At 38.5% G+C, this 106,955-nt stretch overlaps 5 protein-coding genes and 2 long non-coding RNA genes across 11 annotated transcripts; 5 read left to right on the plus strand and 2 right to left on the minus strand.

The window, feature by feature from the left end:
• The first annotated feature begins 28,646 nt into the window (after positions 1-28,646).
• Positions 28,647-30,599, plus strand: LOC131697962 (avidin-like). The gene is made up of 4 exons (XM_058990125.1): positions 28,647-28,776; positions 29,151-29,355; positions 29,658-29,775; positions 30,292-30,599. Exons 1-4 carry the CDS (start codon positions 28,702-28,704, stop codon positions 30,323-30,325), a joined length of 432 nt encoding a protein of 143 aa, XP_058846108.1. The 5' UTR covers positions 28,647-28,701; the 3' UTR covers positions 30,326-30,599.
• Positions 30,600-33,768: 3,169 nt separating this feature from the next.
• Positions 33,769-36,479, plus strand: LOC131697961 (avidin-like). 2 transcript variants are annotated; one of them, XM_058990124.1, is made up of 4 exons: positions 33,769-34,057; positions 34,421-34,636; positions 34,844-34,961; positions 36,172-36,479. In XM_058990124.1, exons 2-4 carry the CDS (start codon positions 34,474-34,476, stop codon positions 36,203-36,205), a joined length of 315 nt encoding a protein of 104 aa, XP_058846107.1. In that variant the 5' UTR covers positions 33,769-34,057; positions 34,421-34,473; the 3' UTR covers positions 36,206-36,479. The 2 variants fall into 2 exon arrangements, with proteins under 2 accessions (XP_058846107.1, XP_058846106.1); XM_058990123.1 differs by having other exon boundaries at positions 33,781-34,057; positions 34,432-34,636.
• A 3,197-nt stretch (positions 36,480-39,676) lies between these two features.
• LOC117423785 (avidin) lies at positions 39,677-42,402 on the plus strand. Of its 2 annotated transcripts, none has more exons than XM_058990126.1 (4): positions 39,677-40,042; positions 40,406-40,621; positions 40,829-40,946; positions 42,157-42,402. In XM_058990126.1, exons 2-4 carry the CDS (start codon positions 40,459-40,461, stop codon positions 42,188-42,190), a joined length of 315 nt encoding a protein of 104 aa, XP_058846109.1. In that variant the 5' UTR covers positions 39,677-40,042; positions 40,406-40,458; the 3' UTR covers positions 42,191-42,402. The 2 variants fall into 2 exon arrangements, with proteins under 2 accessions (XP_058846109.1, XP_033895869.3); XM_034039978.3 differs by having other exon boundaries at positions 39,690-40,042; positions 40,417-40,621.
• Positions 42,403-62,232: 19,830 nt separating this feature from the next.
• On the minus strand, positions 62,233-66,750 carry LOC117422892 (uncharacterized). The gene is made up of 3 exons (XR_004547707.3): positions 66,547-66,750; positions 64,261-64,381; positions 62,233-63,143 (listed from the first exon to the last, which is right to left on the minus strand). It is a non-coding gene; the product is annotated as an uncharacterized LOC117422892 (long non-coding RNA).
• Positions 65,193-101,897, plus strand: LOC131697963 (C-C motif chemokine 4-like). Of its 2 annotated transcripts, none has more exons than XM_058990128.1 (4): positions 65,193-65,224; positions 100,345-100,456; positions 100,989-101,063; positions 101,220-101,897. In XM_058990128.1, the coding sequence occupies exons 1-4, from the start codon at positions 65,197-65,199 to the stop codon at positions 101,239-101,241; spliced, it is 237 nt and encodes a 78-aa protein (XP_058846111.1). In that variant the 5' UTR covers positions 65,193-65,196; the 3' UTR covers positions 101,242-101,897. The 2 variants fall into 2 exon arrangements, with proteins under 2 accessions (XP_058846111.1, XP_058846110.1); XM_058990127.1 differs by lacking the exon at positions 65,193-65,224 and adding an exon at positions 99,813-99,924.
• Positions 73,139-74,938, minus strand: LOC117422939 (uncharacterized). The gene is made up of 3 exons (XR_004547712.2): positions 74,820-74,938; positions 74,401-74,518; positions 73,139-74,018 (listed from the first exon to the last, which is right to left on the minus strand). It is a non-coding gene; the product is annotated as an uncharacterized LOC117422939 (long non-coding RNA).
• A 1,392-nt stretch (positions 101,898-103,289) lies between the features above and the next one.
• Positions 103,290-106,721, plus strand: LOC117422943 (C-C motif chemokine 4-like). 2 transcript variants are annotated; one of them, XM_034038193.3, is made up of 4 exons: positions 103,290-103,396; positions 104,873-104,984; positions 105,323-105,397; positions 105,511-106,721. In XM_034038193.3, exons 1-4 carry the CDS (start codon positions 103,324-103,326, stop codon positions 105,521-105,523), a joined length of 273 nt encoding a protein of 90 aa, XP_033894084.3. In that variant the 5' UTR covers positions 103,290-103,323; the 3' UTR covers positions 105,524-106,721. The 2 variants fall into 2 exon arrangements, 1 of the variants encoding a protein (XP_033894084.3); XR_004547713.3 differs by lacking the exon at positions 103,290-103,396 and adding an exon at positions 104,222-104,345.
• Positions 106,722-106,955: the final 234 nt, after the last annotated feature.

Here is a 106,955-nt window from a genome sequence, read left to right on the forward strand (position 1 = left end):
ACAAAAAAAGGAAAATCTGTCTGTTCTGATGGGAAATCATAACTAAATGTTATAGTTCTGTTGTCCTGTAATGATTTAGGATTTAACGACAGGACAGAGAGATCCAAAGGTCTATGGCCAAGGGTTAAAAAAGATGTCTGAATACAAACCCCTAAGCAGACAAGGCCCAACACAGACATGGAGATGGTTTGGGCACTAAAAAAAAAAAACAGTGTAGCGAGTGTCCACCCAAGCACACTGAGTTCTGTCACTATAAGTGTAATTCTTAACAGTGTGCTGCGTTGCTACAGCACTGAATAATGTCATGTAATAAGGCCAAACACAGTATGAGTCGTGTTGTCTTTATGGGAGAAGTGGTTAAAAAAAAAAAAAAAAGTGACAGATGGTTCTGTGCAGATACTCTCGAACGGGAAACACCAAGAGTTCAAGCTCAAGCTCAACACTGGGACAGCAGTTAAGGCAATTATATGTAACAACAACCATAATTCATGGTCAGTTTATGTACACACCAGCAGTGAAGGACAATACTACAATCCCGGGTGTATATGTGGTTTTCGGGCTGTCACAAGCATATTCTTGGGGCTACTACACCTGAAACTACTAGACATGAAACAGGATTTCCTTGCCAGTTCCTCATTGCTGTTCAAAGGACAGCAGGGGAACTAGAAGAGTCACATAAGATTGCGCTCGAACCAGGGTTTTTTTTTTTTTTAATCTTTTTTAATTTCGGTTTTGTAAGATTTTGTATTAGACTGTTTTTAATTGAATGGTTTAATTGTTCATTTTTTCTTCTTGTCTGTGTGTGTGTGAAGCACTTTGGAATCTTAAAGAAATGTATTGTAGCCAAGCTTTGTAAGCACTCTGCTGCCTTTGCCGATCATCTCTATCGTTCATTATTATGCAAACATAATGTAAAGCTTATTAGAATCGAACAGTAAAAAAAAAATCTGGGAAGGTTACAATTCCAGTGTAGGCCTTAAAATGGTAAGGGTAGTTCTGTCTAAAACCGTATTCATACCACATAATAATACATGATTAACAAGCACTGAAAGCACAAGATTGCCATTCACTTCATTCACAGTTTCAAATCGTAATGATCATGTTTTATTTAGCTAGCTTGAATACAAAATCAGTTTCAATGTAGGCTTAACAATTCTGGTCTGGCAAATTTAATTTAATGACAGATCATTTTATTACTAATTAACTAATTGTGTTTCCTGTCAATTATTTACTGCTTTATACAGTATAAACACAGTTTTCAGAAATTGGTTACCTAACTTTATTATAAACTAGCATCAGCAATTTGCTTGCATTCGTACACCTTATTCTTTACATATTCTTCCTGACACATTTTGATTACTGTATTTGCATACATTATTAATGTATGGAAACACAGAATTTCCATACATTACAGTAAAAATGCGGTAGTAGTACAGAAGCAAGGTTTGATTGCTGATGTGGGAGTTCACTGGGATTTTACTAAGCCTTTGACTGACAACTTCTCCCAATTCTACCATAAGAGGCTATTTCCAACATGTCCTTTTAGACAAGCCTAAGAGCCTTCTTAATACAGCACATGTCAAAAAGTGCACATGCTAGCTGTTTTGCACGGGAGACTTTCTCTAGTCAGCAGATTTCATCAAATGATTTGTATTGACGAGGGCTGCAGGAGTCCCTAAAGTTTAAACGTTTCTTTTGTAGAATCAAGTATTATGGCACACGCTATGTTTCCCAGAACCTGTGCCAGCTTTCAAAATAGGCATATATGTGCAATTCTTTGATCAGATTAAAGGCATCAATACAGTGCTTTCATGTGATTTATAGTTGACCCATCTTGTTTAATCATCACATTTCCTGCCGTGGAAGGCTGAGGGTAATTGAATTTGCCTAATCCTGTCTTGGCTGTGAATTGTTATGCAGGGTGGCAATTTAACCACATATAACACTGAAGCTATGGAAAAAAAATCAAGCTAAAAGATATTCTCTCTTTCGGTACATGTGAATTTAGTGTTCAGGGTATAGTTGCAGCACCACAAGGGCTCCCAATTCTGCTGCGCACACCTTCCTGATCTGTCATTCAGTCCTGAGTCTCTCTCAAGCAGCCACATGTGCTGAATTGTGTGGTGTTTGTTATAAAGAGTTGAAACGTTTGTTGTATTTGACGTCTTGTTACATTTCAGTAAAACGGTATAGATGGAAATGGTAAGAAAAGTAACTTTTGCAGAGATGTTTTTTTTCCCTTTTTAAATGTACTTCAATTTGTGTTCAATATATTTTATTGTAATCGTATACACTTCCATCCTGTTTTACATTATGACAAATATATGTTATTCAGACAAAAGCAATTAATATATTTCTTATAGCTTGAAACCAGCACCCTATAATATTCTTTTTATAATGTATTGTGCTACTGCTAAAAGAATGGGGCCTATATTTTCTATTGCAGGCAAATTTCTCACTCTGTGTGGTTATGAACGTATGACATGGGCAATATGTTCACTGTGGAAAAACTGTTTTTAGACTGCTAAATCAAGGGTCCAGTTTTTCTTTTTTTGACCATACAATGCCTTATTTCAAATGGTAAATTTCTATTAAACTAAAAAAGAAAGTCACATCTTTGCATATTTATTTCAAAACATAGTTTGTAGTTTAGTGGTTAGTTTTCAGTTTTACTGTTCAGTATACAAATATATTTTCTCTTTGTCTTCTTTTGTTTTGTTGTGTCCTCCTTCGTGTAAAACAGGCCACCAGATACAAATTATGTGGTACAAGGACATTGTTATTAGGGACTTTATAATACTAGTTTAATATTAATTATATTTTATAACACAAAAACACTTCCAGGCATCAACTATCTTGTCCCCTAGTGCAGTCTTTACATATGCTGCTGAGAAAAGCATGGTGAACAGGGGCAAAACAGACAACCCCTTACAGAAGCTCAGGGGTCACCACAGGTAATAAACGGATGTCCCTTATAAAAGACTCAAATTGGGGCCAGCTGGCACCAGACGGCAGGGTGACTAGGTTGATGAGTACAACCCTGTCCACCTAGTCTTTGACAAGGGCTGGCTGAGCAATATTCCCTCATTCAATAAGCCAGTTCTGGCCATATGTGATTCACACAAGGGAAGAGGTGTGTGGCAGGGCTGAGTCATAAATATTGTGTGCTTTTGGGGGGGTTTAATGAAGTTGTATGTTTTTGAATTTAAGTTTGGCAGGGATGGGGTTACAATCCCAGCCCTGCAAAATCCCATGTGCAGCATGTGGCTGGGTCCTAATTGATTAATTATAGGAGGCTGTGTGGTCCAGTGGTTAAAGAAAAGGGCTTGTAACCAGGAGGTCTCCGGTTCAAATCCCACCTCAGCTACTGACTCATTGTGTGACCCTGGGCAAGTCACTTAACCTCCTTGTGCTCCGTCTTTCGGGTGAGACGTAGTTGTAAGTGACTCTACAGCTGATGCATAGTTCACACACCCTAGTCTCTGTAAGTCGCCTTGGATAAAGGCGTCTGCTAAATAAACAAATAATAACAATAATAATTGATGATCAGTTAGACCCAGCTACATGGTATAAAAGAGAAGCCAGCCTGTTCTGGGGCTCAGTTAGCTTAAGAAAAGGACTGGGTACTGTCTCTGCAGATAGTGTAGCTTGGGTGCTGCATTACTTAGCTTGGGTGCTCACACTATAGGAACAAATTCAAAATGTATATCTGCTGTGCAATGCTGTTTAAAAGGGAACATTGTTGTTGTTAGTAAAAATATTTGCCCTAAAAAATAATGAACAAAACTAGCAGCACTGGAGACTGAAGTAATCCCCTGACCTCTCTAACATTGTCACTGCTTGCTGTTGCTGATTCTGTGTAGCACATATTGTTGCGAAGGATTGTAAACCAGACCCAAAGCTGGCTTGAAAATAGAAATCTTTAGGTAAATCAAAATGTTTGTGTCAATTGATAGATGGCAATTTGCACTTCATAGAAAATAATCCTTTGATGCTTGTATAGCATGGCACTTGAAGCTTGGCAAGGCAACTTGGTCTTAACATTGGTGCAATGGGGAAAATGCATGCGTTTGAGCTGGGTTTAAAGCTCCTTGAATCACACAGATGTTTTTTGAGTATAAATGGACTAGCTGAAAAGCACATCTGTGTTATAATTTATTGATGGAGGACATCTTCAAATCGAAGCAGAAATTTTCACCATAGAATTAATGTTAAAGCCAGGTTGCCTAGTCAAGTTTAAACTGCCAGAGAAGCACAGAAACACAAGCGTCACATGATTATTTTCCATGAAAGGGCATTATCACTCAACCATCAACATAAATAGTTAAGGCATGATTTGTCAAGGTTATTTACACCAGAATACAATTTGCACCTTTTTTTACAAGCTGTTCTTATTAATTAACTAGTAATAAAATGAACAGTTTTATTTGACTTTCACAAAAATTAGAGCAGATTGTATTTTGATGAACTGATAGATCGGGTCCTTTTTTATTGGTCTTTTTTGTTTTAGTTTTTTTTTTGTTTGTTTTTTTTATGCAAGCCACCAGCCAAAAAAAGGCTTTATTGACAAATATTCCTTCTTTTAAATAAGACTGCAATTCTTTTAATATATTTATCCACTTTTCCAGGAATTGACTGTTTGATTGCAATTTACCCGTACTGTTTTCGGAAAACATCTTTATATCTGTCTAGACATGTATATTGCGGCTCAATTGTGTTGTAAAGACACATTGGCACACACAGTCATAACAGCCCGCTTTCTCCAGAACTATCAGTAACACATATTACATTTTAAACATTTTAACACATTAAAATCTAGCAATGGAAGGTTACTTCAGTCCACTAAAACCTTTTAATCTAGCGGCGTGAGGAAAGCACCTCGGCTTGAAAGTCTAAATTGGATACTAATCTGTAAATGATCTACTTACTGCGTTGTAATTTCTTTAGAGAGAGCTGTTATTTTTGGGAAAATGCTGGTCTTTCTCGGAAATCTAACTTTTAATGGGTTTTAGGCAGTAGTGCAGTACAAACATATTGATTAATAAAAGCTGAACAAAAATCCATTCCTGAGTCTTAATTTAGGCTTACTGGAATTTTTGCTGCTGCTGTGCATTACTTACAGATCTAGGACTCACAGACTATAAGAGCACTATAAGTGGAAGTGTGCCTGTCGGGCTAAATTTATAAAACATAATATCTAAAAGCAGTAACCATTTACGACAGTAACACTGTTGAGACACAAGTGTCAATTTAGTTCAATTACCAATGGATAGGATACCAACACATTTTGGAGAGCTCCATAAAAAGTTTTTATTATTATTATTATTATTATTATTATTATTATTATTATTATTTTAAACCAAAGTGAATGGGAAAAAAAAGTATTTAGAAAAAAAAAACTCAATACATGTGGATTTTTTTTTTCCAGTTAAGGGACACTGCATTTAGTATATTATATGACAAACGTATTTAATGTAAGTATTAGGAAAATATGACAAAATAATGACATGCTACATCATGTGTTTAAATGTTAGCGGCAGGGCAGAATTAACCCATCACTGGGCCCTAGGCAAACATACACTTGCGGGCCCCCTACCACTCAACAAACAGCCACACACACACACACCTCTATATACATTATAGCATTTATAACTAGCTACACCCTTTTACAACAGTTATAATTCTCGGGTTTAAGTTATTATGAACGACTAGATGAATCTGACAGAAAAAAATAAACTGTAGGGGATGTGCTAAATACATTTCAGAATAAAACTGTAAAAAACTGAAGCCTGCATTAAATCCTGTAGCACAGCTCGACAAACTTTTCCTGAGTTACTGAATAAAAAGCCAACAGTTCAAACAAACAAGGAACACCATATGAAGTTGAAAAAGGTAATATATAGAAGGGTATTCAAAGTTGTTTTTTTTTTCACTAATGGTAGCTCCACAATAGTCCAAGAAAATAAATAGTAAAAAACAAACGTGCCTATACATTGTTGTGTAGTCAAATACGTTACAATTTACTGCTCGCAAAATCATCAATGTTTCCTTTTTGTATTGATCGGGTGGGGTTTGACTTGTTTCATTTAAGAAAATGCCCTTTTCTCGAGAGCAGAGACATAGTCAATGTTTTGGCATACAAGTAAGTTTAGGTGTTACGTATGGTAGATGTCTGTACCCTATAGAATTCTGTACCCTTGATGATTCCACGCCGACACAGCAGCATTTTTCCAAAAAACGCTGGACAGGAACGCTCCAAACCGGAGCTCCTGTATCAGCCGATTATATTCGCTGTACCTTTTTCTTTTCTTGAGGATGTCATGGACCCACAGCGATCTTACATTTTTTTTCTTTCTCCGGTAGAGCAGGGCGATTGCAATTATCTTTTTTTGTTTGCTGTTCATTGTACCAGGTATTGTATTGTCGCTTTTACAGTCCCCCCCACCCCCCAAAAAAGTTTGATATGATGGGATGGCAGTTCTTGCATTTTTTAATCATGTGTATACGATAATGCGCAATTATATCAATGTATAATGATGTCTTTAACTCACACTCTCTTTGCCTATACCCAGCAAACCAGACAAAACTCACAAAGAAAGAATGAAAATATCTCCATTTTTAAAAGCAACATGTTTTTTATTTTATTTTAAACACCACAATTGCCTGATATTTTGGGTAATTGTGGGGGGATTATGATGGTGTGTGTGTGGGGGGTTAAAATTTAACAAAATTATAATGTTTCGCTCCTCATTACTTGAAATATATTTTTTTACTAAGCTTTTTGTCTTCTGTATAAAAAGAGTTTTCCTTTCCCACTGACATTTACTGTTTGTTGCTTGTACATGCAGTCATGCCCTAACAACAGACCGCCCGCTGACTTTCCCCTGCCGCTCCCCTGCCGTGTTCGGTGTGAACAGTGGTCTGTGGCGACTGCAGAGCGACGCGCAAGGAGGCGACATGTGCGCTGTGTCCGCTGTGAACGCCCCTTCAGTGTGCTTACAAGATCCAGTAGTGCAGATTATCTTTCTCCCTTTTTATAATATCTGAAGACAGCAAGCTTTAATACAGCTCTCAACGATGCCCTTAGGTGCACAATGGCCTGGAATCACTCATTATCAGCATTACCAATTCTGTTTACTTTCTCGTCAATACAGCCTCGTCTCTCCACGCCCATATCGGCAGTAGATCAATCATGACGTTGCACTATTTCCATACAATCTCCCAGCTGCAGCGATTCATTGCTACTTTCTTTCAGTAACTGAGACACAAAATCATAATGGGTAGGACATTAATTTGATTCAATTCTCATTCAACTCGGGATCCCCAGCTTGTTTTGGGGAAGAAAAAAAAATTACTCGTGGCGAAATTGTCTTGGTTTCATGTTTTACAACGCATTCTTGTAGTTTACCCTTTTGCTTTCATGAAGTGGACTCATGCACGTTTAATCAAAACCACTAGAGGGTAGTACCACAAATTGTGTGTTTAAGCTACAGTATGTATATCCTTGTGTAAGAAAGCCCTGTATTTTCTAATCAAATAACTATTACCTGGAGCTTGGTTTGAAATGTTTACTTTAAAGGCTAATAATTAATGTGTGGAGCTGCCAGCAGACATTGAAGAACTATTAATATAATTGAAAGCACCCTCTTACCTCTTGATGGATAATGCATTCATAGACTTTTCCCGATCTTAACCACTACACTCCATTCCAGCTGTTCGTCTTTGCCTGTGTGAGATCTTTAAGAGCAGTCATCTACCTCTCCTTGTTTGCCATTTTTATTGTTCTCAAATACTTTAATCTCTCAAGATCTAGTGATGGAAACAATCTGTTTAGCCTCTGCAATTTCTATGAATCATACTGGCACTGGATGTTTTAAGCAAGCCCTCTATATCTAAACTTGACTATATTCGTTCCCCTATTCAGACCTTTCAGATCAAGAAACACGCACCACTCTCTTTGCAGGACCATTCTAATTTGTAATTCGCATTTTCCCCAAGGTCGGACATTTCATATTTTGATTTACTTGCGCTTTCAACAGCAAAAAACTTGGGTTCCTACATTAATATTTCATCAGAAGCTAGAAAAAACAATTAAATGTGGTTGGCTCTCATTCAACATTGGAACTGCCTGTCTATATTCTATGCTGATTTCATTTCAGCACCTCCCCACCTAGCTTCATTTAAGAGATTTGGAGGTTTTTTAACAATTAATGGTTTTCTATTTTTTATTTCTTATTTTTTATTTTTTTTGTCACTAGAAATTGAAAACCTATTACTGCATCTAAAATCCACAGCTCTTCAAATATACCCAACTGTCACAGCAGCACATATATGGGGTCATCTTTGATCAAAGAAATGAATACTTTTCATGTGCAAAAACAAATCTACAGTTCATATTATCATTCCAGTTCACCTGTTATTATGCAATTACTACAGCGATTTCCAGATTTTAGTCTGGTCCCTACAGCTCTACCAACTCCAGCAGTGACATTCCAGTTCAGCCAGCTAATTTTCAACTGAACCCATCTATCAGCAGACTACTTAATACAGCGCAAGCATACATAGCTGTAGTACTTGCTACTTCCATCACCCTTCTTATTTCACAGGCTGGACCACCTATTGACTTTCTGTTCCCAAAGCAGGATTAATCCTACTCAATTTAACCATAATTGGATCATAGCTTTCATAGTTAATGTAAACGAATCTTTACATCTGGCACCAGCTACTATCAAATCCTATTTGTCAGGAATTCAACACCAATTTCGCTTGATGTCTATTGCTTCTCCAACTATACTATCAATCCCAGTTGTTCGTCTCCTTTTGCAAGGAATTTCCAAGTGCTCTCAGGCTCTGCCTGCTCGCCTGGCTATCTCTATAGTCATTCTAGGCAACTTGATTTCTATCTCTGCCAAGGCTGCTTTTCTCCATTTGACAATTTAAATATGGAAATCATATGCCTAACAGTATGTGGGGTTTTGAGATGCTCCGAATATACAGTTCCTTCTATTTCCAGCTTTCCTACTCTAGGTATCCGCTGCAGTGACCTGAACCTCATTCAAGATTCCTATTTCATCCTATTCCTTCGAATTTCAAAAACGGATCAGCTGCGGCAAGGACAATGTATTCAGCTTTCAAAAATCAACTCTCCTCTGTGCCCCTACACTTCCATACTGAAGTACATCACAGAACGCAAGGCGATTTAATCCTCTGACCATTTGTTCTTCAATTGAAGCCGGTCCATTGTTAAAAAAAAAAAAAAAAACTCTATGCCCATATGCTTCCATGCTGAAATACATTACAGAACGTAAACCCAAATCTCATTCCTACCCCATATTCATCAATGCAAGTGGGTCTGTTGTCTCAAGACATGTTTTGTTCTCGGCTATCCACTTTGGTTTCCAGAGCAGGTCTTCCCCCACAATTCCACACTCTGCATTCATTCAGAATCGGGGTAACCACTTCAGCAGCAAGAGCAAAGATTAATCAGCATCTAATAAAAAATATGGGATGCTGGACCTCATCAGCAGTCGAAGCATTCGTTCTTCACCAGTCTAAATAGCATCTGCCCATCAGTCTATTGCTAGTATGTCCACAGTGGGGATGACCTATCCGCCTGGGCCACAAAAGGTTTCCTCCTAAAAAAGAAAAGAAATAAAAATGAAAGGGGGTTTTTCCTTTCCACTGAGTGGAGGGTCTTCACATAGTCAGTAGGATACAGTTACTAACCTGTGTCATGTTAAGCATTTTCTTTCTTTTTGTGTTACATGTTTTCTCTTTTCTTTTCTATATGCATTGGCGGTTCTCCTTGTTTCTTCTCATAAACATCTTCAGCAGGGAGCCGGTGGTCTATCCTTTGGGGGGTTAGTGATTCCACTTTCTCCAACCCTTTTGTTAAGCATCGCTTCATTTACCTCATAGAGGAGGGTTCTCCGTGAGTCAGAGGGGACCCCTGGCCAAACCCCTCCTTTAGCATGCATGATTCCTTGTCTTCTACTCTTTCAGGTGTTGATGCCTCTATTTATGTGAGGGCCCCAAGCGGTCGAACCCCTCTTGTTTGTCAGGTCTCCTCAAAGATGGTGACCCATCTCCTGTTTGTCGGGTCATCTCAGCGATGGAACCCCCCTTCTATAATGTGGCGGAACACCCCGTTCTATATGTTCTAACATCTACCAACTTTGTTTTCTTTCCGGTTCGTGAGCCTCTTCGTATGTCAGGTAACCTCAGTGACGGTGCCCCTCTTTGTATGTCGGGTCACCTCAGCGACGGAACCCCCTACTGCATATGTTGGGCCATTGAAGAGCCGGAACCATTTTTTGTTAATAATACTAATGTGTTTTCTTTCTGGTTCGCGAGCTTCTTCGAATGTCGGGTCATCTTACAGACGGAACCCCCCCTTTGTATGCATATGGCCTTCGAAGGATGGAGCCTCTCTCTTTATATGTTCTATTTGTCACTAACATTATGTCCTAAACATTACAGCAGGTGGCCTAGCTCTGCCCCGTGAATTGTTGAAAGCTGTAGCAGAACTCAATGGCTGTGCTTGAGAACACAACGGGGTTCGGGCACAGAAATATTGCGCTTGCACGTCCAGCGATCTTTTAAAAACTGCATCTGCACAAGCATATTATAATGTGGGGATACAGAATTCTATGGGGTAATGTTACAGAAATCTGCGCAACACCTGTTGAACAATTTCATTTTGAGATACATGCCTCGATTCGAATGTCAGTGAGTGAAGTTTTTCCAGTCCAATCTGTATATGTAAAAAAAAATAAAATAATGCATAACTGTTTGTGGCAATGTGCCCCGCCCCTGTGTGTATGTGTGTGTTAAGTGTTGTATGTTGCGTGTGTTAATGTTGGTGTATAGAGATTGGTACACGGGATATAAACGGGTCTGTGTTTCACGTGTGATTTAAATTGTATATTTGTATTTAGGCACGGGATTGCACATCACTGCACGTGCATTTAAAGTATAGTATGTGAGCACGGGGTTGCACAGAATTAATTCAAGTGCTGGGATTCAAGTGAATAATTAATTAGTAATTGAATCCCAGCACAACAGTATATATAGATGCACATTTCTTTCACTCGGGGTTGGGTGTTCGAGAGAGAGAGAGAGAGAGAGAGAGAGAGAGAGAAACGTAAAGTGTTTGTTCGTCTCCGTGCACCGTTTGTTCATCTATTTAATTTGGCCTCAAGTGCCGTGTCCTGTTTTGTGTTTAAAACCTTTTATTTTCTGTTCTGTTTAATTATTAAATGCTGAGCGCGATCACGCGCTCAGCCTCATCAAAACCCCAAGTCTCTGTTGTTTATTTCCTGGCTCTGGTCTGACGCCACCCACACCGGCCGTCTTTGTGACACTGTTTTAGATGTATTAGAAAATACTCAGCACAACTCTGTTTGTTTTTTACCTGTAATATCCAAACCTGCAGAGATATGGGAGAAGAGCATTAATTAGGAGTTGTAACCAATAGATTTATTAACATTAACATTATTATTAAGCAAAAAAAAAAAAAGAATATAGCCCAGTAAATTCCCATTCCTCAAGCTTTAGTCAGATGTTAACTCAGTTTCCACCTTAACACATCTTGCTAGTCCAACCAAATTCCCACTATAAGGTTCACTTAGCAAACTAATCATATGTTCATTGAATGCAAATCGTGATTTTTTTAAAATAACTATCATAACTAATTTTCAATGGAAAACTGTTCCTGCATTTTTTGTATTAATATTTTTCACTGCTGATTATTACCAGGACCTTTTCCAAATTGCCTCACACTTCAGTGAGTTCAAATTAAAAGCAGCATGTGCTGAGACCATGCCTTGTGTGACCCTTGCCAGCTTTGAGTAATTATTGCCATTCACAATCCCAATGAATAGCCCTGCTGGCTCCCCGTGGCTGATCAACCAGCAACTAACTGGAGCACCTTCAAGACATCTTCAGCTATGTAGCCACACATGTAAATGGTAATACAAGTGTGCTGACCTATGCATGTATAGTGTAATTAACATATACTGTATGCTGTACATATACAGGGGGTGGATAATACAAGGAGGCAACGCCTGCATATACCATACTTTGAGCCTGATTTTTCAAACTTGGTAGATTACTCAGAGTAGGGGGTTAGGAAGCAAATTCAAAATTTGTGTATGGTCTTTTACCTTGTAAGTTTCCATTGGAAGTAGTGTAATTTTACAATTGAGTAGTGGAATCTACAGCTGAGGATAGACCTACTACTTTAGCATCCTCATTGATATTAATTTGCAGGCAGACAAAGTACTTTCATGTTGGGTAAATGCAGTAACTGAAGATTTTAGAGAGCCTGCTCTAACCAAATTAATTCCTAAATATAATTCCTGGTTGGGTTTTTGTTTTGTCATTTCATTGCTTGTTGTAACTGCTACAAAATTAAAAAGCTGAATTTGATTTTGGAAGCACAACAAGCTTTAAATGTACTGTATACTGGAATATACATTTTCCTTCATTATTCATTTCATATTTAAATAAAATGTCACATCTAATATTCTGTTATTTCATTGCATTATGTGTGTGCATGAATAAAAGACAGAGTTTGCAATCTGATACCTGTGCCCTGTACCATTCCGAATTCAGGCTATTACTTTCTATACATGCATCTGCAATACATACTATACAACAAATAAAAAAGGTAACTAACATTACACAATTCTTCCTTAAAAGGCAAATGAATTGGACCCAAACCAGACAAAATCCCAATACTGGTTTACTTATGTATACCCTGAACCCAGGACAAGCCCAGTTCCACATGCACAGATATAAAATACAGATTGTTAGCTTGTAAAAAATATGGGGTTACATTTCTATTACATATTGTATATTGATTATGGAACCACGTAGGAACTCTGCTAATTATTTAATATACACTCTCTGCTGCCTTTGACACTGTCAATCACTGTATTCTCCTATCCTCTCTCGCTGACCTGGGAATCTCTGGCACTGCTCTGGCCTGGTTCTCCTCCTACCTCTCCGACCGCACCTACCAGGTAACCTGGCGCTGCTCAACCTCCACACCTCACCCTCTCTCAACAGGAGTCCCCCAAGGATCAGTCTTGGGTCCTCTCCTCTTCTCTCTCTACACCCGCTCCCTGGGCCCCCCATCGCATCCTATGGTTTCTCACACCATTTCTATGTTGATGTTGAGATCTTCCTCTCCTTCCCCCACCATCCCCTCCCGTATCTCTACCTGTCTCTGCTATCTCCTCCTGGATGCACTCGCACAACCTCAAACTCAACCTCTCTAAATCTGACCTCCTTTTCTTCCCCTCCTCATCTTCCTCCTCCTCTGATCTCTCTATCTCCATTCCTCTGGAATCTACCACGCTCTCTCCCTCCTCCTCAGCCAAGAACCTCGGAGTAACCCTGGACCCCTGCCTCTCCTGCTCCCAGCACATCTCCACTCTAGCACACACCTGCCGATTCTTCCTGAGCAACATACGAAAAATCCGACCAACTCCACGCAACTCCTCGTCCAGGCCCTGGTACTCTCCCGCCTAGACTACTGCAACTCCTTCCTGGCCTGCCTCCCTACGTCCGCCACCTGTCCACTCCAGCTCATCCAGAACTCGGCTGCCACCTGACCACCTTCCGGTGCCTCCTCAAGACACACCTCTTCAGACAACACCTGTAAAACTCAACTCAACTCTTCCCTTCTGGACAGTATAGCACTCTGTCTTTAATGCACTTTAACTTGCACTTATCTGCTCCCTATTTTAATGTATTTAATCCTACACTTAACCCAATCTGTAGTAGTTTGTATTTCATTTTGTATTTCACCTGCACTCATATATAACCCTGATATTAACATTGTTATCTGCTCTTGAACTGCCCCAATATCAAATCGTACTGTTTTGTATTTGCTTTTATTTGGACTGAAGTCATTGTATTTTGTATCTTGCTCTTAATTGTACTGTAATTCTTGATATTGTATTTTTTTGTATACAACTGTAAGTCACCCTGGTAAGGGTGTCTGCTAAGAAATAAATAATAATAATAATAATAATAATAATAATAATAATAATAATAATAATAATAATAATAATCATAACAATTAATTGTGCAATGTATTCTTACGTCAGTAGATAGAGCTGATGGTGACCTATTTCTAAAGCAAATCCATTTGAATAAACTGTGGCTTTAATGTCGTCGTCTTCGATTCGATACAGAGCAATTTTCTTTGGATTAGTTTGTTTTGATGAGAAATCAGTGTGGGTGCTGGTATCTTTGTTTTGCTGCTTGTTCACCCCGGGTGAGGTCTCTGATAGCCCCTGCAGACCTGAGGTGGAAATCTTTGTGAAAACAGCACATTAAATTACATACAGCCTGGCCACACAGAGGAATCAATCTGGGACTAAAGCTACACAGTACTGTCCCTTCACCCTGTTGACGATGAAAAATCAATAATAGGTCATGCGGAGTCCTCTGTCTTGTCAAGAACAGGCCTCCAAACTATGTATACACCCTAACCAAAGGGGAAGATAAACACATATTCTAGTAGTCTTTTATGTTTCTTTGAAGACTACTAGAAAGCGTAAAGAGTGTACACCCCCAAATGTCATTTTAATTCCTTTGTTTTAAATTTATTTCCCTTACCATTTTATGGTCTTTGTAATCATTCAGAGTGGGTCTGTTGGTACAATTCTGAATTATTATTTTCTTTGTATCTGCCTTTAGATAGTTTTGAACATTCGTTGAGCTTGTCTGAAGAATCCTAAATGCTGGGGTTTAACATATTTCATTCAAATCATGTGACAATATGACCTTTCAATTCTGCCAGCCCCACCCTCTCTTCATATAATGTACTGTACATAGACAGAGAGAGGTTGGGTTGGCAGAGAAGAAAGGTCACATTGTGACAGGTTTGAATGGAACAAGGAAGGCTGTTCAGTCCTGGCACTTAGTATTCTCCAGACAACCTTAAAATAGCTCAAAGTCAGGTAAAGGCAGATTCAGAGAATAATTATAATGGCTTGATCCAAGCCACTGAGAAAAAAAAAACTAAAATTACATTTAAAGGTACTTGCGCTTTAAGTGCGGGCAACATTTATGGTTGGTTCATGGAAAATTACCTTCATGCTGTTTTCAGTATTTGTTCAGATTTTAACTTTTTCAAATCCTTATTACCATACTACTCTATAACACAATACAAAACATACAAATACTGTTTTTTTTTATTATTATTGCATTGTTTATATTATACTGTGGTAATTTTTTATTTTGAAATCAGTAAGAATTTGGAAGACAAGCATTTCAATTAAAATACGTTGACGTCTGTGGACACTATGGCCTGGCCTCACACCTCCTAACTGGCCTCTAATAGAGGATTAATAAAATTGTTCATCTAACTTTCTTTATAGCTTTGCCAGTGTATGTTGGTTTAGTATAGGGGATGTAATATTACCTGTGCTGAATGGTGTTTCATTGCCTGTTAGCAGCTTTGAATGGTGATAATTTAGGCCATGTGCACCTGTGTCTGTTGGTGTCTCTTTGTTCTCTTGAGTGAGGAGAATTTGTATCAAAGAAAGTGGAGGCCACCTGGGCTAAATGAAAGAACCACACAAACAGACACTGTCAAAATACCACCTCTGATTATAAATTAATAATTGCTGGATTTAGACTTTACTGTTAGTGTTTTAGTAAAATACTAAAATGTCATTGGGATTCATGGTTTATGCAGCTGCTGAAAATTCCAGCAACTTCTAGTGAGCAGCTAAGAGTTGGGAACAGATATCTACTAGTCCAGCAGGTTTATAAAGTCAAAAGCAAGGCTTACAGCAAATGTATTACCTTAGAAGTGTAGACAACAAACATTTGTCTTTAGAACTTTACAGTAATGGAATTTTAATGCACCTATTTTTTTCTTGGACCATCTTAACCACCTCATCAACCAGCACCAAATCTCCTGACCCAGGATTACCAGCAAACCACCAGCATACACCTAATAAGAGGGGAGTGTAACTTCTTTATGGAATCCTACAGTACTTCATGGAACTGTATCCACACAACAACAGCTAAGTAGGTAAGAGCTGGCTATGGTTTTATTTATTTTTCTCAGAGCTTATAAGTCTTATATGTCAGAGCTTGATTCAATACTGTATGTAATTGTCATACCCACTGGAGATGCCAACTTCTATGACTATGATTTCAAAACCCTATGACACCATTCACCTTTACCTGTGCCATCAGATGGCTGCCATATTGTGGTCATAATAGACTTAATGCTTTGACATACTTATTCGGTACACAACTGTATTCTATGATTCTCTTGGTATTTGCCGGGCTACAGTATATAAATGCTGTATGTTAAATGTTAGGTGACCATAACATCGACATCTGACCTAATATGGCTGCCATTTTGAGGTGTTGTAACTATTACATTGCTTGTAAATTGACATAACACTTTGAATTCATGTCTCCATATTTAGTACACAGTGTATTCTCAGATTCTATTCAATTAAGTTCCACTACCAGTGTTGTCCAGTAAAAATGACCATTTAATGGCCAATTGTTTTAACCTCTCTCCATATCAAGGATACAGACTGAACACTTTGAGGTGTTGTCATTAAAGTTTGTACATACCTGTTTCATATGGTTCTTCAATCAAGTTCCTTTACTGGTGTTACCAGTAAAAATAACCCATTGTTTTAACCATTGACTATAGCCATCTTTTTCACATCAATTTCCAGTTTACTTTCATATCCATTTAAATTTATTATTACAAACTATTCCTTCAAAGATACCATTCCGCTTACACTATGCCCCCAGGGATGCTTTTTTTGTTTTCGTTCTACTATCTGTTTTCGTCCTGACTGTATGCCTATTAGCTCTTGGTATAAATGCCGATAGTAAGTGCCTCTGGTCTCACTGTAATTGCATGTTATTTCCTAAGCAGGTTGGTTTAAAAACATATCTTTGTTTGATAAGTTCTCACCCGGAATAACTAAAACATGTGGCACTGCAGTGTAGAGGTTAATGCATTAATGGATTGCCCTTTATGATATCTAGACTCTGTGTGGTGTTTAAAGTTCTGTCTGGAGGCGGCACAGAACAATGGGTATTCTTTTATTATATTTCACAACAGACTAAACCGGACAAGGTTATTAACACCAGGATGGCTATGTTTACATGGTAGATGGGGGCAAAGTTTATCAGAGTATTTCCATGGTACTGAGATTAATGTTTTTGCTACTCAACAGAATAATAGACATGCATTAACCCCTAACACTAACCTTTAATATAAAGTTCATGAGGTTTTCAGGCAGGAAATCTATGGTACAAGTGCCTAGTACATTCATTTGTTAAGCTACAAGCCTATCACTGGCAAGTTCCCATTAATCTATAAGATATATAAACCTAATTCGCAAACTCAGTCTTGCCGTGCTTTGAATTATTGCTTGTCGTTTGTATGGTTGCATACCCCCAATATGACCCCAGTCGTATCGATGTTGTCGCATTATGGATTCGACTCTCCAAGCGTAGACCAGTCTAGGATTCGTGAGGAAATGTCCTGACAGGAATCACCTAAAAACTACATCTATCTTACAAACGCTGCAATGTTTCATTTTGCAGCAATCTCTTCGTTCCAGTCCCTCTGTCGACAAATATTTTGTGTTCCAGTAAACCTCATGCTCAAAATCCACATGGTAGGAACGTAAATGATAGTCATATTGTTACTTCTCCTTGAAATGCATAACATCAAATTCAGGACTGCGACACCTTGCTTGTGCACATGCAGATAATGCGTAAACATCTCTCCAATCCCAACACCAACAGCACTAATACCTATGCTGAGGATGGGGTGCTTACTGTAGGGGATGTCATTTAACATCTCTCTTTTGTTTACCTGTACCAGTTGTGGGTTACTCTCTTAAATCTGATCAAACAGACACTCACTGACCAAAGTGTTCTCATACTGTGGAGTTACAACAGCATCAGCCACTTCAGTGGTTTCTACTTTCACACATGCACACATCCTGTCGGCCCTGAGGTGCATTTACACTGAGCCTCCTTTGGCCCCACGACTGCCTTCAGTCTTGTTAGCTATGGATACTGGAAACATTAATTGCCCCTGGTCGATTACCTTTGATTATGATATCTCCCAACTTTATTCCTGGTATTGTAACATCACCCAGGTCTCACAGTATGCATTTACATGCTTCCCACCTCACTTTCTGTTAAAGTGGCTCCTCTCTGCCTGACTGGATTAATCTGGGGAAGCTGTATTTGTTCCCTGTCTGGTCATGTGGAGGTAGCTGTTGGTGCTGTAGCCTGTGTGTTCTGCCTTTGGGTAGTGCTGACAGAGAAACGACAAGATCCCCTGGATCGGGAGCCCCTGGTTTATCCTTTTTAATCACCTCTACCAAATAGTCATATAGCCCCTGCTCGGAAGCAACTTCCAATCTAGGCATCTCCACCATGGCATCAGTGTCTGAATCTGAATCTACAGACATGGCTATACTTTCTAACTTGGTTTAAGTCAAAATTAAACAGTCCGCGGTTATACACCGTTAAAAATACACAAGAAATCAAACAACACTGCAGCAATCAATATCTGATAAATGTTGTTTGCAGAAAGATTACTTTACTGCTCTGTGATTTTCTGTTCTAACAATGCTGTTATACGCTACTAGAAAGGAAAAGCAACTACTTTACAGCACTCTGGTTTTCGATTCCAACCCCGTTTGTTATACGCAATTGGAAGGGAAAAACAACTACTACAAATTAAATTCCAAGTTTAATTCTTTGTGTCTGTATGTTCATAAACCCAGCACTTACTGTGTAAAATCAATCTTATCACGTCGGTGTCACCAGTTAATCTAGGAACAATTCAATAATTGATCATTTAATGTTTATCTGGGTTGATTCGTTCTCTTACTAACAATATTTAATTGACGTGTTACAAAGATCGAGGGTTTACTATGAACACACATACACGTGCAGACACAAGGAATGTTTAATCAATAGTAGTATTTTATTAAGTTCACAAATAATAAACAGAAATCAGAAAAGTCAGAAAGTAAATTTCTTAGTCTCTAAGCACAAACACAATTCAAAACTCTCACTGCACTCATGCTGGCTAGCAGGCAATTGAAACCGCCTGTCTCCTCACACACAAGCTGCAGCTCGAACAAGTTGTGACGTAGCTAGAAGTTTGCTCACACACGTGCCCACATACAAACACAACGTCAACTGATATGATGCAGACAATCTTAGAATATATCACATTAAGCTTATTAATGGTAAATAGATTAAATATATGGCAAGTTTACTTTTAAAGAAATTCTTCTTCAAATTCTTCAAGTTATTTCACACGCAAAGTGTACAAACTAAATAATTAACAGTTCAATTATATATGAATGTGTTACAATTAATTAATTTAGTTCCATGAAAGGAAAATGCAACTGGAATTACACTCAAAAGTTCCTTGAAGCTTAGACTTTTGGTCCGCGGTTTTGGAAACTCAATCTGTTGAAGTGTCCAGTACAAAAAGCTGTCCTATCACAATGAAATCTTCAATCCCACGTTGGATCAAACTTGGCGACAAAGCTTTAAATTCTAGATAGAATCAACAAACAGCTGCAACAAAGTCTTCAGTCCTTGGTATAGGATCCACAACAGTGCCCATCCGCTCTGTCCTCTTCGCTGAATCTTTTAGCTACGCAGGTAGCCGGGCACAGTTTCTTTTGGTTTTGGGTGTACAGCAGACCTAGACTGGTTTGTCTGATAAGTCTCTGTAAGTTTTATGGCAGTCCTCCAGCCGGGCCTCAGTCTCGTTGCTTGTCATTGTTGACTCGCTTGCAGCTTGCTTTCTTGTCTTGGGTCCGTTTTCGGGCAGAGTCCCGGAATTGCAGCTTTGCTTAGCAGAGTGACAGCACCTTGTTTAGCATTCGATGTGGAGCGCAAAATGTTTAATTTTGCTTGGGTATTTATAGTCTTTTTCACTCTGCTAAATAGCCACATTCATGAGACCATTTGTGTATCGTGCCTTTTTTTAAACTCCCAGTCCTTTGATGTTTTATTGTCCTTTTCCACTGGGACATCACTAGTTTATGTCTTCCTTGCATCAAAACGATTGTTGTTGCACGTGTGAATTATCTGTACATAATTCAACTATGCGCTTGGCCTAATCCAGTTCAGGCACTGGTCCTCTAATCAGTAGGTCACATAGTTCAGTATGTCTGCAAGCCAGAGGCCCCCTTCTCAAGACACAGCAGTTTGCCCTGTTTCTCAAGACACACAGTTTCATTAATGAATCCAGTTACATTTCTAATACACATTCATGTATTATCATATTCAGGGAATATGTCCCACAGAACATAACATGTAGTCATATTGTTACTTCTCCTTGAAATGCATAACATCAAGTTTAGGACTGCGACACCTTGTTTGTGCAAAAAACCTGTGACGCATATCCAATGCGCCATCAAGATGCATCAATGCCATATGCGAGAGCAGTCACACACACCAGGATTTCAGTCTTTCCAAACACTGCTTGTACTTCTATGTCTCGATATTTTAGTCAAATGTTCTGCATACCAGTCTGCCACAGGTATATGTACTGCATGAAACAAATGTGTAAGAATATCTAGATGGATTTATCGTTTAAATGGTCAACAATTTGACTAATACCATCGGCAGCGAATTCGCGACTTGATCATTAACTTGCAAGTATGTCTGGGAAATTTCGATAGTATTTCATGCCAATTCATGTGATAATCCGGGAAAGTATGGAAACGCCTTCTTTTTTACCTAGTCGAGTTGTCCATCAACTCGAGTTATGGAAGAATTCAAACCTGGAGAGCACTCGAGTCGTCTTGAGTTGGCTGTTCATGGATCCAAGGTATACTGCAAAAATGGATAGGCGTTATTTTTAAATGCATGGGTTGTGGTTTATAATATGCAGAAATGTGGCATTTTGTGTGTGTGTGACAAGAACTGGACCATGGGGCCAGGTCAAAATAGGGAGACCAAAATTTTAGCAGAATAACTGATGTCCGACTCATAGTCAATCTACATTTTTCGACTGATAAATTTATATAACACAGATGTTCTCATATTTAACCAAAATGTTCAGCTATAAACACATAAAGAGCGCTGTTTCATCATACGGTGATGTTCATTCCATTCCATATGCCAGATTTCTCTAAATGTCACACAGCCAATTCTTCAAGATCAAGGAACAATTCAAACAGTAACTTTTGCTGGGGACATTCAATTTCACCACACGCATTATTTCTCTAGCCACAGCCACGACAGGCCGCACGGTTCCCATGATATACAGGTAGTGGACAAAAAAATGGAAACACCAATGTAAAGTCACTTATTAGGGCGTTGGGCCACTATGGTATCCCGCTCCGTGGAGTTCTCGGCGGACCGTTTTTGATTAAACTGGCTGCTCGCGCCCCAGGTTGAAATTTGCAGTCAATTGATCTGCAGTTGCTCACCTGTTTTGCCTTGCCCCGCCCACTGTTGCCCTTTGTTGATGATGTCTTTCCCTCGGAGTTCCATGCCGACATCACCTTAGACACCGTTGCTTGTGAAACATCAGCAAGTTGAGCTGTCTTGGTAACTGAAGCTCCTGCCAAACGCGCCCCAACAATCACCCCTCTTTCAAAGTCACTGAGGTCTCCTCTTGCAACCATGCTAGCCATAATTACAGGCTACCAGGCCTGTCCAGCATTTTTATAGCAGGAGCTATCAAACTGTTTCAATGCACCCCAGTAGACTTACCTTTGGTACAGCTTGACCACGATAGCAGGAGCTATCAAACTGTTTAAACGCACCCCAGTAGACTTACCTTTGCTACAGCTTGACCACGATAGCAGGAGCTATCAAACTGTTTCAACGCAACCCATTATACTTACTTGTGTTCTCACCATGCTCCAGCTGAGGGAGCCAACTCGAGTGTACTTACCTGTGTGCTCGTCGTGCTCCAGCAGAGGAAGCCACCTCCACCGTACTTACCTGTGTGCTCGCCGTGCTCCAGCAGAGGGAGACACCTCCAGCATACTTACCTGGGTGCTTGCCGTGCTCCAGCAGAGGGAGCCACCACCAGCGTACTCAACTTCCTGTTCCTGGTACTCCAGTTGAAGGAGCGCAACTTCACTAGCGGGTCTGCAGTCAAGAGAACTAACAAAGACTGAATCCGTACGAATAAGTTACCTCATTGGGTAGGCCTAGACAGGGACTCAAAGTGAGGCAGTTAGTGGCCCGTACAGGGCATGAACTTTGGTGGTGGGAAACAAAGTTTGCTATTGTACATAAAATAAAGATACTCACCCGTGAAATCATACGAGTCCGTCCAGTTCCTGCCGGAAAAACTACGCCCTCTAGTGGGCCTCTTTTACAGGGGCTATGACAAGCCTTTGAATAAGCATATAGTTGTTAGTTCAGTTATTTCCATATAAATTTAAGCTATATAAAAACCTGTTAAATATAATAGCCTTGTATTAACTTGTACCATGCTTGTACAAGCCTGTACACTCTCTCTCTCTCTCTCTCTCTCTCTCTCTCTCTCTCTCTCTCTCTCTCTCTCTCTCTCTCTCTCTCTGTTTCTAAGAGTTGGCTTCTAAGAGTTGGTTTCCACACACCTTGTTTACTTGCCAAGCCTAGTGTTTTTGATTAATATGAAACTCCACTGAAAGCACTTTTCCAAATTCCCCGCATGAAGTCAATTTTTGGCTCGCAAACATAAAATCAATACCTATCTGATAAGGACTCATACTGTAGATGACTTTTCTATACTAATCAAATGCTCATTCGGCTGCCAAGTGTTCATTAATTTCTATGATATCATGAAGAGAGTTAATTTTGGAAAGACCTTGGATTCAAAACTGACCAGTAAATCTCGCTTTTTAACGAGCAAACACAGAATCCTGCTTTGTGGTGCCAAAGACCAAGCCTTATCATTTGAAGGTCTAATGCCCTTCCAGAATTATAATGTGAGACAAACATTTACGGGAAAAAACGCGGACCATAAAATTATTGATTTCACTTTCAAACTCTACAGTTCTTTCTGCAAATAAGTACCTCTGTTTATTACTGCAGTAAAATCTTTATATAAACTAAAAAGGTGTATTCTTTGGTTTAATTGATATTGTAATATCTAAAAGACCTTTTGTTTAGTTGGAAAAACTGAACTAATTCTTAAATTGATTAAATTAAATTAACATTATTTCAAATATTGGGGCTTGTAACCAGGAGGTCCCCGGTTCAAATTCCACCTCAGCCACTGACTCATTGTGTGACCCTGAGCAAGTCACTTAACCTCCTTGTGCTCTGTCTTTCGGGTGAGACGTAGTTGTAAGAGACTCTGCAGCTGATGCATAGTTCACACACTAGTCTCTGTAAGTCGCCTTGGATAAAGGCGTCTGCTAAATAAACAACAACAACAACAACAACTACAATTGATATTGTATTATCTAAAGACTTTTTGTTTAATTGGAGAAACTGAACTAATTGATTAAATTAATGAACATTATTTCAAATGTGTCAACAGTATATTTACGATACTGTCAACGCCATGCTTCTGTTATAATAACTTTTACTATGTTCATTCAACAGTTTAACTTTAAATGGCATTATAAGATGTATTTCTAATTAAGTTACTTCGGTATAACAGTTACCCCTAGAAATTGTAATATTATCTTACTCCATTGATAAATCCCTTACGTCTTCAGTAATAATCATATACTTTAATTAAAAGCTTAAAAGATTAATCAATGAAACAAACCAAATTTTATTATATGATTATTGCCATAGTGCTACAGTGACTGAACTAAGTCCGACCTTCTTCACTGTTCATACAAAATCCAGTCAAGGCAGGTTTTAAGACAACTTAACTTTTTGCCAATTTTAGGGTTGATTAATATGAAACGCTATTGTAAGCATTTTTCAATACTCATTATTTCAGACCAATATCTAACTTAACATATTAACACGTCCCACGCTTTCTGTTCCTATCTCTTCCTGTCAGGTTCTAATTAATGTCTGTTATATATAGAAAATGATTATTGTAAGATAAACTCCTATCTTCTATTATCCAAAAGGAATTTTCCGTTCGTTAATATTAACGAAATCACTCATTATAGAGAGGATCTTTTAGCAGTTAAATCGCTGACCATCAGAAAAAATCTCTGCTTCATCGGCCAACACCAATGAATCATCTTCAACACTGCCTGTATTACAAGCAGGTAAGAACGAGGTTACAACATTATTGCTTTAGTAAGTTTACTGTTAGAGTTACAGTTTCTACTATTTTTTATTTTATTTTCTTGCTTCTTTTAAATACAACATTCTAATAGCTGTATTATTGTAATCTAAATAGAAAAATTCCTTCTAACTCAGGGGTTCCTTTTAGATCAAGTCTTAATACTTTTTCAAATACGATACATGACTGCCCATCCATTTAAACTATCATTTGTTTAGCTCCCAGAAATATAGCAGCAGTTTTAATACTTTAAATTGTTGATTCACATATTCTGTTTTCATTACTTTAGAATACTTGCTTTTAAATCAGAGTCTTTAAATCAGACTCACTCCTTTCTTTAAATAAAAGACTTGACTGTGAGTCTGCTCTTCAGCTGGTTACCCTGTACACTAGTTTTCTAAGTCTTTTTAGTTTTTCCATTACAAGATGTTTGTTATTTTTCTACTTTAAAAATCTACACTAAAAGAACGTATATATTTATTTCAGTGTATACTTATCCTTTTTTACTCAGCTCAGTAGCTTTCTCCAGAAAGTTGGCTACCGAGGTCTGGCATCTAAATCAAAGAGTTTCCTACCTATGATAAAGGCCTGACAAAAGTTGGTCAGCCCGACCTTTCTCTGCATGTTTTTTTCACAGACTGTACATAACAGCTACTTAATATTTTCGACTGAGTATACAGGTCTATTTGAAACAGAGTACATACATTACTATGATTATTGACTAAGAGTATATCATATTATTTAAATCAATACATGTTTGTTTAGACCATCCAATTCATGTCTAACAAATCAGCCCGTTCCCAGCAGGATTCGAACTCTGCGCCAGGCTCAACTCGGACTGGTTCTGCAAATACCACAACAGGCCTTTTCATCCAATTCTTCACATCGCAGGTGAGGGCCACCAGGGTCTTCACTTGATACCTGCAAGACACTTGTACACGTTTGGCAGGAACACCCTCTTCACATTCTAGCTTACCCAAATGAGCACATGTCACTGGATGACCACTTTCACAACCCACACATTTAATTCTCTTTACATCCCGTGGGTCTACATTCAAGTGTGAAAATTCAAACAGAATTTGACAGTGTCTGACTAAGTGACTACAGGCTGCGCAGGATTTGGACCTGGTCAGGGGTTGTTCACCTCGACCCTTATCACATCTGTACTTGTCACATCCACACTTTAAAAAAGGATTGCGTTCAGCTGCTCTACTCTGAGTCAGCTCTGTACCATGAACAATGGTCCTGGCTCTATAACTGTTCTCTTGATACATTTTATGTTGCTCACAGAAGGTAATTTTAGGAGGCACTCCCTCCATCCAAAATACAGGAGTGGGCCAGAATTCACTATTTTTCATATCATTTGGTTTCCAAACTAGTTTCTCTTGCACATCATCAGTGGGCAGACTCCTTGTAAATGAATCTGGGTCCATTAAAGAACCGTTTACCTTGATAACTGAGACCTGCCATGCAAAGGGTCCCAGTGATTTATAGCACAAAAGAGCTATGCCAAAGCTAGGTGTGACACCTGCCTATTGTTAGGTATTTTCTGAGCTCTCTATACCAGAGCTGCCGATAGTCCCTTTCCTGGAATGATGCAATCGGACCTGCCTACCGAGGGATTAAAAACGTCATACTGAGGCACCATTTCTCTTTTTGCATCGAACCCGTGAGGGCGACCGATGCGACCTCGCGGTTGGTGGACGTCTTCTCTTTCAGGGAACCAGGGTTACGGTAAGTAACCTAACGTTCCCTTTCAATTCTAAGACGACCACCAACAACATTATGTATGGGAAATGTATACCAGAGCCATCACGAGGGAGAAGGAACAGCAGCATATGAGGGACGCCTCATAAACATATAACCGAAGGTTAGCGGTGTGAGCATGCAACCTCAAGGACCCTCAAGGAAGGCAAGGAAGGATCTACCACATTCAAGTGATAGAACCTGGAGAATGTATGCAGAGTAGCCCAGCTAGCCGCTGTACATATATCGGACAGTGAGGCCCCTCTGAAGAGGGCCCAAGATGTAGACAACCCTCTAATAGAGTGCGCAGCTAGTCTCCCAGGTGGGGGTAAGCCAGCACTGTCATATGCCGCAGAGACTTTGTCCACAATCCAATGCAACAGTCGCTGCTTTGAGAGGGGCTGTCCTAGGCTCGGTATACTGTGACAGACAAAGAGGTGGTCAGTATGATGCAGAGCTCTTGTCTTATCCACATAACACCTCAATGCCCGCACCAGGCAGAGGAAATTCAATCTCCTATCCTCCTCCGAGGCAAATGGAGGTAGATGGAAAGACTCCATTTCCACAGACTGATTCATGTGGAAGGCTATAATCACCTTGGGGAGGAAAGCAAGGTTTGTATGCAGTGACACCCTGCTGCCATCATCCCAAATACGCTACAGGTGATAGCCAAGAGGAAGGCTGTCTTCATAGACAGATGCTTCAACTCTATGGAGTGTATAGGCTCAAGCGGGGCCTTCATGACAGCCTCCAGTACAACATCAAGGCTCCATTCGGGGAGAACAGTCCTCCTGAGAGGGGGTAACCCCCGAGCACCTTTGAGAAACCGTGTAGCCAAGAAATGTGCACCCGGAGATACCGAGTCAACGGGGACGTGGCACACAGAGATAGCCGATAAAAACACCTTCAATGTAGAAGGTGACCTACCAGCATCAAGCAGTTCTTGCAGAAACTGCAAGATAACCGGCATGGGGCAAGAAACTGGGTCATGACTTCTAGTCAGACACCAATTCTGGAAATACTTCTACTTGTAAGCGTACAGCGACCTAGTGGAGTCTGCCCTAGCTCTCTGCAGAGTACCCACAACCACGTCTGATAGACTTAGGGCTGTCCAGCAGTCCCGTTCAGGGGCCAGACCCATAATTGGAACCTGCCCGGTTCCGGATGCCAGAGAGTGCCTCTCGCCTGACTGAGGAGGTCCAGGCGAAGTGGGATCTCCCAGGGCTGGCCTTGTATGAGCTGGCATAGGGTCGAGAACCAGATTCTCCTGGGCCACCAAGGGGCCACTAGGAGAATTGTCGCTTTCTCTAACCGGACCTTCTCCAAGAAGGCCGGGAACAACGGTACTGGTGAGAACACGAAAAGGAGTGTCCTGGGCCACTCGTAGGCTAGGGCGTTGATGCAGAGTGGACAGCTGAAGCAGTGGAGGGAATACCACAGCAAGATAGCCACTTCCTCTTTGAGTACCGAGACCTAAAGAGGGTCTGACATGGATGTGTGCGTGACTCCTCGGAAGGGGGGAGGTCCCAAACAGAACTGTAGCACATAACCGATTTGCACGGTAGTGAGCACCCAGGTGTCCGAGTTGCAAGCGTGCCTATATTGCAGCTGTTGTGTGGTGAAGGGATGGGTCTGAGGCTGCAAGCCTTCAGGGCCCATGCTGGGGATGTTGAGGCTGGGGCTGCCTAGGGCAACGGCTCTGGAATTGCCTCCTGGAACGCTGTTGCACGGACGCACCACGGCCTGCATTCCTTAAGCTCTGTGGCCTGTAGGCAATGCCTCAGATCACCCTGCGGGACCGTGGGCACTGGGACCGAGTTCCGTGCAAACTAAGCACCGTGCGCACCGAGTGGAGCTAGCGCTGCATGCACCGAGTACCACGTGCACCGAGCACTGTGTGCACCAAATGCGATCAGTCCGATCAGTCTTAGCCCTAGTATCAGCAATCTTACCAGTCCCAGCAGTAGCAGCACTAGTCCCAGCAGTAGCAGCACCAGTTCCAGCGGTAGCCATACCAATGTTACAAAAATTAGATTTCTATTTGACTAGTATTAAAGTGTGTGGAGGGCTGTACAGCAAGACTTGGCTAGCAAATGGTAATCTCTGATCAATACATTTTTGTGTTTGGCTATCCTAAGGAGTGTACTGTGAAGAGGTGTAGAGCCTGGCATTACCTAAGTTATTTTTACCTCGACAGATTTCAAGGTCATCACAACTCTGTTAACTGTAATAACTAAATAATAACTAAAATTATATTTAGTAATAATAACTATTGTAATAATAACTATAACTAAAATTAAACTAATAACTATAACTAACTATAACTATAACTATAACTAACTATAACTAAAATAAAAACTTACTATAACTAAAATAAAAAAAATCATAACTATAACTATAACTATAAAAAAAAACGTAACAAAAAAACACCACTGTGAACGTCTTTATCTGGTACATATAACTCAGAAAACTTGTGTCATATATCTTCCACAGTTTCGGGTACGTGTGTGTATCGCTGTTATATGCATTATTATCTGTAATCTCAAAGATTAGCTCTAAACTTACAGGACAACCCATCCACGTGACTTGGCTGTAATGAACAAACAAATTGCCAACGAGAAGGATATAAACAGTGGTTCTAGTAGACTGAAGGACTTGCGAATGAAAAAGCATTTGGTATCCAATTCCAAAAAGGTTCCTTTTCAGTCATGAAAAACATGATTATTTTCTCGACTCTTATTTTGCTTTTTCAAGTTGCATTATATAACTGCAATGCAGAAAAGGTAAGTAATTTTATAATCCTTTAAAACTATAAGTCTTAAATTGGTAATAGCAATTATACAGTGTAATGTTCTTCAAACATTGTGAGAGAACACATTTTGACTCAAGCAAGTAAATACATCTTTATTGTCAACGTTTTATTGATATGTTTTCTAAAAACATCTTCCTTTGTTCTATTTATATGTACATTACCTTATACTAACCTGTACATACTTTTTGTAACAATATAAACAGTACTTATGTATTCACAATATATACCATATATCCTAAAGTAAGGGGCAGATTGCCGTCCAGACTGTCCTGAATCCATCATGAAAATCCATGCATTTTGAAATTGTTATCAATCTAAGTCTGTAAGTAATCAGTGTCATTTCAGTGTGATTTGAAAGGAAAATGGAAAAACGAACTTGGATCCAACATGACTATTTCCGACACAGATAAAAATGGATACTTCATTGGCTCATACTTAACTGCAGTGACAACACACACGGATGTGGAAATTAAGAAATCACCCATCTCTGGAGTTATACTTCCTTCTTCTCAGCCGATATTTGCTTTCCATGTTAAGTGGACTTTCTCAGGTAAAGCAATACTTTTGTCCATTGCACAGTATATCAGAAACTCCTAGCACAATGAGCACTTGTATAACTCTGCCAAACTTCAACTTGGAACATCTCAGAATCATTTTTATTTTTGTTTACGACTGTAAGTCGCCCAGGATAAGGGCGTCTGCTAAGAAATAAATAATAATAATAATAATAATAATAATAATAATAAAAATAAAGCTGAAATTCAAATATAAAAACATTAGGGCTAGTCAGAAAATATACTTTAATGAACATGGTATTTTGTATTTTTGTCACTTATTGTTTTTTTTTTGCAGACTCTATAACAACCTTTACTGGCCAGTGCTTTGTTGACAGCAGTGGTGAACGTCTTGAAACCATGTGGCTGCTCAAAGCAACAGCAAGATCCAGTGATGATAACTGGGCGTCAACCAGGTAATACAAAGACAGTCAAGCTCTATTTGTAAGCAAGTAAAACGAGTATACAGCTATAACAGTACATAATTATAAATGACAGTTCTGAGTTGTTTTTTGCTAGTTTTACATAAAATTATTTATTCCACCACTTGCCTTTGCTTCATTGTAATGCAATAACTGCATTTTGTATACTCAGATACTTCTCTCTAGAATGGCCTGGGGTGGAGTTCTGTAAAGACATAAATATTTTTGGTTGCAAATATTTATGGATTTACAGTATTTGCAATTTTATGGCTAAAGAGGATCTGAGCAAAAAATATGTTATTTGATAGATTACAGTATATCTTTGTGTATGGTAAACACGGCCAAAAATATTATACATTAATAGAATCAGGGTGATCAAATTGTTATAACATAACATAACATTAGTTTTACATTTAGATGCATCTAGATTCCTGTCTAAATGTTCAGTTGTAAAACTGCCCAAAATGACTTTTGTTAACGCTGTTTATTTTCTCTCAATCTGTAAAACAGGGTTGGCAGTAATGTGTTCCGTCGGTTGATCTAAAGAAAACGAAATTCATCATGAACTTTGAAATGAAGATCGCAAATGAAGCGATGTTATCAAAAAAGGCTGAAATAATTTGCTCTCCTTACTTTGTAATCTTTCTTCTCATCATGAAATTTAAAGATACTTAAATGCAGTATATCTGTTGACATTCTCTCTCTGATCTCATTTGATTTGTTTTTCCATTGTTCATTAAATTTAAAGCATTAAAATACATGTATCTGTATCTATTTATTTAGTGTTATGAAATAAACAACAATGGTAATATTCTCTATTCCTAGGGCAAACAAAAGTAGTTTTTATATTATTTTGAGCACAGTCTGTACAGAAAATGTAATCATAATAATAATAACTAGAAGTTGCTAGCAACTTTACGGCTTCCAAGGTGTCCATGTGACCAATGAGCTTCATTCAGTTGTGTACATTACTTCCCATAGACCTCTACACCTCTATGAAGTTTATAGGTTTCTATATGTGTTCCATAATAACCATGACCCTATCTGCACTCTCTAAAGAGTTATAAGCAAGTTTTGCATTTGACCTTTTGGAGCGGTCAGAGGTCATGGGCAATAGCATTTTTTGATAGAGCATTTGTGGGTTCCTATATGTGTTGCATAGACCATGATCCTAGTAGATCCCTCTGTGCCTTCATTAGGCACAAGGGTCCTTGAGATTGTACGCTCACACCACAAACATTATTTTGGCAATAGTGAGACGTCCCTCATCTGCTGTCCACTCACGCTCCCTCGCGACGGCTTTGAAATACTTTCCCAAAAGTATGGTTGTTGGTCGTCTTCAAATTGAAAGGGAACGATAGGTTACAGATGTAACCCCGGTTCCCTGAAAGAGAACACGACCAACAAACCTTGCGAGGTCGCATCACTTGCTCATGAGTGTTAGATGTAGCTCTGACATAAAATGCTCAGTGAATACCTGACTGCGAGCTACCACCAGGCTTGCCAAGCGCTGGCCTAGGGCTTGCCCTTGAAGACCGGAGATCTGGAGCTCTGTACTGGAGAGGAGGTGGAGCTCCGTGGCCACAGGCTCTGGAAGCAGGGTCCCCGTGAGCATGCCATCTAAATACGCGGTGAGAATACCCACCGTGTTAGCCAGGCGGGTCACCTGCGCTTCCGCTGCATAAGCCCTCCACAAATGTGTCTCTGTAACCCTACATTGAGGGCCGCGATGGTGGAGTCAACCGGGGGGAATCCTGCCAAGCCCAGCTTCTCTGCGCCTTCCAATGAAGCAAGTCGGGCAGCTTGCTCCAAAATACTTGTCGCTGATGCCGGTTGATCCCAAGAGGAGCATACCTCCTCCATAAAATCAGGGAACGGTGGGAATAGCTGTGTTGTGGGTGCTACTGCCTGTGTCCGAAACACAGACCGGCGGAGCTCTGCCGGTGTTTTCCAGGGAATCTGTAAAAAATTTGCAGCACGTCCCATTAATGCCAGCATGGAGCTGGGCAATGGTGGTAAACTAGTCTCCGAGGCAATCTCGGAGCCAAGTTCCGTCACAGTCGATGGTGCCTGCTCCTTTTCTTCCTCCATCTCTGTGGAGAAGGAGTCCTCATCCCAGGAGGCAGCTGAATTTGGTTCGGGTGGTAGCGTGGCCGGGACCTAGTCAGCAGCTCAAGGACCTGAGCCATCTGCTCCTTGAGGTAGATGATGTCTCTCGCTTGCTTTGAGCACTTCAGCCTTCTCACCTGGGGGTAGGGGGGGGCGACTGCGAGGTCTTGTCACAGGATCCTGAGCGCAGGAGATCTCCTACAATGGGCTCTGTGGGAGCTGGAGGAGTGAGGATGGGGCTGCGAGGGCTGCTGACGGCTCTGCCGTGGGAGACTGAGCGTCTAGCCCCATGGCTCTTCTGAGGGTGTTTGTTGCTGGGCAATATATTCGCCTTGCAAGATGTGCAGGCGTGAAATGGAACGCTCATCATGGTTGTGTGTAGTGGAGTGCTGTACTCACCGAGTGCACCGAGCAGTGTACACCCTAAGCGCACTAAGCACCAGGGTGCTACGCGCACCAGGTGCACTGAGTTCCGTGCACACTAAGCACCGTGCACACCGTGCGGAGCTAGCGCTGCGTGCACCGAGTACCACATGCACCGAGCACCGTGTGCACCAAATGCGATCAGTCCTATCAGTCTTAGCACTAGTATCAGCAATCTTACCTGTCCCAGCAGTAGCAGCACCAGTTCCAGCAGTGGCAGCACCAGTCTTATCAGTCCCAGCAGTAGCAGCACTAGTCCCAGCAGTAGCAGCACCAGTCTTACCAGCTCCAGTTGTAGCATCAGTATCACCAGTCTCAGCATTAACTTCAGTAGCAGTGAACCAAACACATGTCTCAATGAAGGTATAAACCCATCTACTTATTCATATTTATAAGTTCTATTCTTCTTGTCCTTTTAATATCACATATTTCTAATAGTGTGAAAAGAGTAATTTTAGGTTGGTGTTGTTTTTGCTGGGAGATTTGTTTAAAAAAATGTGTCATGAAATTTCAAACATCATCCAAGGTAGGTCACTGGACTAGTTTTAAAGTGTGTGGAGGGCTGTACAGCAAGACTTGGCTAGCAAATGGTAATCTCTGATCAATACATTTTTGTGGTTGGCTATCCTAAGGAGTTTACTGTGAAGAGGTGTAGAGCCTGGCATTACCCAAGTTATTTTTACCTCGACAGATTTCAAGGTCATCACAACTCTGTTAACTGTAATAACAAAATAATAACTAAAATTATATTTAGTAAACTGTAATAATAACTATAAATAAAATTAAACTAATAACTATAACTAACTATAACTAAAATAAAAAAAAAAAATCATAACTATAACTATAACTATAACTATAAAAAAAAACGTAACAAAAAAACACCACTGCGAACGTCTTTATCTGGTACATATAAATCAGAAAACTTGTGTCACAAATTTTCAACCATGTCATATATCTTCCACAGTTTCGGGTACGTGTGTGTATCGCTGTTATATGCATTATTATCTGTGAAGTAGGGGGAAAGAAAGCACACCAGTCCGTTGTCTTTGTAGTAAGGAAAAGCTTTAATCACGAGCCCGGGAGGTTACACCTGTGGTACAACACAAGGCCCGATTTGCAACTTGCAGTCTTTTTTATACAGTACAAGAATAGGCATTTCATATGTTACATCCGCAGAGGCGATAACCTCCCTTACAGCAGTTGGTCTTTCACTGCCATATATGGCATTCCATCTAGAACATTATATCTTTGTCTTCCATATATGGGGTTTAGCTCTGTTCCTGTTCTAGCTTAAGGTACAGTCAGCAATCCCAGTTCTTCGTTCAGATTGTCACGTACACTCTGCCTGTGGTTTGGCTAGGGCTTACTGTTAATGTCGAAACTAGGTTTGTGCAAGCAACAGAGGCACTTCCATAATAGCACAATTTAACGGTTATAACTGGCGGCACACACAACTTAGCCTACTTAAACTATTTTCCTACTTCAATCTGTAATTCGCCAATCTCAAAGGTTAGCTCTAATCTTACAGGACAACCCATCCACGTGGTTTGGCTGTAATGAACAAATAAATTGCCAACGAGAAGGATATAAACAGTGGTTCTAGGAGACTGAAGAACTTGCGAATGAAAAAGCATTTGGTATCGAATTCCAAAAAGGTTCCTTTTCAGTCATGAAAAACATGATTATTTTCTCGACTCTTATTTTGCTTTTTCAAGTTGCATTATATAACTGCAATGCAGAAAAGGTAAGTAATTTTATAATCCTTTAAAACTATAAGTCTTAAATTGGTAATAGCAATTATACAGTGTAATGTTCTTCAAACATTGTGAGAGAACACATTTTGACTCAAGCAAGTAAATACATCTTTATTGTCAACGTTTTATTGATATGTTTTATAAAAACATCTTCCTTTGTTCTATTTATATGTACATTACCTTATACTAACCTGTACATACTTTTTGTAAGAATATAAACAGTACTTATGTATTCACAATATATACCATATATCCTAAAGTAAGGGGCAGATTGCCGTCCAGACTGTCCTGAATCCATCATGAAAATCCATGCATTTTGAAATTGTTATCAATCTAAGTCTGTAAGTAATCAGTGTCATTTCAGTGTGATTTGAAAGGAAAATGGAAAAACGAACTTGGATCCAACATGACTATTTCCGTGATAGATAAAAATGGATACTTCTCTGGCTCATACTTAACTGCAGTGACAACACAAAAGAAAGTGGAAATTAAGAAATCACCCATCTCTGGAGTTATGGTTCCTTCTTCTCAGCCGATATTTGCTTTCCATGTTAATTGGACTTTCTCAGGTAAAGCAATACTTTTGTCCATTGCACAGTATATCAGAAACTCCTAGCACAATGAGCACTTGTATAACTCTGCCAAACTTCAACTTGGAACATCTCAGAATCATAAAGCTGAAATTTAAATCTAAAAACATTAGGGCTAGTCGGAAAATATACTTTAATGAACATGGTATTTTGTATTTTTGTCACTTATTGTTTTTTTTTTTGCAGACTCTATAACAGCCTTTACTGGCCAGTGCTTTGTTGACAGCAGTGGTGAACGTCTTGAAACCATGTGGCTGCTCAAAGCGATAGCAGGATCCAGTGATGATAACTGGGCGTCAACCAGGTAATACGAAGACAGTCAAGCTCTATTTGTAAGCAAGTAAAACGAGTATACAGCTATAACAGTACATAATTATAAATGACGGTTCTGAGTTGTTTTTTGCTAGTTTTACATAAAATTATTTATTCCACCACTTGCCTTTGCTTCATTGTAATGCAATAACTGCATTTTGTATATTCAAATACTTCTCTCTAGAATGGCCTGGGGTGGAGTTCTGTAAAGACATAAATATTTGCGACCCTTTTATTATTTTATTATGCGTTTTCCGCTTGTGAAAAAAAAGCAAACGTTTTTGGCACGAATATCAAATTCCACTAACAATACATACTTTGTATATAGCAACAGGTCGCCAACATAGGTTTTCAGCAAAATAGGTTTTATGGGTACAGCTACGATTTTGGCACAGTGATTTTTAGTACATTTCACGGGGCAGAAAAAAAAAAGAATTCATGGAAAGGTCACAAAATAATGTAGCTTTATAATGTGTATATATACAAAATCAGCATGTTAAATAATGTTTTTTATTACCGATACATGTGTCAGCAAACCAATACACGTGCAAACAAAATTCAATATATGTGCCAGCATTTCAATATAGTTGTGGATACAATGAATGATTTTTTTTTCATGAACTCCGCCTCATAGTTTACAGTAACGATCAGTGTTCATTTACGTGCTTGCTCAGCAACAAAATACAAATCTCATTCCCTCACCTGCATAGCTACACATAAATGCTGTGTGCACACACAACCAAACAATTTACAGATACTCACATATTTGTATTTTCAGTGGCTGACATACTGCATTATTACAGGAAATAAAGGCAGTGCCTAACAAAATGTGTTTTTACATCCATTTCCAAGATTTCACTGACTTTTGTTCAAATTCACGATTTTCACGATTTCCGTGACCTCCATGACAAAATTATTTATGGGTGTGATTGGCCAAATATTTTGGTTGCAAATATTTATGGATTTACAGGATCTGAGCAAAAAATATGTTATTTGATAGATTACAGTATATCTTTGTGTATGGTAAACACGGCCAAAAATATTATACATTAATAGAATCAGGGTGATCAAATTGTTATAACATAACATAACATTAGTTTTACATTTAGATGCATCTAGATTCCTGTCTAAATGTTCAGTTGTAAAACTGCCCAAAATGACTCTTGTTAACGCTGTTTATTTTCTCTCAATCTGTAAAACAGGGTTGGCAGTAATGTGTTCCGTCGGTTGATCTAAAGAAAACGAAATTCATCATGAACTTTGAAATGAAGATCGCAAATGAAGCGATGTTATCAAAAAAGGCTGAAATAATTTGCTCTCCTTACTTTGTACTCTTTCTTCTCATCATGAAATTTAAAGATACTTAAATGCAATATATCTGTTAACATTCTCTCTCTGATCTCATTTGATTTGTTTTTCCATTGTTCATTAAATTTAAAGCATTAAAATACATGTATCTGTATCTATTTATTTAGTGTTATGAAATAAACAACAATGGTAATATTCTCTATTCCTAGGGCAAACAAAAGTAGTTTTTATATTATTTTGAGCACAGTCTGTACAGAAAATGTAATCATAATAATAATAACTAGAAGTTGCTAGCAACTTTATGGCTTCCAAGGTGTCCATGTGACCAATGAGCTTCATTCAGTTGTGTACATTACTTCCCATAGACCTCTACACCTCTATGAAGTTTATAGGTTTCTATATGTGTTCCATAATAACCATGACCCTATCTGCACTCTCTAAAGAGTTATAAGCAAGTTTTGCATTTGACCTTTTGGAGCGGTCAGAGGTCATGGGCAATAGCATTTTTTGATAGAGCATTTGTGGGTTCCTATATGTGTTGCATAGACCATGATCCTAGTAGATCCCTCTGTGCCTTCATTAGGCACAAGGGTCCTTGAGATTGTACGCTCACACCACAAACATTATTTTGGCAATAGTGAGGCATCCCTCATCTGCTGTCCACTCACGCTCCCTCGCGACGGCTTTTAAATACTTTCCCAAAAGTATGGTTGTTGGTCGTATTCGAATTGAAAGGGAACGATAGGTTACAGATGTAACCCCGGTTCCCTGAAAGAGAACACGACCAACAAACCTTGCGAGGTCGCATCACTTGCTCATGAGTGTTAGATGTAGCTCTGACATAAAATGCTCAGTGAATACCTGACTGCGAGCTACCACCAGGCTTGCCAAGCGCTGGCCTAGGGCTTGCCCTTGAAGACCGGAGATCTGGAGCTCTGTACTGGAGAGGAGGTGGAGCTCCGTGGCCACAGGCTATGGAAGCAGGGTCCCCGTGAGCATGCCATCTAAATACGCGGTGAGAATACCCACCGTGTTAGCCAGGCGGGTCACCTGCGCTTCCGCTGCATAAGCCCTCCACAAATGTGTCTCTGTAACCCTACATTGAGGGCCGCGATGGTGGAGTCAACCGGGGGGAATCCTGCCAAGCCCAGCTTCTCTGCGCCTTACAATGAAGCAAGTCGGGCGGCTTGCTCCAAAATACTTGTCGCTGATGCCGGTTGATCCCAAGAGGAGCATACCTCCTCCATAAAATCAGGGAACGGTGGGAATAGCTGTGTTGTGGGTGCTACTGCCTGCGTCTGAAACACAGACCGGCAGAGCTCTGCCGGTGTTTTCCAGGGAATCTGTAAAAAATTTGCAGCACGTCCCATTAATGCCAGCATGGAGCTGGGCAATGGTGGTAAACTAGTCTCCGAGGCAATCTCGGAGCCAAGTTCCGTCACAGTCGATGGTGCCTGCTCCTTTTCTTCCTCCATCTCTGTGGAGAAGGAGTCCTCATCCCAGGAGGCAGCTGAATTTGGTGCGGGTGGTAGCGTGGCCGGGACCTAGTCAGCAGCTCAAGGACCTGAGCCATCTGCTCCTTGAGGTAGATGATGTCTCTCGCTTGCTTTGAGCACTTCAGCCTTCTCACCTGGGGGTAGGGGGGGGCGACTGCGAGGTCTTGTCACAGGATCCTGAGCGCAGGAGATCTCCTACAATGGGCTCTGTGGGAGCTGGAGGAGTGAGGATGGGGCTGCGAGGGCTGCTGACGGCTCTGCCGTGGGAGACTGAGCGTCTAGCCCCATGGCTCTTCTGAGCCTATTGTGACGCACCCTGGGCTGAAAGGCCACGCACAAGTCGCAGAAGTCCTCTCTGCCCATGGCCTCCATGGTGTGTTGGACCCCCAGGTACCGCACGCAAAGAGGGTGTTTGTTGCTGGGCAATATATTCGCCTTGCAAGATGTGCAGGCGTGAAATGGAACGCTCATCATGGTTGTGTGTAGTGGAGTGCTGTACTCACCGAGTGCACCGAGCAGTGTACACCCTAAGCGCACTAAGCACCAGGGTGCTACGCGCACCAGGTGCACTGAGTTCCGTGCACACTGAGCACCGTGCACACCGTGCGGAGCTAGTGCTGCGTGCACCGAGTACCACATGCACCGAGCACCGTGTGCACCAAATGCGATCAGTCCTATCAGTCTTAGCACTAGTATCAGCAATCTTACCTGTCCCAGCAGTAGCAGCACCAGTTCCAGCAGTGGCAGCACCAGTCTTATCAGTCCCAGCAGTAGCAGCACTAGTCCCAGCAGTAGCAGCACCAGTCTTACCAGCTCCAGTTGTAGCATCAGTATCAGCAGTCTCAGCATTAACTTCAGTAGCAGTGAACCAAACACATGTCTCAATGAAGGTATAAACCCATCTACTTATTCATATTTATAAGTTCTATTCTTCTTGTCCTTTTAATATCACATATTTCTAATAGTGTGAAAAGAGTAATTTTAGGTTGGTGTTGTTTTTGCTGGGAGATTTGTTTAAAAAAATGTGTCATGAAATTTCAAACATCATCCAAGGTAGGTCACTGGACTAGTTTTAAAGTGTGTGGAGGGCTGTACAGCAAGACTTGGCTAGCAAATGGTAATCTCTGATCAATACATTTTTGTGGTTGGCTATCCTAAGGAGTTTACTGTGAAGAGGTGTAGAGCCTGGCATTACCCAAGTTATTTTTACCTCGACAGATTTCAAGGTCATCACAACTCTGTTAACTGTAATAACAAAATAATAACTAAAATTATATTTAGTAAACTGTAATAATAACTATAAATAAAATTAAACTAATAACTATAACTAACTATAACTAAAATAAAAAAAAAATCATAACTATAACTATAACTATAACTATAAAAAAAAACGTAACAAAAAAACACCACTGCGAACGTCTTTATCTGGTACATATAAATCAGAAAACTTGTGTCACAAATTTTCAACCATGTCATATATCTTCCACAGTTTCGGGTACGTGTGTGTATCGCTGTTATATGCATTATTATCTGTGAAGTAGGGGGAAAGAAAGCACACCAGTCCGTTGTCTTTGTAGTAAGGAAAAGCTTTAATCACGAGCCCGGGAGGTTACACCTGTGGTACAACACAAGGCCCGATTTGCAACTTGCAGTCTTTTTTATACAGTACAAGAATAGGCATTTCATATGTTACATCCGCAGAGGCGATAACCTCCCTTACAGCAGTTGGTCTTTTACTGCCATATATGGCATTCCATTTAGAACATTATATCTTTGTCTTCCATATATGGGGTTTAGCTCTGTTCCTGTTCTAGCTTAAGGTACAGTCAGCAGTCCCATTTCTTCGTTCAGATTGTCACGTACACTCTGCCTGTGGTTTGGCTAGGGCTTACTGTTAATGTCGAAACTAGGTTTGTGCAAGCAACAGAGGCACTTCCATATTAGCACAATTTAACGGTTATAACTGGCGGCACACACAACTTAGCCTACTTAAACTATTTTCCTACTTCAATCTGTAATTCGCCAATCTCAAAGGTTAGCTCTAATCTTACAGGACAACCCATCCACGTGGTTTGGCTGTAATGAACAAATAAATTGCCAACGAGAAGGATATAAACAGTGGTTCTAGGAGACTGAAGAACTTGCGAATGAAAAAGCATTTGGTATCGAATTCCAAAAAGGTTCCTTTTCAGTCATGAAAAACATGATTATTTTCTCGACTCTTATTTTGCTTTTTCAAGTTGCATTATATAACTGCAATGCAGAAAAGGTAAGTAATTTTATAATCCTTTAAAACTATAAGTCTTAAATTGGTAATAGCAATTATACAGTGTAATGTTCTTCAAACATTGTGAGAGAACACATTTTGACTCAAGCAAGTAAATACATCTTTATTGTCAACGTTTTATTGATATGTTTTATAAAAACATCTTCCTTTGTTCTATTTATATGTACATTACCTTATACTAACCTGTACATACTTTTTGTAAGAATATAAACAGTACTTATGTATTCACAATATATACCATATATCCTAAAGTAAGGGGCAGATTGCCGTCCAGACTGTCCTGAATCCATCATGAAAATCCATGCATTTTGAAATTGTTATCAATCTAAGTCTGTAAGTAATCAGTGTCATTTCAGTGTGATTTGAAAGGAAAATGGAAAAACGAACTTGGATCCAACATGACTATTTCCGTGATAGATAAAAATGGATACTTCTCTGGCTCATACTTAACTGCAGTGACAACACAAAAGAAAGTGGAAATTAAGAAATCACCCATCTCTGGAGTTATGGTTCCTTCTTCTCAGCCGATATTTGCTTTCCATGTTAATTGGACTTTCTCAGGTAAAGCAATACTTTTGTCCATTGCACAGTATATCAGAAACTCCTAGCACAATGAGCACTTGTATAACTCTGCCAAACTTCAACTTGGAACATCTCAGAATCATAAAGCTGAAATTTAAATCTAAAAACATTAGGGCTAGTCGGAAAATATACTTTAATGAACATGGTATTTTGTATTTTTGTCACTTATTGTTTTTTTTTTTGCAGACTCTATAACAGCCTTTACTGGCCAGTGCTTTGTTGACAGCAGTGGTGAACGTCTTGAAACCATGTGGCTGCTCAAAGCGACAGCAGGATCCAGTGATGATAACTGGGCGTCAACCAGGTAATACGAAGACAGTCAAGCTCTATTTGTAAGCAAGTAAAACGAGTATACAGCTATAACAGTACATAATTATAAATGACAGTTCTGAGTTGTTTTTTGCTAGTTTTACATAAAATTATTTATTCCACCACTTGCCTTTGCTTCATTGTAATGCAATAACTGCATTTTGTATATTCAAATACTTCTCTCTAGAATGGCCTGGGGTGGAGTTCTGTAAAGACATAAATATTTGCGACCCTTTTATTATTTTATTATGCGTTTTCCGCTTGTGAAAAAAAAGCAAACGTTTTTGGCACGAATATCAAATTCCACTAACAATACATACTTTGTATATAGCAACAGGTCGCCAACATAGGTTTTCAGCAAAATAGGTTTTATGGGTACAGCTACGATTTTGGCACAGTGATTTTTAGTACATTTCACGGGGCAGAAAAAAAAAAGAATTCATGGAAAGGTCACAAAATAATGTAGCTTTATAATGTGTATATATACAAAATCAGCATGTTAAATAATGTTTTTTATTACCGATACATGTGTCAGCAAACCAATACACGTGCAAACAAAATTCAATATATGTGCCAGCATTTCAATATAGTTGTGGATACAATGAATGATTTTTTTTTCATGAACTCCGCCTCATAGTTTACAGTAACGATCAGTGTTCATTTACGTGCTTGCTCAGCAACAAAATACAAATCTCATTCCCTCACCTGCATAGCTACACATAAATGCTGTGTGCACACACAACCAAACAATTTACAGATACTCACATATTTGTATTTTCAGTGGCTGACATACTGCATTTTTACAGGAAATAAAGGCAGTGCCTAACAAAATGTGTTTTTACATCCATTTCCAAGATTTCACTGACTTTTGTTCAAATTCACGATTTTCACGATTTCCGTGACCTCCATGACAAAATTATTTATGGGTGTGATTGGCCAAATATTTTGGTTGCAAATATTTATGGATTTACAGGATCTGAGCAAAAAATATGTTATTTGATAGATTACAGTATATCTTTGTGTATGGTAAACACGGCCAAAAATATTATACATTAATAGAATCAGGGTTATCAAATTGTTATAACATAACATAACATTAGTTTTACATTTAGATGCATCTAGATTCCTGTCTAAATGTTCAGTTGTAAAACTGCCCAAAATGACTCTTGTTAACGCTGTTTATTTTCTCTCAATCTGTAAAACAGGGTTGGCAGTAATGTGTTCCGTCGGTTGATCTAAAGAAAACGAAATTCATCATGAACTTTGAAATGAAGATCGCAAATGAAGCGATGTTATCAAAAAAGGCTGAAATAATTTGCTCTCCTTTGTACTCTTTCTTCTCATCATGAAATTTAAAGATACTTAAATGCAATATATCTGTTGACATTCTCTCTCTGATCTCATTTGATTTGTTTTTCCATTGTTCATTAAATTTAAAGCATTAAAATACATGTATCTGTATCTATTTATTTAGTGTTATGAAATAAACAACAATGGTAATATTCTCTATTCCTAGGGCAAACAAAAGTAGTTTTTATATTATTTTGAGCACAGTCTGTACAGAAAATGTAATCATAATAATAATAACTAGAAGTTGCTAGCAACTTTATGGCTTCCAAGGTGTCCATGTGACCAATGAGCTTCATTCAGTTGTGTACATTACTTCCCATAGACCTCTACACCGCTATGAAGTTTATAGGTTTCTATATGTGTTCCATAATAACCATGACCCTATCTGCACTCTCTAAAGAGTTATAAGCAAGTTTTGCATTTGACCTTTTGGAGCGGTCAGAGGTCATGGGCAATAGCATTTTTTGATAGAGCATTTGTGGGTTCCTATATGTGTTGCATAGACCATGATCCTAGTAGATCCCTCTGTGCCTTCATTAGGCACAAGGGTCCTTGAGATTGTACGCTCACACCACAAACATTATTTTGGCAATAGTGAGACGTCCCTCATCTGCTGTCCACTCACGCTCCCTCGCGACGGCTTTGAAATACTTTCCCAAAAGTATGGTTGTTGGTCGTCTTCGAATTGAAAGGGAACCCCCCAGTTCCCTGAAAGAGAACACGACCAACAAACCTTGCGAGGTCGCATCGCTCGCTCATGAGTGTTAGATGCAGCTCTGACATAAAATGCTCAGTGAATACCTGACTGCGAGCTACCACCAGGCTTGCCAAGCGCTGGCCTAGGGCTTGCCCTTGAAGACCGGTGATCTGGAGCAGCATACTGGAGAGGAGGCGGAGCTCGGTGGCCACAGGCTCTGGGAGCGGGGTCCCCGTGAGCATGCCATCTAAATATGCAGTGAGAATACCCGCCGTGTTAGCCAGGCGGGTCACCTGCGCTTCCGCTGCAAAAGCCCTCCTCAAATGTGTCTCTGTGACCGCACATTGAGGGCCGCAATGGTGGAGTCAACCGGGTGGAATCCTGCCAAGCCCAGCTTCTCTGCGCCTTCCAATGAAGCAAGTCGGGCAGCTTGCTTCAAAATACTTGGCGCTGATGCCGGTTGATCCCAAGAGGAGCATACCTCCTCCATAAAATCAGGGAACGGTGGGAATAGCTGTGTTGTGGATGCTACTGCCTGCGTCCGAAACACAGACCGGTGGAGCTCTGCCGGTGTTTTCCAGATGTAACCACGGTTCCCTGAAAGAGAACACGACCAACAAACCTTGAGAGGTCGCATCACTCGCTCATGAGTGTCAGATGCAGCTCTGACATAAAATCCTCAGTGAATACCTGACCTGTGGCAGGCATATCCCCAAAGTATGGTTGTTGGTCAGCTTCTCTTTCAGGGAACAGGGGTTACATCCGTAGCGTTTTTGTTTGCCAGTCAGCCTATTTCAGTCTTGTCTCATTGGCATAAGCCACTAAGTTATCTATTTATACTTACTGGTATAGTGTTTTAGGTATACAATTTATTTAAAATTAAATAAGTCTATAGTCGCCCATTCAGGGTGTAACAGTGCGAGCAGCCCTGTACATTGTTTTGTTTATTTTTGGAACGGAGTCCCCTCCGCCCCTGTGCAGATTATTGTTTTTGTTTATTATGATTTAGTTGTATTTATATGACGGCGAGCGCCGCAAGGGTTTTTTTATTATTTTGCATTTTGACGGCGTAGCCGATTTGTTTTGTAGCGTGGATGGGTAGTCCCATCCACAGTAGTAATTAAACTCATGCAGAAGGTGGCCATCTCCCGAATTAATTAAGTGATTAATTTTGTTGCTAATCGGGAGATGGTCACCTGAATATAAAAAGCCTGCAGCTCTCCATGTTCCGGGTGGGTGTTTTAGAGGAGTGTATGAGAGAGAGCGAGGAGAGCAAGAGCGAAAACAAAAACGAAACTAAAACGAAAGTAAAAGGATCAGTGACAGCTATTTGCCCAGCCTGACCTTTGTTTATATATTTTGTGTTCGTGATTTGTTTTTGTTTGAACCTTTTATTTTGCTCTGTGAGCAAGTGTTTTTGTGTTTAAATATTTTATTTATTTTTTAATTAAAACGGCGCAAGCCTTTTTGAACTGCAGTACCTGGTGTCAGTTGTCCTTCCTGCTTCTGCCGTGACGTCACCACTCGTCATTCCTGTCACACAGGGACATCAAAATGAAAGAAATGAAACCTTATTTGAGTTCGGTATCATGTAGAACTTGAATTCCTCTGACAATAATCGACATTCACACAATGTGTCTGAAATATAAAGCAATATTTTATTTAAGAATAAAAAGGGTGCACAACTAATCTAATATTACAGAAAGAAAAGGCTATTGGTTAGAAGTCTTTGTGAATGGTATGCAGTTCATTGACTTAATATGATATTTCATATCAAAATGCAAGATAATTAATGCAACTTCCCATTCAGAACGGAATCCAACATTGCAATAACTCAGTTATGAAATTAGTTTTACCGCGTTAATTTAGTTTAGACGTCATCTACCAAACTAACAATATGTTATCAACCTCAATTGATTCTATATTCAAATTAACTCAGAAATGGGGCAATGATCAAATTATCTGCATGTATTAGGCAACTCTATTGAATTACACATTTCAACAAAAAAATACATTTCTTGCACACTCCAAAACAGTAAGTTATATTCTATTACTACAACAGTTTATCCACTCACTTCATAGAATTAGCTATGGTTAATTTCTCGAGTCATACAATGTTTTATATTTGATATGTTGAATACTTATCGTTTTCAACAAAGACGTCGATCTTGTAGTGGTGATAGTAACACTGTAGTTTCTCCTCTCTCGCTGGATCTGATGTTCACCCAAAGTAAAGGAGATGGTTGTTCTTGAAATATTACATCAGCTCTCAGCAAAACAATAGTTATTTTCAAAAGATAGGCAGCTTGTTGATTTCCAACAGTCTTGCAACATTATCTTGACTTGTCGGACGATTTCCAACTGGATGTAACTCGGTTCAAAGAATGCATTGCAATTGAAAACCTTGGTAGTTTGTGACAGTGTTCTTGTTGCAAACACTCTGGATTTTCCAGAGGCATAACTGCTGGCTTTGCTTCAGTTCGTTTCATGCTGCGACATAAAAACTAAGACCCGGTGTAACAGGGGGAGATCTGGGGGAGATGCTGCAGGAAGAGGACGGCAGTCCCGTGGGATCTGCCTGCCAGTCTTGGCAGTGACACAGAGAGGTGGGGAAGAGGGTGTGTGAGCTTTCCCCCTCTCTGAGTGGCTGGGAGGCGGGTCTTGGGGGGATTGCTGGTCCTAAAAATGAATACTTTGTTCTTTCCTCAGCTCTGCCCCTTTAGACCTATACAAAAAGCAAGCAGTCGCGCTGCTTGGCAAGACCATGGACGGATGGGAGAAAACTTCCACAAGAACGTAAAGAAAATAACTTAAGGAAATAGAAAGTGGGGAATCCTTGAGCAGACCCTGATATTGTTTTAAGTCAGCTGAGGAAACAGCCTAGTGTAGGACGGAGGCCCGGGTCGTACGGGTAGTGGCGACTGTGGATAATCACGCTGCAAAGTGCAGCAAATTTATTTTGTAGTTTTGATTATTGTGTTTTATTTTTGCTGTTTCTTTTTGCCTTTTCATTTTTTCATTATTTCTGAGCACCTGCGAGTGCACCTGAACTGTACTGAGTACCCTGCCGTGGTTTTCCCATTGGTTCTGGATACCATAGTTGGTAGCCAGACCACGGACAACAGCGCCCTCTGCGGGCTAAAAGAAATCAGTAAAATCATAAGATTAAACTAAACCTGAGCACCTGTGCGGTGTTTCACCTACAACTTCTGTCTCCTGTGTCAGTGAATATCCACACCCTTCCACACGTGGTGTGAGAAGTGGGATTCACTGACATTGCCCATACAAAGCAGTGCACCCACAAACGGAGCAGAAATGGATGCCGTCCAGTTTGCTGCCATGATGGACCTGCTGTGCCAGACCCTAACTACTGCGGTGTAGGGGGCTGCTAGACCAGCAGGTCCTGATCCCTGATTGCAGAGACCGAAAAAGATGATGGCCGCTGATTGACCCGAAGCCTACCTAGAGGTGTTCGAGGCCATGACGACCTCTGTCGGGTGGGCTCAGGCACAGTGGGCTAGCTACCTCCTGCCCCAGCTGACAGGGGAGGCACAGGCAGCAGCGAGAACGCTATCTCCTGAGAGGATGATGGATTACCCCACGCTGAAAGCGGCCATCCTTAATCACGTGGGGGCCACACCAGAGGGATATCAGCGAAAGTTCCGGGAGGAACGTTTCTCGGCAGAGGAGCATCCCAAAACCATCGCCCACCGTCTAAACCTGGACGCGGGCACCAAAGCCAGGTTGGTGGAGGTGATCGTGGTGGAGCGCTTTTTGGAGTGCTTGGCCCTGGCACCTGCCACTTTGGATCAGGCGGTCGAGTTGGCGGAGCAGTATCAGGCAGCGGAGCCAACACCAGCAAGACTGCCTGGAAGGAGCACAATTACTGTATCACTCCCTCCACTGGCCCCGGAGAGGGCAAAGGGACTGGGGGGAAGGGGTAGACAAGTATTTGGATGGGGGGTGTCGGCGGGACCAGGCGACCAGGTAAGCATGTTCAATTACTTCAGTCACTTCAGCAGACAGGTTTTGTTATTCCTGTGACAGTGGATGGTACAAAAACCCAGGCTCTCTTGGACTTAGGGTGTGGTCAGTCCCTAGTACAGGAGAGCCTAATCTCACTGGGGCATAAGCAAATATTGGGACAGGTGCATATTAAATGTATTCATGGGGATGTCCGTTCTTATCCCAAGGTTAGCATAACGGTGAAAATTAGCCAGCAGGTGACGCAGGTGCAGGTGGGGTTGTGTCCTCGATTGCCAGTATCGGTAGTTCTGGGACAGGACTATGGGCAGTTCAAGAGTTGGTTTGCTGCCCTAATGGCCCCGTCCTCCTTATTGGCTAAGAAAGAGGAAGTGATTGGAGAGATCTTTCTTTCGTAGCCCGGAGTGGTTTTGCTATTAATTTAAACCCTGTAAAACTAAATGGGAGTGCCGGGCTGCTAAGAATGAGGGCTGGCAGTGGAGGGGGTCTGAGAAGTTTCAGGTGGGGGTGATTGGTGAAGAGTCTGGGGGGGAGGCCGCGGAGCTAGCGCAGGGGTCTGGCTCAGCTGCCTCCGCTCAGGATCGACCTGATCCCGAGCTGGAAGCCATGGGAGCTGATTTTTTAGCTCGCTCTCATGACTTCCGACTCAAGCAAGGGCGTGACAACGTGCTGGGCAGGCTCTTTGACCAAGCAGCGGTGGTTAATGGTCGAGTGATCTAGCCCAGATGCGCCGCCATGTACCCTCACTTTGAAATTGCTCGAGACCTGTACCGTGTTGACAAATTGCCCCAGACCGGGGAAGTGCGTCACCAGTTGCTCATTCCTCAGCCCTTTAAGGAGGATTTGCTGCAGCTGGCTCATGCTATTCCCCTGTCTGGTCATTTGGGAAGGGATAAGACTAAAGCAAGGCTTGTGTCAAGGTTCTACTGGATGGGGCTGGACGCTGACATCAGACGTTTTTGCGAACATTGTGGGGAGTGTCAGAAGGCCAGTCCTAGAGCCGTCCCACGGGCCCCACTGGTGCCGTTGCCCCTAGTGGAGCGTATTGGAATGGATTTGGTTGGGCCGCTGGAGAGGAGTGCGGCGGGATACACACACCTGTTGGTCATTTTGGATTACGTTATCCTGAGGCCATTCCTCTCCTCCCCGCCTCGGCCAAATCTGTTGCCAACGAGCTTGTGAAGTTCTTTTCCCGAGTCGGGATCCCCAAAGAAATACTAACCGACCAAGGCACCAACTTTATGTCCCGACTAATCCACTGAACATGTAAGCTTTTGGGAATTAAGACCATTCGGACATCGGTGTTTCATCCTCAAACCGATGGTCTGGTGGAGCGTTTTAACAAGACCCTTAAGAACATGTTGCATAGATTTATTGATAGTGATGTGCGTTACTGGGACCAACTGATTCCTCCCCTTCTCTTTGCTATCAGAGTGGTACCCTAGGCTTCCATGGGCTTTTCGCCATTCGAGCTGCTGTATGGGCAGAGACCCCGGGGTGTACTTGATCTGGTCAGAGAGATGTGGGAGGAACAGCAGGATAATTCGACCAAAACAGTCCGGTATGTGTTGGACCTGCGCAAACGTCTTGAGTCTGTTGGAAAATGGGCACACGACAATTTGCTGCAGGCTCAGCGCAGACAGGAGACACAGTACAACCGAGGAGCTTGGTTATGCACATTCCAGCCGGGGGATAAGGTACTTATTACCCAGTTCTCAGTCGTAACTTCTGGCTAAGGACCTTTAGAGGTTACACGCCGGATTGGTGCGGTGGATTATGAGATCTGCCAGACGGAGCGACGGAGAGAAAAACACATTTATCATGTTAACCTCTTGAAGCCCTGGATGCAACAGGAGGCGTTAGTAGTAGCATAGGCAGATGACGTCACAGACCTGGGACCTGATCTTTCTGTGTTGGCGAAAACAGGGTCGGTACAGATTGCAGACAATCTGACACCAACACAGAAATGTCAGGCTCGGGCACTGGTGACGGAATTTCCTGATGTGTTTTCTCCTGTCCCAGGGCAGACTCGAGTAGCCCATCATCACATTGAAGTTGAGCCGGGGGTGCCAGTTCGCCAGAGGCCATACCGTATACCTGAGCATAAAATACAGGTAATAAAAACGGAGATTGATGAGATGCTGAGACTGGGGGTAATAGAAGAGTCCCAAAGTGACTGGAACAGTCATATTGTTTTAGTGCATAAGCCAGACGGGTCAACTCGGTTTTGCATTGACTTCAGGTGAGTTAATGAGAAATTGAAGTTCGATGCTTATCCCATGCCCCGGGTAGATGAGTTGCTGGAGCGTCTAGGCACGGCTCATTTTATGACGACACTGGATTTAACAAAGGGGCACTGGTAGATACCCCTGACCCCTGTCATCTGTGTAAGATAGCGGCGGTGTTGCGATCTTTGCGGGAGGCTGGGCTCACTGCTAACCCAAAGAAATGTGCCATTGGGAAGAGTGAGTCGGAGTATTTGGGATATTGAGTAGGAAGCGGCCAGATCAGACTGCTGATTGCTAAGGTGAAAGCCTTGGCTGACTGGCCGGTCCCTACGACCAAAACCTAGGTGCGCTCTTTCTTGGGTCTAGCTGGCTATTATAGGAAGTTCATTCTGAACTTCGCCATGCTTGCTACGCCTTTGACAGACCTCACCCGGAAGGCTGCCCCAAATACGGTTCAGTGGACGGAGCTGTGCCAGAGGGCCTTTCTCGCTCTGAAGCGAAGATTGTGTAGCAAAACAGTGCTGTGCAGTCCTGATTTCAGCAAGAGGTTCACCCTGCAGACGGATGTGTCAGACACAGGTCTCGGGGCAGTATTGTCTCAGGAGGAGTGGGGAAGCGAGCACCCGGTGCTGTATATCAGCAGGAAGCTCCTTCTCCACGAGAAGAACTACAGTACCATCGAGAAGAAGTGTCTCGCGGTAAAATGTGCAGTCGAGGCGCGCTGCTCGGCAAGACCGTGGAAGGACGGGAGAAAACTTCCACAAGAACGTAAAAAAAATCATTTAAGGAAATAGAGAGAAAGTGGGGAATCCTTGGGCAGACCCCGATATTGTTTTAAGTCAGCTGAGGAAACAGCCTAGATTAGGACAGAGGCCTGGGTCGTATGGGTAACGGCGACTGGGGATAATCATGCTGCAAAGTGCAGCACATTTATTTTGTAGTTTTCCTTACTGTGTTTTATTTTTGCTGTTTCTTTTTGCCTTTTTGTTTTTTCATTATTTTTGAGCACCTGCGAGTGCAATTGAACTGTACCGAGTACCCTGCCGTGATATTCCTGTAGGGTCTGGATACCATAGTTGGTAGCCAGATCACGGACAACAGCGTCCTCTGCGGGCTAAAAGAAATCAGTACAAATCATAAGATTAAACAAAATAAACCTGAGCACCTGTGCTGTGTTTCGACTACAACTTCTGTCCCCTGTGTCAGTGAATACCCACACCCTTTCACACCCGGTTTCAGATCAATGCAGTTTCCTGGTTCAGTCTCTAGCAGAGCAGAGAGCAGGGCCCTCTTCAAAGCTGATTTCAGACTTCTCCCATGACTTTCAAGCTTATTCTCCTTGCTTGCTTCAAAGTTTCTTTCTTACCTTCAGACCATCTTCAGAACTTTTTGACCTCGGAGAACAGATCTCAATTCAGACCTCAGAACCCTTGCTTCTTTGTCTGTCCCAGTCTTTTGAATTAAGCGCCAACCCATCTTGAGTGGATCGTTGAATTCATGGGTGGTGTTTAACATCACGCAGCATGTCTAAACATTGGTTAGCTCGTCCACAGCTCCTGACTGACAGTTCGACCAAAGTTCCTTTGTCTTGTCAAAGGTGATCTACTGCTCTCCCCCCCCTCTCCGCATTCTTGAGGGGAGGAAGAGACCTGCTTTTTGTCAATGTCCAGCATTGCCTGTTTGCAGAGATTTCAGTTTGTGATTACGCAAGGACATTTTTACGACTCAGATTTAAAGCTGATTCTGTCTCTCTTTGACCAAGAGATGGGGGAAGAGAAAAAACATTAACTTGCAGCTTTCTCAATCAAGTTTAAACTGTGCATATAAATAACCGGAATTGTCCTGCACTGTCCGCTACACTAGTCCGCAGACCAGCTAATATTTGTAAACTGCATTGATCTTTATTATGTAACTGTTTATTACCCCCACGCCATTTTAACAAGATATTTATTTTTTTTCCTCACAAATGCTATACCATGTCCTCAACGAAACAACCTTTTTTTTTCCAGTTCGCCTACATCATGTTGGAAAGGTTGAGGTCAGGTCACCAAGTGACCTCCTAATATAAAAGCTGTTCATTCAGGACCGATAAAGGTCTCTTCATTATTGGCTATTTTAACCCATTTCCTTCTTAGAAAGAAAAGAGAAACTCGAATGACTGCTGTGTTGTTGAAAATATTTTACAGAAACATTTTAAAGAGTTTACTTGCAGGTCTTGGATAAAAATAATAAAATAGATGCACCTGTGATAGGCAGCATTCACTTCTGTGTAAATGTCCCTCGTGTGACTAAATACGCAAACCAGAGTTACAGAAGTCCTGTGGTGTGTAATATAGTCCCTTCCGTCACGATTTTTAAATTACATTTTCAGAAATCTGAAAATAGTTTTTGTGAACTCTATGGAATTCTAGAAGTTGCCCTGCCAAAAATGTGCATTTTAAAATAGATACATAGATAGGAAACGTACCATGGTACAATTATACACGCAGTGACTGAAGGGGGTATAAAGTTGCATCTCCCTGTTGCAAATCAGTATCTCTCTAAATGTGGAACATGAGATATTGGGCTGATTGCAGATGCTTGGTTGGCACATCAAAAAATAGGTACAGTAATGCATTAGAGGTGGTAATCATTGGCACATATTTACTTGTCTTTAACTCATATTTTTGAAAGATGAAAATTCAACAGAAATATATAAAACTAAGAAACAATAAACTTGAGAGTGCTTGAAAGGACTTCATTTCTATTACTTACCGGTAGATGTTTAATACCATTTTTCTAAAGTCAATAGGCGTTTTCCTCCTTTCAAATAACAAGTGTTAATGACTGGAGTGAATTCTTTGAAAATATGGCCCTAAAATCCCTTATTTGGCCTTTCAAAACTAAAAAGATGCCTCTAATTCTATTATAGTAAGTCTTCTTTTTGACCGTTTGTCACCCTGTTTACAATTCCCCTCAGGTTGGTGAGTATACCTCAGAAATGTAAGTTGGTAACATTACCAGTAAACAATGTCAATGTGGTCAACTAATCAGTTACCAGCTTCCAGCTAGTCATACTACACAACAACCCTGTTGAGCAAAACATTAATATTACACAGTCTGGCCAGCAAACGAGCACCCACTCCACCTACCATATTAGTGACTCGTCTAGTAGCAAGTGCTTTAGCTGCACAGCTTGGAATCCTGACCAGTTTTTATTATCTTTGCTGACAACTTTTAATTGTTCTTATATTTATATATTGCATGACTTTACTAGTTTACAGCATAAATAATGGCAAAATCAGAGGAAAGTGAAAGCATTTTGTATTACAGTACATGCAAGCAAAGGAATTACACAATGTTGGAAATCATTGTAAACAGGATTACAGTGCATATGGAATGTATTAACTTGTACATTCGTTTTAGGTAGCATTGCAGGACAATACATGGGTAACCATGTACAATATGTACATTGTAACATATTCTGTGAAATAACATGGCCTTGTGAACAAGAGTTGTTAATTGATGTAATGACTGTCCTTTTTATGGCACTGGTTATTCATACACATTATGCACTTATTCCACCAGTACTTACCATCTTAAAGCAGACAACAGTGGTATTTACTCAGTTATTAACATGTTTTTACCTGGTTATGTAAGCCCTATAATCTAAAGTGCTACCAGGTTTTAGGGAGTGGTTAACATGTAGAAAACAGAAAGTACTGATTAGAGGAGAAACCTCAAAATGGAGCGAGGTAACCAGTGGTGTACCACAGGGATCAGTATTAGGTCCTCTGCTATTCCTAATCTACATTAATGATTTAGATTCTGGTATAGTAAGCAAACTTGTTAAATTTGCAGACGACACAAAAATAGGAGGAGTGGCAAACACTGTTGCAGCAGCAAAGGTCATTCAGAACTGGGCAGACACATGGCAAATGACATTTAATATTATTTGCAACTTACAGAGACTAGGGTGTGTGAACTATGCATCAGCTGCAGAGTCACTTACAATTACGTCTCACCCGAAAGACGGAGCACAAGGAGGTTAAGTGACTTGCTCAGGGTCACACAATGAGTCCTGGGACCTCCTGGTTACAAGCCCCTTTCTTTAACCACTGGACCACACAGCCTCCATAGAGAAAAGTACTGCACGCAGGCAATAAAAATTTGCATTATAAATATCTTCTGGGAGATACTGAAATTGAAGAAGGAATCTATGAAAAAGACCTAGGAGTTTATGTTGACTCGGAAATGTCTTCATCTAGACAATGTGGGGAAGCTATAAAAAAAGGCCAACAAGATGCTCGGATATATTGTGAGAAGTGTTGAATTTAAATCAAGGGAAGTAATGTTGAGAACTCTGTGTGGATATGGACTTGATCTTAACGGGAGTTGCTGTCTTTTCCTCCCCTTCGCTGTGGTTTGTCCGAAGCACCCTGTGCTTGAGAAGTTTTTCCGAACACTTTTGTAGCGCCGGCATTCTCATGGTATATATATCCAAGTGTGCCTCCACACTTCAGCAGGTAAACTTCAAACAATCACAGGTTCTCAATCACAGCTGGACAATAGATCAAAACAGACTGCTAACCCTCCTAAAATCTGTGACACTAATCTTGTGTGCCTCTTGCATTTAAACGTTATAGGTTATTGCCTTGATTGTAGATGACTTCAATGGCAAAGTGGCAAGCAAGTTTCAAGGGGTGAGGAAACACAAAACTGCAGATACAGCTACCTTTGGGAATTGCAAACATAGGACTAATTACTGCTTCACAAAGAGCGAATCTACAGTCATATCTCAGAATCTTAGCCCTGTGGAGAAATTAATTTCATGCAACTAAAAATGAACGAAAAGAAAACAATACTGTATATTCCTTAATATGATTATCCTTTCAAATAGAAAGCTTTTAATTAGTACATGTACAGCTTTGAACCCTCTATATTTTGAATACATTGATTAATGTTGTTGCTTTGTGTAGCTCTTTACAGTGTTTATCCAACACTTTCTGCATTTTAATAACATTTTAAGGAGAAAAAAATCAATATCGAATGCGATTATGAAGCATGTTATTAATTCAAATTTCCTGCACTGTTTCGTGAAATAACAAGCTTAATTAAGAATGTTATTTGTGTCTGACTCGGGATTAGTGAATTTTGCTGAGAGAAAATAAATAGCTATAATCCTGTGCTACTAATAAGCTTACTGTTGCTCCCTTTTAACAAATTGCTCATTCTGAAGGGGTGAAGGCGTCTCTCTGGTTGTGTACAGGGGACAAAATTGAGAACAACAACAACTAAACATGAATGAGCTTGAGCCAGTTGAAAATGGCAATGAGGAATATGGAGGACCCTTTGAAATAAAGCCATTTTAAGGAGCAAGTACCGTCAAATTACATTTTCATTGTGTTTTTTTTATTTTTATGCCCCTTACTTATTTGGGATGTTTGCTATCATTCCTAGTTTCTTATTGTTATTCCCCAAATAGTTCAGGATCTGAACTTCACTTCTCATTATCTGCCATAGACATTTGTAACTAAGCCAAAGTGTCATTCTGGAAGTAAGAGCCAGCACCATCTTATGCACAGTGGTGTATTGCCAGATCATCCAATGTATCTTTAGAGCAGTGCACTAGATGGCTCTTCTATGTAGCCACTTTAGCTGACCTCGCCTCTATTACATACTGTATGTCTGCAGCAAGCAACTAGAAGCTCCCCAACTCAGGTCAAAGCACTTTAACACAGAAGTATAAAGAAAACACAGTTTTCAAAATAGATAAGACGCACCAATAAGAGTCACTCAGAATGACTGCGAACAAAGAAAGGTAAGGGGACAGGAAAAAAAAATTAACACATGAATGAAGCTGCTTTTTCTTTGTCTGTGGGTGAATTATATTTCAAGTATACAGTATACCTTTTTACCTCTAAGTGCTGTTCATTTGAATTAATAGAAAATGTCAGCTTCTAATATATACTGTGTACTGTGTTGTACTGTGATTCTTGAAATGTATTTGTTTACGACTGTAAGTCGCCCTGGATAAGGGCGTCTGCTAAGAAATAAATAATAATAATAATAATAATAATAATAATAATAATAATAATAATAATAATAATAATAATAATAATAATAATATATTTTACACACTTGAAAAAGCCATTCAACATAAACCAAAGTGTCCTTGTTGAGTCAGCTAGCTGGGAAATGAAACACTTTTTTTTTTTGGTATACTGGTATTTAAAACTTTAAAAAATTGGATTAGTATAGGTAACACTCGACACTTGACTCGATTTTCTGTCTTCAACCTGTCTCTTTAATCACTTTTAGTACCAACACATGGAAACTATAGCAACAATGACCTGCTTATGTTATGGGTACTACACACACCTTATCTCAGCTAGACTCTAATATTCATCATATATGGGTCGGTCTATAACAAAAATGTAGGCTTGCTAAACTGGCAACCTTGTTGTGTTTTCAGTAGTACATGGTGTACATTCTTTCTGCCAAAGTTTCACTACAACAAAGATGAGTTCTGAAGAACTCTCATTACAAATACTAGGTTGTGTGTGCCCTCTTCTGGTGAAAAGGATGACCTGCAGTCATATGCCTGGGTGATTCGGAAAGCCCGCTCACCTAGTTCTCTGATCAAGGGGGTGACTGTAATGAGAACTGATGTCACGGGGGTGGGGGGGTGGGGGGGGGAACCCTGTGTGAGAACCCCTGTTCTAAGCAGAGGCAAATCAATATAATTTTTATTAGCACACACATTTTCAGATAGTTGTGATAAGTTTCAGTATCCATGGTTGTATATGTTACAGTTGGGTAATACTTTTTTTTTTATCTATGCAGTTACCTGTGAAGTAACTAATTTTAATTAATGAAAAATGAAATATAGTTTACAGAAAATGAAGGTTGCTTGCAGCCACAATGAGCCCACTACACTACTTGAGATGAGTTGGATTTGAATCCAGACCTCCAGAGTTGTGAAAAGGTGATTGTATTCAGCTTGTCACTTAATGAAGCCCCCCAGCTATCTACACATATTTTCCATTTTGCACATATGCAGGTGGTTCTTTAAAAAATCAGAATGAAATTCACCCCCTTATTAACAATGCAGCAAAGATTCCCCCATTCATTTCCTTCAGACAAATTGAAAGGTCAGTTAAGTTAAATTTGTACACCCCACCACCCACCCCCCATCTTGGTGCTTTTCAATACAAAGCACCCACTGTGGAAACTTTTCACAGCCCACAGTCAATTGCAACTGATGAGCAAGCCTGGAAACGGCACTCACTGACCATTATTTGGTGTAAAGCAACTCCGTATGACTTTTAATGTGTATGAGGCACCAAGGTTTGAAAAGTGTAAGCAAGTGCCAATAATTATTCAGACACTTGCACACTGTACCTAAGTTTGTGTGAGTCTAGCCCTTGTCTTTAACTACCTAAAGATACAAACACAGATATGTGGAATATGCCTCCCCCCCCCCGCCATTCACATGTTCCCCTGACTGACATGTGAGAGCAACGGTTTTATAAAACGACGACTAGATGACATTGCTGAACCAGATAAAAGTATTAAAGGGGTTTCTATGTTTCTTTATCGATGAAAGAAACTTTTCGGTTTTGCACTAGAGCAGGGATACCCAAACTTTAATGCCCAGTGGGCCATTTACCAGTCTACACTGAAGCCAAGGGACAAATACTTCACTAACTTACTCATACCAATTTTAGTGCACTAGGTTTAAAATTGAATTACTATTACTGTCATTTGCAGGTGAAACGTTATACATTTACTCTATTAAGCTTAAGGCACCTGTGGGCTCCCGAGTGGCGCATCCAGTAAAGGCGTTCCACATGGAGTGCAGGATGTGCCCTATGGTCTAGATGTCGCGAGTTCGAGTCCAGGCTATTCCTTTGCCGACCGAGAATGGGAGCTTCCGGGGGGGGCGGCGGCGGCGGCGGCGCCCGCCCTGGGGGGAGGGGGGGTTAGGTCGGCCAGGGTGTCCTTAAAACAAATCTAATCAGGAAAATGTTGATGTACTATGTGTCTCAGGAAATGCGTGTGATATGTGTTTCTTCCATTTTACAACCACTAATCTTTTTTTTGTTACTTTTTTCTTATATTATGCCACAAAGATGCTTTTTTTTTTGCACAGGTCTGTTAACATTTTCTCAAATCAATGCAAATAATAACATAAATGTTCCTAATGCATTGAAACTGGTGGTAAAAGCATGTAAAACTGCAGTCCCAATTCTCATAGTGGGAATCAGGAGTAGGAGTAATGGCATATTTTATTGAACTCTATATGAATTGTGTTGTGTAGGTGGCTTTACAGTGCAAAACCATAATGAGTAAGCAACCACAAAACATCAACTTTTTCTATAGGTCTTTGAAACAGTGACAGTTTATTTTTTTTACCTACACACTCTTTACATGGTGGCTAAACTATATTAATGTGTTATTAGTCTTCATCATTGGAAAATGTACTTTACTCAAAACTAGGTTGACAATTAATTGGAAAAATCTACATGTCCCTGTGACGGGGTGCCTGCCCCTTTATATGTGTAATATATATATATATATATATATATATATATATATATATATAGGTAGTGGGCAAAAAAATGGAAACACCAATGTAAAGTCACTTAATAGTTAATTTTCGGCGGACTGTTTTTGATGAAACTTGCTGCTCACGCCCCAGGTTGAAATTTGCAGTCAATTGATCTGCAGTTGCTCGCCTGTTTTGCCTTACATTTTGAATTAATGCACAGATATCACGATCCTGGAGTATGCATTTCCGCCCACTGTTGCCATTTGCTGATGATGTCTTTCCCTCGGAGTTCCATGCCGACATCACCTTAGACACCGTTGCTCGTGAAACATCAGCAAGTTGAGCTGTCTTGGTCACTGAAGCTCCTGCCAGACGCGCCCCAACAATCACCCCTCTTTCAAGCTAGCATGGCTGCATGAGGTCTCCTCTTGCAGCCATGCTAGCCATAATTATAGGCAAGCAGGCCTGTCCAGCATTTTCATACGTGACCCTAAGCATGCTGAGATGTTATTTGCTTAATTAACGCATGAGCCACACCTGTGTGGAAGCCCTTGCTTTCAATATACTCGGTGTCCCGCATTTACCCAGGTGTTTCCATTTTTGTCCACTACCTGAGAATAGATAGATAGATAGATAGATAGATATATAGATAGATAGATAGATAGATAAATAGATATGTATTTGTTACTTTTATTAGTAGTATTTTTCTATTGTTTGTTTTGAATCAGCAGGGAGGTTAAATTCCTCCCTGTCAGAAATACATGTGAGAATGTGGCTGTAGCCTTAATTAGGTAATTGTTAATTATTGATTGATTGGGCTCCAGCCACAGACTATAAAAGCCAGGAGAAATCCTTTGTCTGGGTGGAGTATGTTGGCCAGCCAGCCAGCCACCTACCCACCCACCCAGCCAGCCAGCCACCTAGCCACCCACCCACCCAGCCAGCCAGCCAGCCACCTAGCCACCCACCCACCCAGCCAGCCAGCCAGCCAGCCACCCACCCACCCAGCCAGCCAGCCAGCCAGCCAGCCAGCCACTTAGCCAGCCACCCAGCCAGCCAGCCAGCCACCTAGCCAGCCAGCCACCCACCCACCCAGCCAGCCAGCCAGCCACCCACCCACCCAGCCAGCCAGCCAGCCAGCCAGCCAGCCACTTAGCCAGCCACCCAGCCAGCCACCGAGCCACCCAGCCAGCCAGCCAGCCACCTAGCCAGCCAGCAACCCAGCCAGCCAGCCAGTCACTTGTTGTGTTTATTTTTTATTTATATTTTGTGGAGACCTTTACTTTGGCCCTTGTGACTTTTATTTGGTGTTTGAGAGGTGTATTTATTATTTTTGTTATATTTTGATTAAAAAATATCAGCGCAGCAGTGCAGTTTTGCCCTGTAATACCTTTGTCTTTGTTCTACTTATTTCTGGTCTGACGTCACCCCAGAAGCCAGCCTGTCACTGTCCCATAATGAACAATTTAATAGAGATGGACAACTTCTGATAAGTTTACCATTAAGGCAACACTGTGGGCCCTTCCAATTTGGAGGAAATCAGAAGATGTTTGTTTCTCTATCAGGGCCGGCTTTGTATTTTTTTTCCATTAATAAGTGTGTATTGTTTTTTCAATAACATCTTACAGAATCTACAGTTTTTATATAAAAGAACAAACTCAAACCATACAGACAGGAAAATACAAGCTTGGGACTAGATTATTTATCAAGACCAAATTTGGAATATACTGCCACCGTCAAAATCTTTCACATATGTAACAAGACAACAGGTATTATAGTAGGGGAGCCACAGTCTGGGCATACCATGATAGTCGTAAACCTTAGTCCTTTAAAAAATAATATGAAAGGTTCTCAGATTTTTTAAACTATTTATTATACCCATTAAGCAGGGGTCTCCAACCCTGGTCCTGGAGAGCCCCTATCCTGCAGGTTTTATAAGTGTCTTTACATCATCAATTGCTAAAGAGCTGGAACACCTGTTAGTCTTGACTAATTAAGCCAATAATTGATGCAATTAATTAACTGAGAACTCTGTCTCTGTCATAGATTCCAGGGAAGGGGAGATGTCTCCCAGCTCTAAGAACTATTACAGCAGCAGAAACAATGTCAGCTATAGTTAACCTGAATTCAAAATCTTTCATATCTAGAATCTCTGATCTATCCCCCATGAGCCATACCCTGTCCAGCTAGCCTCCTATTTTATGGATCACTTTGGACTAGAATGGAATAAAAACCGGGCATTCCTAAATTGCATGCACAAACATACCAACTTCTTTTCTATTATTATTATTACTCAATATGTCCATTCTGTGGAGCCGAGAGGGAAGAAAGTCCAGTAGTTTATGTGCAATATTTTGTATTAAAAAACATTATACTCAGTCCCTTTGGTGGTCGTAGATGAGAGATTCTACTGTAAACCTGAGTGGGTACAGTTTGTTATGTTTTTTAGCTATTTCTACAGCTGCACATCTGTACAGATAATTTGCGGGCAGTGTAAAGGGGTATTGGGATCCATTTGAAAGATAGACTGTGGTTTTCTTTGTAACACCGGTCAGACGCTTAGGTTTATTACACACTTTCATAGCTGTAAGTCATCTCTACAGCAGTCCACAAGTGCTTAATGCAGGTTACAGAGATCTAAAAACAAAACACTTTCAAAACCCAACAAAACTAAAGTTTATTTCCAACACAAATAACAAACTAGTATCACTATTAGCCACAAGGTTTTTTTTTTATCTTAAGGGTTTATTAAAAGAAACTCAATTATTTGTAATTTGTTTCTTGCCAGTTTTCCATACTGTTTCAATTGTTTTATTCCACTTGCGTTTACTGGTTTATGCAATTGTGATACCATTAGAAAAGGATTCTGTGTGGTGCTATTCTACCAGTGAGCAATGGCTAAAACTTAAGCATTAGCTGCTGCTGTGCTACCATTGCGCTTTAGTACAGAACCATTGTAGTTTAATTTCAGATGTAATCTTCTAGTTGATTTCATGGTCTTCATATCTACAATTCACCATGGCTCGTGGATACACCTCAATACATGTTCTTATCTGTCTTGTGTCACTCAGGTTTCTGTATCACTCTTAATCCCGATATAGAACACAGTTTTTTGTTTGTAATTCAGTACATAAGGCGAATGCTTATCTTTTGACACTTTTATAGTGTGGTTAGTCTATGAATAGAATGCAGTGCGTACATACCGTACAGATACATCGTATTCTGTGCACATTTCATGGTATTTGATAGATAAAATCTGTGGTTTAACCTTGCTTCCCGATGTGCCCTTTGTTCATGAGCTGAGATAGGAAGTCTGAAAGCACAGTGTCAAAACCGGAAATGTGAAAGTAGAAGTTAGTATTCTATTGTTTTAGAAACTTTGTATTGCATACTGATGTAAGGAAGTTTGTCACTGAAAGTTAATGATCCTAATCTAAATATAATCAACCTGCATCGACTGCATATACATTCTTTGCAAAACATAAAAAATGGACCAGATTCACTGTATTTATGGTGCTTTATATTAAATGTAGATATTGCAAAATAATTACAGTTGTAAATATTAACTAGTTTGTACAAGACACACCCACAACCAATATTAGACAGTACAGTATTGTAACTTGTTATGGTCTGTTTTAAAGATTTGTCAAAGATAAATGGTGTAACTAATTAAGATTCAGCTATAGGGGCTATTTGAATTTTTTCAGACATAAAATGGTACGACTGGTTTCTGAGGTTACTTGAATCATACTGTCTCTGCATTTTACCGCATGAAACCTTTCTCCTATATAGAAAAGCGCTTTCTAAGAAATGATACAAGAAATGTAGTACAGCAAACTTGAAATGCAAATGAGCCCCAACCACCTGGTATGTGTTTTTCTTTTTTACTAAATGTAAAATGTATTCAGTCCCCAGTAAACAATAAGTTGGCTTGCTGTTTGTAACCCATCATTCACACACCCTACCCAAATATTTCCCCATGCACTCGAGGGGGAATATATATATATATATATATATATTATACAGGTAGTGGACAAAAAAATAGAAACACCTGGGTAAATGAGGGACAGAAAGTATATTGAAAGCAAGGGCTTCCACACAGATGTGGCTCATGCATTAAGCAAATAACATCCCAGCATGCTTAGGGTCATGTATAAAAATGCTGGACAGGCCTGGTTGCCTATAATTATGGCTAGAATGGCTGCAAGAGGAGACCTCAGTGACTTTGAAAGAGGGGTGATTGTTGGGGCGCGTTTGGCAGGAGCTTCAGTGACCAAGACAGCTCAACTTGCTGATGTTTCACGAGCAACGGTGTCTAAGGTGATGTCGGCATGGAACTCCGAGGAAAAGACATCATTAGCAAAGGGCAACAGTGGGCGGAATCGTGATATCCGTGCATTAATTCGAAGTGCAAGGCAAAACAGACGAGCAGCTGCAGCAATCTTTATAAAATCTTTATATATTTATTATAATCAAAGACACAGCCAGTTTATCCCAGTACAGTTTTCAATTCAAAACATATTTTTCATAAACAAACTATTACAATATATATGTGTGTGTGTGTGTGTGTGTGTTGACATATTTAAGTAAGCACATTAGACATTTAAAAGGACATATAGTTAAAAGTGTAATTTAATTATATTTCATGTAACCATCTCTTTTTTTTAAGACGGACATTTCTGTTGCTCCAATACTAAAACTGTATTCTTTTTCTCATGTCTTCAATATTACAGAAAACCTTGTCTGTAATTAAGTAAAGAATTTGGTTTGGCATGATTTGGATACATTCTTTGGAAGCTACTAGTTGACCACCTCCTTTAGTAAACCTATTTAAATTACATTCTCAAACATATTTATAATAGACAAAACTGATATTGAAAAAGACATGTTTGTCTACTGGACCTAGTAAGAAGTTTAACGTGTATTTACTGTACCATAGGCTCTGTAGCCTGCGGCCACAGGAACATTACAATCTTTAGGATTGTCAGTTCTTGGGTTCAGTAAGAAAATCCTAGGGCTACCACTTCCATGACAAATGTTATTAATATATTAACACCAACATTACTATTGCTAATAACATGGTAAATAGAAACATTGAGCTGTAAGAGCACAAAGCAAATTCTAATGCACTGATCAAACACGTGTGTGGTATGATGCAAAGGTGAAGGGTCTAGTTTGAAAACAGTCCCTCTCTTAAGGATACACTAGGTCAGCTGGTTGGTTCTCGTCCAGGTCAGTTTTTTTTATTTCTGTCTCATGCAGATGTTCTTCTTTCTATTTTGTTTTTTGGCCTTTCCCTTCTTTCTTTCTCCTCCTGCTTTTCCCAGTTTCTTGATTGCTTTCTTTACCCAGATTTTTGCTGGATCAGAACAGACTTTTTTCCCTTTGATTGTTGTGAATCTAAAACAAAAATAAGGAATTATTGTAAACTTGTGTGTTATTCGGGGGGGGCACGAACAAGGGCTCTTCCCCCTACTTCCTTGAAACTTTGCAAATATGTTTGTCACTGGACTTATGTATTTCTAAATGTATAGGCAGTGTGTTGAGTGTCCTCATTATAAGGAGATCATTTCACAGTTTAATTTTCAAGGAGCACCAAGGTTTGATTTGCAGTCACCCTGTACAAACTGTGAGTAATATATCAAGATGTACCTGTACAACTGATTATACTGCAGCTTATATCAATTGTAAAACAGTTAGTAAACCGTGTATAAATACATTAAGGTACACAATTATTAATCTACCTCCTAAAATGTTTATTCATTAATGTTACCCACTCCAGACCGTATTTAATAATATTGTAGAGATATTTTATTTTCCTGTTATTACAAATAACACTATTTAAACTGTTTGAAGTCACTCACAAATCCATATTTTTTAAAAACTATTTGGTTTAAAAATGTTCTTATCCCTTGATATATTTATTGTTCACATGGGCTTCTGGGTGGTGGTTAGTCACAGAGAAAGTGAGATATCTAGAAAATTCAGAGCTCCCAGTGATTTAAATCAACAGTGCAGCCTCCAGTCATGAATCACGTCCCATATGATCAGTCAGTTTCCTGTGACCGTGTACCAAGAATCCAGGCAATCATAATTGGTCATCACTGTCTGCTTCTACATCTACACAAATTCTATTTTATATTGTATAGATGGAAATAGAATAACATACAATGATTTCTGTATTGTACTGCCTACTGGTCAGAACTTACCCATGATAGTCATATTGAAATGCATGCTAATAGCAACTATAGGAAATTCATTCACTTATAGTTAGTAAATGTGTAAAATGTCAGTGTTTTATTTAAAGAGATATTGCTGATTTTGATGAAATATAGCAATAATAATGGTTGCCAGTTAATGCCCAGTCTCTGCCATGCTACATTAGTGCCAGGACCTGGATGATCATAGATCGTGGGTGGTATCGCCCCAGTTACACTTGTACAGTATATCAGGCACTAATCATATTTGGATTTGTACTTGTACACAGTTTATAGTTCAAGTATAGAGTATTACTTACACAACAGCATCAACTGGGCACCTGCCATCTTTTTTTTGCTGCTGAAACCCTTGAATTCGTCTGGGTTGTAGGACTGTATCTGTCAATCTTAGGCAATTGCATTTAGCAATTGAACCCACTGCTGGTAAGAAACAACAAACAAAAAATAGTTATTCAGAGATATTAAAATAAATGTGTTACCCCAATACATTGATGTGACATTTGAAAAATACTTTTTTTTTCTTTCTTTTGTATGTACGCTAAATGCATTGCAATATTGAAAATGCATAAATGTATTGTAGATTACCAAATATTCTGTAAAAGACGCCTCCAACTACACTAGGATGTCTTCTAGCTATAGCTCATATATGGCAAATGCTTTGGTCTTTACTTGTTTTAATGTCCTGGATAATGTTTAGCTAACTATCTTTTGCTGTGTCAGAATTAGTCATTTAGCATGGCAACATGTTGCTATGCTGTAAAGGGACTTTTTGTATTTTAATGTGTCATGAGAAAAACAAAAATCCCAATCAAAGTGAATAGCAAAAATATTTCACTTGTCATATAATGTCCTGTATGTACTGAATCTTACAAACAAAACTATGATATACTGTATTAGAATGCACAATATAACCCTAACCCTATCCCGTTTCTAATTATGTTCTTGTATATCATGCTATTGATATTTACACATTAAGTACATTGTAACTATGCATAATAACATTGTAACTATGTAAGTACATGTTGTAACACAGAAAGGGCTATGCTTGTAAATAAAGTCTGGGTGTTGTGTGTTTTAGTGATGGTTGGCAGGGACGGGGTTAATTCCTCTCCCTGCCAAAAACATGTGAGAATGTGGCTGTTCCCAAACGAGGTAATTGGTGTTGATTGGGAACAGCCACAAACTATAAAAGAGAGCTTCCAGCTCCATTAGAGAGAGATCACTAGGGAGCTGGTATGAGAAGTGGTTGGCTGTTTAGAAAAGGTAAACTGTTTTGTTAAAGTGTGTGTTGACAGGCAAACAGCTTAGCTATCCTGTGTGTTAGTCAGGGACCTGTTAAAGTGAAGGTAGGCTCTACGTTTGAGGTAGGTTTTTGTTTTGTTTGTGTATTGTGCAGTTCTGTGTCTGGGTCTGTTTAAAGGGCAAACAATGGAGGCTGTGTGGTCCAGTGGTTAAAGAAAAGGGCTTGCAACCAGGAGGTCCCCGGTTCAAATCCCACCTCAGCCACTGATGCATTGTGTGACCCTGAGCAAGTCACTTAACCTCCTTGTGCTCCATCTTTCGGGTGAGATGTAATTGTAAATGACTCTGCAGCTGATGCATAGCTCACACACCCTAGTCTCTGTAAGTCGCCTTGCATAAAGGTGTATGCTAAATAAACAAATAATAATAGTGTTACTTAAAAAAAAAATGTATTTTAAAAAATGAATTTTTCTCCATTAGGAACATATGTGAGTCATTCTGAGCAAAGTCAGCCAAAGTCTTCCAACAGGTTAAATCTCTATTAAAGCTTACTGATGATAATAGTAGGACACAACCCCACCTCACCCCTCTGCTTGTGAGACAAATAGGCTTCTGCTACTACTGTGCTTCTATCCAAATTGTAGAACATATACTGTACTCAATAATGGCCATTCTATAGGGAAGCACTTGTAGGTGAAGTTGCTGGACATGCGTTGAGAAACACCTGACATAACACTGATAAGGTCTTGAACAGGGAAGCACCTGCCAACCAAGCACCTCCTAGAAGCCCTGAATTAAAATCTGTCAGGATATACTGTGCTTCCCAAATGACTTACAACAGGGACATTTTCTTTAGTCATGTGATGGACAGCCCAATAACTCAAAAGTATATACTACAGATGTTACAGGTTTTGGATTTTTTCAACAAACTGAAAGGTATAGATATGATTAACAAGAGCTTCCTAGATCTGATTAAAGCTGCAGTCAACGTGCAAGAGCAAAAAATATGGTTATCCCTTACATGTCTTACAGTTAAATAAAATACAGGTCTGCATTGAGTATAAATGGCATTGGTTATCAATTACTAAATTACTAAGCATCATATTTTCAAAGAGTTTACCATGTTACAAAATCAAAACAAACCACTTGAGTGTGCTTTGTAAAATGAGCTGGTGTTAAAAATAAACTAAAATAAATACAAATAAATATTCCTAAAAAACAGTTAGTCTACATTTCAATCAATATTAACCTTGGGACTCTTTACTCAGAAACCAATTCTAAAATTAAACACCACATGTCTTCACTACTGATAGTGTGTGACGATAAAACAAAAAAAAACTTACTTGCAAAGGTGCATGCAGCCAATGCAGCAAGACAAAGGAAGACAAGTATAGATTTCTTCATTTCCTTCAGAGGGGCTTCTGTTCTGTTGTACTCAGGCTCGGAGCTGATCTTTTTACTTGTGTTAACCTGTGGTCAGTGTTGTTTCCTGCCCTCCCCTCACTCGCTCGCTCAGACGTTGGAGGAGTACTGTAGCACACTCATGGAAACCCAAGATACTGGTGTTGGAAAGATTGAGCAGGTATGAGGAATGCTTTCTGAATGAAACACCACTGACAGCGCCTGGGGGTAGAGACCCCCCCCCTAAAAAAAATAAAATAAGAATGGCATACAACTGTGAAATATTATTATTATTATTATTATTATTATTATTATTTATTTCTTAGCAGACGCCCTTATCCAGGGTGACTTGACAGTTGTAAACAAATACATTTCAAGAATCACAGTGCAAGAAATAATACAATTAAGAGCAAGATAAATACAATGATGAATACAATGACTTTGGTTCAAGCAAGTACAAGTGTGACAAAATACAATTCAATAATACAGCAGATAACAGTGTCAGTGATAGTTACATCAGGATATAATTAAATACAAAATACTACAGATTAAACACTTGGCAGATTACAGTACTCTGAAGTACAGGATTAAATGCAGTAAAATAGGGGGCAGATAACCTAAACCCTTAAGCCCTGTTCTCCATTCTCCATATGTTGTATGGTCCATTATTACAAAGGATTTACCTTAGTGCTCAGTATGGTGCCCCAAGTGACCATACCTATTCTTTAAGAACCACCAGCTTAGACCACAATACCCGAGATGATTCCATGTTACCATAGTGATGTCCCATATGAATGCATTTAACAGTAAACCTTGGTTTTTAGAAGAGTGGAGTTTTTTTTTCTCACTAGAAATCTGATTTAGTGAAGTGTTTTGTGCTTAATTGAACAATAAGTATTGTATGCATACTGTTCAAATAGTGATCCACCATTTCGACTAAATGCACGATTCTTCATCATCTTACTCTTCTTCAGTTTTCATTCTTTGACAATCAGATCTAGTCTGCTGGGAATCAAAAAGCAAACAGATACAAACAAGATTGCCCATTGAAAGAGTACCCTGAGAATGTATCAGTATATAAATCACCACAGGCATCTGTATTGAACAGTGCATACTTTCACTATTTCTTCTCATTGGCTTTTTACTGAATCATGGCATTAGCAATAACCAGAGAGATGGTGCTGTCTCGTTTTTAACCCTTTGCTGTGGTTTTCTGAAGGAAGCTACACTCACAAGCGGAAAATGGAACAGAAACGGTGACTGTAAACTGGTATCTGCATCCGCCTCCCTCTTGATATATTTACTGCACTCCCACCCTTCTCTAGGTTTAATGCACTTCAAGAACCAGCTCTTTCAATCTGCATGCATTTACTGCGATGCCTCTGATTGTATTTTGTTACACGTGTTTTGCATTTTGGATACAAATCGTAATGCATCAGCACAAGCATAAATGATTTCTGGTACTGCCTCCTCATGCCACCAGCCTATCAGCTTTCGCAGATGTAGAAGCCGCCTTTCTTACGTATTACCCACAAGGCCTATAAGCAGAAAGAACATTAGGGGAAATCCCGCTTTAAACTGTATTCTTGCAATGGGCTTAAAACCCACCATTGCTCCCCATTTTGGTTAAGGCGGCTAACCCCAGTGCTGTGAGACTGTGACTCGCATCCTCCGAAGATTGAATGTGTCATTTCATTCTAAATACCAAAGTAAAAGGACGTTAACTTTTAATGGATGAAATGTCATTAAGAATAAACAGTGAAAGAAAGCTATAGGTGACTGTTACCAAGATATCTAGCGTAAGGTGACACAACCAGTAGGGATATACTGTATGGTTAAAACTGGGTCCATAGTGAAAAATATAGTAATACGTTGAGAATTGTGTAACAGGGTTAAAAAGACACCTGTTATCTTTCACATACTTAGTCACTTGTATATTATTTTTTACTAACAGAGAACGTGCTAATTTACTGTATGTGCACAGTATTTGGCTAATTTACAGACCATACCGTGCATGCTACATGTATTGTGAGTGATAATTTAATGTGCATGATAATGTCAGAGACTTACCCATGACCACCGTGATATCAAAAGCCCCAGCAGTCCTGGCGTATCTTTTGGTCAGTAGCTGATTGTAAAGGTGGAGGTGACTTACATTGACCGAAAATGAGCTATCAACAGACACAGCACTCAGAAGGGGACAGGTAGAAGCAACGTAAACTGAAACTGCAGTGCATTCCTTGTCTGATATAAACATTAAAAAAGCCTTTTTCTTTCTCCTTTTAATGCATTTGGCCTCCCATTAGTTTCTAAAATTGCATTGATGTACTGTATCGTTTTGGAAAATCATTAAAACAACCCACCTCTTTAATATAACGCACGTATTCTAACGTGCAGTCTGCTTTGTATGAGTGACATTCCCATTAAGCCAATCACTGCTCACAGAGGTAGTAAAATAGCCAATCAAATAGCACACATGATCTGTTTCTTCATGCACAGTTTTGATTAGGATAACAAAGCTTGTTTAAACTATTTATTTTACTTTGAGTCAAATTTTAAATCGGTAGCCAAAAACTAGTTGGAGATTGCATGGAAGCGAAAGGTGGAGGCGGATCACAGAACATTCCAAAATCGCCAGATGATTATTTGTCCAATTAATTATTTTGATGGCAAGCCAATATGTCTGATTTGCAGTGCAACCGTTGCAGATATGGACGATTATAACATATAACTTCACTGACACACTGCACAAAGCAACGTATTTTCAGTTTCCTGGAAATGAAAGCTATGGAGTCTCAACTAAAGGTTTTTCTGAAAGGTGTTGCCATGAACAACTCAACCACAGGAAAGGACTTTTTTAACTTCAAGAAGCCATGGAAAGTGCAGAAATACCTTGGAAGAAAATATCTTGGATTTCAACAGAGTGTGCACCATATATGACTGGACAAAAGAGTGGACTGGTTAGCCGGGAAAATATAAAGAAAGAAATGCATAAGTACCAATTTTCTTACACTGGATTCTGCATCAATATGTGGAAAAGTTGCAGAATTACGTAATGAGCATTCAAGTGTGCGAGAAAATAAGTGCCAAGTGTCCTGACAGAAGTCATAAAAAGGTACATTTCATAGTGGTACTGTTCACTGTTTTGCATTTTCACAGCTTGTCAGTATCCTATTTTTTCAGTGCTGTTACAAACGTTATATTTTGGAATATAAGTTAAATATTGAGACTTAGCATTTTATATACTCTGACATCGTACTGTATGAGATTTCCATTGAAATAAAATACTCTTTTCCCCATTGTATTACATTTGAGTTTTTTTTGTCAGTGTTCTAGGAAAGCTGCTTGTAGTTATATCTGCCTGTTTCTGTAGTGATATGTTGATTAATTCATTGAAACTGTGCCTGCATACTTATTGATGACTAGGAATCATGCAGTGGGGGTAATGTGTTTTGAGTAGTATATGTGAGTATATTTAAATGGCCCTTGCTGTCAGATTTTTCCGTTCAAACGAATTTTCATATTCGTAATTCAGTATGCAGTATTTATTTTGCGTTAGTGAATCAGTGACTCAAACAAACAAATATGTTGAATTGATTTACGAAACTGATGAATCAAACTAATCAAAACAGTAAAAAAAAAGAATCAAACTGCACATCACTAGTTTTCTGGCCAGAAAAATAGCGTGCCTATCAGTGGTTAAAGCCTGGTTCCCATACGCACTAATAAACAATCACTTTAATGCACACATTAAAATTAACGTCCTTTAGTAAATACCATGTGAAGGCAGCTCATCTCATTATTCTGAGCTGGATGCTCATTTAAATACATTATCATGCATTACCATGCAAATCACATATTCATTTTGACTACTATAGAATGGCACAATAAAATGAGTGTGCACCATAATATGCCCACGATTTCACATGATAATTAATACAATTGCAAAAGTAAATACAGAAATCATTAATGTGCACAGTAATTGCAATTATCGCACCATAAAGTTTAGCGCCCTTTCTGAGGCCCTTTATGCCTTGTTGGATACTGACTAATTAGTGGGGCTTGCGAAGCAAGAGTCCCCACTTTAAATCTTCGACATACTACTTCTTCTTCTTCTTCTTCTTCTTTGGTACGCTACTCCTCTTACACTGTTTAAGCTAGAAACGCTGTTCAAACTTTAAAACGTGTAGACCGGTCTGGAATAGTGTGCTTGTATACAACTTTTTGATATATTTTATACTTTTTAAACTATTAAGCTTTTTGTCCTTTTTTGTCCATCTTCATTCTAAGGCTCCCCATTTTTTAAAAACTCCCAGACTTCCAACATTCTATTTACTGTAAACGATGTAACTTTTGACACAAATCAGCTACTTTGACCACTTTCCCAACAAGTAAGACAAAAAGTTAGAGCATATGGAATCTTCCTCTACTTTTCTGTTATTCAAATCTGAAATCAAAACAGAAATAACTTTTACCAATCAAGAGGTACACCTGTTTTAGTAACCGCACCAACTACGTTTTCTGTGAACTTTTCAGAAATAACTGCTGTTTTGACCACTTTCCCAACAAGTTAGACAAATACTTAGAGCAAATGAAATCTTCCTATACTTCTCAGCTATTGAAATATGAAATCAAAACAGGAATGGTGTCTACCAATCAAGAGGTACAGCTGTTTTAGTAACTGCATCAACTTCTTTCAGTAGGCTACTTCCCACTGTTGAATTAACTGTCATAGAACTTTGAGAAATTTCAAATTATAGCACATTCTAAGCATGAGACAATTTAGTAAACAATGTGACTTTTGACACAAATCAGCTACTTTGACCACTTTCCCAATAAAGCAAGCCCCACAACTTTACTTGTAAAGTTACCATCTAGTTGAATTATTGATAGTTTTACGCACCTGAATATAAATATCTTGCATCTCTTGCAAACAGGATGGCCATCCTGGGGGGTTTGTGTCTATCAGTCAGTCAGTCAGTCTGTACGGTACATCTTTTGTTGTGGTTTTGTTTGTGCAGGAGTGAGAACACAAATTTAGTGTTTGGAATGGAGGGTAACAGAGGGAAATGTAACTAGCCTGGTTGTACATGGACTTTCCTGACGATAGTTATTCAGCATAACTACAGTATGTTGGTTTGAACAATAAGCATGAGTGAATTAAAAGTTTTTAGCCTGTCTGTAGCACAGACAACGTGTTATATGTTTTCTGTTATTTTTTACAATGTGTTTGTATTGTCCTCTATTTTACGCCTGGTTAATGAACCGTACCCTTCCTTGATGCACTTACTACAGTGCAATACAGCGGTTTGCACTTTGGTGATTTAAAATGACTATTTTAAGAAATCTTAATGATGAAGACCTGGATTTGAACAATGTGTTGTTGCTCATTTTAACTGTGCTGTCAAATAAATAAAAACATTATCATTGATTTCATTTATCTATTGTATGTGTTTTTATTTTATTATCCAATATTGTTCTGTGCTTATGGCACTGACCTGGCATAATCGGACTACACTCTTCTGTTTGTAGCCTCTCTGAGCGAGTATAACATATTTCAGGTCCTTTTTCAGATATTTTTTTCTATAGCAAAAAGTGCATGAGTAAGAAGATGGTTTTACCCATGTAATAGCCAAGGTGAGTCTTCGCTAGTTTTAAGCAAGAGAAAGACCATGCAAACAATATAAACAGGGGACTGAATACAATCTATGGGTTAGACATGGGCAGCTAAACAAAAAGTAATAAGAATGCAATAGATGGCACAGTGCCTTAACCCAACAAAAGACAGCAGACGGGGGCCAAATGCAGTTAATCAAGTCCATCTGCAATGGAAGTTAGGTCGCATGTTTAGCTGCAATCCTGCCAGGAAAACTAACACTCTCAGATAACTGGGTACTACTCCTGTTATTACCATTACATTAATAGTTGTGTACACTGCTGAGTTTTTACTTCTGTTTTGCTTTACACAGATTCCCAATGCTGTGATAAATTGATTCATGTTACTGTTGAATTACTGTGAATATAAACAATGTCAATTACACAGGAAACGCACTGTCTCCCCGTTTCGAATTGTAATAAAACCCTGATTATCTGATGTTCTCTTTGTAGCAAACCTTGTCTCTCGCCTTCCCAACGCTGTCAGCTACCAGTGCTAGATTGAAGTTTTATACGTTATGCTATACAATACAGTAAACATTGTCCTGAGCTCTGTTCTGTTTTGGACTTGTATTGTATGTGAATGTTAATGAGGAAAAAAGGGGAATCCCACTTTACAGTTAATGACAATAACATGTTAAATAAATGGTTGTGTACGTACAATAGTTCCAAAAATAAATGTTTCTGGAATTTGCTTATACTTTTTGTAATGGCTTTTACATGTAGTTGTATTTACAAAGTCATTTATTACGTTACATGTTCACGTTCTAAAGAATTAAAAACAGTTGTGCCCCCCCCCCCCAAAAAAAACAACATTGATAAATTATTCAAATACTTTATTTAAATAACTTTTTCATTACAAATACCTTTAAGTGGCTTATAATTACATACATTCACAAAACACATACAGTAGGCAGCATTCAAATGTAACATAGTGACCAACTAACAACAAACAACTAAATACATTATTGTCAATATAGAGCTTATTGAGAACAACAAATACTTAAGTATTTTACAATTTGTGTCATAGAACCTGAAGTAATGGAAAAAAAAACATTACCATTACTAATTATAGTGAGATACACTATATTCCTTCAAACTAACCACAAAAATATAGATTTATTATTTACTATTTATTTAAATAATTAATTAAAGTTCAATATGTGACAATACACATTTTACCATTCGTCCAAAAAAACTGAACAATACATTTAGTATAGAAAAGTCTTGCTCATAAGTACTGAAGCCCATTCAGTGTACTGTATATGTAGCACATTTTGGTTTGATTTATCCCAGCTTCAAGATGTCTTGGTATGTACAAGCTTTTTGCACTTGTCACTGTTCTCAAAAGATGTAACTGCGCAATACTTTTCACAAACCTCTCTAACTCAGACCAACATTAGATTGGATTTAGAATTGGAGAAACATTCAAAATCATTATTTACTGAGTGTGTACTTATTGACCAATGCATTTGTTAGGAAATCTAGTAATAACATAAACCTACTAGGATTTGACATTGCATTTAATGATGCATAGTACATATAGAATTATGAAGGAATCAGAACTAAAGTGTAAAATTCATTTGGTGAGATGCCTGGAGTGACGGAAACCTGTCATCCTAGTGTCACTAAAGTATTCCCAGTGGGACTTGGCTGTCCTTGTGTTGTCATTTTCTGCTTCTGGAGTTGTTTGATTACTCTCTTTACCCAGGGTTTTTTGGGGTCTGAACAGACTGTTTTCTCTTTAACTGTGCTGAATCTAATGGAAGAAAAAAGAAAAAAAAACATTAGTTTACTGGAGATATATAAACACGTATCTTAATCATGTAGATATGCGTTATTGGATAGTTAGCTGTACTGTATCATTTAAACAACTAAAAAACAGGACATTCCAAAGTGTTTAGTTGGCAAGAAACCACAGTATATTACTCAAATACAGCATACAGAATGGTTGTTGCTGCTTTCAAAAAATTATATACAATATATAATAGATCATGTACAAACATCTAATTAAATAATAGCAAATAAAACAGTACCATATAGTGTATTTTTAATAGTAGTCATTAATCACATGTTAGTGTGTATCTTCACACAAAATGTTCACTGAAAACACAGTAAAACAAAACAGCAGTTTCACTTACACAACAGCATCAACTGGGCACCGTCCGTCCTTTTTTTGTGAATAATGACTTTTGATTTTACTAATGGGCAGAACTGTATTAGACACCTTCAGACAACAGTTTGGAACTGGGCCGCCATCTGTAGAAATCAAATAAAGAAACTGTTAGTTGAAACAGAAAGGTTCTATAAGTTAACACTGATAAACGCTGGCAGAAAGCTTGGTTGAAGTTTTCTAATGTTTTTTCTTGGTATATATAAGCATTTTAAAATTGGATATTCAGTTTAGGTTTACACTTTTTTTTAAATAGAATCCATAACCCCAAATACTTTCAGTATTACTGAGAATGTATATAAAAACAGTCATGTAAAGTCATACTAAACATACAAAGTAAAATGCTAAACATACAAAGTAAAGTAATATACCAGTAAAATAACATACCTGCGTTTACAATGGTGTACAACGCCAATGTGCAGAGACAGAGATATACAATAACAAATTGCTTCATTTTCAATGAAAGTCTGTATATCATTCTGAACTCGACCTGCTCGACACTCTGCTTTTAAACGTTTGTCTTCCCCCACATGATAGTGGAACATGTTAAATGCATCAGTGGAAAGTGTAAGTAATGCTTCCTCCCACAAGCCCCCCTCCCCCCAGCGCAGTGATGGGGGCATTAAAGTCAGTGGGATATTTAGCACGGCTGCTGTAGAAAATATATTCCTATCCCATTTCAAGGACAGTGTCTTGATGAAAATAAAGAATTCTGTTTAACACTCTGCAAAGTAACGCTTCCTTGAGACACATTATGCCCACATTAATTAAGCAGTAATTGTATGTCCTGGTGGTTGAATCTTATATTTTTTTCTCCACTACAGCATATTGAGTGTACAACGGTCTTCTGAGTGGGGAAAAAAAATCTGAAATTGCAATAAATATAAATAATAAAGGGATTCCACTTGTATAATTATCAGAATTAGAACATTCTGGAAATATCATCAACGTTGTTATTTGTTGTTGGAAAACCCTATGTGATAGACCTAATGTAGTAGTTTTTCTATTTATCGGTATTGGAAATCTATAAGACACAAAGACCAGGTGATTGTCACTGTAGGGTATATACAGAGAAGAGGCTTTATAAAGTAGAATTCAATCTTTTGATTTATAGCGTCTATGTGAAGATGCAGTTCAGTGTAGATTCAGAGCAAGAGAGTCTGTGAACAGGATCCAGGGAAGGGGACCAGTGTGTTGAGGAAGAGCAGAAATTGAGAAGACAAGGGCTTCCAAAGCTGATTTTAAATGACAGAAGCCAATTATACTTTGTATTTTCAAACATGTTAATAAGGAGTTCTTTCTTCAAAGTATATACATATTATAAGTTTCTTCTTCAGTTTGACAGTAGTTTTCATAAGGGGGAAAGAGAAGAGACAGTAAAGCTACAAGCAGTCAAGGCTCAAATAAGAATCTATTAGGGTTCCTGGCCCTGTCGCTGTGGAGGAACCTGTCATACAAAACAAAGTCTAATCCTAAAGTTTACTACAAGAACATTGTTGAGCTGGAATTGCTTTCCACACAAGGCACAGTCCGTGAGTCAGCATAGACTACCCTGCAACACTTTAAAGTTTCTTCCATAGTTCTTTTTTTAACCATTACTTGTTCTAGAGTGCTAATCATGAACATTATAATAGTAAACTCTGATGTACACATCTTTAAATATATAAGTTTTATTATTTTATGTTTTTTTGAGGCAGGAAAATGCAGGTTTAACTTTATTGTTATATTCTTGTTTGACGGTAGATTACTGTAGTCTCATAAAGTGAATGTGTATTCTTTTTTGTTTCCATCCCAGTTGGAGCCAACTTCAGAGGTAAGACTCAACAACGTCCAAGCATTGTCGCTGTCTCGTGAGATAAAACACTGGGGGCAGAGGGAGCTGGCGATGCAAAGAAAAGCTAGGCGCACATACCAGGATTTTTCATGTAGTGGAGGAGCCTTTCTTTGGCTCTCAAATCACGCTAGTACTTCAATTTGATCACGCTAGTACTTCAATTAGATTACTAGTACTTCAGGTCCTCATTTTAACAGTACAGTATAATACAATGGGCTTAAATTGGACAGAGTTGTTTAAAAAAACATATTTTAGCACTGCTTAAGTGTTTTCTCGTGTATTAATAATTTCTTTCTTTCTTAGCTGACGCCCTTATCCAGGGCGACTTACAATTGTTACAAGATATCACATTATTTTTTTTACATAGAATTACCCATTTATACAGTTGGGTTTTTACTGGAGCAATCTAGGTAAAGTACCTTGCTCAAGGGTACAGCAGCAGTGTCCCCACTGGGGATTGAACCCATGACCCTCCGGTCAAGAGTCCAGAGCCCTAACCACTACTCCACACTGCTGCCCTTATTAATAATTGAATACCGTGTGGTTATAAACATGTAAATGCTTTCCATGGCTCAACAGGAGAGGTGACTCTCTTATACACAAGATGTATTTCATTGATCATCATGCTACAGCAGTGTATATAGCCCACAACTGAACCACAGCTCTCTCTCTCAAAAAAAAAAAATTCCACTAGTAAGAACGTCTGTAAATAAGAAAGTGCTCTGTCCTTTTGGGCTTCTGTGTGTTAGCAACCTCACTTGTGTTAATAACTAAGGAAGGCCATGAAGATTTGAGGATCTGTTCACAAATTTGAAAACAATAAGCATATGTTCTAATTTCATTGAGTAGGCCAGAGGAATATCATTTACTGGCAAAACGTTGTTTGGTGTCTGTTCTTTCAATGGGATTTTTCTTAGAAAAGGGAAAGTCCAGTCAAACATTTTGCAGACCCCTAAAGATATTCTCAGAATAACAAAAATACCTGTCCTTGCAGAGCTGAACTCATTCAGTGAGTAGGCTAGAAACAAACAAGCAGGTTTAATTTAATATATTCAAAAATGAAACTTAATTTAATACATACAAAAATGAAACGTCTAGTTTGTGAAATGCTTTCAATGTGTTTAAACTTCTTTCCATGTTGTGTATAACACTTGCACACACAAGTTGGATTTTCACATGAATACTGTTAAAACGTTTTATAAATTGTCTTTCTTACAGCAACAGTTGTTGATATCTTGTCCAAAATCTACCGAGGTTCTTCCTCTTAGATTATATCAAAGTCATGCTCAGCATATCAAAGGCTTGTTTCATTATCATCCGGTTTCACCTACCCCAGTTAGCACTTACTGCCTCAAGTAATACACATGCAAAATAATGGCAATTTTATATTTATTTGTATTCATAATTTGTCCAAGACTCAAAAGGTAATGCTTTAATTTATTGTTTGTTTTGGAAGAGTTGACAAGATCCAGCTGTAAATGGCAGCCGACTCTCCTTAACCATTCAGAACACATTTCTACCAACTGAATCCAGGCCGGTGCGTTTTCTGCGGTTTCAAATAAATACCTTTTTGTAAATTACCTTTTTTTGAAATGCACTCATACAAACCACAACACTTGCACTGAGGAGATGTAAAGGGGCACAGGGCTAGCTGTAGTGGCTTTTGAAGTGATCATTTACAGCTGGTGGAATGTTCCCTCCAATTCAGATGCAACACAAAGCCCCCTACCTGTCTGCTTAAAATATCAGTTAATGTAGCTATGCAGTAATAACACACTGTCTGGACACTTAACATCTTTAACACTCACACACTATGAAGTGCTTTGGTTCAGTGGTACTTACTTGTGGCTCTTTTTCAGTCCATTCATAACCAGGACCTTCCAACCAGCTCTTTAATTGATTGATTGCACACCCAGGTTAAACAATTACATTTGTTAAAGTTCAGTCTGAACTGCTAAATTCAATGCCACATCATGTTTACATATCATTTACATATTTTTTCAGACAGAAATGTGCTAAAGTAGGGGTTTCCAAATTGGGGACCGGGACACCTTGAGGACTGTGGGATAGTTTCATACACATTTTTTATTTTTCTCCCAAATAAGCCTGACAATGCAGTGCTCCCCTCCCTTATACAAATTTACCATCATAAAACCACAGCAAAGTGTAGTAAAGCATAGTGAAAGCATGGTAAAACATAGGTAACGGTCTAAACAATAGCAAGGTATGGTGAAGCATATTAATAAACATGGCAAACTAGGGTAAACTATGGTAAATGCATAGGATCTCCATGGGAAAAGCATGATAAAACTACAAAACTAGCATGCAAATATACTGTGGTCAACTTGTATAAGAGCGAGACAGGGGTCAGCTAATTTATACAAATGCTGCTGTTAGGTGCTTGGGGTTATTTCAAATGTAACACTGGCGTCAGCCTGTGCCTGGGTTAACAGTATGTGCCATTATACAAGAAAAGGGGCTGATTGTAAGAACAAAATAGGCAATTATATGAACGCACTAACATATAACTAACATACATTGTTTAATTTAAAATAAATCAATAAATGCAGGATTTCTGCCAATGTGTGGTTTTTCAGTAAAAGTTATTGATATATTTTCTTCACTCAACTGTACAATAACCCATACTGCTCCTGCTTACCTTTAAAGGCAGGTTTATGTTGCATTTGCAGTCAGATGGTGTTCAACTGAATGCAGTAATTACGGAGCAGTTTCTCAAACACTGAACATAATGAAAGCAGTAGCACTTCTACCATTGTAAACGAGCAACCTCTCTCAATAAAGGTATCAAAAGCCTCAGTCATAATGCCAAATGTCATGGGTGGCCTTGAGCCAAGAAATGAACCCAAATTGTAATTGAAAGTATATTAAAACCATCGCGAGGGAGCGTGAGTGGAGACAGCAGACAAGGGACGTCTCACTACCGCCAAACTAATGTTTGTGGTGCTCAAGGACCCTTGTGCCTAATGAAGGCATAGAGGGATCTACCACATTAAGTTGGTAGAACCTGGTACAAATATCAGTCAATGAAGGTCCTCCAAAGAGGGCCCATGACGTAGCCACTCCTCTGGTAGAGTGCGCAGCCACCCTCCCAGGAGGAGGTAGACCGGCATTGGTATATGCAGTCGAGTGTCCACAATCCAGTGGGACAGTCGCTGCTTCAATAAGGCTTGACCCAGGGTCCTTTCACTATGATAGACAAAGACCTGGTCAGACTGACCAATTTTGAAAATTCCTCCACTTATAGACGAGTCTGCCCTGTTCTGAGTGGCAGAGTGCCTCTCGCCTGACTGAAGAGATTCATGCGTAGCGGGATCTCCCAGGTTTAGCCTTGTAGCAGCTGGCAAAGGTTTGAAAGAAAGACCTACGTTGCAGTCTTTAACTGTCAAGTAATGGCCTGTGTGGGCTTTCACTGAAGGTCTGACACAGAGGTCATTAACACTAATATAAACTGTATTTTTGTGTCCAAACAAATTGTGTAATCTTAAATATAACTTTTAACCTGGCAACTGAATAACATATCAATTAATACACAGCTGTAAAACAAGTTTTATGTTTTTATTTGCATTGTTTATTTAAGCACATCACATGATTTACAAGGAGTATTCTGAGTGGATAAAATCTGAGACAATACATGCACCCTGTGACTATAGCTCTTTTATGACAAGAGTTGTGGTATTTTGAAGTCCTGGATTTGAATTTAAAAAAGAGTGAGCAGAAGCAGTTTTCGAACCCCCGAAAGCTATTAAAAGCTAAAGAATCCTGTTGCATGAACTAGCCCTTCTGAATTGTTCATCTGATGGTGCACTCTCCATATGTGGAAGAATGCTAGCTGTCCTGGTCCTACTCTTTTGTTCTGAGTGAGAGTTATATATTTAGCCACAAGATAGCCACAAGAGTTATATATTTAGCTACAAAGCAGCAGTGTCCCACAGTGACAAACGAAGCATACATACAGTTAACAAAAACATTAATGTTCCCATGACCTCCACTGATGTGTCACCAGTGTAGTTATTTCAAGTTTTGATTAATGTCCTCCAATTACAACCACAGACCTGCGTAAAGAGACCCCCTTAGTCAATGGGTACTAATACAAGGGTTGTGGTCACTGCATGCAAGTGGAAGGAACATTTAGTTTCCTCTCCCCACCAGAGCTACTGTATGACTCCTATTCTCATGTGGATGTTGAAAATGAAAGTATTTTACTTTCTGATTCATATATACTGTATGAATTCTAATACAACAGCTGTTATTCGTGTGGTGTTGCATTTAATCCATTATCTGTTTAAAGCTATTAATATAGAAAATGTATTCAAAGTTATCAGAAACTAGAAAATAGTCAACATAACGTATGGTATATACTGTAGATTTAACACCAATAAAGATTATATTGGATTTCATATGATTTTGCGGCCATTATTTTACACCACAAAAAAGGTCCAACTCAACTGACACATTTATGTGATCGTATATGAGAGAGTATAAGGTTTATTTGGCATCTGTATGTTTTTTTTTTGTTTGTTTGTTTTTTAGCTTGGACTTTATATTGTCATGGCTGACTGAATAATAACAACTAGTGATGAGAAATCTACATTGATAATCAAACCTTCCTTGGTGACTGATAATCTACAGCTTCAGACGTACTCATTTTTTTCTGGGAATGCTATTTTCTCCACTGTCCATAAAACAGACTGAAATCAAATGTCTACCAGTGAGAAACTTGTTTGTATGAGACAAGATGTATCCACTTGATGGTAGAAAAAAATGTCGTTAATGGCCATAGTCCGAATGAATGAATCAAGTTACAGACATTTCTGTTTAATTTTATAAAATAATTTTCATTAAAAAAAATAATCATCGTAATATTGAACACACTATAGTTTTTACAATAATGTGAGGGCTTTGTAGTCTTATTATACATGGTCAAATAAGTATGGTCAGACTCTCTGTCAATTCAGTAACTTTAAAATCCTGTTCTGGCTCAGTGTCCCAGGATTGTGGAGCCTGTTGGCAACCCTAGTTACAAGTTGACACCAGGAGTAAAGCAGACTGGCTGAAAGTGTGACCGTCAGCTACGATAACTTTGCTGCGTCAAAGTCTGCGAACTTGGGTGTACTTCGATCCTTCTGGTGCAACTGTAGACGTGTTTGCAGCTGACGTATGGCTTTTGTCTGCAAGAGAAGTATAAACCAGCATTTAAAAAGAAGCCATGTAAGTAAACATTTTTCTATCAATGTTTTTTAAAAAGTTAAGGTGATAAGGTGAAAACTACAATCAATATCTATCTTTTTGTTACAATGTATTCACCCAGAGAAATCTGTGATGCTGTGGCTGGTTCACCATGCTTTAGTGATTACGCCTGTCAGTATTTCAACAGGAATATAACACTGGCAGTGATTTCTTGCAAAAGGAAGGTATCACAATGGTTAACATATTTATAACTTGACCAAATGTTAAATAAATATGTTAAACTTAGCTTTACTGTTTTAGTTCTGCGGGATGGTAGAGATCGTTGGCTCATAGCTATTGCTATTGAAGTTCATCGCGTATGATTCTAGTAGAAAGATGATGTACCCTCGGGTCAGTTGGCTGCATTATGACCACAGATTGGTTTGTACGGCAGAGGGTTTCCTGGGTAGAGACTCGATAGTTATAGGATGGCTTCCACTAAAGAGAAGGAAAACAATACTCCTTTTTTCACTTTCAAACAAGGAGATCTTAATGAATTAGTATGAGAAGTTATATACTGCTAAGAAGGGAACAGTCGTGACTGACCCCCCCCCCCCCCATAAATAAATAAATAATCATACCATTTTAAAAAGTGGTCACAGATAACCCAAGGAAAGACAATCATACAACAAAAGGACATTGTAAAGCTTTGTGTTTAAAAATTCAGCACAAATGCCAATGAATTCTGTATTGACACAGGCCTTCTAACACATTACCTTGGAGTCACTAACTCTCATTCATTTATAGATCACCCTTACATGCAAACATAGAAATGCTATCTTTTAAAAAATAACACTTTAACTGAAACAGTGCAATATTGTTCTGTGTCTGACCTTAAAGGCAGTTAGTGACCTCAGCCGTTTTAAAAACAGTATGACTGGTATCGTTTATTCCTGAGTTCTCCTCACACTGGATGCAAGGCGAGTGAAGCCAGCAACGCAAGCACATTTCTTTATCTGAGGAGTCGCACCAAATGCAACAATAATGGGGCTCTTTTACTAGCTCTCAGATGTAGTCAGTGTTACTGTTCCCAGTGAGATCAATCTATTCTATCATTTTAAAATGTTCATGTGCTTTCATTGAATTCCAATTGTCTGGTGTGAGGAGGGTTTTAGGATATAAAATATGAGAGGAGTTGTTGTTACCATTTTTAGTTTTAGTGTTAATAATGATAATAATAATGATAATAATGATGATGATGCTAGTAGTAATAATGATAATACTAATATTATAAATGCTCTGGATTTTTTCTTTTTTTTTTTACTTCTCTGTGAAGTAGCATGGTGGGGAAAGTGACAACTGATCACAGCCACACTTCTTAAATAATTAGTCATTCAACATGGAAAAAAGACCAGTGGTCAGGCAAAGGCATGTGAAGTTGATGATGCAGAGGAAGATATAAGAAGCAAAGTTTTCTTTCTGCAATACTTGACTGTATATTGAGACTTTGCGTTGTCAATTGTACTCCTTTTAATATAACAATCTTCACACCTTTGTAACTATTGTAACCTAATGTGTGACACATATGCCTAAATTTGGATACCTTTGTGCTTTCAAAAAACACTATATGGGTGGTGCATTGAAATGAAACTCTTACCCACAATAGTTCAGCAGAAATGTCTCTAACATTAGTGGTAAAACCAAACCCCCGGTTTGTAACTAGTAAAGCAACAGAATTGTGGTAATTACTGTCCAGTAGCTGACCATGTCAGTAAGGTCAGAGCCCAAGATCTAGGTAATGATCGATAATAAGGGTTTTATTGCTATTAGAACCAGTAAGCAGTTCCTTTTATTGTTATTTTAAACATTTAAAATCTGTTTGAACTGTTTGTGTTGGTACTTTTAAAGCTTGCTATTTATGGAGAAACACATTCAATATGGTCTTGGCTGTCACCATGCAGAAATCCGTTAGGGGTAAAATGAAGAACATATGTGCCACCTACAAACTACCACCAGGCGGCAATCACTGACTATCTTTAACTATTATGATCATAATATATACTCATAATTCAAACACATTCAGACAGAAGCATTGTAGCAAAAGGGCTAAACTAGTTTGAGTGTCTCACACACTTTCCTTAGCACAGCTTATCAGAATTTGGTGGTATGTGAAGAATCATTTTTACATATACAGTATGTTGGATTTTATTTTTGCACAAGACACTATCAGAAGGCTGTGGTATATGGAGGCTTACATCTTTACATGTGAATATAGTGGCTTTATACAGATAGCTTTATTTCTGTATTTATAGCTATGGTAGGGGGTGAATGTCATGGCATTCATGTTCCAAACAGTATACCAAAAGACTGAAAAAAAGATATATTGCAATACATGTATTTGTTTTTGAAGTAAGCAAATTTGCCCAAAGTCCTTTTTATACAAAGGTGTACACTGGTCAGGAAGCTGAGTAGGTGATGAGATGTGTGAGCTGGCTGGGCTGCTACAAATATGTCTTCCTGTCCGGGGAGCGAGTTGAGCAGAGGGGATGTCACACCAAGCCACTGCAGCTGCAGCAGCACATACTGTGGGTGGGGAAGGTGCTCTTACCACAGCAAGATGAAAAGGTAGCGTGAAGTTTCCTCAGAAACCCTCTCATCTCAACTAAATCTATTTAAAGTTACAATAAAAAAAATTAATAATTATTGCTTTAAAGTACAAAAATCTATTATTGCATTTGGCCTTTGTTACACGGTACAGGTGACATTTTACAAGTAACACTTCTAGAGGATGGACATGGACTAATAAATAAACTTTTGAAATATTTAAATAATGTACTGCTTTTGCATACAGTCAGTCGTTGTCATATTTTACCACAAACTATACAAAATATACTATCCATTGTACAGTTTATCTAAAGCCCAACAGCAACCTCCATAACTGACCATTTAACGATCTTTGCAATCATGTATTGTTTATATTAACGTACTTTGACTTGAGTTCAGAAGCTGCTCTTAGGTTCTAGCTGGCAACTGTAGACATAAGTAACAAAGGCTAGAACATGATGGGTATAGTAGTAAGCAGTTTGAGCCTACCCACTCTACAATGTGACAAAAGCGGACCTCTGTGGCAGTAGGAATGGCATACAATATTTTGATCAAGATGGCAGGTAAAAACAAGAGTGCATTGTTAATGCATCTTACAGTATACATATAAACCATCCAATTTGATGTGTTCTCATTTTACCATGAGTTATTAATATATTATAATCCTCAGGAATCATATCGCAGCAACATCAATTTCTTTTTTTTTTCTTTTATAAATTTAGTAGTCGCCAATTGATTTTTACCCAATTTTTCTCCCAATTTGAAATAGCCAATTGTATTATTTTAAGCTCAGCTCACCACTACCACCCCTGCACTAACTCGGGAGTGACAAAGACGAACACACGCTGTCCTCCGAAACGTGTGCCGTCAGCTGCCCGCCTCTTTTTCACTCTACAGGCCCGCCATGCAGCCACCTCAGAGCTACAGTATTGGAGGACAACGCAGCTCTGGGCAGCTTTACAGGTAAGCCCACAGGCGCCCGGCCACCCTACAGGGGTCGCTGGTGCGCGGTGAGACGAGGACACCCGGGCCGACCTATGTCCTCCTCACCCGGGCGACGCTCGGCCAATTGTGCGCCGCCCCTTGGGAGCTCTCATCCACGGTCGGCAGTGGAATAGCCTGAACTCAAACCGGTGACCTCCAGGCTATAGGGTGCATCCTGCACTCCACGTGGAGCGCCACTCGGGAGCCCCCAACATCAATTTCAAGCACCCTATGAAACCTAGTCTAACATATAACCAAAACACACATTATTTTGGTTTATAATAGCATAAAAAGTATTTGTCATTAATGTAATGTCTTTATTATTTTTCTGCGTGGCTCAATAACAATTAAAAGAAAATACACAATATAGGCACAACATAATATTACATTGGTCTTTCCGTGTTTCCACTAGTATCTGGGCATGGATACATGGCAGTCTTTATCACACATTAGCCCAGATCTTTCTACGACATAGTCTTCACCCTTCTGCTGTAGTGAAAAAGGTGCATTTATGTTGGGCTTTGTAGTGATTACTAGATGGCACCTTTATTCTTCCTATGATTTCTAGTAGTGTAGGTGCTTATTCTTAAGAGAAATAATAGGTTTGTTTTTTAATAAGTTACTAAACTGTTTTATTTTGATGGCCCGTGGACTGTGCTTTGTAAAGACAACTTTATATTGTATATTTATCCCATCCCAAAGATAACCCTGAGAAGGAAGGACAGTGTGCCCCATTTTCCACTTCCTTTAATAAGCTGTGTGGTAAGCTGACAGTGTCACACGCCACAGTGCCCCTTAACCTTGCTGTGCCATTTTCCACTCACTCTTAAATGTGTTTATTACTTGGCATGACACAGCTGTACCCATCTCCACTTGTAGGATAATGGCATTAGAAAGAGGGATGTAAAATAACCTTTTTTGTATTATTCAGTGTCAAATAAAATCCTTGAAGTTAGGTCATTGACTTTTGTAAGGTGTTCTGGTTTCAGCATTTCAAAGTCATATTTTGTAAACCATAATATATGGTTATATTGACTGATGACTGATCATTTTTGACTTGGTGTAATGACAGGGTCATCACTTAATTTACCACGGCCATACTGGATATCATCACATGTATGGGTGGAGGAATCAACAGTGGAGCCAGGCTAGAAGCTGACAAACAGCCTGCTCCCAGAGAATTGTTTCAAATATAGCTCTCAGCCAACCTATTACAAACATTCTCTTAAACATTTTCCAAATCCATTTGTATAAATATGGTTAATTTGCTATTTTGATCTACAGTATGTGGTGTATTTCTGTTCCTTCTAAACTATAACCTGTGAATTATTTGCATTTATAATTACGCTTCAGGTAAAGTGACAAGAGTTAGTTCAGCCTTATGCACACTTGCTTACAAGTTGATCTTAGGAACAGGTTGTGTTATTAAGCTGACTTTGCAATGTAGAAATGGACAATGCAGTAACAGTGTGTTTCCTCCTATATAAAAGTGACTGGTGGCAATTGGTTAGCTGCCACACAGTTTTATACACATTGGTCAAATCAGCAGCCTCAGCCTATGAGCAGTGAGAGAAGAGGTGGTTTATGAATTATGAAGGACGCAGGAAACACACTTTTATTTGTCATACCCAGGGGTAGAAAGAATTGCATTTTGTAGGTGAGGTGCAAATCATTTACCTCCTTCATCGGCAGACCTGCACAGCAGAAAGCAGAAAAAAAACATATAATTCTCACCTTCCCACTCATCACGCTACCAAAATAAATACAATCGACTTGTGTGACAAAGTTAAATTGGTGTTACGTTACAGGATTATCCGCAACACAAAAAAGGGGGGCAGATAAAACGCCCATTTAAAAAGCTAAAAATAGGAATGCAAACAGTTATCCCACGATTTGCACCATTTGACAATACATCTGGTGCAATGTGATCTACAGGCATGAGTCTCAAAAAAGTACATAGTATAATATATATGGGCAGCAGTGTGGAGTAGTGGTTAGGGCTCTGGACTCTTGACCGGTGGGTCGTTGGTTCAATCTAATACTTGGTCCACAACAAGCCCTTACAATCTTGGACCCAAATATTTCTAACAGTATTCTAGCCCATTTAAAAAAAGTGCTGATTTACCTAAAGCAGAACCACAGGCCATAGACTTTACATTGGACACTCAGTATAGCCACTTATTGGTTAATACCTGAAATGTCACAGTATTTTACATCGATTGTGTGCTCTGAACATGTTCTAAATCAGGGGTTCTCAAACCCAGTCCCTGTGTCTTCCAACTGAGCTTAACTAAACCTTTAATTGAACCAACAATTTGCTTAATTAGACCATTGTAATTGTTTTCAGCTTTTAAACAGTTGCAGAGTTCAAGTTACTTATACAATGTTATAGCTAACTTGAAATCTGCAACTGTTTAAGAGCTGAAAACAAGTAAAAAGGTCTAATTAAGCAAATGATCAGTTCAATTAAGGGTATAGTTAAGTAATTGAAATCTCAGTTGGAATGAAAACCAGCCCTGTTCTAAATCTTTAGGCAGTTACATTTTTCGTGTAGATTTGAAATACATTATATCCAGTTTTAACCTTTTCTTGTACTTGTATTCCATATTCATACATAGCTCCCCACCTCCCACATGCGTCTTTCCAATAAAGTCCCATCTTACAGGATTCTGACCATACTTCAGTATCAGGCACTGGCTTATGTTTGGGACTGACCTTGACAAGTGAGGCCGAAGCTGCTACTGTTGTGCTGCAATCTCTGTTTCAGCTCAAGCAGTAAAGCTCTGTGCGCAGATTTCCTCTCCGTCTTTAATGACACATTGCAGTCACTTTATTCAAAATTGATTGTGTTTTTATATGTAATGTCATTAAAAACAAACTGTATTAATCAATTATAATCTAATAATTATTTTCAGATTCACATATACATTGACAATGCTGATTTAACATTAGCACTGTAAGTCAAGGTACTCTACTTGGTTGTAGGTAAAGTAACATGAGCCTGTGCAAACATTGGTTATGTGTTGCTTTTATTGTAGACATAATATCAATAGAAGGAGTTATGATAAGCGTTGGTGACACTGCACACGTCTTAACCCACTTCACAAGAACAAATGAAATATGAGAGGTATGAAGATTGTATTCTAGTAACTCCAAAGTAAACACATTTAATCTAAACTCTGGATGCCAGCTCCCATCTGTAACATTCTGTGAAGCCTACTTGTGTGTATTTTTTACACTTTGATTCCATTTTTAAAAATAAGATAGCTTTTTCTAAAACCATTTTGTTTCAAATATAGCAGTCTGCATACAATACAATGAAACTGAAACATTTCCTATAGCCACAAGAGGGAGCCAAGAACTGGGGTTTCTTAACATCATATGTCAATCGCTTATGTCAATTCATCATTTTTTGTTAAAAAGTCGCTGAAACTGAGGTCAAAGGTCATGAAAATGTGACCACCTTCAGCCACTTTCCTTATGAGTTACACAGCTCTTCTTCTCATTATACATAGTTCTGAATTATATGTGGCTTGTGTGTCATCATCCACAAATGGAGGAAATGGAGGAAACTCTTCCCTTGAATTTAGTCCACTTGAGTTGGAACGACCCATATGTAATTTCATCCAGTCCAACCAGTTTGAACCCCACAACATTTTAATGAACTGCCAACTATTGTTTTTCTTCATAAAACCAGATCTGCTTCAGTGAGTGAGAACGGTCCCCAGTTATATTGCCTAACTATTACAACGGTGACTTGAATTCAAATCTTTACTAGCTGCCAGCTGTTTGTCTCTGTAAAATGTTTCTACCATGTTCACATTTTGTTTCTGATGTTTACAGTTTTGTTCTGTGTTTCTCACCAAAATGGAACTTTGGCTTGCATAATAAGCTGGTTAGTTTATTCCAAACTGGAGTGCATGGCACATCTTGCTTGTGTGTGTTCGTATATGTAGGTTATACCTCTACTCCACCACTAGATGGTGATGAGTGACTAGCTTTAACTATTGCATAGCTATAGAGTACAGTGAGCAGGATTGTATTGTATGCTGTGGCACAGTGCGAGTGAAAAACCCTAAGCTACACATAAAATAAATACTACAGTGCGGTAACATTTCTGCTGTCCATATGCACAGACACAGATACAATCTAGGCACTAAAGAAATATAAGGTATGTTCCCAGTGTGCCATATAAATAGGCTAGGGTGAGGGAAAAAAAATACACATCTTTTTTTCTGACAATCTAATTTCTAGTGATTTAATGTCTCAACCTGGTGTATGTGATTGAAAATTGATTTAAGAAAATGTGTTTAGGGTATCTGTCAAATTGTGACCATCAACATGTGTTCATTTGTCCAAAAGTCTTAACATAATGGTCTTTTAGCCAATTGCCTTCAAGTTTCATTCATCTGATCATACGGCAGATGTTACAGCATGACTGTAACATGTCTACAGTGTATTTTAATATACTGTATGTTTAATATTTGTTGGGAACCCTGGAGGTGAGTTCAGCCTCACTTGGGGCTGCTGTGGCACAGCTAGGCAAACCAAACCCAGGCATAGGAGAATAGGGGAACCTCTCATGCTGTGTTCAACAAAGAGTATGAATACTTTAGTCTAGTCTAATGTGCAAACTTGCTTATTTTTGTCTGACACTTATGACTATAATTTAACCACGCACGTTATTAACTAATTATTATTATTATTATTATTATTATTATTATTATTATTATTATGCATTTTTTTACCTGATTCCTATTTCTAGGAACATCTTTCAATTGGAGGTGCTTAGCCCCTAATATGAATCTGAATAGGACAAATGCATGTAGACGTGTCTCTAATATGTAATGGAAATATCACAAGTGCATATTCTATGATGTATTACACATCTATATCAAAAATAGGTTCTATTATGGACAGCTGCCTAACACATTTCGTAAGGGCTTGTTTCCATGGTAGGATGAGCAATCCTACCATGGAAACATGGAGTACATTTTAAAGAGGAAGGTTGTTGCATTGTTTCAAAGGGTGTATTTGTTTGTGGAGGGCACAGTATGTTTTTAGTTTGGTTGACCCCAGTAATGAATTAAAATGTTACATCAGCCAACTGATGAATCAGGTTATTTAAAGAAGTTCAACAAAAGGGAATACAGATAACCTACAAACGACTGATGTCTGACTAAAAAACGCTTTTAATTCTGTGCTTGATATTCCTTAGAGAGGGGGTGTCTGTTTGTAAATCATTGCTTTTCTGTCTCTTGTATTGGCTGTCAAGTTGTGTTATAAAGTTTTCTATTTATGGGTCCATGGGTAGCAGTGAGCAGATAGCAGACTTATTCAGGATTGTGCTGAGTAAGTTCCAAGAGTAACAGGTTCTGTTTATGCAGGAATGTCCAAATTACACATTCATCTAAGGTTGAACTGCAAAGAAAAACTGCTGCCGCAAAGCATTCCATAAAAAGTTGCCAACAGCATTGCTCATGTTTAGCACATTTCACCCTAGACTTCTTAAACAGAAAATACACTTTGTATGTATTTGAATAGATTTAGAATGCACTCGCACTATACAGCACACCAGTAAACTGTAGGTGTCTCCAGAAGGCTTTTCACCATGTGGCCTGTCATGTGTCAGACCAATCTGTCCTAAATGTTGGAGGAACCCACCCAGGGAATGGGTTGGGTTCTAATAAAGGGGAAAGGTCAGCATATTCTGAGAATGTCATTACAAACCTAGGGAGATGTGTTAAACAGCAGTCTGGCTCTGCACGTGTGATGATATTTTTTGTGAATGGCATGTCAGGATATCTTTGTGGTTTCCAGCCCATGATAAACAGTGTGATCAAGTTTCCATGATTTCCTTAAATTTAGCTGTACAGAGTTCGAGTCAGTTAGGGGGTGGGGGCTGTGTTCTACATGCTGGCTGTTCTGATCAAATGCAGTGTATTTTCAAATCTAATTATGCTCTGGGAGTTGAATGTATTTCTGAATTTAAGGGTTTGCAACACCTGTGTTCCAAAGTCCTATGCTTAAGGAGATGTGGAGAGGAACCAGGATCTGAGCATATAGTTTTTTTTGTTTTGTTTTTTAGGTTTTTGGTTATACATCCCTTCTACTTTGCTCTGTGCTGACCACATCAGTAAAACAAATAATAATAATTGATCATAATCCTCAGGTTGCATTAATGTGAACCGACAGTAGTTCAACACCCTCATACTTTAAGCCAGAAATAAGTTTAGCTTCCAAAACCATTAGATGTGACTGATCATGAGTTGAAACACTATAATTATACAATGACTTCTGCTTAATATAGTTGGATGACAATGCACTTTTTATTTTAACTAGGTTGGGGGTTTTAAATACACTGCTTGACATAAAAAAAATGAGATTTGTCATGACATATAGATAGATATCGGTATTTATACGGATTGTTCTTTTTTAACTGGATTTGTGATCAGACCACTGGTAGGGAAGCCCAGTACATGTTATTTAATTAACAAGTATTGTTTATTTATTTAGCAGACGCCTTTATCCAAGGCGACTTACAGAGACTAGGGTGTGTGAACTATGCATCAGCTGCAGAGTCACTTACAGTTACGTCTCACCCTAAAGACGGAGCACAAGGAGGTTAAGTGACTTGCTCAGGGTCACACAATGAGTCAGTGGCTGAGGTGGGATTTGAACCGGGGACCTCCCTTCATCAGACTTGTGATTCAATAGGCATAGCCATTAGAATGTTTGTTTGTTTATTTGTGTATTTGTGTGTGTGTGTATGTATGTAAAGAAACACAAAAGGAATCCAATAAACTTTACCAAACAAGTAATGATATTTGACTAAATTGTTTGTTATTCATTTTAGACTACTAACTGGTGCTTTTTTTTTTTTTTTTTTTGGTTTGTTTGTATTGTTTTCCAAAGGAAAAAAACCTCCCAAAAATGATGTGTACTAAAAAGCTTTGACAATTAAGTTGCAAATAATAATAACATTGTTTTCTAAAGAAAATAAAAGGCAATTAAAAATGAAAAGTAGTGATTTGTTTTTTTTTTCTGTACTGTATCAGATTATGTCCTTGTGGAAGTCTGCAGTCTTGTTCAGGCTTTAAAGTTAATAAAATAAAGGAGTGTAACAAGCAAATCCATTTTTGTAACATCACCCAAGACACAATTTCATCTACAGGTTTAAATAAAGGACAGTCAAGAGATCCTAGGTTTAACCTTTGGCATGCCTATTGTGTGATGTATTAATGTGTCAAACAGTAGTCTTTTCTGGAAAAACTAGGTAATGTATGTTTGTTAACTGTTACCATGACAATGTTCTGTAGCAAGTGCAGTTTGAGCTGTAGTGATGTCAGAGCAGGAGATGTTTCTAAGGTCCACGATCTTTCAGCTAGTGTTATTTGCTGCTGTTTAATGTTTCTTTTCTTTCTCATTCTATTTGCTAAGCAGACCACCTTATCTAAAGAAACATTAGGTAGTCAGGGTCAATGAAACCAGAGACATAGCCCACATTTTTTAACATGTTCAGCTTCTTTCTTCTCTGAGCAGTTGCATGTGTCTTGATCAGGAGTCCAAACTTTCACAATGATAGGGAAGCCCTGGTCACGATGGTGCAATTAGCATTTCTTGGAAACTCATTTATTTCGCACAGGCTGTGGTACACACTGGGTGGTACCTAGTAATCCCTAATTAAATAAAATTAGAGATGACATTGATTACCGTATAACTGGCTGCATACACCTATGTACGGAGCTTATACTACATAAGCATATGTGCTTGTATGCTGGACTATTTTACAAAAGAAAGAAAAAAAATATATTAGAAATTCACTTACAAGGCTTTGATATGGTTTATCAATTTTGCTATCTCAATTTACTAAGCTATTTTGTTAAATGAAAGCAAATGTTTAAACATCTTTTGCCGTCTTGCATTTGCACTCATCTTCAAGGTCAGTGGCGCTTAGAAAACGGCATCTACCAAAGTAATATTTGCAAGGTTATCATGCTATGAAATGTAAAGTGGTGTTTTGAGGAAGTCTGAGCTCAATGATATCGCAATAGGAAGCAGCCTACTTCTAGCGCGGTTGCAGCTTGGAGGAAGTGGTTACCATGGCTACACAGTGACTGAAAACTTCATGATTTTTTAATCTGCAGAAGGCAGTTTTTAATTGATACTAGCTTAATTGCTATAACATATGCAGTTTGTTGGTGCTAGATTTTAGCTGTGAGCCTATGAATTGATTATCACCTTCAGCATCGCACTATAATTACAAACCTACATTGCCGGCATTACAATCTAAGAGACCGAATAACTTGTTGTGAATCTTCCTTGTTCATTGGACCTGGAAAGTGAAATTGTCCCCAACCCTTCAGGGCCTTCTTTATTGCAATTAACCAAACAGGTGCTTTAACCCTGCAGACACAGCTGAAGTGAAACAATAGCAGTCCTTCTGAAAGCCAGAGTAAGCAATATGTGTGTGTGTATATCCGTAAGAGGTTATTTCAGGCAGCTGTTTATATCGTACAAATAGCGTTTGCCATTCCCATTGATTTCAATAACAAATGGATTTTTTATACCATGTTAAGCATGACATATATTTCAGCTGTTTGGATCTCGTTATATGCCATTCACATAGATTTAAATAACAAATGCACTGCTTATTACTGTAGTAATCGCTCTTACTAATCCACCAATCAGCTGTTATCTCGTTACCTTGCCATTCACATAGATTTCTATAAAACAGGCAGAACTTTACTGTAGTAAAAGCTTGACAGATCGATCAGTCACTGTTTGCACCTCGCTAATGAGCGATTACCCCTGTACTGTACCTTGGCTATTTAATCTCTGTATGCAGTGTCGGGTTTACAGTTTGAAAAAACACCACTGACTCTGTTGGATACTGTGCGTTTGCTAAAGCATGCTTGGAACTCTGTCAGTCAGCAAACAATGCAACATTGCTTCAAAAAAGCTGGGGTTTCTGTAGTTGAGGAGGAGAGTGCTGACGAAAATACAACCGAAACTGAAACTCTGACAACACCAGAGGGGATGTCAGAGGAAGAATCCTCAGCTGCCACTTTAGCAACCAGCCTGCCTGACACAGAAACAGATGATGTAAGCGTGCGTGATGTGCTTGTAACACTGCCAATATGGAGCACCATCCGGACATACAGCCAAATTGGAATTTTTTAGAAAACGCTGACAAGGTTTGCTGTCCATACTTGCAAAAAAAAGTTTGTCCATATTTGTATCACAGAGTTCTTCGCTGGAAACAATTTGCAGCAATGTAGCCTACCTGTACTGCACATTTCTTGCATTACTTTTTTGCAACTTACTTTTTATCACATTCATAGGTTTTAATACATTCAATACACAATTTTAACTGCATACACTTTTTTTTTTTTGATTAGTGTACTGATGATTGGGGGACATTTTGAATGTCAGGTTATTGTGTGGGAGTTTATACCGTCCATCGCTTACTGCGGGTGAATCACGTTAACACAAACGCACCCGTTCTAGGTGGTGGAGACTGAACTGTGTGTGTGTGTGTGTGTATATATATATATATATATATATATATATATATATATATATATATATCTATGTCATAACACCAAGGGGTTAACCACTTCCACTCTGTAGCTCCCCTCATGATTCTGGTTTACCAGACAATTGTTTTGGTCACATGGTTGTTGTAGTCCATTAATGTTTGCTTCATAAAGCCGCAGATACTGACCACTTGATTCACACGACGCGTCAATTAAACACTGGACTATTTGAATCCTATTTGAATCGCCAAGCATGTCATGAACTGTTGGGTCTTTTGAATAGTTTAATCATGAATACTGTGGAGAGCTTTATATTAAATCAGTAGGAATTTACAAAGTTTAAATTGTCTTACTATGTTGTGGAGGTTCTGAGTTCTGCTCCAGTTTTGAGCTCTCATATATTTATTTCTCTAAATCTGCCATTACCTGACTTTAAGCTGCTTTGAACTTCTACTAAAATCAACTCAAGCAACCCCACCCACTCTCTGTCTAACATAACATGAAACAGGTGGCAAGGTCACATTTTCACATGATTTGAATGGAATGAGGAAGGCTGCTCAGTTACAGAACTTAGGATTCTCTGCACAAGTTCAAAGCATCTCCAGGGAAGATTTTAAAAAAATAAAAACACCAAAAAACTACATTGAAGCAACAGACCACAGTACCATTCAAAATGGTCGCAAACACAAACTAATTATGGACTGAACTCACTACTGCTTAACACAGTACAAAAGAACCGTGCTGCAGGGCTCCCAATGTTTGTGAACAGTACATATTCAATGTTAGTATTTTCCAAGTGGACAATGTCATGTTTTAGGCACAGTAATTCATTTATTTTGTAGAAAAATACAGGCTGTTTTACAAATTTCAACACATCTTTTAATAGCAGTGAATTAAAGTGTAATCGCTCAATTGACAGCTGTAGAATTAACCCCTCCTCCATTTGGGCACGTAGGGATTGTGTCTAACTTTGAGTGCACATCAGGTGACATTATTTTTGTATAATCTGCAAAATCTGTTTTTAGATTGTCTGAAACAGCACACTGCATGCTATGAATTGCAGGTAAAATTGCTGTGCTTTGCCTTTGTTTTCCGAACTCCTCCCTAGAAAAAGAGGAAGAAATTATTTTGAAATGGAAAATTTCAGTTTCAAAAATAAACCAGACAGTAACTCATGGGAAATCCCCAAGGGCTGAAAGAAAGTGTCTCAGCACCAATTATTTTACAATAATCAATATTATACTTATGTTTTCCATGTTATATCGGTAAGATGCTGGCACAAGACATTAAGCAAAGCGGGGGGTTCAGGCAGGGAACTCGCTTTTAATCAATCAAATGAAACTTATCAAACGTCAGTAACCAGACAATTGTCAACAGCAGTACCATATCGCTAACAATGTAATCACTTGTCCAATGATTATCAAGGAAAGGATTTAAATCTTACCTGATCCATTACCTTCCCGCTGTGAGTTAGTTTGCCTCGTCCTCCCCAGCCTCCACCTGTTTTTTTGCTTTGTCTAAGGGGGAAGGCAGCTATCCTGCCCCCTCCCCATGGCTGCCCTAAAAGTCAGCCTCTCCACTTATCAGCGGGAAGATTTATGGGCAGGGGTTCCCTGAGGTGAGGTCAAAGATGTATTGTATGTTAAATGTGTTATCCAAAAAAGAATGTGTAATATGCATAAATGTGTTATCATGTTTAATCTATCGCATGAGTTACATGACTGAATTTATTGTATCCATTATACTTTGTTTTGTTTGTTTTATTCTTTATCCTTTTTCCCTGTTTGATTTTACTAAATTAAAACCAAACAACTAATATACTGCAAGGTAAATTACAGGTGCTCATCATATGGTTAAGTGCTTATAGGTACCCTTAATTGGGTTTATATTATAAACATGGGGCAGCAGCAACTGGGTTAAGGGCTAAAGTACAGGCTAGAAGGTCAATGATCTGGCTTGTATCTCTACCCTAAGAATGTAGTTCAATTAAATGAGACCTTTGCTGAATTCAACATTCCCGCAAGTTTGTGTGTTGTGTTGCGTGATTTTGGGATTAAGCACCATAGATGCATCTTTGGATTGTTAGCGACTGGAGGCCAGGGACATAGGGGGAACAGTGCAGCGACTGGGTGGACTGGGTTTGCCTAGCAAAACAAATATGGATAAGGCCCTGTAATACTGATTTTGTTTCTAAAACAATCTGTTTTTTGTTTCACAATCTATTTCTGATCAATTCTTCAACCAGATAAATCAGTTTTTTTTCTACTTAACCTAGTACCATTTTGATATTTCTACTATCTAAGCAATACAACTAAATCAACCTTTAAAACCTCTTGTACTGACAATGTGCATATTTAAACAATTATAAATAATCTTGTAACAGCACGTGTACAAATTATGAATGGATTCAGTGTCACTGCTCTGTTTATTTAAAGCAACACCAAAGGCAACACTTCCTTTTTTCACGTCCCTTTTTGTGGCTTACTGTATATCATTTCCGCTCTCCTTCCATTTTCCATTCTCTACCTTTTAAAATGAACATCTTAATTGCTTCAAACAATAAATGCATGTATTTTGCATACTGTATGTGGCTAGGGGAGGGAATGTAACGACCAGGTTATATGTGGCAGCTGTTTCTTTCAATCACTTGATATATTCTGAGCTTTGTAGAAGGAAGGAGGAGAGCAGTTGATGTCCTTGTTTGAGGGTTTATATTAATGATATATCTTGTAACAATTGTAAGTCGCCCTGGATAAGGGCGTCTGCTAATAATAATAATAATAATAATAATAATAATAATAATAATAATAATAATAATGAAAGAAACTTAAATTCAATGACAAACGTTTCGACTGGAAGTCGATAAGAGATAGTATTAGTATGTGAGGCTCTTGACTGTGGGGTGGATGTCATGTATGCGCTCTGGATGTAAGAGCGAGACATTGTTTGGGAGTTCTAGCAGTTGAATGTTCAATACAAAGCTTCCAGTAAAGGGCTTGTTAATGTAAGGCACTGGTTTATTTGGATGATGTTGCTATATGACTAATAAGCTGTAAGAAAATTGATCTCAATATTTGGTTTTCACTACTTTTAATGTACTTTTTTGCTTAATCCATTAACTGGTATTTTGTAGACTTCCCTTTTGAGCTGGGGTGCAGAGCTTTATCCAGCCCTGTGGAACTGAAGCTTGATATTCTGTATACCTCCTGACACTCAATGAGTGCTGCCTTGAAAAGGAAGGAATCTGCCTTCGGGGATTTCCTTCTATGGATTTGAGCCTTAATGAATAAGTCATTATACATACATAGTGTGTTTTATGAATCAACATTTTCCTTTGTGACCAGAGGGTGCACATATTTATACTGCTCCCGGAAGAGCAAGACCACATATAGTCCAATCCATCATTTTTTGCACTGCGGATCCACAGCGAAGCCATCAGACCTATAGTGCCGGAGGACAACACAGATCTGAATGGCTTCATTGTAGACCCGCAGGCTCCCTATCAGCCACAGGGGTCGCTGGTGCACAGTGAACCATGGATTGCCCTGCCGACCTAAGACCTCCCTACCCGGGCGATGCTCGGCCAATTGTGCGCCGCCCCTGGGAACCCCCGGTCATGGTCGGCAATGACATAGCCTGGATTCGAACCTGCGATCTCCAGGCAATAGGGCGCATCCTGCACTCCATGCGGAGCACTTTTACTGGATGCACCACTCAGGAGCCCCATGTATTAAAATACATGTTCGTTAACTAAAGATACCCAGGTTTAGCAGTATAACTTGTATTAAGGCTGTTGTTGTCACTGTTAGTGAAGCCTCATTCTAATTTATATTTAAAAATCATACAACTTTATTATAATTTTAATGTTGCCCAATAAAAGCTACAGTAATATGACATTTTATCATCTCATTCATAGCTCTACTAAATGTAAGTGTACAGTAAGCTTATTTCAGTGTGAATTGATTACTGTAATGGTTTTGGAGCAAACTCAGAGACAAAGAATACACGTTTCAATGTTTCAATTTATTAGCAGAGATAAGCCTACTTATTCTCAAAGCGGTTTTGTTTTAACAAGTTTTCAAAACGTTTTAGGTAAGTGAAGATATCTTCCTTTTTTTGACACTTGTTGAATGCTGTAGATTAATGTTATATACCTTTTTATATGTTGTATACTGTTGCAATTTAAGTGACTATACCTTTTAAGGACAGACCTATTTAGGCTATTCTATAAAAATTAAAAAAGTGTGTTGATAATAATTAACTAAAATGAATTTTACCTTAAATTAAGGTAGCTGGTGATAAAAGCAAACTTGTTTTTCCCTTAAAATGTTTATGATTTTATATGAAGAAACTTCTGCTAAATAGGCTTTTACATTACTGATCTGCAATAACAACACAATATTAAAGTACCTGAAAATATTTCCAGTGGGAACATCATAAAACCATTTCAATATACACAATACACGTTTACAGTACAACAAGCCATCACTGACTTATTAATGTGTTATTTTCTGTAATAGCATAATCCTTTTAAGAAAAAAACACTTTTTTTTTTTTTTAATAAGAAGGCGCCTCTATTTAAAGCACTGCTGTTTAACATCCAAGAATGTGACTGATTTTTCATAGTGTTACTTAGTTATTTGCCTACCCCAGTATTTACATTCTCTTTTAAGAAAATGTTTTGGCCCTGCCTACCTACCCACGCCATTACCGGTACCAGAACATTAATTTTGTTTGACCTAATCATATTTTTCCAGGACAGTCTCATTTGAATAAATGTACTGATTTGTATTTTCATTATAAATCTGCTTTGCTTTTTAATTTTGTTGTGCTACACTCAGTGAATATGCACAACATATTTAGATTTTTGTTGTTGTTGTTGTTGTTGTAGAGCTTTATTAGCAGAGTTTCTCAAACAAAGTATTTCTAAATATTGCAATAACAGATTGGGTCCAGATTCTGTTATAATCGAAACAAGTAGGTATGTAAAAATATAAGGATGATGATAAATCTATTGTTTAACAGTATATTGGTAATTTAAAAACAGTACCAGTTCTTGCCTTATTTGGTATTTACAAATGTTAGTTTACTTAAATATGTGAAAAATATCACCTTTTCCATTAAAAATAGAAGTGACACAGACATTACTAATAATCTCGAAGTTCCTCTTCCACCCCTTTATAAGAAGATCATTACTGCACACTGAGTTTATAGATAATATTAACTGTTACTTGTGAACATCAGCAAAGACACACTAAGGCTTTTGCCATGCATCACTTCAATAACAAGACCTTTCAGCTTGCTTTAATTGTAATAGTCTGTGGATTGGTCTTAGCAGCAAGTGGTAAGTATTGTGAAATTAGGTTAGGAATTTGCTACTTGTAGTTAGTCTTTAATTCTTGATAGTTAAATGGTTTTAAAATTTTAAACAACCTGTGCAATTATTGAGGTATTTTTTTTTAACAGCTTATGTAATATCAACATTTACGTTTCGATTTTTTGTATTGTATCATTCTAATTTCTTTCTATGAAAGTTTGCTACAGTGCAGAGCATTTTATGATGTGTACATTGTTCTCTAAGTGTAATTAATGTCACTAAATAACTCCTTGTTTAGAAAAAAACACACCATATAATAGTTTGTATGGTGAAAATAGATATCGTCTCATGACCTCCAGCATGATAGCATTTTTTTCATGTCAGCTGGAAATGATGAGCTCCATATTAGTCATACTGTATGCTGTTTTGTTTTTCTGTGTTCTCCAGATCCAGGAAAGCCAAGCTCTTGTTGCAAAATGACCCGCAGAACTAAAATCAGAACTCCCATCACCGCTTATGCAATCCAGAAAGAGGCACTGCCCTGCGTGCACGCTGTAATGTAAGAATCATAGGATTAAAGACTTCAGTCATGTAACTTAATCATCCTAGAGGAACCAATGATGCCTTGCTTTTATAGGGTCATAAACATCAATGTTGTCAATCAGCACCTTTGGACATGTTATGATATGTCCCAATTATGTCATGTGGTCACTGCATACAGTATCTGTGATGTCGTCAAGTTCAAGGGACTTTTTTTTACCACTTTATATGAAACTTTAAATAGAATCTAGTGACCCTATTTGAAAGCAGTCGGCACATTTTCTAAATACCATGATAAAACCATTACATCGGTTTAAAAATGTAAGCGAACAAAAACAATCCTGTTGCCTTTGTACTTGCTTTAAAATAAGGTCTCAGGAGTTTTGGGTGATACATTTTAATTATATATTGCTGGTCTTATTATCCTTTATTTCCCGATTTGTTGTTCTCTGTGAGTGACTCTGCTTTGTCGTCACCATAAATGTTTTTTTTTTATTGTATTTATTTATTTATTTATTTATTTATTTATTTATTTATTTATTTATTTACAGATTCACCAGTAATGGTTTGAAGTATTGCAGCAATCCATCAATGCCCTGGGTTAAAAAAGCGATTGAACAGCTTCAGTAAGTTTAAAAAAAAAATAAAACTGAATTGATTTTTGTAAGAAAAATAGTTAAATCAGGTAATATATGTAATATTACTATATGTAAAATACATAGCATAGACGTGTTTTAATTCTTTTTCAGCAATTCCTTACTTTTTGTTTTTTGCATTATCAGGAGCACACAGAAAGCGCAATAACAGTTGACCTTCACTCAGAACTCTAAAGCCAGCCTCACACCTTCACAACAAGAAGCCTCCCTACTACAACTGTGCTGAAGGAGAGAAAGGCTTTCAATATGAAGCTGCAAAAGTGATAATCCACAACACAAAATGATGCTGTATTAATCACCAGGTACAGCAGATCAAAGGACCCACCTGTCATAAAACGTGAAACTGGAACTAAAATCATTGGTGTAAGATGTTGTAAGACATCATTAGTGTAACACAAGCTAAGGAGTACTGTAGTTTGTAATCCAAGGTTATTGTATAATCCCTATACATGTTTTTAAATTTAAAAAATGCAAAATGAAGTAGCTCACATAAATAAGTACTGGAGTGACTAATCTCTTACATTGTTGGTAATTTTCCAGTTTAAATTATTTAAGAAATATTTATATGGTATATCATTTATTTTTTTAGTGTCTTGGTCTAGTTGTAAATTAACATCTGTATGAATGTGTGTGTTTGTTTATTTATTACCTACTTTTTGGTTAACATTCCATTAATTCGATATGTATTTATTATTTTCTGTTTTAAAATATATCGTTATTTTAGTACCTCTGTTATCATTTAAATTGTTTTATGAACTTGAACAAATGTATTGTTTGTTTGACAAATGTGTAATGTGTTTTTTTTCTACCAATGTAATTAATATCACCCAGCTTGGGTTTCTATGGAAACAACATGAGTCCACCTCATTGCTGTATCCCTGATTTAAAAACATAATAATAATAAAATAAATATTATACACTTTTTGTGATAGCTAATTTATTATAGTGTTTTAAATGACAACTAATTTGCTAATGGTATTAAAATGTTAAAATATTAACACTTTACATCGAGCCCGATTTTCGAACTTTGAAAATTGTTCCTGCTTCGCTCTGAAACACTGCCACTCTTTATACGGACGGATAGTCATACTGACCATTCTGAAGCAGGTGCAAATCTAACTGGTGGAAGTTTGTATTATCTACCACTTTGGATTTTGGAAAATAGACACAGATTCTTAGACCATTATATATTCCACCAAAAAGAAAATATCAGTTTAACTAATGAACCAAACTAGCGCATAGATTCCAGCCATGTCGTCTGCAGCTTTAGAAAATAGTCTCCTTTGAAAATAACCCCTGACCTCACTGTGATTTCACACGTATTTATAGCATTGTATTCAGTTTATAGCAGTTCTCATTAGATAGTATCCCCACTTGCAGTTATGTAGTCATGCCTGTGCTACTGTTTTAATGTACCTAAAATACATACCAACTACAACAGCACTGCTTTCCAATATTACTGGAATTTGATTTAGGAAACCCCGAACCCCAAGGTAATATATTGAGTGCTGCTCGGTGGGTGTAATTTACAGCAATAGCAATGACAGGATTAATCGAGGGACATAAAAAAAAATCCTTGATTTCAAAACAAAATTGAAAAAAGTCATTGAAAAGGTCTTTGATTTTATATTGTGGATTTTAGTTTCTTATAATATTTTTACTTGTATTATTTAAATCTTTTACATGGTAGTTTAGACTTAATTGCCCCTACATTGTGTACAGGTATTTAAAGGTAGACTACTATAAATATATTGGTAAAATGTGTGTTTGTAAAATATATGTATTGTCAAATACACCCTTAGCAACAATGTCATAGGATATAGCCAGCATGGATTCAGATGAGGGAACCTGTGCTTAACTAAAGTACTTGGCTTTTTTTAAAGATGTAATAGCCAATGTAGAGGATGACAGTGTGTTTGTTATAATTTATCTTGGTTAAAAAAAAAAAAAATCCTGAAAAATAAAATCAGCAGGAATACAGTGGAGGACATGCAATTAGAGACAGAACTGGTTAAAACAGAAAGCAGAGAGTACAGTAATTGTGAGAGATTGGGTTGAACTTGGGAGCATCATACATTAATATCTCTCCATGAGTAATTTCCTAATTATGCAATAGAAATTACTAATATTCAGTTCTTCTTTCCATCCTATAAAAGCTGGACATCACTACAGTATGTTCATAGTTAAAATCTGAAATAGACAGACTCACCAAAATATTTAGGATTTTACCATGCATCACTTTAATATGACATTTCAACTTGCTTTAATTGTAATTATCTGTGGATTGGCCATTGCAACAAATGGTAAGTATGTAAGACATTTTGTCTGTATAAAAGAGGGCTTGTAACCTACAGACACGTGTCTTAACAGTATAAAGAAGCCTTTGATATTTATTGTTTTATTTTATGATTTGTTTGACTTTGAAAGGTGGCATTGATTTGACTGGGGCACAATGAGATCTCATTTAAAATAAAACCAATTTTAGGAACGCTTTTGTAAAAAATGTAACTACAGTTAAACTATTTTTGTGTGACATTGTTTTGGGATGCTATTTTCACAGACATTTTAAATTACTTTTCAAATGTAGAAAACACTATACATAATCAAACCATGTAAAAGGCAGTAAATGCAAATGTAATTATTATTTCATTTAATTATTTTCTTGAGGATTTGTATTATACCTTTGATACAAATTTTATAAAGCTGCATTTCACTATCATGTTACTATATTAGTTGTTTAATTAATATCACGATATAGAGGGAGAAAAAAAACGCGTAAGCTCGCAGAGACATACTTTTTTTATTGCTAATACTGCTAAAAATACAAAAACAGTATAATCAAGTTTATTTTATACTAATATACAACAAATCATATACATACCAAACATTGTTAGTTTCCTAGGCAAACACATAAATTATATTTGCATGCGTCAGTGTGGTTCCTTGCATTTTTTCCATGCGATTACTTATTTTTAAAATGTGAAATTTCGGCATTATAAATGAGATGTACTTTTAAAACATCAAAACACATTTCAAAATAATGCAACATTCAGCATGACACCGTACTTAATACCTTTAGATGTGTCATGCATTTACACGCAGAGAAGATTAAATTACTTCCGGATTGGCTAGCCTGCGTGGTGAAGTATATATATTTCAGTTTTGAGGTGGCTGAAGATGGCATGGAATACTAAACAATATAACAAGAATTTGTTTTTCTCAATGGATATTGTGAAGCAAAGCTAAGTTCAAGTAAGGTATTGCTTTTCTTATGTAAATATCTGTTAACGTCTATATTTTTCATAGTGCAAAATGTTATTATATTTTTTCTGTGATTTGGAAGACTTCGATATTATCGATATCTATATTGAATATATACGTGTACAGTATCGACATACATTTTTTTTTATTACACCCCTTATATATATTATGTATAGCTGGTGCTTAAATGGAAGTGTTAGACATATTTGCGTAGTTGAGAATTTCTTTAGTACTGGTCGGCATGTATCTTAATAGAGCACGATATTGATAATAAATAAGCTCCAAGGTGCCACACGAAAACATATGCATACTTTAGTGTTTCAATTAATAATGTGCATTCATTGTTTATTAAAAAGGGGGAGATAGTGAAGCTGTATAAATTAGGAGCTTTGTTTTAACAGAGCAGAGTTCGCTCACACTGTTTCTTAATATTACATGATAGCACTCATTTCTATGTAGCTTTTTAGATACAATACGTTTTTCACTATTTCACTATTCTTTGTCCTCTTGTCCTCTAGGTGCTGGAAAACCAATCCCTTGTTGCCAGCAGACTAGCAGACAACCGATAAAAGGTCGCATCACTGGGTATATATTCCAGGAAGAGGCATTGCCATGCGTCAAAGCTGTAATGTAAGAAGATAAATACTTTCTAGTACCGCTGCTAAAGAGTCTAAACACTAGGGATTACTCTAGAGTAAAAGGTGTGAACCTGTACGTTGTTTTCCATCTGGTCTACCTGTGAAGTGTTGTTTTAAAAAAACTAAGAATATACATGACTGTGAACTTAATCCAATAACGACTGTTTTGAAATGTTTAATATAAACTGTGTTCACCTGACTTTTGAAATCAGAATTACCTTTCAGAAAACAGTCATTCATTTCAACGTTCCCTGTAACTGAACAGTTGCCGAAAACAGTTGCAGAATGTTTTTCCTTTTCCTTGAGCATTCAATGTTTTATTTCCTACAGATTCTACAGTAATGGAAAAATCATTTGTAGCAATCCCAAAATGCCCTGGGTGAAAATCAAGATTGAACAGTTTGAGTAAGTCACTTAAAATATAATAACAGTTTAGTTCACTGAGAAATGTATGTAATTTACAGAGACTGCATTTTGTTTTCTTTTCATTTAATGCATTTATTTGTATTATTTTTCAGAAGCAGTCAATAAACACTTGTGCCTAGGCTCCAAGACAAGCTCCCAGCCTCTATCATTAATATATCAGAGATCAACTACCCAACCACATCATTCAACTCAATGCCTATAGCCATTATATATTCAGGAGGCAAGATTGGTTCTGTTATTTTATTTTAAGCATGGTTATATAGTAACTAAAGAATCTTTTTGGCTGAAAAAGACCAAAGTGCAGTTGTTCCCCAGAATGTTAGCCATTTTTTAGGAATACAGAATGACTAGGGATGAGAAGTTTACTCCTTTACTAAATGTCTTGCTATTCCTGAATAGATAACAATCCCCTCAAAGATTATAATAAGCAAGACATCCCATGATTGCAGTGGCAGCTCCTATGTTATTCATTATTACAAATGCAGAATAACTGGTTATCAGTTCTTCAGTTTCCACAATGAAATGAGTTTCAGTGAGATATCTGCCATTCTGGGGAACAGCTGCACTTGTGAGTTGGTTTTCTGATAAAATGATATTGCTTATTTAAAAATGAGACGATTATTTAGCCATTATTTATTATTATTATTATTATTATTATTATTATTATTATTATTATTATTATTGGGATCATAATGTAAGGATTTAAGAAGGGGTCAATTATAATCCCTGGGGGACAAACAAGACAGTACAGATATTTGGACTGTTTTAGATTATTAAAATAGGCCCCAGTTTGTATGAAGTACCTTAATGCATATGCAATAGCAGTTTTAATTTTCGTGTGATTTGTAATTTGTCTCTTCATACTAAGTGCTTTAAAACATCATATTTATTTTGATTGAACAAAAAGGCTGGCATCTGTGGCATTGACTAACGTTGTGTTGATGGAATGGATTGGGTGGACAGTGTATATGTTATGTGATCCACATAGCTTTTTATATGTAAGTGTTCTTATAATTAAGTTATTCAGTTCAGAAGGTATTTTGGATGACAATTGTATTGTTATTTTGGTATATTTTCAACATGTGTCCTCATTTTTACTTTCATTGATGTGTGAATTCTGAATTATGAAATATGTATTTATATTTATACATTGTTTGTTTAAGACAGAAATCTATTATATATTAAATTAACTGCACTGTATTTAAGTAATATCAACTACCGCTGTGTCTTAGTGTGTAACTACATGGTCTCAGTTGCTTGATGTTTGTACATTTTCCAATAAAAGCCTCAACTCACATCAATATTTCTATAAAAGACCAGGCTGATTTATTCACTTTCTATTCTAAAAAAATTGTGCTTTCTTCTGTATTAATTGCACATCACCAGGGGTGATACATTAATAATGACATACAAGCTCAATTTACTAAAGTAGTCTCCTATATGATGATGAATTTTCAGTTCAATAAGAATCGAGTGGCAGACTGTTGAATGAATCAGCCTTCTGTTCTCTTTCTATTTACCAATAGTGATACCTCTG

Source organism: Acipenser ruthenus, chromosome 17 (assembly GCF_902713425.1).
Source record: "Acipenser ruthenus chromosome 17, fAciRut3.2 maternal haplotype, whole genome shotgun sequence".
Lineage (NCBI taxonomy): Eukaryota > Metazoa > Chordata > Actinopteri > Acipenseriformes > Acipenseridae > Acipenser > Acipenser ruthenus.

Excerpts from the sequence above, each read along its gene's own strand:
- LOC117422943 (XM_034038193.3), top strand. The coding sequence starts at position 103,324 with ATGCATCACTTTAATATGACATTTCAACTTGCTTTAATTGTAATTATC. Across the intron at positions 103,397-104,872 it reads ATTGGCCATTGCAACAAATG|GTGCTGGAAAACCAATCCCT; the intron begins GTAAGTATGTAA and ends CTTGTCCTCTAG. Across the intron at positions 104,985-105,322 it reads CCATGCGTCAAAGCTGTAAT|ATTCTACAGTAATGGAAAAA; the intron begins GTAAGAAGATAA and ends TATTTCCTACAG.
- LOC117423785 (XM_034039978.3), top strand. The coding sequence starts at position 39,968 with ATGAAAAACATGATTATTTTCTCGACTCTTATTTTGCTTTTTCAAGTT. Across the intron at positions 40,622-40,828 it reads TGTTAATTGGACTTTCTCAG|ACTCTATAACAGCCTTTACT; the intron begins GTAAAGCAATAC and ends TTTTTTTTGCAG. Across the intron at positions 40,947-42,156 it reads GATAACTGGGCGTCAACCAG|GGTTGGCAGTAATGTGTTCC; the intron begins GTAATACGAAGA and ends TCTGTAAAACAG.
- LOC131697963 (XM_058990127.1), top strand. The coding sequence starts at position 99,849 with ATGCATCACTTCAATAACAAGACCTTTCAGCTTGCTTTAATTGTAATA. Across the intron at positions 99,925-100,344 it reads ATTGGTCTTAGCAGCAAGTG|ATCCAGGAAAGCCAAGCTCT; the intron begins GTAAGTATTGTG and ends TGTGTTCTCCAG. Across the intron at positions 100,457-100,988 it reads CCCTGCGTGCACGCTGTAAT|ATTCACCAGTAATGGTTTGA; the intron begins GTAAGAATCATA and ends ATTTATTTACAG.
- LOC131697961 (XM_058990123.1), top strand. The coding sequence starts at position 33,983 with ATGAAAAACATGATTATTTTCTCGACTCTTATTTTGCTTTTTCAAGTT. Across the intron at positions 34,058-34,431 it reads ATAACTGCAATGCAGAAAAG|TGTGATTTGAAAGGAAAATG; the intron begins GTAAGTAATTTT and ends GTGTCATTTCAG. Across the intron at positions 34,637-34,843 it reads TGTTAATTGGACTTTCTCAG|ACTCTATAACAGCCTTTACT; the intron begins GTAAAGCAATAC and ends TTTTTTTTGCAG.
- LOC131697962 (XM_058990125.1), top strand. The coding sequence starts at position 28,702 with ATGAAAAACATGATTATTTTCTCGACTCTTATTTTGCTTTTTCAAGTT. Across the intron at positions 28,777-29,150 it reads ATAACTGCAATGCAGAAAAG|TGTGATTTGAAAGGAAAATG; the intron begins GTAAGTAATTTT and ends GTGTCATTTCAG. Across the intron at positions 29,356-29,657 it reads TGTTAAGTGGACTTTCTCAG|ACTCTATAACAACCTTTACT; the intron begins GTAAAGCAATAC and ends TTTTTTTTGCAG.